This window comes from Anguilla anguilla, chromosome 3 (assembly GCF_013347855.1).
Source record: "Anguilla anguilla isolate fAngAng1 chromosome 3, fAngAng1.pri, whole genome shotgun sequence".
NCBI classification, from domain to species: Eukaryota; Metazoa; Chordata; class Actinopteri; order Anguilliformes; family Anguillidae; genus Anguilla; species Anguilla anguilla.
Genome location: NC_049203.1, coordinates 29,900,495 through 30,044,673, shown reverse-complemented (window position 1 = coordinate 30,044,673; position 144,179 = coordinate 29,900,495). Strand labels below are relative to the sequence as shown.

Genomic DNA, 144,179 nt, shown 5'->3' with positions numbered 1-144,179 from the left:
CAGGTACAACAAAACCCTAAACACTGTTAGGTCCAGCAATATAGACGCTTTCAACGGTCACATAAACAAACGTTACTGCGCATGTGCGTTGTTCTGGCCCTAACTTAACTTCCGGCAGACTTCCGCAAACAATCAATAACAACAAGAGTCCCTCTAGGCTATTTCTGATAACAAGCAAAATAAATAACAAGTAAACTACGTTAGCTAGCTAGTTAAAACTATGTCTAGCCAGTATTGTTTGAGGTTACCAGTCGAAGAAAAGAACCGTTACTTGGCCAAACTCAAATGCGATAACGTTACACTACCAGAAAAACAAGTGACAGAAATAGATAACTGTTGACAGTATTGCACCTTGCTGAGCATTCTTTGCATAATCCATAACTGTTCTGGGTTACATGCACATTCCTGTGTAAAAAGTGCACTCTATGATATTGCTGAAAAACGGTGATTAGAGACACAAACTGGGGCTAGTGGGCAGCATGTGTAGCCAATGCAATTACTGTAGGTTATTTAGGTGACTTTAGGTGACTTTCACTCCGTTTGTAATCGGTGTCATATTAGGCTGCATTCACACCAAATCAGGCAATGCAGCACCTTGCCGTAGGGTTGTGCGGCGGTGCGGGCGTGTCACTACATGGCCCATTTGTGTGACGTTGTGTTGTGAACTTTAACCACCCCCTCCCGTCCATTTCCTGTCCTCTAACTCAAAAAAAAAAAAAAAAAATGGACAAAAATGCAAACCGAAGGAAGCTTCTTGCTATCATTATTTTGCAGCGTAGACTGCAAACCAGACGCAGACGAAACTGGGTACACGAAATAAACCAAGCGAGGGCACAACTGGGCGAGTATCATCGTTTGGTCCATGAACTCCATAGTGCTAGGTACAATAAACTAACATGCGATAACTGCTAAATAGCGAATCTTTTATACAGCTTAATTCCGACGTTCGGAATTGTTATTTTGCTAGTAGCCTAATTATTGTTTCGGTACTCGTCCCATTACCTGGTACTGTCAAATCACGATGACGATAATAAAATCAAATCTTAGGAAATGAATCGCATCAGTAATTCATCTGACAGTTGCTCGGTAAGCAGCGGACTGCTACATGGTAATTTAAACAACTTACGTGATTGGCCACTGCAGCGTGACGTCTGGTTGCGTTCCGGCAAAAGTTGATTGTTTCAACTTTCTTGCCGCAGGCCGCTGCGTTTTTTTTCGGCACCCCATGCGGTCAACCACTGCCGCAGCCTAAACGCACTACCCCCATTCAAATGAATGGGAAGACTGCCATTTTTGCCGCACAATCCTGCGGCAAGCTGATCTGGTGTGAATCCAGCCTTAGCCAGTAAACACAAACCACATAAACACATAAACAAACACAGAGCGGAAGTTAACTTGGGGCCAAGCGCATAACCTTGGCAAGGCGCGTGCGTCCGATGAAAGCGTCTATACTAGGTTTTAACCTGGTCTTATTTAATATGGCCTTGGGGAGAGAGACAATGTAATTTGATATGGCACACTTTCTCATAGTACAAGCCAGAGGTTGCATTAACACATGATTCTGTGTTTTTTATGCAGGAACAACAAGCCAAAACAGAAAAAAATACACTGTGTTTATAAATGCATATATTTCCAGGCATTTTTAAAGACCACAACAGACCCAGACTTCAACAAAATAATTACTCCTGAATGGGTTCAGAGTGTTTCTCCTCTGGAAGTAGTGAAGCCATACGATATCAGGCAACATTAAGGGCATAGGTAGGGATGTGACGGTATGAAAATTTCACGGTATGATAATCATACTACTCAATATCACGATTTTTGGTATATCACGGTATCAGGTTTTAAAGTTACAGTCTCGAAGATTTCCGTTTCGTTCTCTTTGGCAATACCAATGGCGAGAAGCAGTAATTGCAGGTGTGTTTTTGGGCCTCATTTTCCATAGATCCAACCGGATCCAACCAGTGTCACCTGTGTGACGTCAGTCAGTTGGAACCTGGGCCACGCCAACTATAACACTTACTATTTACTGAATAAAAAATGGTTGTTATAAAAGTAACGTCATGTACATACTCATTCATTGTCTAACATTAGGCTAACTTAAGCTGTCTTTACACTGCCGAGCCGGGTTAAAATGCTGTAGCAGACCTGGGGCAGAATTAGTGATGATCAATTTCCACAAATGTTCTTTATCCACCTTTTGCCCGGTATGAACATCTTTACACTGCCGAGAAGAATTTGCGGGTTTCGCTGTGGCTCGTGCAATTATGTATGTCGTGCACAATAAACAGTCTTTTTCGTGAATGATTGTTGTGTGACATTTTTGAAACAACTGCCTTGCAAAATGTTACCCCTGGTGTTTCTGGTTTTGCTAGCTAAACAGTTTGAGAATAAAGCTGAGCTGGGTGTTAAATTAGCAATCAGAATAAGAATAATAGAAAAAAACAAAGGAGATTTCATCAAAAAAGGGCAAGGTTGAAGGAATATATGAGGAAGCGTAATAAAATAATAACAACGCTAATCCATACTGCTGTATTCTTTTATTTAGTTTTCTCCGGCTTGACATTTTTACACAGAAATCAGACCCGGCTCTGCTCCACCTATACCCCAGGTTAATGCTCTGTGTAAAGACGGCTTTATTCCGATCATTATAATATATTGATGAACTTGATGGCAATGTAAATAACGGTAACGTTAAGGCCAATTCAGATCAATGATTCGCAACAAGACAAAACGGTTTTAGAATGTTGCAGAGAAAATCGCAGCAGTGTGAACTGGTTTACTTGCAGAGCGTCTGAAGCCGTTGCATGGGGTCTCAAAAGACCCACCTTGTCAAATCGCCAAGTGCAGTTTTAGAACGTTTACAATCAGACGTCTTGGAATTTTGCAAGTTGCATCCAGTCTCGTTGCGAATCATTGATCTGAACTGGCCTTTAGTTAGCTACGCTGCAACAAGGTAGCATTGCATTCGAGAGATGGTTTGCGAGGTCGGTACCGGTCGGTAGCGTTAGCGAGCGTTTTTTCTAATTGTTAGCTGACATTAGATTGTGTTAATTACATTAGCTAGCTAGCTAACGCAACATTACCTGATATGAGAGATGGATACTATGCGCAACGTTGTCTAAACTAATGTTGCCTTTCTTGACATGGTCCGGTAGCTAGCGTTAGCTGTGAAATAACTTTCTCTGTTATTGTAACGCTAGCAGACACCGGAAAAAAACAGTACGCCGCTCACACACAAGTAAGTTGAAGAGCAAGCCTGTTGCGTTCGCTCCGCGTACCCTCTCTGGCGCACCAACCACTGATGGGTGATGGAAAAGGCTTCACTAACTATGCGTCGCTTGGGATTTTTTCCCAGGAATGTCGCCACAGACATCCAGTTCTTTAATCATAAATTATAATAATAATAATAATAATATAAATTAATATAATAATAGGCTCAATAACCATTGTGTTACCTAATTCGGATAGATAGTGACTTAACAGACATTTATTTTAATGAAAATCTTTGAGATTATTACTTTAAGCTGAAACAAAAAAAAAAATCACACTAAGTTTACAACTCTCATTTGTTAAAAAAAATCCAATTTCACACAGCTATTATGCACTGTTGTTCTTGAATAAACTTGAAATTATGAAAGCTATAGCTTGTTGTTATTGGGGGGGGGGGGGATCTTAAGATGTTGAGTGGTTTGTGGCTGGAAGATCAAGATATAACAGTTTTTCATCTTTTTGTACCGATGATTCAAGCAAGAGAGTTTCATGCTCCAACTGTCAGTCACCTAACAAGGCCTTTGCAGAAAATGAATGCAATTTTTACTTACAGAACAAGGTATATCTAAAATAACTCCTCCCACTATGCAGTGCTATACCCTAAACATCACGCTCAGTGTGAAGGGGCCTTAAGAGTTGCAACTGACATTGTAACTGACAATGATGAACAAACGATGATGGTTCTTCCAGCAGGGGTGATATACCGAAAATCGTGATATTGAGTAGTATGATTATCATACCATGAAATTTTCATACCGTCACATCCCTAGCCTTGAGACAGTTTCACAACCTTTTTACCCCACCAGCACTTGTGGCTAGCCTAATTTCTATTTCAGTTCTCTTGTATTTCAGTTCTTTTATACTTAGAAATAAACAATCAAAGAAGTTACAACTATAAGGACCATGTAAGTACTGGCTGCATAAATATGTACAAAGTAATGAGCTAAAATGGTAATCCAGCAGGACCATGCTGATGGACCAGCATCATTAATGACAGCTTGGTGTTGGACCAGCTTCACCAGCAAGACCATGCTGGTGGACCAGCATCATTAATGAGAGCTTGCTGGTGGACCAGCTTCATCAGCTAAACCAGCATCAAACCAGCACTGACCAGCATAGACCAGCATGGAAATTATGCTGGTCTATGCTGGTTTTTTCAGCAGGGGTGATATACCGAAAATCATGATATTGAGTAGTATGATTATCATACCGTGAAATTTTCATACTGTCACATTACCCTAGCTGTGAGACAGTCTCACAACCTTTTTACCCCACCAGCACTTGTGGCCTGCAGGAACAAGGACTGTCTGTTTTCATGCCATAAAAGCTCCCACGGGCACCGTTAGGTCAGATGGGAACCTGGTTGACCATTACCCACATTATGGACTGTCTGTTGAAAGCATCATATGTACGTACATGTAAATTACTGGGAATGATGTGATAAATGTGATGGACTTTGAATATTATCATTTGTAATGCAGGGGATACTGTATTTTATAAAGACAGGCACGCTGAGCTGTTATACGTTGGTATAGGGAGGTTTATCCCAGGTATGTATTGCCTACATAAGTGTTTCGATTATAGAAAGACCACCACGTTGGGTCGCCATAGAAAAGTATCTTGGAGACAGATAAAAGCATAAGGTCACGTTCAATTGTACTAAGTATCTTATAACAGTCACTAGATTTTTTATGGTTCCCCTGTGTCTGCAGGGGAGGGGGAAGTATGCTCCATGGAGAAGAGTAGTGGGAGGGGCGGGTCTCTTGGTGGTGTGAAGGGTGTTCCTGTCCAGATCTTATTTGGGCATACAAAGGGAGCTGTGTAAAGTGGAAGGTTTGCTCAGGATTGCATTTAAGGGAAATCCAAAGAAACACTCAAGGAGAATCTGCTTAACAGTTCTCCTGGTACCATAGTCTTCTCGTATAAGTATTTTGTAATTTTGGCATGTATCATTCATCTCTTTGTGTTCCGTTTCTCTGTCTTTGTAGGTCTTTTCTTATAAATAGCTGTCTTTATTTGTCTTGGTTTGTTTTGTATAATGTTTACCATTCAGCATCATTGAAATTGCCTTTCCTAGGTTATTGTCGACTGCCATGTTCATTTAAACAGTTTTTTCCTTTTCAGTGCATCTAACATATGTGGTTTGCATATACGCTGACCGGGGTGTGCATCTCTGCGAGGACGAGTCAGTGTATTAGCCTTGTATGCGGTTCTGGGGTAACACCATAATCGGGTTACCTCCTGGGCATATTGATAGGTTCACTAGCCGAAAGTGCAGTTTCTCCGGGATAGCTGTTTTAGTCAGTGTCCAGATTGACCCTAGCGTTATATCATATAAATAAGGGGTCATAGTCCAGGACATTTAGATAGTTTCACTAACCAGATGGAGTATCCTTAGTTAGGGCTCCCTGGGATAGGTTAGATTCGGTACCTGGACGAACATATTTTCCAGGTCAAAGTCGCTTCTTCATGGCGCAAATACGTTATTCACAAAATTCCAGGATGAGTAGCACCTTTACCGGCTCGGATAGGTCTTAATGTCAGTGAACAATTAGATGAATGTCTGGCAGTGGTAAAAGTGTTCTCCGACCTCCCGCTCTCAGCTATTGGTCCAAATATCACATGGTTGGTTATGTCACGGTTGAGTTTTCAGAGGGCAGACTTCACAAGCTAATGTACGGAGAGTCAATGCCAATCTCTCTTCTGTAGAGATGGGAATTCTGTGAGTTCCCGCATGTTTGATGAATGGTGCTACTCGTTTCAGCAAGTCATCAAAACGCCTAGCACACATTCGGAAATAATAGAAAGTGGACCCCCTCGTCTAAACTCTGCATTTGCCGAATGTACAGACAAAACTCTCCATTCTTCGTCCTACTCTGATTTAGAGGGCGAACATACCATCTCCTTCGCCTTTTTTTTTCTTCTTTTGCATAGCTAGATAAACTAAAGCCACTTTAAACGTTTTGTTTTGTGTTGTGATCTCGCGTAGCCCTTCTCTTTATACATCCATGGCGTAGCCGCGAGACGGAGGTCTGGGCGAGATTCCAACAATGGTTAATAGCTGCCTCGTAATTATTCACACCCCAGTGGCATGAAGTGACTTTAAACGTGTGGTGTTCTCACTGAGTATACTGACAACAGTGTTCGTGGACAAGTTCACCGGTGGTTCTCAATCCTGAAGTTCTTTCTTCTTACTGAGTATACTGCCAGCTTGATCCACCTTATGAATTTACCACCAAACATTTACGTTGATTCATTCTGAATCTATATATGCTAGCTGAATATTTTTAGTACCAATGTATTTGTTTAGAAATGCTGAATGTGAGAATACCAAAAGCCTGACTTTGTCCTAACTGGAGTTACTGGCAGTGCAAAATATGATTGAAATAAGTTTTCCTGTAAGTTAATTAAACAATTAAAGGGTAAACACCAGATATTATTTAAAAAAATGAAATACCCCAACCAAATGAAAGTTTTCCTATTTTATGATTAACAATGTTAAAAAAAAACATTTCATTGAAATAAAGGCAAGAAATAAGCCCTAAAAGATAAAATTGCTTACTCATTTTGTCCCTTTTTCAATAATCTTCAGAATGATCACCTACATCATATTTTGTGATGTGATAGAATAAGGAAGTGAGAAAGTGTCAAAGAATTAGCCTATGCATAATGCGTATTAGAAAGGTATTGCGACAATGCTAATGGAAAACAAAATAAATTGACATATGATGCTAGACTACTTCACTCAGTGGATAAGAGTAAATCCCTAGGTAGGAGCTAAGTTAGCTAGTTCATCTACAGCCATTAATAGAGTTAAGACTATTAGCATGCAGCCCATATTGCCTAATATAATTGTACTGGGCACACATGTACATGGGTGAAGTTTGTTGGTGTGATGACAGGGTGGGGAGACAAGGGTGTGGTAAGTCAAGGCTTCAGCTAGGCTGTATAATGTTGCTAAGGGCAAGATGAAACCGGGAGAGTGAGGCCCTGAGGGTTCATACAATGGCCAGGCGTTAGTTGTAGAGTCCGTTTGTAATGCAAACCATTCCAAACTCTGTCAGAGAAGCAAGGCTTTATCAGGATCCCCTTCTTTGTTGGAACCCACAGGGAATGCAGACAAGTTTACAGAACATACCACTTCTGTCTGCACTGCCCCAGATTCTCCTGGAATTTGTCACAGGGAGAAAGGGTGTCCACATTGATTAGTGCAGTGTCCTCAGCCTGGGGGACTGGTCTGCAGGGGCTGACACCACTTGCTGGGGTGTGCAGGTCTCTTCTGGCTTTGTTGTGCCTCATGGAATGTGCATTGAGGGTAAACCTAGGGACCCGTGTAACCATGGTTTTGGCTGTTTCACGACGGCAGCAAAGTACCTAAACATTAGGTTACCAAATGGATTATACCCACCAAAGTGCCGAGGAATACAGTATTTTAAACTGTGTCCTGTTGAGGTCATTTGTAGACTCCAGTAGTCCATTGAGGCCTGGGTAGCTCCGAAGGAACGGCTCTTGATTTTTCTCAAAAGTAATACACTCAAAGCAAACCTCCCTTCTAAATTTGAGATTAACAGGACAGGCTGGTGCCTTTTCTCTCTTTTGTGACTGATTCACCTCTGATTGTCACTTAATTTCCAAAGAGATTGTACAATTGATGTAGTTTACCACAGTCCAAGGTCATCAACGTGTTCGTACACGGACAAATGGGTCAATGGCAAAACTTGTCTGTGTCCGTGACAAAAAAAAAATGAATTGATTGGGGAAAAAAGGTTTTTTTTTGCATCAACAAATTAAAACTCCTCACTTATGAACAGATTTATTTGATTTAATTAGTTTATTATTAAAGATATCAATTGAGGACATGCAACAAATAGCTGTATAAGGGACATTAAAAAAAATGAAATACACCTTCTTTTGAGAGCGCCTCTTTAAAATTTTGTAATCATGCATATTGTCAAACCTGACATGAACTGGTATTTTAAATTTTCAAATAATGTCATGTGGAAGTCTACAACTGAGAATGGAGCCAACAGTGATGAGTGCAGCAGATAAAATATTGGCAAAAAAGAAAAAGGCATCCAAGTTTGTGGAAAGATAAGCAGCGGAAGGCTTTAAGGAGTGCGAGGAAACCCTACACCAGAAGAAACGGAAGAGAAAACTTGCGAAATTGCGAAATTGGCACTGAAAGAGGTATGTGGAAGAACCATATATGTGACTGTTGTTTCTGCTAACTTTAGCCAGTGTTAGGGGGCTAGTTCAACACTTGCCTAACTCAAACTGTACTTGCTATTTCATTGCTCAGAGGTAGAGTTGAGGCCAAAAGTTTACATACGCTGAGGCTAAAGACATTCAAACACATTTTTAACAAATCCACACATTTCATGTTACCATACATTTTCTGTGTTAAGTCAATTAGGGTATCTACTTTATTTCCATAAAAGGTCATTTCAAAATAATAGCTAAGAGACAGATTTATTGCAGCTTCTATGTACTCGATCAGATTTTTAGTGTGTCAAAAAGTTACATATACACTTTGTTAGTAGCGGGGTAGCCGTCCACAAGCTTCTCACAATATTTTGCCGGAATTTTGTCCATTCCTCCTGACAGAACTGGTGTAACTCAGGTTTGTGGGCCTCCTCGCTCGATTTTTCAGTTCAGTCCACAAATTTTCTTTGGGATTCAGGTCAGGGCTTTGTGATGGCCACTCCAATACTTTCACTTTGTTGTCTTTAAGCAATTCTATTACAACTTTGGAGGTATGCTTTGGATCATTGTTCTGCTGGAAGACCCAGTTGTGACCAAGTTTTAACTTTATAGCTGATGTCTTGAGGGTGTTGCTTCAATATTTCAATATTTCCAGATGATAATCATTCCTCATAATCATGCCTTCTATTTTCTGAAGTGCACCAGTCCCTTTTCTAGCAAAACACCCCCACAACATGATGCTGCCACTGCCATGCTTCACAGTTGGGATGGTGTTCTTCGGATTAAAAGTCTCACCCTTTTTCCTCCATACATAGCGCTGATCGTTATGGGCAAACAGTTCAATTTTTGTTTCATCTGACCAGAGAACACTGCTCCAAAAGGCTAGGTCTTCGTCCTGGTGATCACCTGTAAACTTCATTCTGGCTTTTTTATGCCAGTCTCAGAGTAGGGGCTTCTCCCTTACACGACAGCCTTTCAGGCCATGGCGATGTAAGATTCTCTTAATGGTGGATGTAGATACTTTGGTAACTGATGTCTCCAAATCCTTCAACAGTTCCTTGGCTTGGCTGAGTTGCTTGGATTTTTCCCATTTTGTCATGGGCAAAAAGGCAGTGGCTCTAAAGGTAAGCCCTTAAATACAGCCACAGGTGCCAATTAACTCGTAATGATGACAATTGGCCAATCAGAAGCTTCTAAAAAGTTTTTACATCAATTTCTGGAATCTTATAGACTGTTTAAAGAGACAGTCAACTTGGTGTATGTAAACTTTTGACCCACTGGAATTCTGATATAGTGAATTAAAGCTGAAATAAATCTGTCTCCAATTGATTGTTTTAAAATTGCTCTGATGTGAATAAAGTAAATGCCCTAATTTACTTTCCAAAAGAAATGTATGGTAACATGAAATGTGTGGAGTTGTGAAAAACTGAGTTTGAATATCGTCAGCCTAGGTGTATGTAAACTTTTGTCCTCAACTGTAATTAACTTTACTTAACATTACATCTCATATAAAATTGACAGCTTTTCTATTTATCTAGGGTAGAGCTTGAGAGAATACTTGCAGAAGAGAGTGTGGCAAGTTAACGGAAGAAAGGAAGTTGCAGCTTTTCACAAGCTGCAATTCTACTCTATCATATGAAAAGCAACAAGCTAATATCCTTACTGGCTTGGAGCAGGCAACAACATATATACAGTCTCGTTTAAACTATGATCATATTGTAGTTAGCCCACTAGCTAGCCCAAACATGTTAACGTTACATAACGAACAAGAAACATAACATTGAGACATCTAGGCTATTCCAGTATAAGTGACGTCTCCAATGTAAAAACTTGTAATATAACTGTCATGTCCCTTAAAATGTATCAGCATCTTGCCACTCTCCCTAAGAAACCAAATATCTTTTAGTGCTGAAGTGATAACTAGTCTCTGTACAGGTTGTTCCATTTCAGCTAATGAGCTATGCATCTCTGTCAGTGTTATGCATAACAGTTATGCATAGATGGGTGAGAGACTGCTTTCCACCAGTAGTGTGGCCCTATACAGATCTCTGTCTATCTTGGCAAATGCGGACGCGTCTCTGGCTTGAGTAGCCTGCATAAATACCACCCTCCAGAAGAAATACAGGACAGCCAGACTATGGACACCGAGACCCAGCTGGCTAAATAATGCTTTAAAGATCACATTCCTTTTAAGTTTGAATGCAATATTTGACATTTAATTGACATTTCACTGAGTGAAAATCTTAATGTTTATATACATAATGTTTGTTGAGTTCAGAGTTGAAATCTTCATTTTAGAGTTAGTTTCAGTTAAAAGCAGAAACCAGTGTGGTAACATTTGGTTTTGTTACATGAAACATATTTTTCCTTAAGGTAGAGAATGTAACTGGCAAAATTTAACAATTATTTGTGAACTGTCCGTCTCTTGTCCAGGACAGTTGAAAAGCTTCCATGTTTCTTTCTTTGATAGTTGAGCTGTATTACCTCCAAACACAGTAATCTGTGATCTTTTTATAAAGAGCTTAAAACCAAGAATTGTTTGATGATAATATCATAATGCTTAGCCTTGCTTCCAAAAACATAAGGTCACTTTAATAAGTAAATTTCCTCATTTTCAGACAAGACAGTCCCTGTCTGCAACCACACCCCCACACTTCACACCTCACCTAATCAGCGCAGTCAGGTTGCCCCCACTGTCTCAACCATGCCCTCCTACTTTGAAGAACTGCTTAAAAATTGACTTTTCTTTATCTAGTTAGTTTTGGAGTTAGTGTGTTGGAGTGAGATTTGGAGTTAGAGAAAGAGTTAGAGTAAAATACTGAGTCAGGAGGAAGAAAGTGGTTCTGGGGTGCTAAACATCTGTTGCGGTAGACATTCTGTGGTTGATACCTGCTGTTGCCAACACTCTGAGGGATCTAAACTTTGCATCTCAGCCTGGTTTTGTGTGGTGTTTGGTACTTGCAGGATCTGGCATTTTTCTTACATTTTCATTATTGGCTTTTGGAATATTTGTCTGTCTCTTGGTTTTTGGACTTTTCTGGGACTATTTTGGGAAGAAACAAGCTGTGCTTTGGTATTTCCTTTCAGTCATTTATTTTGTGTTTGTGACTTGCCCATGTATGTAACATTTGTTTTTTAAAGGTAGTTGAACTTCATCTTTAGATCAGATGTGAATATTTGTTGTAAACCTAATAAATTTCTTTAATTTTAATCTGGTTATGAGTTGTAAATAAAGGTTGATCCAACAGATTGCTCTGCCTATCAATGAATTTGGCAATTTAATGAATTATTGACATCTTTGATTACAGTTAACACATTAAATTGACTACATTTATTTTGCATGCTGGATTAGTGAGGCATTTTAACTGCTGATGCACTTGTGTTCAGTATTCGGAGTGCCGGACGTCAAATGAGGGTGTTAACTGGTTAAAACAGCTGGATTCAGAAAATTAAACACATTTCACTTGTAAGGATTTTGCCATGGTCACAGGAAGGAAAACAACTTTATTTAGATGTGATCGCAAGGAGGAAAACAAGTTTATCTGATTCCATTAACCTATAATGTGGATGTTCGTGTGAATACGAGTTTGCATATATGTGTATTGACTGGGGTGTGCTGAAATAATGGGTGGCAAGACTATCTACTGCTGCCTGGCATTCATCTAATTGTTCACTGACATTAAGACCTTCTATCCGAGCAGGTAAAGGTGCTAATCATCCGGGAATCTTGCAAATAATGTTTTTGTGCCATGAAGAAGCAACTTTAACCTGAAAAATATGTTTGTCTGGGTACCGAATCTAACCTATCCCAGGCAGGGAGCCCTAACTAAGGTTACTTCATCTGGTTACTGAAGCTACCTAAATATCCCGGACTATGACCCCTCTATTATTTAGATGAAATAACATTAGGACACTGACTCAAACAGCTATCCCGGAACAGCTGCACTTTCGGCTAATGAACCCATCAATATGCCCACGAGGTAACCTGATTACGGTGTTACCCCAGAACCGCATACAGGGCTTATACATTAACTGGTCCTTGCAGAGATGCACACCCGGGTCAGCGTATATGCAAACCACATATTTTAGATGCACTGAAAAAGGAAAAGAGTTTATAATGGTACAATATGACAGTTGATAACTAAGGCTGAAAGGTAAACATTGTACATTTACAAAGCAAGACAAATAAAGACCGCTATTCTATAAGAGAAAAGACATACAATCTAACAGACTAAGACAAAGTAAAGGAACATAAAGGGATTTTTGGTATATGCCCAAATTACAAAATGCTCATCCAAGAAGACTATGGTACCAAGAGAACTGTTAAGCCAATTCTCCTCAAATGTTTCATTAGACTTCTCTTACTGCAATCTTGAGCAAGCCTTCCACATTATATAGTTCCCTTTGTATGCCCAAATAAGGTCTGGACAGGAAAGAAAGAGATATACGATACACTAACTCAAGAAAAGTGACTGATCGATTTTCTATGATATCCCTCTTGTCAAAATTTGATTGATTGATAAAGTTAGACCTTTTTGACCTTTGATATGGTTTGGTTGGTGAGGGGGGGGGGGGATGTGTTTGCCAGATGGTGAGGGTAAAAAAAAAAATTAAAAAAAAAATATATATATATATATATATATAAAATTTAAAAAACATTTAAAAATAATAGAAATGTTCAAAATTCTTGGTGTAACTAAACTCCTTGTGCAGCAAAGTGTTTGTGCGACTTGAAACATTTATTTATTCTTTAGCAGTAAATTAAGCAATATGCAAGAATATGTCAGTTTTAAAGCAGTGGCTTGTACGTTGGTTTAAAGTAAAAGAAGTCCATGCAAGAATGCAAAGTCTTAACAAGCCGATAGGGTGAAGAGTTAAATGTGTGAAAAAATCAAGCAATGAAACAACGTAAAGTTATATTAGCAATGTCTTTTAAAAGCAAGGATTAGCAAAAGAGTTGAAAACAAGGAAAAGTTGTTAAATTAGCCTAGTAAAAAAAAATATATAAAAAGCAAGCAAGGAAGCTTGCTATGAAACTACGTAAACTGTTATAATAGCAATGAGTATTATTAGCAGGATTTGAGTTGAAAACAAGTTTTGTGAAAAAGCAGGCAAGCGTGCAAAAAGTGGCGTTATTGCGAAATGACTCGGGAGTGTTAAAGCGGTATAAGAGAGATTTTTAAGAAAGGTAAAGTAGTTTAAAAAAAGTACATGTGTTAGTTACTAAGCTGATTTTCTGCGACAAACAGAAGCGTCGCACAGATGTTCATAGCTGGATTGCAGGAATCAAAATGGCCACAGTGACCCTAAACCATAGTGAAGACAAGTAGGATACATCTGGTAAACGCATTTACGCCGAGAGATGCATGCAGAAGGCAGGGTTGGGAGAGGACACAGGCACGCATGTAACATTTAGTATTTCGAGGTAGATCTATTGGAACAGCTGAGGTTAACGGTATTTTTGAATTATTTAAAACTTGTATTGGTGAATTACACAGATTAGTGTAATCTGTAAAATGGTGTATTTAAAACTATTTTTTTTTAGCTATCGCATGAATTGACCCTTATGTAGGGACAAATGGCTGTTTTATGGTAGGTTAGCTTCTGTGAATAACATGTTTTCAAATGCATAATAAATGTTTGGGGGCCACAAAAAGTTGGAGACAATGAAAGTGTTAGTTTATGTATGGTTTCTTCAGGAAACAAAGGGTTCCAGTGTGAAGTAATCAAAGCACAGTAATCTCCATTGAATAACTCTTATTTTCACTTAGGCTTACGTTCACCACAAACCTAATTTTTCCCTACGGGAAAAATGCATTGGAAATCTGACGCGGGAACCCATGGCCCGAAAATGCCAACTTACTTCCGGGTTTTAGGACTACAAACTGTAACACTCTATTGCAAAAACTATCTAAGATAAAGAAGCCACTACAATACAGCAAAATAAAAAAATATATTTAAATCATGGCGTAGTTTGCTAGTTTATAGTTAGTCAATCTCAACCTCTAATGGTGAAGTTTCTAAGGCTTAAGGACAGAGACAGAGTTTTGGGCAATGCAAAAAAGCTGAAAGGATCAAACATTTTCATAATGAGGACTATCCTGATTCAGTTCGGCTGAGAAGAAAGGAGCTGCTTCCTAAGATGAAAGCTGCAAGAGAAAGAGGGGACATTGCTTTTCTACGGTATGACAAGCTTATCGTTCACAAACGGCATTAAGGAGAAAGAAAGGGAACTTTTAACCGATGACATGAACAATACGCACTAACACACACAATATATGAAGGTAAAATTAGGGTGGGAAATACATTTATTTTCTCATGTCTATTGCTGCTTTACTTCCAAAGAAAAGCTTGAAGATTGCACATTTGAATATTTGTAGTTTAAGGAACAAAGTGTATGAAATTACTGATCTGTTGTTTTCAAACACAATTAACATCTTTGCAATATCTGAAACCCATTTGGATGAGACATTTGATGATGAAGGGTATAATCTATACAGAAAGGACAGGACCACGTATGGGGGCGGTGTAGCTTTTTATGTTCAAAATCATATTCCTGTGAAAGTTAGGGAGGATATTATGTGTAATGAAATTGAGGTATGGCTTCAAGTTAACTTACCTCACATTAAATCTGTTTTAGTGGGCTGCTGCTATAGGCCACCAAGCTCAAACCATAATTATTTAGATGCTATGGGTGAGATGCTGGATAAAGTATGTGAATTGAATATGGAAGTTGTTTTTACAGGAGACTTAAATATTGACTGGTTAGTACATAATTGTCCCTTAAAACATCAACTGGTTACCATAACTGATGCATGCTGTTTGAAACAAATGGTGACACAACCAACTAGATTAAGCACTAACAACAAGGGTATCAACACATCATCTTGTATCAATCATATTTACTTGAGTGAAGATGATTTGTATACCAAGGCTGTATCAGTCCCACTAGGTTGTAGTGATCACAATGTAGTAGCGATTGCAAGAAAAAGTGAAGTACCCAAAGCCAAGCCAAGAGTTGTGTACAAAAGGTCTTATAGGAGGTTTTCTCAGGAAGCTTTCTTGGAGGATGTCAGTAATATATGTTGGTCAAACCTCTACAATGAGAAAAAAACCAGATGGAGCACTAGAACTATTTCTTAAAAAGTTTCAACCAGTTATTGACAAACATGCACCTGTTAGGAAACTGACGGTGAGGACTTGTAGAGCACCATGGATTGACGAGGAACTAAAGGGCTATATGTCTCAGAGGAACGAGGCAAAAGAAACAGCACAAACAAGTGGTTGTATAACTGACAGACAAAAATACTGTAAACTGAGGAATTATGTCACAAAACTTAATCAAAAGAAAAAGAAACAATATTATGCTCTACAGTTAAGCAGGACAAAGAATGGCGGGAAAAAGCTTTGGAGTACACTAAATAATATAATGGGAAGAAACATCTCTCCACAACCTACATTTATTGAGTGTGGGGGTACCTTTATCACAATAATGAATGATTACTTCAGAAGATTTCAGATAGATTTAGATTCAACTTTATTGTCATTGCACAGAGTACATGTACTGAGACAACGAAATGCAGTTAGCATCTAACCAGAAGTGCAAAAGAAGCAGTAAAGTGCAGTAAGGTGTATGTACATAAGTGAATAAATATGAATACAATATTGATAAATATGAATACAATACAATGTGATATAAACAGTATAGACAGTTATAAACAATATAGAGAGTGGATCGGTATAAATATGATAAATATATTATTAGCAAGGTGCGGCAGTGCAAGGTTCAGTCATTGGAGTAAGTTGAGTGGGGGGGGGGGGGGGGGGGGGCTGGGGGGGTCCACGTGGGGGTATCCGGGGTGGGGGGGGGGGGGGCTGTCACCGTGGTGCAGAGTTCAGCAAGGTGACAGCTGAGGGGAAAAAGCTGTTCCTGAACCTGCTGGTCCTAGAACGGAGGGTCCTGTAGCACCTCCCAGAGGGAAGGAGGGCAAACAGTCTGTGGCTGGGGTGAGAGGTGTCCCTGGCGATGCTGCGTGCCTTCCGCAGACACCGCTTGTGCTGAACAGTCTGAATTGCTGGGAGTGCAGAGCTGGTGATGCGTTGGGCGGTTTTCACCACCCTCTGAAGTGCTTTCCGGTCCGAGGCAGAACAGCTGCCGTACCAAACTGTGATGCAGTTGGTGAGGATGCTTTCAATTGTGCAACGGTAGAAGTTCACCAGAATCTGAGGAGACAGATGGGCTTTCCTCAGTCTCCTCAGGAAGAAGAGTCGCTGGTGAGCCTTCTTGACCAGGGTCGAAGTGTTGAGGGCCCAGGAGAGGTCCTCGGAGATGTGGACGCCCAGAAACTTGAAGCTGGTGACACACTCAACCTCCGTCCCGTCGATGCAGATAGGTTTGTGCGTGCCTCCTTTGGTCTTTCTGAAGTCCACAATGAGCTCCTTGGTCTTCTTGGTGTTGAGGGCCAGGTTGTTGTCGGCGCACCACGCCGCCAGGTGCTGGACCTCCTCCCTGTAGGCTGTCTCATCGTTGTTATTTATGAGACCAACCACCGTTGTGTCATCTGCAAATTTGATAATGGTATTGGAGCCATGTACAGGAGTGCAGTCATGGGTGAAGAGGTAGTATAGGAGAGGACTCAGCACACAGCCTTGTGGGACGCCGGTGCTCAGGATGAGGGTTGAGGAGGTGAGGTTGTCTAACCTAACATACTGAGGTCTGTTGGTTAGGAAGTCTAATATCCAGTTGCAGAGGGAGGGGTTGATACCAAGGTCACCAGGTTTGGTGATCAGTTTGGAGGGGATGATGGTGTTGAATGCTGAACTAAAGTCAATGAACAGCATTCTTACATAGGTGTTGTTGTTGTCCAAGTGGGAGAGGGCGGAGTGTAACGCTGTGGAGATGGCGTCCTCCGTACTCCTATTTTGACGGTAGGCGAATTGGAAGGGGTCCAGTGTGGGTGGTAGGCAGGATTTGAGATGAGCCAGGACCAGCCTTTCGAAGCACTTCATGATGGTGGAGGTGAGTGCAACAGGGCGGAAGTCATTTAGGCTCGCTGCAGAGGAGTTTTTCGGCACCGGCACGATGGAGGTGGATTTGAAGCACGTGGGGACAGCTGCTTGGGCCAGTGACAGGTTGAAGATGTCAGTCGGGACCTCAGTCAGCTGCCCAGCGCAGGCCCTGAGCACGCGTCCGGGGATGCCATCAGGGCCAGCAGCCTTGCGTGCATTGATCCTGCTCAGTGCTGCACACACGTCAGAAGCAAGGTATATAAATTAAGGAAAGAATTATCACGTGGGACAGACAATAGCTTATCCACTTTTAACATAAAAAAATTATGAGAGATAAACACTGCCATTTTGAGTTCAGTGAATTAAAAGTGGAAACAGTGGATAAATTAATAAAGTTATCATGTAATGACAAACAATCAGGGATTGATAATATACATGGTAAACTGATTTGAATGGCTATAGACTATATTGCACACCCAATTTGTCACATAGCTACTTAATACCAGCCTGAAACAATCAATCTTTCCACAGGCTTGAAAAGAAGCAAAAGTTATTCCACTACCCAAAGACAGGAAAACTTCATTTAGTGGCTCTAATAGTCATCCCATAAGCTTGTTACCAGCAAAAAGTAAAATCTTTGAGAAGGCAGTATTTGATCAAATACAAGAATACCTCTCAGTAAATAATCTGATAACAAACTACCAGCATGCTTACAGAAAGGGACACTACATGCACAGCTCTAGTGCAAATGACAGATGACTGGTACAGAGATATGGACAACAAAATGATCTGTGGAGCAGTCCTGTTAGATTTTACAGCAGCATTTGATGTTATTGACCACAAGCTTCTTCTTGAAAAGCTTGAGTGTTATGGTTTTAGACCATCTGCAGCTGCCTGGATGGAAAGCTATCTGGTAAATAGATCGCAGAGAGTCTTCTTTAATGGAAGTTACTCAGATAGAGTGTCTGTGGAATGTGGACTTCCTCCAGGGAGCTGCCTAGGCCCACTTATGCATTCCATTTTACCAACGATTAACCTCTCATACAAAAAAATGCTAAATTAACTATGTACGCAGATGACACTACAGTATATGCATCAGCAACAACACCTGCTGATCTGACTGCCATCTTGAACAGGGAGTTCGATATTGTTGGAAAGTGGATCCTTGATAACGAACTGATACTTAACATATCCAAAGCAAAAAGCATAGTATTTGGTTCAAATCATTCTCTAAGGCAAGAGTCAGAGCTTAAACTCTTTATAAATAAAACACCTGTCCAGTAAGTAAAGGAAATCAAGCTATTGGGCATCACCCTTGACAACAAATAGTCCTGGTCAAAACACATCAACACTATTGTCAATAGAATGGGCAAGGCATTAGCTGTAGTAAGGCGATGCAGAAAATACCTTACACCTGATTTAACTAAACTTGTATTAAGTACTCTTATTCTTTCGCAGCTTGATTGCTGCCAGATCATATGGGCGAATGCCACAAAAAAAGATTTAAGCAAACTCCAGCTAGTACAGAACAAGGCGGCACGCCTTGCTTTCCAGTGTCCGTATGGCACTAACATCAATAGCATGCACTTCCGTCTCAACTGGCTAAAAGTTGAAGACAGGATGATTGCTGCGCTTCTACTCTCAACATGGAGAGTTTTACAATCCAAAACTCCATCATATCAGTACAGTCAATTAAAAAACAATTTAGAGTCATATACATATGCCACTAGACAGGCAACAGAAGGCCGGTTTTCACTCCCCAAGGCAAATACTAATTTCCTTAAATGCACAGTAGTATATAGAGCAGGGATGGGCAACTTTGATGATAGAGAGGGCCACAAAACTTTTATCCTCACTACCAGAGGGCCAGATTGTGACCGTGCACTTCCACCAGTAGGATACTGTAACCCCATCACTCAATGAGCCAATTATAGCTACTAATTTAATGAAAAGTACAAAATATATACCGGTAATCAAAGTTTATTATACCAACATTTCTGTTTTTCATATTCAAATGCATTTAGTAATGCTTCTATTCATTTAATGAGCTTAACACAGAAACAAAACGTCGACATTCCTGAGTGATATACCATTATTTCAGTGCAATGGGGTCTCAAAAATCATCATTCAATAATGGTACAAAAGTTAACTCCGTCACTAAGTGCAACAACTAATATTCATGTTTGTAGTGCATTTCTACTCTGCCCTCCCATTCCATGACATGTTTCAAATAAGCATGCATTTATTTCAAAAGCCATTGACCCTCACCCACAGGTGGATCAGTATAGAGTTCTGTCTTAATGAGATGCTTGCGGCCTCTCCTGCTGGCGTACAATAGTCTCAATGTCAAACTCAATGTTTGTGCATCCAATCTGCATGAGCTGGAACAGAGTTTCATCTGTCAGCCTGTTTCTCTCTTTTGACTTGATGCTTCATTGTTGAGAAGCTGCTCTCGCAGATGTAAGTGCTCCCAAACATGCTGGCCATTGAGAGTGCAAAATCCCTGAGGAGTGGAAAGCGGGACACGGGTAGTAGTCTCCAAAATGAAATTCCCCTCTCATTGCGCTTTGCTTGAAAGAAGGGGTCTGACTGTAGTTCGCACAGTTCAAGCTGCAACTCTGGGGGTTGTTCACTGACAGCAGCAGAGAGGGGGTCAGTGAATAACGCAATTTGTGGCTGCATTGCGTAGAAATCATGAAAGCGGTACTTGAACTGCTGCTGCAGTGTTTCTATGTCGGCTCTGTACTTGAGAAATGTTTTCTCTCATTCGGGGACATCTTTGCCCATCTCTTCACAGGCGGGAAAGTGTGCCAAATTTGGATGGTCAGATGAAAAGCCTTCTTCGAACAGGGCTAGTTTACGCTGAAATGCGTTCATGTGTGCATAGTAATCCGACACAGTTTGGCCTCTTCCCTGCAACTGCATATTCAGGTGATTAAGATGCGAGGTAATATCCGCAAGGAAGGCCATGTCGCAGAGAAAATCTGTATCCCTGAGTTTACTGCAGTAAGCACTTGTATCACATCGAATGCTTTCCTCCAAAAACAGTGGGATTTCAGTGCGCAGCGCAAAAAAACTCTCCAAGCACTTCCCGTGGCTCATCCATCTGATCTCAGTGTGCATCTGTAAATCCCCATAAGCGGCGCTCACTTCATCCAAAAAAGCTACAAACTTCCTATGATTGAGAGACCTGTTCCCCCCTCGAATGAGATTGGTAACCTTGGTCACGAAATCCATAACATGGCTGAAGTTCATTGTCTTGGCACAGAGGGCCTCCTGTAAGATCAAAATGAAATAGGATTTAGCCTATGATAAAAATTCTCACAAAGAATACTCACATTCATAACCATATATTAATAGTTATACAACGGCTTGGCTGAATATTCAATTCTGATTGGTCCAAGGGTGGGCATTCATTCTCAGTAAAGGGACACCTAGGCTTTTTAACAGTTCTAAAATCAATGCGCTACAAAATCCAGCATTCTAACGCAGTTAAAACGGCAACATTATTCTTTCGATTTTGAATTGTTACGCCCCCTCCCCTTTTCAATGCCCAATTTCACAATTGATGGCAACGCTGAATCACGGTTCTAGTTACTGGCTTCATTTAGGGTTGCCAACCATCCCGCAAAATACTGAATCGTTCCTTATTTGGACAGTAGAATAGGCGTTCCGTATTTAACTCATGGCTACAGACGCATTTTATTCTGTATCTTTGTTAACGATTGCGTTTATAGTAACCGCTGTTTTGAATTTAATTCAGTAGTTAGTTAGTTAACTAGCTGGGATAAAAAGCATGCCGTGAGACCATTGACCTAAAACCCAGCTGAATTTTAATATTGGCTAGGTGACAAGTGACAGCGAACCTATTATAAAGCTAGCTGCCATTCAAACCCGGTTTCAAATTGTCTTGGAAAAATGTTATGTCTACACTGCGTGACCACACCATTTTAAAAGGCAAGACAGAGCTAGGGAGATTAATTTTATTGAGTTATGGTTTCATGTAGGTTTCTTAAATAATGTAATGACAAAAATGACCAAAATTGGTGCTAATTTTATGGTATAAAATAAGAAGGAACTATTATTTGTTTTTGCTTAACAACGGTGCAAATAGAACTACCAACCAGAGTTTTTGAATAACAACGGTCCAAATAGAACTACCAACGAGAGTTTTGCTTGACAACGGTAAAATAATATGCCCAAACGGCCGCGGAAGAATATTTCACTTTCAGCCGATTAAGTCGATAAAAATCAATAAATATTAAAGTAACCATATATAGGCATTGTTGGTAACCCGTTGTATTAGTGGAATGCGGGGGTGGTGCCTCGGCCGCATCACCACCCCCGTCGTACGTTATTTTCCAATAACGGGACAGCCCACCGTGGTTTTTTTCCTTTGAGGCCAGCGATGATAGTGGCTCTGGCAGCTCCGGTGTACATATCATATTTGTCTTTGTGGGTGGTGTTGTAGTGGCGACTCAAGTTGAAATCCTTCATGGCTGATTTTGTTTCCAGGCACACTAAACACATAGGTTTGCCTTTGAATTCCGAAAAAAGATAATCTGTTTCCCATCATGCCTGGAAGGCACGGTTCTCTTGGTCCAGTTTTCTTTTTTGGCCGCTCATGTCTCTCTTCGTTGCGAGTCGTTGTGGAAGAGGCCTGGCGAGACCAAGACGAGTCCTTGTGCAAGCAGTTGCTTGGCTATAGGCCTCTTGCGTTTCGAGGGAGCGCCCTCTATCAGTGGACAGTATAATTACAATTGGGATCCGGTTTAAATGTGGTCAAATGGCCCGCTTGCATCCAATGCCTGTGAAACCAACAATTTATTGATATTTGGAAATTGACTCGCGGGCCGCACTGAGTGAGGACGGGGGCCGCCAATTGCCCATCCCTGATATAGAGCAATGAAAACATGGAATTCTTTACCACTGTTATTGACTAAATTAACACAGAAATCAATGTTTAAAAAGCAAATAAGGAAACACCTAGGAACATCATATTTGTAGGATGCTATGCATAGGCGGATTTGTAGTTTTTGCTAGTAACTAGGCTGAGACAGTCATCAGTGTAAGTTTTTATTCATACGTATTAATGTTATTCTCTAATATATGTCTTAGGTTTTCCATTTGAGTTGACTGTAATGTTTAATGTATGTTTTTAAATGTGTTGATCTGTGTTGACTGTAATTTTTAATGTATGTTTTTAAATGTGGACCCCAGGAAGACTAGCTGTGCTTTAGGGCAAAGCTAATGGGGATCCTAACAAATAAACAAACAGTTTCAGCTATTAATTTGTTTATTTATAGAGTGTTTCAGTGAACACATCTTTCTGTAGGCCATGTTTCTTCCGCCATGGGTTCCCTCGGCAAATTTCCTATGCATTTTTCCCAGTGGGATTACGTTTATTTAGTACACTTGTTATCAGTGGATTTCTGTGAGTTCTGAAGCATACTTCGCTCGTTGATGCTGTTGAGCCTTGCGCCCAGTCGTATAGAGACTCGTGTAAATTTGCCATTTGCCAAATTACAGATTATAGTGAACATACTTTTCAAAATATGCTCAAAATTATAGCTGTATCATATCCTATTATCTGTGAGGTAAAAATTTGAAGTTGTGACACATTTTGCTCTTGAGCAGAAAGGAGGAGACATTCGTTTCAGGGAGTAAAGGTTTTGGAAAAAAACACTGTGGAAAAAACATCCATCACAGCCTGTGAGAGAATTGCATGCGAGTGATGACACGATGTCCGGTTAGGTTAGGCTTTGCAGTTGCTTAGAATAAATAGCATACACATTACACATGTTGCTATTATGTGTAACTTCATAGATTTTTTTAACATAGTATTAACCTTTAGGATACTTTAGATAAAAATAAATGTCACTATTACATGTAAAACCTGACAAGTTAACTCAACTCAAACTATTTAAGGAAACCGATTGCCTTGAATCATTTGAGTGGCTAACTCATATTGCTCTAGTATATCCAACTCTTTCATATGAGTAAGTTCAACTAGAGCTGTTCATTTTACCTTTACTTATGTGACTTAGTCAAGATTACTCATTTTGATCAATAAGGTACTAAATATTACTGAGTACAGGTAACTCATTTATTATTATAATCAATAAAATCAATTGAAGAAGACTCTTCCAAACAAAGTGAGTGTAAATTGAGTAGTCCGCTTTTATTTAACTCAATTTAATTATTTTTGTATACTCAATAAAATCAATTGAAGAAGACTCTTTCAAACCATTTGGGAGTAACTTGAGTAGACTGCCTTTATTTAACTCAATGTAATCAATTTGCAGCAAATCTCTTGCCTTACATTCAGTTGAAGTATTCAATTTAAGTTCTACTAACTCAATACTCAGTTGATACTTGAATGATTTAAGGAAACCAACTGCCTTGAATCATTTTAGTCATGTTGACTCAAAAACTACAAGTAGAAAGAGAATTGGGTTGGAAGAGAAGTAGGAAGAGGATTAGGGCCACAGAAAATAAAAATTAAATGTGAATTTTGAGACCAAGGCCCGAATTTAAACAACTTGCGATATGATTGTGATATGATCGCAATATGCACCTGCTATCATTCTCTTCGGAGGTGCGGAGGAACGCGGAGAGAATGATGGCAGGAGCATATTGCAATCATATTGCAAGTCCTTTAAATTCGGGCCCAAATCCCAATCTCAACTTTAATCTCGACTAATCCTCTTCCGTAAATTGTCAGTTTGAGGCAACAGATTTCCTTTAACATTCACTTTTTACTGCATGCTTTTCATTGGCCTAGACGGTTTTTTGTGTGCAATGAAATATATTTTACATAGGTTTCTGATGACCTACCAGTATCAGCTTTACAGGGCTGGTACAGGGGCATTATGGGATATGTGGTCTAAAGCAAGAAAATGCACTTCAACTAACTCCAAAGCAGCTTGCCTACAAACCTTCTGAAAACAATGTTGCAGTCCACAAAAAAAAAAAAACAGAAATTCATCCTTGAATCAAGTAAACCATTAATTTGATATGCCATTTTTCATCAGTCATGAGCAAGTTGCAGACAGCACATTTATCCATGGTGAAAATGTTTTATTGTGGCCCAAACAAACAATTAACAAGAATTGGCATATACAGAAGTTCAGAAACACTCGTTTGGAATAGAATGTCATCACAACCTCATCCTCAAGAACAACTGAAACATGAATTGGTTTGAATGGTACCACTGCAGCCGCGATTTCTTCATGTTGATCCACCACTGCCACAAGTGCCACCGCGCTATTAACAAATTCAAGGTTATCCTCCTAGACAGGAACAAGAAGTGAAACATTAAAGGGGAGGTTCACCAAAAAGATTTCCCAGTCATTTTCTTACCTGATAAGCAGTTTATAGAGTTGCTGCAGTCTCCCACTTGTCAGATAGTTGTTTATGTAGGGCCCCTAGGATTCAATTTTTAATAAAAGGCAAGACACTCTCAGAAGAAAGTGTGTACCATTGCTTCCCCTAGACTCCGACAGATGAAAAATGTGCAAGTTGAACGTCGGTTTGTTGAATTAAAGTGTGTAGCGAATGAATGGGCCTCAATGGACTGTTTACATTTGTGGGGTAGCCTACAGGCCATAAACAACTATCTGACAAGTGGGAGACTGCAGCAACCCTTGTATGAACTGCTTATCAGGTAAGAAAATGACTGGGAATTGTTATTTCAGTGAACCTCCCCTTTAAGGACAGATTACAGGCAAACCAGCTTACCCCACACTATACAAAAAACAGACAAAAAAAGACATACTAAGAACCGTAATACACAAAAGGGGTGTGAGAAAAAAGCTGTACAAAAGGGAGAGACAATTGGAAAACTCAATGAGCCAATAGTGAAGGGGGATAAATTACTTTACATGTCTTGAAGACCTCTGAAGAGTCCTCTTTCAGGTAGACTGGTAGGCCAGCCAGGCCTGTAGGACACAAGTAAACACCAGGGGCGTCATTTACAAAAACGTACTTGAATGTCATCTTCAACTTGCACGTAAGCACATTTTCCTGAATGGACATACAGTAAGCATTATTTATAAAATTGTCTGCACTTGTTTAAAAGAGTGTATGTCTATGTATCTTCTATCTATAAATCACAAATCAACATCAATGTGAATGAGCATTGTAGTAGACAAACCCGCATAACCAGTGCTGTTGCTGTGGCTCACTCAGCGGCTTCCGAAATTAAAGCCCCAGGGAACATAGCTGGAAAATAAAACAGCTGCACTGGCTAATCAGATGTTTCTGAGGACTGTCCGGTAGTGGTTGTTATTTTCTAATGAGCATGCTTGATTGCTATGGCTACCCACTGTCTTTGGAGGATAACGATAGCTAACATGCTTGTGATTGGTGAGGGTATTGCTTACGTCAGCAATACCCAAGGATAGTACCGCCCAACTTACATCCAACAACTGGGAAAATGTACCTAAATAGAAGGCAATTAGAAGACATGTTCCCTGGGGCTTTAAGGATAACACCATAGAAAGCCAGAGCGGGCGTGTTTCCAAAGCAGATTAAAGCAAGTAGGATTTCAGGACAACCATGAGTCCAATCGTTGTGATTTTTTTTGGTAATGTTAATGCATTGTGAGGATGAACAAAATAGGTTCATGTATGATTGATGTGACAGTTCCCCTTTAAGTATATAGCAAAAAATAACAAATGTCACTCTACCATTAACATATGTTCGCAGGGAACACTGTACTTACTTGCTCCTCATATGCAGTTAAAATTTCTCTCATCTTTTCTCCGAGGGCTCCAGTCTTCTGTTGTTTGTAGAGTCTAAGCTAAGTAAAGATGCTGTGAACAAGTAATGAAATGCCGCATGCGTTAGCTAACATGGCTGCATCTGGTACCGTACGTCTAACTTTAACGTTCGGTCACATTGAATAAGCTTCCAAATAACCAATAACAAATGTGGACAGCTTTCACTAGCTAGGAAACAGACAACTCACCAAAATTTGTTTCTATGAAGAAACTGGTTGAACCCAAAATAGTGTAATGGTAAAAAAGAGAGACTCTGGTTAAACTTGGTTGCTAACTTCAGTTCGTTCCAAGCAATCTTCCAACAAGCAGAGTTCCCGCTATCTGAGGCAGGCACCGCGAACCTCTTGAGAATATTCTATATAGAAGGATACCGCCCCCAACCAGCTCCACTAATCAGAATCAAACCTCTGCAAAATAAAAAAAAAGAAGCTTTTTTGGCCAAACTGGCAGAGTTCGACAATATTTTCCTTCAAGGCTTAAGTAACTACACTAACAAATCAGTAAGAGAAGCAACATTATCCTGTAACGTGAGCAATAAAATAAAAAATGCAGAGCCATCACTGACCTTGCTGCAGCAGCTAGCTAACGTTAGCTATATTTGTCACTGAATATGATGTCAAAATGACGGTTGAACTAGCTAGCGTTAGGCAGCTTGTCTAGCTAGCTAATGTTAGCTATTTGGGTAATGATATGCTTCTTTGCTATTTACATTGAGCTAATGTTAGCTGTCATTTAAACTTAACTCAACAAAATTTGTTTCTATGAAGAAACTGGTTGAACCCGAAATAGTGTAAATAGTAATAGGTTAAAAAAAGAGACTCTGGTTAAACTTGGTTGCTAACTTCAGTTCATTCCAAACAATCTTCCAACAAGCAGAGTTACCGCTCTCTGAGGCAGGCAGCGCGAACCTCTCGAGAATGTTCTATAGACTAATTATATGTTTTTAAACATTGGGAATGTGCGCGCATCACGGTTGCAGAAAACCCGCGCTGCTAAGGACAACAAAGGACAAATGAAGAGAGGAAGACAGCTAGCGAACTAATCCGATGTAGCCTATGTTATTACTTAAAGTAATAATCTCGAAGATTTTCATTAAAATAAATGTCTGTTAAGTCACTATCTATCGCTGAATTAGGTAACACAATGGTGATTGAGGATATTATTATATTAATATATATTAAAAAATAAATTATTATTATTATTATTATAATTTGATTAAAGAACTGGGTGTCTGTGGCGACATTCCCGGGAAAAAATCACAAGCGGCGCATAGATAGTGACGCGTTTTCCATCACCCATCAGTGGTTGATCCGCCAGAGAGGGTAGGCGGAGCTAACGCAACAGGCTTGCTCTTCAACTCACTTGTATGTGAGCGGCGTACTGTTTTTTCCGGTGTCTGCTAGCGTTAAAGGTGGGGGGGTTATGGAACCCTAATAAGTTTATGTGTAACATGAGAGGTCATATTATTTGTTGATGTAGATTTCGTATTACATTTGATAACAATGTAACGTTACTAAATTACATAGCCTAGCTATTTGCACAGCTAACGCTAGCTACCGGACCATGTGAAGAAAGGCAACGTTGCGCACAGTATCCATCTCTCATATCAGGTAACATTGCGTTAGCTAGCTAGCTAATGTAATTAACACAATTTAATGTCAGCTAACAATTAGAATAAACGCTAGCTAATTCTACCGACTGGTACCGACCTCGCAAAACGTCTCTCGAATGTAATGCTACCTTGTTGCAACGTTGCAATGTAGCTAACTAAAGGTCAGTTCAGACGCTTCAGACGCTCTGCAACTAACCAGTTCACACCGCTGCAATTTTCTCTGCAACATTCTAAAACCGTTTTGTCTCGTTGTGAATCATTGATCTGAATTGGCCTTAACGTTACCGTTATTTACATTGCCATCAAGTTCATCAAAATATTATAATGATCAGAATATAGCCGTCTTTACACAGAGCATTAACCAGGGGTATAGGTCGAGCAGAGCCAGGTCTGATTTCAGTGTAAAGATGTCAAACCGGAGAAAACTAAATAAAAGAATACAACAGTATGGATTAGCGTTATTATTTTATTAAGCTTCCTCATATGGTCCTTCAGCCTTGCCCTTTCTAGATGAAATATCCTTTGTTTTTGCTTTATTATTCTTGTTCTGATTGCTAATTTAACACCCAGCTCCGCTTTATTCTCGAAGTTTGCTAGCAAAACCAGAAACACCAGCCATAACATTTTGCAAGGCAGTTGTTTCAAAAATATCACACAACAATCATTCACGAGAAAGACTGTTTAGTGTGCACGAGATACATAATTGTACGAGCCGCAGCGAATCGCGCAAATTCTTCTCGGCAGTGGAAAGATGTTCATACCGGTGGATAAAGGTGGATAAAGAACGTCTGTGGAAATTGATCATCACTAATTCTACCCCAGGTCTATTACAGAATTTTAACCCAGCTCGGCAGTGTAAAGGCAGCTTAAGTTAGCCTAATGTTAGACAATGAATGAGTGTGTACATAACATTACTTTTATAACAACCATTTTTTATTCAGTAAATAGTAAGTGTTAAAGTTGGCGTGGCCCAGGTGCCAACTGACTGACGTCACACAGGCGACACTGGTTGGATCCGGTTGGATCTCTGGGAATCCATCACGGCGGTGAGTCGAACGTGCAGGTTCTTCCTGTACAACATCCGGAGAATCCGTCCCTTCCTCACCACCTACACAACCCAGCTCCTGGTTCAAGCGATGGTCCTGTCCCGTCTGGACTACTGCAACTCGCTGCTGGCTGGTCTGCCAGCATCCGCCATCAGACCCCTGCAGCTCATCCAGAATGCCGCAGCTCGTCTGGTCTACAACCTCCCCAGACATTCCCATGTCACCCCCCTGCTCACTGACCTCCACTGGCTGCCTGTTATGGCTCGCATAAAATTTAAGACTTTGGTGCTTGCATACCAGGCAGCTAAGGGGTCAGCACCAGGATACATCCAGAGGATCATCAGACCCTACACACCAGCCAGACCTCTCCGTTCTGCCACCTCTGGACGCTTGGCACCTCCCCCTCTTCGTGTCTGTACTTCCCGTTCGCGTCTGCTGTCTGTCCTGGCCCCTCGCTGGAGTGACCTTCCCGTGGCGGTCAGAACAGCAGAGAATCTGATTACCTTCAAGCGCAGACTAAAGACTCATCTCTTCAGGCTGCACCTCTCCCCACCCCTCCCTAGCCTCTAGTTTAGCTCAATGTACCATTTAGGCTAATGCGAGCATGTTAGTTTTGTATTTGGCAGGATTGTTTTGTGGTCACTTCTGGCACTACGATCTTTACTTCACTCTAGTGTGTTTTTCTGCACCTCTGCACCTTGAACTAATGCACTTGTTGTACGTTGCTCTGGATAAGAGCGTCTGCTAAATGCCTGTAATGTAATGTAAAAAGTAGCACGAGCTGGGCGTGGAGTGCAGAAAATGTATTCCAAAAAAACCTACCTAGTCAGCCGACCCACATTTTTACAGGCCTGGCCAAAAATGGATTTCTGCTTACACTACTGTAGCTTGCAGAGTTAACCCTCTGGGGTCGAGAGCTCCGCCGGCGGAGCTCGACAAGATGAAATTAACTTTTGTTTCTATTTGGATGATTAACTTCACATGCTGTTATCATACAGACGCAACAAAAACATTGACAGAAACCTTGGAATCGCGACTTTCCAATGCGCTCATTGGCAAATAATATGAATTGTTTTAAATTTGATTAATTAGACCATGTATGCTTCGTTAAACTTTACTCATTACTATGTGAATTTCGCTCAGCAGGAAGTCCGCCCAAATCGCATTCACATGTTAACAACATTATAATTACTCTCCATAGAAGGAGACTAAAGGAGGGGCGATGCAAGATCCATGTGCGAATTGCAAAGTCTGCGAAAGCGGGATAGAATGTCAAAGTGTCGCCTAATTCACTTCTTCTGAGGTGAACATTTCGTTTTATTTTGGAAAATGGTCCGTCCGGAAGCCGACACTGATGAAGAGCGGTGTTATTTCGAACAGCGAACTGATCCAGCTGAGGATCAACTTCATGCGTAAGTATATTTCTTATGATCATATTGGTAAATATGTGTACTGTATTGCAACGTATCTGTGTGTTTGTAGGAATATCCAGCAATATGTGCGTTTGTAAATTCCCACACTACGAACGATTCGAACTATTGCATCTCAAAATTATAGGCTAGGCTCTCTGCGTCTGGTTGTGTTAGAAGTACCAGGTAGACTGTATGTTTTTCGATCATATTGGTAATAAATAGCACGTGGCGTGGCTAGGATTCTAAAACTGATGTCCTCGCACAATCGATATTAGCATACTGTAAGTAAATTTGGGAAATAGCAATATAATAACCACTTAGCTAAACAGACTTAGCCTACTTCAGATTGAGGCATTGTTATTGATGAGTTGCGTGTAGTTGAGCTGGAATATTAATGTTTATCTAGTTTAGCTAATGTTTTTTCGTTGATAGCTTGCATTATTTGTAAATGTGTGCTGTATTACACTCTCTGTGTGTTTGTAGGAATATTCACTAATATGCGCGCTTGTAAATTCCCACACTACGAATGATTCTAAACATTGCTTCTCAAAATTATAGGCTACCTCTCTGCGTCTGGTTGTGTTTGTTTGGTTCTTTGTTTGTATATGATGTAACCATGTCACATTTCCTAAGTTTTGTTTTCATTAGTTAGTGGTTTGCCCCTTTTTTATAAAGCACATTTAATTTTCACCTGTTAAAGGAAATGTGCTATATAAATAAAGTTTGATTTGATGTCACATTTCCTAACAATTTTGTTTTTATCATATTTACAGAGATGCTGATCAGGAAACATGGCCTAGTTCACCACTAGCTAAGAGGCCACGCAAGCGTTGCAAGAGTACACCAGTCTCATCTCATCTTCCATGCGTATAGTTTGCTTCAATAAATGTTCTGAAAATCAAAAGATGTCTTTGTTTCTGTCTTCTAAATGGCTCACTGAATCTTTGTCTTAGTGGTGGGGAGGCATGCGGCCAAGTGTGAATAGCCTACTTAGCTGGCAGGTCGTCCTACCCAATGCACATTCATTACAGAAAGGCCATTTGCCCTCCCATTCTCACCTGGTGTTGAAAAATAGTAGTCACAACACTAACTTTTAGCAATGTATTTTATATTTCTCATTGGATTTGCTAAAATATTTTTAGTGACCAAAAGTCTTAGTCACAATTGTTTAGTGTGTTTTATTACAACATTCCTGTGCATGTTCAAAACTACTGTTTATAGTTTGTGTGTTTTTAGAGCAGTTTACAATCCACACATGATTATGACCTACTTACTGCTGCCATATTATTGTAGCTGAGTTTGTGCTGAAAACAAAGATATGAAACACTTTGGAATCACTGTATATAAAGTTGATGAAATTTACACAAATGTCAGAGCATCGCACAATCACCAGTGTGCCTCATTTTACCCTTAGACCCCAGAGGGTTAACCTGTGTGGCAAAATGTGTTTTGATCAGACCTAGTGCTATGAATTAGTGTAAAATGATGCAGATTTTGAGATGTCTTCGAGATGTCCTGCATTCCAAAGATGTAGCATTGCATGGGCCACTGGTCCACACAATATTACATTGTTATTGTTTAACAATTGTCATCATGAAATGGCCTGCTCTGTTTGGCCTGACTGTAGGAAAGTTATCTTTTCCTCCTTCACAGGCATATAAAGGAATGTCTTTAGGCAATTAAAAGCCATGCTGAGGGTCTTATCTATGTACCAAAACCCAAGGTGCCACAGCCTCCTTTCCTGGAGTCTTACCATCTCTGAAGATACAGAAGACAAAACTATTTATGGGGACAGGGGCCCAGTACAACCACAGAATACCATAGGATCCGGATTTACTTTTTTGCTTTTAGGTCTGAATGCCTATCTGTGACATTCAATTGAAATCATTAAATTAAAGTTTTTGGTTTCTATTTTCTGGCCGGCGCATGGCATGTTGCGAGCCATCACACAGGCAAAATGGTAATTCCGCCACACTATATTTTGACGTGCCTAAGTGGTTTGGCAATTTCACGACTCGCCATGTGCGAAAGCAGGAGGGGAGCTGCTGCTGTGGGTGTGTCAGTTGATATTGTATGGCAGTGCAATTTTGGCAGCTCATTGAAATTTTCAGGTCAGTCCAGTCTGTCATTTGTGCCATTCACCAAAGGACTTGGGGCTTTCTGCATGCATGTTTCACAGTCTACTGAAAGACAATAAACAGTTTTCGTGTATCATATGCTGTCCAATTTGACTTTGATATAAATCCCAGAAGCAGTAAAAATGCATACTTTGCATTTGTTGTTGTCTTTTTTTCTTATTTTATCATTTTTGTTCCTGCATTTCTGTCTATTTCTAATTGTTTATGGCTGTTATTCTACTGCATCGTGTTCTTGTATTTCATTTTTTTGTCTAACACCCTTCTGTTATGACGAGAATGACAATAAATGCAACTTGGAACAATTTTTTCATTGTAGTTGACTGTAGTTAAAATGATAGCAACAATACAGGCACAAAGTATGGATAGACTGCTTTTATAAATCGTTAATATCTGCAATATTTATGGGACAAAACACTGTTGTTCTAAAGAGTATACTGAGCATGGATGTTTAAATCAGCAACCAATTAGGAAGGTCATGTTTCTTTTCCGTTTATTACCAAATACAGTACGTATGCAGGATTGAATCAGTTGTAGTCTCTTCATGTTTAAATTCTCTAATTTTGTCTATGTCGTCAGGTCAAGAGTCAAGAAACCTTTTTCAGCCAATCTTGATTTTCTGTAGGCTTTACGTCATTTGTTGGCCAGATGCTAGGTGGTTTCATGCATTAGGTGGAAACCAGGCTTTACCTCTTCTATATCCTTCTATATACAGACTATGTTCTATTTAAATTCTGTATGTAGATGTGACAGCATGTGTGGGGACAGACTTGCCATTTTGTTGCTTAGTAATGTCTATGAGTAAGTAATACAAGTCAAACCTATGCTGGTTTTTAACCAGGAGATAAATAATTTTGTATTTAAAACACAACAAAATCACCACTCATCTAACCCCTCTCAGTTCAGTTAAGCCATGCCATTGTTGTGAATTCATGATGGACTCGTGCGTTATAATTTTTATTTATATTATTTGAGCAACACCGAGTCACTCGCTCAGTTTTATTTTGTTTAATAAAACTTCAAGATACTGTTGTCATTATTTTTGTAATGGAGCATTTAAGCTATTTAGCTACAGATTTAATGAGAAATGAAAAATGACCCATAATAAACATTTAGGCAATGTTCTAATTCTGACAGAAGAAAATTTGACAAAACTAAATTTTAAAAAAAGTAACATCCCAACTCTGCACCTCTAGCGAAAGAATGTCTTAATTCAGCTCAGCTAATACCGCAACAAAAATGAAAATTTACGTCTGCTACCAACAACAGATGTGATGTCGTCAGAAATAATTTTTAAGTCCAGCCAGTAACGCAGAGTCCTTCTTCAGGAAAGATATCATCCAAGTGACAAGGTGTACCAAGTTGACTTCGACTGGAAACTGGAACTACCACCTCTAAAATGTAAATTCCACTGATAGGCCTCAACAACCATTATCTGCATAGACATTAAGACTTTCAATTGATGATTTAAATTGAATGTCACAGATTACCATTCAAACTTAAAATCAAAAAGGAGAGTATGATCCTTATGGTATTCTGTGGCAATGCTCGGCCGCTGACCGCCTATAGCTCTGGTATTCTGTGTTTCTTCAAGAGGTGATAAAACCCTCCATGAGAGTAGACTCCATGAAACCTCAGATTTGTATACATAAATAAGGTGTGATCGGCGTGGCCTTTAATTGCCTAAATGCATTCCTTTTGTAATGCCTGTGGAGGGAAGAGAGAAACAGGTAGTCAGGTCAAACACAGCAGGCCACTTAATAACAGTATAATACTGCATGGAACATTACAGTTCTCCTTATCAAAAGTGATAATCTAAATCTAAATATCCAACATATAAATGCATTTATCACTAGTAATGTACAGCATGCACATTTGATTGTTGGTCATGTGGGTTTTATTAAATGGGAAATGCAACTTACATACAAACAAGTGACTTCTAAAACTTCTAAAACATGTTTTCAGGTGGCTTGAAAACTTGCGACCTCTATATGTAACAGACATTTCATGTCCAAGTCTAACATGTTCAAAGCTCTAATTAAGCAGTGTGCTCATTAGTGTTCATGGGGAAACTGGTCCAATTCTACATTTTAAAGGTTAGATTTAAACAGTGAGGACTCGGAGAGGGAGTCTTCATAGACTGTCGTGAGATACTCTCTCAGGCGTTTAGACAAAGACCTGTGTGACCTCATTCACCAGAGGCTTCAGAGCTTCAAGGTCCCCCAGAAGAGAGGACAGCCCAATGCAGCACCACTGATCACCATTGTCGGCCACCGATGCACTGAACGACTCTATCACCACACCAGCAGCAGCCAATATACCTGAAGGAAAAAAGGCAAGCAATCTGTAACTGTGATTTAAATATTAGTCTATTGTTTTGTTCATTTGGAGTAGTTTCACCAAAGAGTATTTAACGCCTTCGTGCAATCCCCCTAGTGGTTTGTAGGCCAGCGTTTCAAGACTGCTCAACTCAGACATTCATTGCTCCTGCAATTAAACTACGAGTTGAAAACACAAACTCTGTGTTCTAGCTTTATTAGTACACGACACACAAGTATGCTGAATACAGAGCTTTTAAGCACCACCACTGTCATGCAGGTCATCCATTGAATAAGCACCCCCTCCCTGCAGTCTCATCTGCAACTACACCCCTCACGCATGACACACTGGACAATATTATCTATCTGGGCATTCATAAAAATATTTTTTCACCACTAAAAAATCATATTATGTCATAGAAATAAGATAAACGTAATTGCTAAATTCCATAATTTTTTGGAAAATATTATTATTCTTGAGAACTTCTGAGCATGGCTAAGGCATATGTTTGCTGATAGACCTAGCTTGTTTTCCGGAGTAAGTCAGAAGAGGAGAATGACAACATTGATTCTTTGGAGGTGGAGAATTCCTTTAAACACAGATAAGATTTCATTCTTGATATGTAAGTATTACTGCTATTTTATAATGAGGACATTTCACACTGTAGCATAAGCCTTTGTTGGTTGGTAGCCCAAGTTCACATTTCATGCACCGGATTTGACGTGAAGCTTACACATTTAGGTAAGTGTAACATATTGTGTCAAAATGTTTTTGTATTATTTTTTAATCTGATGTATATTCATGAATATGTTATATGAATGTTATATAAACAAATTTGCTATGGTTAAAAATGCGCCAGCAGGAGGCAAAAGAAATTGCCTGTGGGTGTAGCTTTTTACAAAACAGCTAATAAATCCAAAACGGTTTCATACAAATGAATGAAACTTGGTTTGTCTACTTAGGACAACCCTAAATAATTGGTCTGATTAAACCACAGGCAATGTAGAGCTCAACAAAGTTTCAAAATTGACAAATTCCTTAAAAATCTGTTTTTCTGTAAACATTTGAAACTTGCTACAATAAATAACTCCTTTGCACAGATGAAAACTCTGGGCAATCCTCACCCATTAAGGTGGTGTTCTATTTAAGGCTTTATAGGTCCAGATGTGAGCATTGCAAAGACTTGGGAAATGGCTTAAAGAAAGCACGACACATTTACAATACTTAGATTATATTATATTCATAATTTACAGTGCCTTCGGAAAGTATTCCACATTTTGTTACATTATAGCCTTATTATAAAATGGATTAAATTCATTTTTATTCTCATCAATCTACACACAATACCCCATCATAATGACAAAGCAAAAACAGGTTTTTAGAAACCTTTTGCAAATTTATTAAAAATAAAAAACGGAAATATCAAATTTACATAAGTATTCAGACCCTTTACTCAGTAATTTGTTGAGGCACCTTTGCAGGGATTATGGCCTCGAGTCTTCTAGGGTATGACGCTACAAGCTTGGCACACCAGTATTTAGGGTATCTCCCATTATTCTCTGCAGATCCTCTCAAGCTCTGTCAGGTTGGATGGGGAGCGTTGCTGCTCAGCTATTTTCAGGTCTCTCCAGAGATGTTTGATCGGGCTCTGGCTGGGCCACTCAAGGACATTCACAGACTTGTACAGAAACCACTCCTGTGTTGTCCTGGCCTCAATCCTGACTAGTCTCCCAGTTCCTGCCACTGAAAAATATCCCCACAGCATGATGCTGCACAACCATGCTTCACCGTAGAGATGTATTGGCCAGGCGATGAGTGGGGTGCCTGGTTTCCTCCAGACGTGACGCTTGGCATTGTGGCCAAAGAGTTAAATATTTGTTTCATCAGACCAGAGAATCTTGTTTCTCATGGTCTGGGATTCCTTTGGTGCCTTTTGGAGAAGTTTCCGTCTGGCGACTCTACCATAAAGGCCTAATTGGTGGAATGGTGCAGAGATGGTTGTCCTTCTGGAAGGTTCTCCCATTTCCACAGAGGAACTCTGGAGCTCTGTCAGAGTGGCCATCGGGTTCTTGGTCACCTCCCTGACCAAGGCCCTTCTCCCCCAATTGCTCAGTTTGGCCGGGTGGCCATCTAGAAGAGTCTGGTGTTTCCAAACCTTATCCATTTAAGAATGATAGAGGCCACTATGTTCTTTGAGACTTCAATGCTGAAGAAATCTTTTTGTACCCTTCCCCAGATCTGTACCTCGACACAATCCTGTCTTGGAAATCTACAGGCAATTTCTTCGACTTCATGGCTTGGTTTTTGCTCTGGCATGCACTGTCAACTGTGGGATAGACCTTATATAGACACGTGTGTGCCTTTCCAAATCATGTCCAATCAATTGAATTTACTACAGGTGGACTCCAGTCAAGTTGTAGAAACATCTCAAGTATGATCAATGGAAACAGGATGAACCAGAACTCAATTTTGAGTGTCATAGCAAAGGGTCAGGATAATTATGTAAATGTGATATTTCAGTTTTTTATTTTTAATAAATTTGCTAAAATTTCTAAAAGCCTGTTTTCACTTTGTCATTATGGGGTATTGTGTGTAGATTGATGAGAATAAAAATGAATTTAATCCATTTTAGAATAAGGCTGTAAAGTAACAAAATGTGGAAAAAGTAAAGGGGTCTGAATAGTTTCTGAAGGCACTTTAGGTAGAAATAAAGTGCCAAAGATGCAGTTATCTTGGTGAAAATGCAAAAATGAAATTTTCTCCTTCAATTTGGCCTGGATCATAAACTCCTTGACCACAAGTATGGAAATGTGACGGTGATATGCGGAACTACTAAAAATCTGTGTACCCTGGAGCCCCTTAGTGGCTCCAAATATATCAATTTTTTTTTATTTTTATCAAATGTCAAAATTTTGCATTTCTGTAAGTCATAACATAATCATATTTTTCACTATAAATAACTGTCCAAAACCTCTCCAAAAATTAATAAAACGCCTTTTTTCCATTATAAAGCATATGAATTTGCCCCTTATGGTGGGTTAAGATGAAACATTGACATCACATAGAAAAATAATGGAAAAACATTGTGGCACACTGTGGTACACATACCTACATTTGTAATAATTCAGTCTTGTATGTTTATCTGCACTCCACAGAATATAATCTTTGTTGCATGGAGACGGGACAAGATATTACAAATTTTATTATTTATGATCAAGGGAAATTTTACACTCATCTAGCACATATCAGCACACCGTAAATCAGAGTATTTTCCATGTCCTAAGAGGCAAATATAGCCAATGGAGATACCAATACCTCACATTATGCACAATAACATAGAAATAAAATAATATTCCACCATTGGAAAAATGTTGCTGATATTCTAGGTTCAGGGACAATCGGTACATCAAACATGACACATGACTGAGCCACCTATGAATGCATACACTACAGTATTTGAAATCCCCGCATTAAAGAACAGCGCAAATCTCTTGAAAGACACTCAAATGTGAGCAGTATGAATTCTAACAAAACAGGCCAATATGAGCCACTACACTATGTTGACCCTACTCAAGGAACGCTAACATTGCCCATATGCAAACAATTAGGCCTGTTATTTAGTCCCAATACAAAGATTCTGAGCATCATTAGCGAAGGCTAACAGTTGTCTCTTATGGCCAATGTAAATATAACAACATAAAAAATGACATAATTGAAATGCTACAAGCAATATACATTTTTATGTATCCTGGCTAGACTTCATGCTTCCCCTTCCTCTTCTGACCCACTTCACAGAAATTTTGCTTTAGCCATACTAATGAGTTGGCAAAAATGAGTAAAATCTTCTAATAACCAATGGGAAAAAAATAATTATACTGCAACAAGTGTTTATATATTACTGTGTAATGTTATGGTTTACTGCACAGCACTGTGATGAAGCCAAAGTTCAAGCTGTTGCACTCGGCTCTGAGGCCTTCTAAAACACATTTTTTTCTGTGACTGACAATACATCTGTCCACTCCAGTGGACGTTATACGCCAAAGGGTATATGCTGCCTATTGGGCCTATATTTAGATTCCGCCTTATTTTGTGTGTTTTATTTTAAATTATGATATAATTTACACTCAAATGGTTTTATTAAACAGCAATATTAAATTGCCTTCAGATTTTATAATTTATTTCAATTCTTACAGTCTGTATTTATTAGGTCACATAAAAGTGTAGGCCTACAATACCAGTCAAAAGTTTGGACAAAACAATGCACCCCCCCCCTCCCAATGAGCTTACACACTTTTGAATGCAATCCACTTAAGATTATCTGCTTATATAAGTACATATATCATATAATTAAATATTAATTGTTTATAGACAAGTTTAAACAGTTTAAAACATTTTTAATAATGAAAATGGTTTAAGCAGGTGTGTCCAAACTTTTGACTGGTACTGTATACGAGGACAGGGATGTGTGTGCATAGGCGGTTTTACCATAGGTCATAGATTACATTACATTACATTACATTACATTACATTACAGGCATTTAGCAGACGCTCTTATCCAGAGCGACTTACACAACGTTTTACATAGCACTTTACATTGTATCCATTTATACAGCTGGATATATACTGAAGCAATGCAGGTTAAGTACCTTGCTCAAGGGTACAACGGCAGTGTCCTTACTCGGGAATCGAACCTGCGACCTTTCGGTTACAAGCGCAGTTCCTTACCCACTGTGCCACACTCCAAATTCATTTGGCAGACGCTTTTATCCAAAGCGACGTACAAAAAAAGTGCATTTCATGGTCGTAAACAACTGCTGAACACGGGTTCAGTAAGGTACGATACTTATTTTGTACAGCTATTTCTAGCCGAGAACAGTGAACACTATTCTGGCCTAACATCTGCAAAGCCAACTAGGCAGAAGAATAAGCTACAGTATTAGGACAAATACAAATTACCAAGAAGTGCAGAGATGGGGAAACATGTAACAAGTGACAGGAAAAAGGTTTTTTTTTTTTTTTTTATATTATGAAAGAGTGAAATATACAGCGTGGTGGTGGTTAGTCTAGGTATAGTCTGAAGAGATGAGTCTTCAGGCCACGGCGGAAGATGGGTAGTGAGGGGGAGGTTCGGAGAGGGACGGGGAGTTCGTTCCACCACTGGGGAGCTAGGGTGGAGAAGCTCTGTGATCCCTTTGGGCGGGTGGGAGGGGATTGCTTGGGGCCTCATCTGCCAAAGGGCCCTTGTGAATTTGTGTTTCCTTTTTTTTTTTTTTTTTTTTTAATTTATAAAACATTTTTCCTTTCATGTCACTCCAAATGAATGATAATGTGTAATAGATAAAAAATAAATCTATCTACATGTAAATGTGGGCCAATCCAATTAGATATCTATATTTACCAATATTTATTATCACCCACATTTCACATTTAATGGACTATTCCACCTTGACCTCCCTGCATTTGCGCTTAATCAATGACGTAGAAATTCGAGTTTCCATCAGAGGCAGAGTCACTATGTTACCGTGAAGCGTTTTCAAAGTGGATTTGAGAAGAGAAAGAAGAAGGAAGATGCCCAGTTTAAGGAAAGTTTGCCTAAACGGACGAAATTCTTTAATAAAACAGCCAGGGACTCCACAACGGAGGAGCAACAAGTAGAGTGAGAGCACCTATTATCGACCACCCTAACCGCTAGTGTATTTACTTCGTATTTATTAGAACTGGACATTGATACCTATTTAAATGTAAGTCCTGTAAAATTACACATAATAAACTGTCTAAATGTAAAAAACCAACTTCATACATATACATTTAGTAACATTAATACAGCCTTATTTACTATATCAACTTTAAGACAAGCAACACGCTCGGAATTATCTCATCGCGACCCGTTAAATCCAATGACGCAGACGTTGCTTCATAATTTCAAACTGCTTTCCAAATGGCTATTTTGCGTCCTGTGACTTGAGTTACAACAGTGAATATGCACGGATTCCTAGACATGCTGATAGCGGCCACCCTTTCTCATATTAACCTAAAATACGCAAGACAGGACACTTATACAGTATGCTAGCAAATGTAAGTTCCATTCATTTATATGGGGTGGTCGATATACGTCCCCTTAGCAACCAAAAGCTAGCGCTAGACCACCTCTGAGTTATTTGCCGGCACATAAAAAAATCACGATAGTACTTTATAAAAATAACCACTGGAGGATAACGAGGACATTTTTCCTACATAACTAGGTACAGGTTGCTACCGATATTTCGCCTATTTTTTCATATATAGTTGCAAATCAGTTTATGTTTTCCTGTCTGTCGAACGAAGTTGGTTGATAATAGGTGCTCTCACTCTAGCTGATGTTACAACAGGTGTAATGTTAGTTGAAGAAGCTGAGCTAGCTAACGTTAGTAGCCTTACTGCTGCCTCAGCCTGTTGTGCACCCACCGCACCTACTACAACTTCTAGCGCTGTGTCTGCTGGTTGCGGTGAACCAGCTACAGTTTGGGAGGAAAGTGTCAGAGGTGACACCGACAGACAGCAGCAGCCCACCACAAACCAGACACTCGCTCGGACTGGGACTTTTACCCCTAGAGAACAGTGGATGTTCAAATGCTTTATCGAAAAGCATGCACTATACATTTGTCTTGAAAGAATTATACTTATAATCTTTTTCTTGCCATATTGTCTTCTTCTAACTGACTGAAGGTCATTTGAAGTTCTTCAGTTAGAATTCTCATTTGGGTCTGTCCTTTAGTTCTGTGGCTTTGTTAACTGAAAAGAGCTGCCTCCAAATAGTTTTTGTTCACTAGCTATGATTGCGTTAAGCAAAATGGAGAAGGGCCTCACATTGGTCTTTGCCTGGGGCCTCCAAATCACTAATCACTGTGCATGATTGCGTTCGAGTGTGTGGTGGGAGGGTGTGTGTGTTTGTGTGTGTATTTGTGCTCATCTGTGTATGAATAGCCCCTTTCAAACCCATAGTTACGCTTAGCTTTACAGTGGCGTCATTACAGTGTAATTACACTCACTGCAATAACTTATACCCCTAAAATATCGTGTTTTCTTTCAGGGAGACTTTAGGCTAGTCAGACAGAGCTACAGGGTGACTGAGGTGGTGGCGGTGGCGCTGCGAAACTCCGTAAGCGTTTCTGTTTTTAACTCGTACTTTGGTTGCAGTAGCACTGAATGTCTGAGTTCACCAATCTCGGCACGCCGGCGTGCCGACCACTAGGGGCTTTGCGCTAAGAGGTTAATAAAGGTTAATCCAACAGGTCACTCTCCCTATCAATGCTTTCAGCGAATTTAACTAATAATTGATATGTTTGATAATAATTAAATTAAATCGGCTAAATTTATTTTACATGTTAGATTGTGTACGGTATTCAGTGCCGGATGACAAACAAGGGTGTTAGGGGTAAAACCAGCAGGATTCAGAAAATTAAACGTACTTTACTGAATCCTTACTTCCCCAACATAACACAGAATAAATCTGCCTCAAGGAACCATTAGCATACCATTATGGATTTACTGCCATTTTTAATAAAAAAAAATAAAAAAACTTAACTCAGGGTCCACTTCATTATGGATACCTGCACGTTAACAGCCAATATTAACAGCCAACATCTCCAAACAGCAAATCAAGTGGCTACAACTGTATATAATATATATATATACACACACACACAGTTGAGACCAAAAGTTTACATACACCTAGGCTAAAGACATTCAAACTCAATTTTTCACAACTCCACACATTTCATGTTACCATACATTTCCTGTGTCAATTAGGGTATGTACTTTATTTCCATACGAGGTCATTTCAAATTAATGGCTAAGAGACAGATTTATTTCAGCTTTTATATACTATATCAGATTGTCAGTGGGTCAAAAGTTTACATACACTTTGTTAGTATTTGGTGGCATTGCCTTTTAATTGCTTAACCTGAATCAAACACTTGGGTAACCTTCCACAAGCTTCTCACAATCCTTTTCTGGAATTTTTGCCCATTCCTCCTGACAGAACTGGTGTAACTCAGTCAGGTTTGTGGGCCTCCTTGCTCAGACACGCTTTTTCAGTTCAGTCTACAAATTTTGCGTCCTCCGCCCCCTCTGCGTCCTCCGCCCCGTTTCTCCACATTTTCTCTCCTCTCAGACACTGAAGTCTCCCAGCTTCTGCTCACCCACCGCCCTACCACCTGCGCCCTCGACCCTATCCCCTCATCTCTCCTTCAAGCAATCACACAAGACATCCTCCCTTTTGTCGCCTCCCTTGTGAACTCATCCCTATCTTCTGGATGTTTCCCCTCATCCTTCAAGAAGGCCCACATCACCCCACTGCTGAAGAAACCCACACTAGATCCTTCAGTCATTCAGAACTACCGCCCGGTATCTCTCCTCCCTTTCCTATCCAAAACACTTGAACGTGCTGCATCTAACCAGCTCTCTGCTTTCTTCTCTGAGAACAACCTGCTTGATCCCCACCAGTCTGGCTTCAGGCCTGGCCACTCGACTGAGACTGCACTCCTCTCGGTCAGTGAGTCACTCCATGCCGCACGAACAGCCTCCCTCTCCTCTGTCCTGATTCTTCTAGACCTCTCCGCTGCATTTGACACTGTGGACCACTCTACCCTCCTGTCCTCCCTGGCAGCAACAGGGATCCGCGGCACAGTCCTTGACTGGATTGAGTCCTACCTCTCTGACCGCTCCTTCCAGGTTGCCTGGGCGGGTAAGGTATCACCACCCCGTCCCCTCACCACCGGAGTTCCCCAGGGCTCAGTCCTTGGTCCCCTTCTCTTCTCCATGTACACCAGATCCCTTGGCCCTGTGATATCTGCCCATGGCTTGTCCTATCATTCCTATGCCGACGACACGCAACTCTTTCTCTCCTTCTCCCCATCGGACACACAGGTCCCTGCCCGCATCTCCGCTTGCCTGAGGGACATACAGAGCTGGATGGACAATCACCACCTGAAGCTCAACCCGGGAAAGACGGAGCTAATCTTTATTCCTGCTCTAACCTCTCCCCTCCTCGACTTTTCCATTTCCTTAGGGGACACCGTAGTGACATCATCACCCTGCGCCAAGAATCTCGGAGTGATGATGGACAACAGGCTGTCCCTCTCCAACAACATTGCAGCAGTAACCCGGGCATGCAGATTTTTCCTATACAACATCCGCAGAATCCGCCCCTTTCTCACCACCTACTCAACCCAGCTCCTGGTCCAAGCAATGGTTCTATCCCGCCTGGACTACTGCAACTCTCTTCTGGCTGGACTACCGGCATCTGCCACCAGACCCCTGCAGCTCATTCAGAATGCTGCGGCTCGTCTGGTCTTCAACCTCCCCAGACACTCCCACGTAACTCCCCTGCTCACTACCCTCCACTGGCTGCCTGTTATAGCTCGCATCAAATTCAAAACATTGGTCCTAGCATACCAGGCAGTCAAGGGATCAGCCCCAGCATACCTTCACAAGATATTCAAACCCTACATGCCAGCCAGATCCCTCCGTTCTGCTACCTCAGGACGCCTAGCACCTCCCCCTCTTCGCACCTGCACTTCCAGAACTCGTCGCCTGTCTGTTCTGGCCCCACGATGGTGGAATGACCTCCCTGTGGAGGTCAGAACAGCTGAGACTGTGACCCATTTCAAACGACGACTGAAGACCCACCTCTTCAGGCTGCACCTCTCCCCATCCCTCCCTTCCCCCCTGTAAATGACTAAACTTAGGGTTGTAACTAGGCAGCTGTTTCATAGGTGACTTAGTTGATGCGTCTGTCTCAACGACTACTTGTATTTTTATTTATTTTTATTTTTCCATAGATTGCGTTGTTGCCGTTCTCGTTGTTAATGTTAATCAGTTTAACCATCAGGGTCCAAGTTGAACTATGCAGTTGTTCCCTGTACTTGGACCGGTACTTCTCTCTAGGGGTTTCGTCATACTTGTTCCTGGTTATGGTTATACACTTTGTTGTACGTCGCTCTGGATAAGAGCGTCTGCCAAATGCCTGTAATGTAATGTAATTCAAGTCAGGCCACTCCAATACTTTCACTTTGTTGTCTTTAAGCCATTTTGTTACAACTTTGGAGGTACGCTTAGGATCACTGTCCTGCTGGAAGACCCAGTTGCGACCAAGTTTTAGCTTTCTAGCTGATGTCTTGGTGTTGTTTCAGTATTTCCAGATGATCCTCCTTCCTCATCATGCCATCTATTTTCTGAAGTGGACCAGTCCCTTTTCCAGCAAAACACCCCCACAACATTATGCTGCCACCCCTATGCTTCACAGTTGGGATGATGTTCTTCGGATTAAAAGCCTCACCCTTTTCCTCTATACATAGCGATGATCATTATGGCCAAACAGTTCAATTTTTGTTTCATCTGACCACAGAACACTCTTCCAAAAGGCATTCTGGTTTTTTTATGCCCCTTACAATTTTTTTAAGCAAATCCAACATTTGTATTTAGGTACTAGACCAAACTATTTCTTTCTTCAGTCTACTCAATAATACTGCATACAACCACTAGCCAACATTTTGTGCACGTGTGTGTACTACACTTCATTTATTGACTACAAAAATCCCAGTTTACTTTTAAAAACCCCATTGTCCATCGGATATTCAAAGCAAAACCTAAAATGGATCACATCGTGTCACCAACACAATTTCCTTGCGCCAATTGCACTGTCAATATTCATTACTATCACTTACAATATAAGCTAAATTGTATGGAAACCTGTATTGGCATAACAGTACATTCATTTCACCAATATATCTGGACAAAATCCCAGCTTTTACATTCACACCATTACTAGTCGGATATTAAAAGCGACATTGCCTGACTAAAATGGACACGATTTATCATGTTACCACAACTGCTCTGCCCCATATAAAATACAAGTAATCATGTTGCTGTCATGTAATATTGGGCTTTTAAGCGACCATACCACAAATTAATGGACACGCTTAATGTAACAAAGATCTGAACAGCAGCACATTGGCCACATTTCACGTCAATCAAGCATACCTGTCTGTCAGGCAGAAGCCATAGGGAATGGGATGAAAATGGCAAGAATTGCAATTTCTTTAAAACGACACGGCAGTCTACCAGCATGGCTTCTGCGATCGACGTATTGGCCACCCGTGACAGTACACTTTCATTTCTTTGTCATTCACGGGCAAGGAAAAATTCTTTCATCCATGCATATGTGTTTTCTTCATCTAGAATATCTGTTACCATGCATGTATGTATAGTATGTCTCTTGTAGCCTACATTTATATATTAAATCCTATTATAGTTTGAATCAGAACATTGTGTTCAGATGGTAAGATTAAGAATACACATGGCCAAATTACTTGAAAGAATTTAAGAAACATTGGGCAGCATGTCTATGGAATACAGCTTGATTAATTTGTGTGAGCTAAGATAGCCAATGTTGTTTCATGTAACTTGGCACAATTTTGATATCAATATTTTTAATGGCAGGTGTGGATTTGAAGTAATGACTAATAATAATTTGTATTTGTGAGTAACTGCCATTTTGTATGTTGAAAACACATTTTTCATAAGATTGGTATTTTCAGGACGAGAGGTGAGGAGTGCACTGTGCAAAACCTGTGTCGCACCTGGACACAGGGCTGGGTTATAGTGAATATATTATCAGTGGGTGTGGTGCAGCTGAATTTATTAATAGCCAATTAATGACCTCGTTTCATTCCCTGCACCATGCCAGCCATGCTGCCAATTTCCGCAGTCTATCACTGCAATGGAAGAGCAAAATAATGACATAATGACATACTAATCAGATGTTTCTCACAAGACGTTCTTTTGCAACAGGTGCAGAGTAAGGCTGTCACGTTTTTTCTTCCGCCAGAATTAGAACATTGCCTAAAAATATGGGTTGTCACATCTACAGTATTGGCCAAAAGTATTCGGCCTGTGGTTTAAAAAAAAAAAAAAAAAAACACGCTAGGTTGAGAAGAATTCTCTTAATTTATGCACATATGTTCAATAACAAACCAAAATACAAACATTTTTTTGTCCATTTCTACCTACAATAACACAAAAAAGGGTTCTATTTAAAAATAATCTTCCACAATCCTTTCTTTAATATATCCTTCTTTGCCTTCAATTACAATTAAGAAGAAGAAGAAGTTGGATGTGGCGGTCCTAGGCTGGCGTGGTTACACGTGGTCTGCGGTTGTGAGACCTGTTGGACGAACTTCCAAAATCTCTCAAATGACGCTGGAGGCGGCTTATGGTAGAGAAATGAACACCCATTACTCTGGTAACAGCCCTACAGGACATTCCTGCAGTCAGAATGCCAATTGCATGATCTCTTAACTCTTGAGGCATCTGTGACATGGAAAAAACTTTAGGTTGACCTTTTATTGACCCCATCATAAGGAACACCTGTGTATTGATCATGGCTTTTAATCAGCATCTTGATACGCCACAACTGTGCAGGGGATGGATTATCTTGACAAAGGAGAAATGCTAGCTAACAGTGATATAAACAACATTGTGGGCAAAATTTGAGAGAAATTGTGCACATAGAACAAATCTTTGAGGTATTATTTAAACGCATTAGAAATGGCTGCAAAATAAAGGTGTTACGTTTATATTTTTGTTCAGTGTAAAATAGGCATTAAAGATGCACAAAATAAGGCTTAGCAGGGCCAAGTAAACATAATCATGGTAAGAAGGTTATTCCCAGCGAGAAATTGCAAAGAAGCTTCAGATTTCTAGGTGCAGTGTTCAGTACACACTCAAAAGGATCCAGCTGAAGGGCTGAAGACCAGGAAGATCAAGTTCAGTTCACATTTAAAATTTTTCTGTTATTGTAGGAGGAAGTTTATACTTTGGTTTCTAATTCAATTAATGTGCATAAATTAACCTAATTATTTTCTACCTAAAGTTAAAAAAACAAAAATTAAAAAAAACAAGTGGCCGAATATTTTTGGCCTGTACCGTACATATAATTCCGATGAGCTGCCAAAATTGCATTGCGCCATGCGATATTGACTGACCCATCCCACTTAGGTGCACTGCGAGCCATGAAATTACCAAACCGCTCAGGCATGTGAAAATATATGGCGAAAATTCCATTTCGCCAGTGCGACAGCTCACAAGATTCCATGCGCCAGGCAGAAAATAGAGCCTAATGTATTGACCGACAAAGGTATTACATAAGATAAGTATAACTCCCTTAGATCTATACTCATTACTTTTGGCAATATGTCCCAGCATCCTGTTGGCTCTTTTTTTTTTTTACTGCTATGGCACAGTGCCTAGAACCTGAAAGACTTTGAACAACTATTACTCCCAAGTCTTTCAAATTGAGAACATTATATATAAATATATAACAGCATAAGTCGTGCTATAATAAAAATACTGAGTAACCTCCAAAAGGTTAGTCAGGCATGATCTTCCCTTGCGAAAACCATGTCAGCAATCCCTTAGGATGTTGTTATTTTCTAAAAATAATGTATCTAATGATTGATTCCATTATTTTACATGTGATGTAAGTCTCTAATGATAGATTCCAGTATTTTACATGTGATGCAAGTTAAACTGATAGGCCTGTTTGTAGTTTCCCAGATTGGTATGGTCCCCTTTCCTATACATTATTATTCAATTACTTTACTTCGGTCGTCCAGTATTTCTCAGGTTTCTAAAGACTGTCTAAAAATACCTAAAAGGAAATATTATGCTCACACCAAAATTAAAAGGTCCCAAGAATTTATTGAATTAACAATGCAACATTTCAGTCGCAAAGACCATCTTCAGGCACCAAGGCAGCAAGGTGACCTGTACAAAATGAGTATTGTACCTTATCGGACCTGTGTTTTGTAGTTGTTCCAATGACCTGCACTTTTGAATGTTACTCTGGATAAAAGCATCTGCCAAATAAATGTAATGAAATGTAATGTGACCGCAACGTTGCGTTGTCCATTCAATAAATTCTTTAGAGCTTTTCATTTCAGTGTACGGATAATTTTTTCCTTTCTGGAGTTTACCTTTTTTTAATCCTTCACCTGAACCAAATTGGGCTGGATGTGCACACTAATATCTTTCTGTTGTACGTCTAAAAATACCTGCCAGTGATTTAAAGATGATTTCACCTAACTCTTTGTGTACCCTTGAGTAAATGCCATCAGGGCCTATTTGTCTTTAGTTTATGTCATTCCCCTAGCACTTCTTTATCTCCAATCTCGATATCTGCTAAGACATTCTGAGTATTGAATATATTAGTAACCACCACTCTGGTAAAACTCTCAACAAAGCAACGATTTAAGCCATCAGCAATATCCTTATTCTTATACAGCAAAGCTCCTTCTTTATTCTTTATTCTTATTTTAAACTGTGCTTAATCTCCTCCTTACTTAAATTTTCCTACTGCAGTATTGAAATAAATGTTTATGGTTACTTTTTACAAAATGGGAAATTTGTGTTTCAAAGGGCTTTTTAACTACCTTTAGTTTTTTTAAACCTTAGCACACATATTACAATATTCAGCCTATTCTCAGCCTATGTTCAATATTCTCAGTACCGTTGTATAAGGTATACAAAGTTTATTCTGTTTACTCAAACTGTTCTGTATAGCTTTATTCACCCACTGTGAAGACTGCATTTCCAACTTGGTTTTCCTTACCTATGAAATGAATTTACACTGTTCAACAAGCACAACCCTTTTGAACGTGCCCCACTTACCATGCATAGTCATAGAAGCTGGACCCAGTCTATATTACCTAAATTTGCCGGCATCTTGTTAAACCTGACTCATCTAAAACAGTGGTCTCCAACCCTGGTCCTGGAGAGCTACAGGGTCTGCGGGTTTTTGTTTTCACCTTAAAATCAGCACCTAATTGAGACCCAAGACACCAGGTGAGTTGAGTTAACTGTGTAATCAACTGCTCTAATTGATTTCAAGTGCAGAGTCACTATGAAAACCAGCAGACCCTGGGCTCTCCAGGGCCAGGATTGGAGACCACTGATCTAAAACGTAAAATTCTGGCTGTTCAAAATTAACTGTGGAATGATCACTTGTCCCAAGTGGCTCCATTACCTATATTCTGCAACTTCTGTCAGGATCATTACATAGCACCAGTTCATGAACTGACTATTTCCTGTAGGCTGATTGACATACTGTGCCAAAAATTGGTCATTTATAACATTTAAAAATTCTTCACTTTTTCCTTGCCCTGTCATCAATAGAGTGTTACAGTTTGTCGTCCTAAAACCCAGAAGTAAGATTGTATTTTTGAGCCATGGGTTCCCTCGTCAGATTTCCAATGCAGTTTTATCATAGTGATTTATTTTTCTGCTGAAAATAAGGTCTGTGGTGAACGTAAGGCTAAGAGAGCTTCACGTTTTGTTCTACGAGATAAATTACACCCATTAATATTACCACCATGGATTTCAAAGCTGTTATGTGCTTTTAAAAAGCAAGTTGCTAACAAGTTGTGATATTGAAACTACAACACCGGTCGCATTGTGGCAAACGTCACTCTAGTTTCCATACTAGCCCGCCTGTACGCGACAGCCGTTGTAGTTTTAATATAGCGACTTGTTAGCAACTTACTTTTTTAAAGCAAATAACTGCTTTGAAATTCACCGATGAGATATTAATGGGTGTAATTTATCACGTAGAACAAAATGTGAAACTGTCTTAGGCTTACGTAAACCACAGACCTTATAAAAAGACACCATCTCTGTAACACTCTATTCCCAATTAATAGTGGGTTAACTGAAGTCACCCATAATAATAGTCTCACCTACCAGACAAACTCGTATTATTTTTCCAAAGTATATATACTGTATACTCCCGGGCAAAAAAATGGGCCAAGCCCAAAATGGCAAAAAATTAAGCTTTTAATGGTCTTATTTGCATTGTTTCTCCTGAATAATTTTCCTGTTGAACTCAATGGAAAAAATATTCAGGAGAAACAATGCTTGTAGTATCTACTGCATATCTGGCAGCAGCACGGTGGTTTGAGGCTCATTTGATACCTTGGACCCTTGATGACTTAAAGGCATTTGTTCCATACTTTATCAGCATAATTTACAGCTGAATCTAGTCCCACCCCCCCCAATTCCCATAGGGATCCATTCAAAGAGTTTTTGTATCACTTGTAGGACAACCTGAAAATAAGATATCCAGACTCTGATGATGTTGATAGGTCACAGACATCAGGAAGTCATGGTATGCAAATGATATGCAACCAAATAGAAAAACATGACTCTTTTATTTGACATTATGTTAATTTGTCTACTGTATAAGTGCATTTGTTTAATTCTGCTAATTTTCTGACCAATGATTTGTTGTTAAGACCATTAAAAGCTTAATATTTTGCCATTTTGGCCTTGGCTCATTTTTTTGCCCAGAAGTGTATTTGCTCTACAGTCTGAAGTTGGCGGTCAGTAGCATACTCCTATATTAACCCCTTGATGCAAGCCCCCTTGTGGTCTGCATGCCTAGATTGCTCAACTCTGACATTCATTGCTCAGTGGTCATTTATAGTCATGAACAATACGTTTGAGAAATAAACACACATTTAAAAAGTGGTGGTAGGTATTTACAATGGCCACGTGCAAAACCCCCCTTCCATTTTATGCCACTGTAACTCCTGTTAGTTTGTTCATATTTGAATGATAACTGTTTTGTCGTGTAGAGGACAGTACAAGCTTTCCAACTGCATATGGAATGTTTCATTTTCATTTTATTACAAACTGTGAGAGCTCCGTGTATCTTCGTGAGTGCTTTTTTTCAGCATAATGTTGTGTATTCCACTGTAATATTACGCAGTAAAATACAAGCACTCATTGCGGTGTAATTGTGTTTCTCCAATTGGTTTTTGAAAGTTTTTACTAATTTTGTCAACTCATCAGCATGGCTAAAGAAATTCTTTGTTGAGTGAGAGTTTTAATTATTTTAATGGAAAACCAAATACTTTTCCAAATAGTATTTAAACAAGACCAGGTTAAAACCTAGTATATGGCTGGACCTAACACACGTGATCCGGCCGACTAATGGTGTAACTTCATCACTCACTCAGTCATTCACTTAGTCAGTCACAGACATTCGCGTTTGTAGGGCTGGCCCTGCTGCTGCGGTCCAGCCAAAAATACATTCCTTTAAGTAAATACTTTCCTGGGAAACCAAATACTTTTTCAAATAGTATTTAGAGCCTTTTATACATTAAATACATTAAAATACAACTTTAAAATATTTTGAAATATTTCTGTGATAGACAACAGAAATGACTGAGCCAGCAAAAAAGTAGGCTTCATACTGAAGGGGGTAACCCAGAGTTCTTTGTACAATCTTTGTGAGTGGCCCTTAATGTGATGTGTGAGAGTTATAATACTGAGCACGGTCGGCGGTAGCTATGGGCAGGGGTGGGCTCAGCCCACCCAAACGGGCGTCTTGCCCACCCAATCAAAAGTTAAGAAAAAAAATGTTAAAAAAATTTTTTTGTTCAGCCAATGGAAAAATAGCACAGAAAATACCAGTACCGTTTCTAACTTCTGATTGGGTGGGCAGCCACGGGTTGAAACAGCTACTTTCTCTGATGCAGTGTACTGCCAGTTGATTTAATTAGCGGTATTAAAGAGCATATTGCAAATTGGAGACCCCAGTGAATCAATGTGTAGGAAAATGATGTAGGAACTAGATGTTCATAAAAATATACTTATATATACACACTAGTGACTTCTGGAGTCGTTTTTTTTTGTGAGAGAATTTTACTTCGGCATCTAAAAAACGCCAACCCAGAAGTGACGTAACAGAAGGGAGAGCGGTCAAGTTGAACAATAAGAAGAATGGATCTCAATGCTAGTTTTGACACAAGAGGTTATAAATGTTTATGCAAACGCATATGACGGACCACAGCCTTACCATTATGAGGCGTCCAAGAGACCAGGCACAGACCAGGGTTACAAGGAATAACGGTCAGAGGAGAGAAATTGAGTTGTGGTGTGAGGAGAACCAGTGGAGAACTGGGCAGGTGTCTTGGTGAGTGACCAGCGTTAGCTTATAGATATTTCCACATTGTATAATACCACTAACCTATTTAAAGACACTCAATTTCTAAAATAACGTATATAACTGAAATAATTTGAGCAGTAATACTTACATAGCAATATAACATTTTATCTGTGTTCAGTAGATGGAGACAGAGACAGTAAATCAGTGACACAGTCCTATCCGCTTCTGTTTCGCTCCAGAAAACGATGTCAGCTAGGCTATCAGCAAACAAATGGCTTAGCTATGCCCAGACTCAATAATAATAGTATTTTCCAAGAAATTAAGAAAAATCGTTGACAACGTTTCGTTAGGTGCAGCGTCTTTTAATGCTACCACAGAGTGTGCGTAAATGAATGTGATGATTAGAAAAAAATTGGTTTCGCTGACCTATAAAACACTATTCCAAAAGCAAAAATAGACATGTTATACATCGTTAGAAAGCTTATACTCCCACCTACTGAATAAATCAATTGTCAATCAAGCCAGACCGTACTAAAAAGGGCGACAACGCCGTAATATTCATAATCTTCCAAAATTATGAATATAAACTAATCTGCATTAGTATTGTAAATTGTACAAATGTCCTGCTTCATTTAAGCCATTTTTCAAGTCTCTGTGGTGTTCACATCTGGAGTTATAAGGCTTTAAATAGGGTACCCCCTAAATGGGCAAGGATTGGCAAGATTTGGCATGTGCGCTAAGGGGTTAAACAACCTATGCGCTGTCTCTAACAGACAGCAGCCTAAATGCCTGTACATGTTTTTGCATGGGGGGATTCTTCAGGTAAAGCTGCTTGCCAGTTTATTTGTACCCATGCAATATTTTTAAAGTTAGTGGCCTTTTACTGTATTTCCTCTTTTTTGTGGTCAGAGTGTTCAAAAGCCATATGTATAGTTCCATCTTTTACCTTTTGTAAGGTTAGACACTGATAAAATAGAATTCAGTTGTGCGTATTCACTACCAATTAAGAGTGGAAATCGGTAAAATTGGACAGGGGCCCTCAGCAGTCACTTGACGCGTTCTCATCAAAATATTGTTCTCTAATTAGACAAAATGCTAAACTTTCAGAGCTGGTTTTCACATATCTAGTGCTTTTCAAGTCGTTCAACAGCTTGGTGCAATTGTGCATGTTGCACCACTGGCCTTATGTTGTGAAACTATTTTCAAATAATTCCATTAAATCAAACACTTCGTATTTGAAAATTGAGTATTTTAAATGTTTTTTAAAACATATTTGACAGTAACTGCAAATACATGCAAATGCTCCTTAAATGTATTTTCAAATACATTTTGTAATTTAAATACTCAGTATTTGTAAATGCTGAATTTCAAATAATTTCTAAAAAATTTTTTAAAAGTAATTAAAATACTTTAAATGTGTATTTGACCTAGGTCTGATTATTACATATTTAAATATGTATACTACAGCGTCACAATGGTTTTGTATTATTTTTCAATGCGATATCAATGTTTAATATTAAACCATCATAAAGGGGTTTAAGAACATATGGTTTATAATAGACAAAAAGGATTTCATTCATTTCTGGAGACGTTTTGAATAGGTTTTCGGACTTCTAAAAATCTTAGATCCCTCTACCGATGAAAACAAAAATTCTCACTTGAAAATGATGCAAAAGTGAATTTCATAAGTCAAAACAGTTGATTTGTAGTGAAATATATGATTACGCTATGATTTACAGCAATGAACAATTTAAATATTTTGGGTAGATATTTTGGTAATTTTGGAGACACTAAGGGACACAGACGGAGTGTAGCACAGCGGGTAAGGAACTGGGCTTGTAACCGAAAGGTCGCAGGTTCGATTCCCGGGTAGGACACTTCCGTTGTACCCTTGAGCAAGGTACTTAACCGAAATTGCTTCAGTATATATCCAGCTTTATAAATGGATACAATGTAAAATGCTATGTAAAAAGCTGTGTAAGTCGCTCTGGATAAGAGCGTCTGCTAAATGCCTGTAATGTAATGTAATGGACACCAGTGTACACTGCTTAGTTTTAGCTTCCTAGATATTTAGTATTTCCGCACATCACCCTTAGATTTTGCACACTTGTGGGCAAGGAGTTTGTGATCCAGGACATGTATAGTTTCACCCGCTATATATTTGCAGTCTCAGTATTTCACTTCAAACTGAAGAAAAACAACTTTTTTTTTGCATTTTTGCCAAGCTAATAGGTAAAGTATAACTCCCTTGGATTTATACTCATTATTTATTATTTACCTAAATTATGAATATAATCTAATCTAAATATAATAGTATTGTAAAGGGTACAACTGTCTTGCTTCATTTGAGCCATTTTCCAAGTCTCTGTAATGCTCACACCTGGAGTTATAAAGCTTATAAAGCTTCCCCTATGAGTCTAGTCCAAGTGTACACCCACACACCAGCCCAATAGCTTAGGAGTCAGAAGAGTGTTAAAACATAAACAAAGTGAGACCTGCACACTTGGTATAGTGCTAAAAAAAATAATAAAGCTTTAATGCAACGCAGTTATGGTTTTGGCGAGCAAGCCTTCATCAGAAGGCATTAAAGCTTCATTATTTTTTTTAGCACTATACCAAGTATGCAAGTCTTACTTTGTTCAAGTTAACACTCTTTTGACTAAGCTATTGGACTGCTGCGCGTGTATTTCTTCAGACTTTACAAAAGTATCTTCATTAGGCACAAGGCATTAATTTCTGGAATTTCCTGCACATTAATGTTTTCTTTTACATAGCTACACCCCCACCTCTCTTACTGGATATATACGTTCTGTTTGTAGCTCTCTCATCCCCATCCCCTTCCCCAAGCCATGTCTCTGTAATCCCAACTATGTCATAGTCCCCATTATTCATAACAAACTCAAATTCCAAAATTATTCCAATATAGCATTTAAACAAAGACATTTCAGACTATTACTTCTATACATTCTCTCCTATTCCCTCACTCCCTACTGCCCAAGCCACCCTTAATAACATTTTGCTTTATAAAGATTTTAAATAGTGTTCTAACTATTACAGGTAGCTTTGACACCTCACATCTGGGCTGTCTGCACCTCCCTACACTTTCCATTCTCTAACCCCCCCCCCCCCCCCCCCCCCCCCCCCAAGTTCCAAATTGTAAACCACCTTTAAAACAGACTCACAAAAAGTCAACACATATGGAGTGTAGCCTTGTTGTTTCTCACAGACAAAGATTAGAGGTTAGGATATAGAAAGTGAGGGACTGCTATCTTACCAGCAACAGAGGGCAGAACCTGAGGGGTTGTCATACCCTTGAAGAACAGCAGATTCCCAGAGAGGGGGATAGGTTGTCTGAAGATGCTTCCATTAAGCTCCAGCAAGACTGGGACTTCCCCTAGGACTGAACCAGTTGCCTTATACCTGGACCCACTGGCAGAAATATCCACCATACATAAGCTCTTGGCCAGCTTCTGGTCTTCACCAGCATGGTTTCTGATTATCTGAAAACAACAAGGTATCAGGATCAAAGGTCTACACATCATAGACAGGGATATCTCTTATTTAGGGAATTTTTCTCACCTGCAATTCAGTCATCCCTAATCAAGAGATTGATACAGTTGAGGCCAAAAGTTTACATACACCTAGGCTAAAGAAGTTTTTCACAACTCCGCACATTTCATGTTACCATACATTTCTTTTGGCAAGTCAGTTAGGGCATCTACTTTGTTCACATCTGAAGTAATTTTAAAACAATCGATTAGAGACAGATTTATTTCAGCTTTAATTCACTATATCAGAATTCCAGTGGGTCAAATGTTTACATACACTTAATTGCTTAACTTGAATCAAATGCTCTGGATAACCTTCCACGAGCTTCTCACAATACTTTGCCAGAATTTTTGCCCATTCCTCCTGACAGAACTGGTGTAACGCAGTCAGGTTTGTGGGCCTTCATTATGGCCAAACAGTTCATAAAATTATTTTTAAAAAGTCAGAATGAAGTTTGCAGGTGATCGCCAGGCCAATGTGTAAGATAAATTTCAAGCAAAAAATAACAGCCTATATTTTCTACTAAAGAAATATGATATTAAGTCTCACTACAAGACCAAAATACTTGTTAAAACATGTATGTTTCATGTCATGGACAATGAAAAATGTTATTGTTGATACCTCAGTCATAGGATAGAGAAAATATTTTATTTTATAAATATGAATAAAAAACAAAATATTATTTAATTAATTTTACAAATGGCATCAGTCAAATAAAGCAAGAGACAGCTGTGATGACTGGGAAAACTAACGTGTCCTTCTAATTCTATTCAATAATAAGTTTACATTTATGAACAGGCAATTTTAAAGCATACATTACCATAGTTAAAGCATCAAGACTGCTGAGGGGGAGCAAGTTTTGGAGGGGATACTGTACCATGATGCCGGCCTCCTGAGCCAGAGTCAGCACATTAACCAGGTTGGGACTGTTATTGGGGCTTTCCTTCAGTAACCCCACCATTACCGCTGATCCAAGGAAGCCGACTGAATTTTTCAGGGATTCTCCTGGTTCAGAATATTTATTTTAGATATAAAGCTATAATATTTCATTACTGTAAATCTGTTGATCCAAGAGAATCTCTTGATAGCAGTATGTGGGAATTTTATGAAAACCATCATCATATTTACAGCTTTCACATAACATAACATAAGATAACATAAGATAATAATGAGAAGAGGCCATTTAGCCCAACATGCTTTCAATTTTCCTACCACTAGAGTGTAACTAGTGCGTGGTGTACCTACAAACTAGATAGTATCTAGCACCGTATCAAGCCTAGCCTAGTCTAGAAAATCCTGCCTCTACTACATGACTCGTCAAGCTACTTCATGCAGTGACTACTTACTTGTACCTGTGTGGAATTTACTTTTTGCTCATTTCCATTTCTGCCCCCTCTTCCTACAAACACAACTCAACCTGACAAATCTCTTGTAGTTCACTTTTTTAATCCCTTTTATGAATTTAAAAGCCTCAATCAAATCGTCTTAAAATCTCCTTTTACTAAGCTTAATGACCAGGAACCAATTTGATTTCATATCTCACCTAAAACAATAGATATAATTCTATATAAATACATAAGTTAGAAACCATTTTCTTTTTTTTTCATCAAGACTGGAATTTTAACAACATTCAATTCTACTCAAGGCAAAACAAAATAGTGGTGATTTACACATACATACATATACATAGCATCACCAAGCCCTTACCAATAGTTGTGATCTGCACTTGACCATAAGGTTGCTTGGAAGCACTGCATGCCCTCAGTACCAAGCCCAGAGACTCTCCTAGCTTGATCCACTGATGGGAATCAAGGGAGAATGTACTGGCCAACACATGAGCATTCACCTGGATTCAAACAGAAGAAAATCTAGTCTTTATTAAAATACTAACAATTCTAGAAAAAAAATAATGTCACATGTACATTTCCAGACAGTCTGAATCAATACCGTGTTCAGTTCAATCAATGGAAAAATGAAACTGAATTTCATTGTCTTGAAATATGTGAAAAGTTAGAGGCTGGATTGTGGATGTATCCAGGTAAAGCACTAGCCCCTTGGTACAATGATAAACTCCACGGTTTGATGGCTGCAACAAAATCCCAACCATGCCAGCCGCGATTGTGGCTCGCAAAGCAATAAACAATTGGCCATACACTTGGAGGGAAGGTTACTGTTTGCGAAAAACATACACCTGCCGTCTGCTTGCATCACTTTAGTTGGAAGACGTACCCTCCATTGAAATTATTGCCCAGTTGCGGACAGTTAAAAGTAGCTGGCATTTTGCGTGCATTTTGAAGGACAAGAAAGGCAGTCGGTGTACTTCTGAATTGAAGGTAGTCAGTGCTCGGACAGGCCTACAAATATTAGACTGACATTCCAGGTGTGAGAAAAGACAAACTGATGATTAAATTAAGTTGAAAGAAATAAGGGGAAATTATTCACTTGCGCTTTCATTCACATCTGAGATCAAGGAAGGACAATATCATTTTGTATACAGTAATAACAAAAGGGTGTCTTGCCAACAACTTCTGAAATTCATTTTTGTAACATTGGGCCAATATGAAATTATATCATATACATGCCATATATTATATGATATTATATATAATATCATATACAGACACCAGTTATAAAGGGCAGTTTTCTTTGTGATTAAATTTGAACATGGTCAGTTGCAAAAAAACAGTCTTTGGCAGTCCTTATTGTAAACTTGCCTTTAGGAAGAGCCACATCTTCCAGAATTGACAGAGCTGGTTGGTATGAACAAGTGTCTTACAAGTGTCTGCCTGTGCAGAATTTGGAAAGATTTTTTTGCCTGTCCTAGAACTTCCTGAATTTCAGCGCAGTATCTTGTTCATGTGGCAATAATCTGGTTATTACATTAACTAGTTCAAAAGTACAGTTGGATAAGACGGGGGAAGATGCTCCTTGGCGTAAGATGTCGCAGCTTGCTCAATTTTCTTCCAGACAAATAGATTGTGCCAAGTTTTATCTCAATGCATCTACTGAATGGTAAATGCATGAATCTCTCTGTCCTTTGAATTCTAACATTTTATCTGGCACACCATATTTATTGTATTGAGAATTATTCTACTGGAACCTTTTTGAGTAAGCAAATCTACCATTTTTGTTACTGAGAAATAGTGGTCTACATACAGTCAAATGCAAAAGTATTGGGACAGTAGCATGATTTTTATTGTTTTTGCTCTGTAGTCCAGAACACTGGATTTGAAGTAAAACAATGAATATCAGGTTAGTACAAACTGTCAGCTTCAATTTTAGGGTATTTATATTCATTTAGGGTGATCTACGGTGTAGGTATTACAGCCCTTTTTACATAAAATAATTTAAAAGTTGAGTGAAAATATCATTTGTTGTTCATTGTAGGGTCACAAAGGACACTAGCATTAGCACTGACCATTAGGTAGCTATCATTAGCCAGCTACTAGATTGTCAGCTTTAGTTCAACATTGAGTTAAAAATATTAAAGGAAGGGACATAGACTACAAGAGTGACTACAAGAATCTTTTAGATAGTTAATTAACAGTCACACAAATTGATTATAATCGAATGCCTAGTAACTTGCTTGTTTGAGAGCAACCAATAGCCAGAATTTACCATTTACCATTATCCAGAAAGTTGAAATAGTCACAGGTTACTGCTAGCATTTAGCAAGACATTCAGGTGAAGGATGTATCAAAGGATGGCACAAAACCTCAATTAGATTATCATAATTATTAAAAGCTGAGGCATAACTATTATAAACTATGATTTTAGAGATATGGTTAGGACAGGTGTGAGTAAGTCATGATGACATGATTTAGGGTTAGGGTTTAGGGCCATGGGATTTTACACTTGGAGTATACAGTGAGGACTGGGATTTAGGGCTAAGATTAGGGTTGTGTTTTAGTGTTAGATTTAGGGTTAGGTATAGCTTAGTTATAGGGTATTGCTACCTTTCATCTTGACACTGAGGTGAAAATATCAAAGGATGGGACAACAACTCACTTAAATTATCATAACTATTAAAGGCTAGGGCATAACTATTATAAACTCAGATTTAAGATGACATGTGGATGTGTGTGTATGAAGTTAGGGTTTAGGGTTATAATTCTGGGCTAGGATTTAGGATTGGGGTTATAGTTTAGAATTAGGGTTTAGTGCCGAGGGATTTTACGTTTGGGTTACATGGTGAGGACTGGGATTTAAGGCTAAGATTAGGGTTGTGTTTCATGGTTAGATTTGGGGGTTAGGGTTATGATTGGGGGCAGGATTTGTGGGTTAATCATCTTGAGGCACAAATCATTTTCACTTGAATTAGTGCAAACTGTTGAAAATTGCATTTATGAACTAAATGTAAAATTATTATTATTATTATTATTATTATTCATAATAATAATAATAATAATAATAATAATAATAATAATAATAATAAACAAATTGCAGTAATAATAAAAAAAACATTTCAGTAATAATAAATAAATAAATTTAAAAATAAATTTGTATTTCAAATTCTTCTATGTTTCATGCACCGGATCTGATGTGAAGCTGGAACATCGCCAAAAGATTCAGTGGACAGTTGAATATTGTTTTCATGTCGTCCTATCCCCATATAAGAAAAGATTACATACTGTACATGTACCACATTGTGTCACAACGTTTTTGTCTTATTTTTTAACATCTGATATCAATGTTTCATCTTAAACATCATAAGGGGCAAATGATTTTGGTTATGTTTCTAGACCCATAGATATTTGACCCCTGTCCTGACGGAAAGCTTGTAATTCCCACTTGAAAATGATGCAACAGTGAGCTTCTTCAGTCAAACAGTTGATCTGTATTGAAATACATGATTATGTTGCGATTTACGGCAATGCATAATTTAGACATTTTGGACAGATTTGGAGACACATTATCAGGTTTTATTTACTGGATTTGCAAACTCAAAAAGAACAACTTCATTTTGCCAAGATAACTGCATGTGTGGTACAATATTTTTTCATAAATTATGGATATAAACTAATTTAATTTACGAAGTTAGTATTGTAAATGGTACAAATGTCTTGCTTCATTGAAGACATTTTCCAAGTCTCTGTGATGCGCACATCTGGGGTATAAAGCTTTAAATAGGGTTTAAATGTGGCATCTGCGCAATGGGGTCAAAAAGGAGATATGTGTGTGAAACTTTGTCATAATTAGCGTATGAATTCTTGAGTTATGGCCAAAAACGTGTTTTGTGAGGTCACAGTGACCTTGACCTTTGACCACCAAAATCTAATCAGTTCATCCTTGAGTCCAAGTGGACGTTTGTGCCAAATTTGATTAAATTCCCTCAAGGTGTTCCTGAGATATCGCATTCACGAGAGAATGGGACGGACGTGAGGTCACAGTGACCTTGACCTTTGACCACCAAAATCTAATCAGTTCATCCTTGAGTCCATGTGGACGTTTGTGCCAAATTTGAAGAAATTTCTGGCCTTAATTGCTTAATTACTCCTAACATTTACGCCATCTGGCATTTTAGCCACATTTGTTGATATGACAGCCGAAGACTGCTGCTGTGTCTGTATACAAGACATTTTACTGTGATCTAATCTACGAGTGAACCAGCGATGGTGTGTAAAACCAATTAGCTCATTTAGCCAGAGTAATTGGTGGAAACAAAAACCTGCAAACACACTGGCCCTCCAGGACTGGAATTGCCCACGCCTGCTCTAGATGATATATAAGGTATGTATAGGCAGTTGCCCTACTCAGAAGCAAAGCAGTTACTCACCGCTCCCACAAGAGCTTTACCATGCAGCATGTCCACAATCTGCAGGGCAATGTCCTGCCCACAGCGTGCTTGGGCCTCCTTGGTGCTAGCACCCAGATGTGGGCAGCTGATCACATTGGGGTGGTTCACCAGGGAATAGTCCTTGGGTGGTTCCTGCACAGACATATGTACAACTCCAAAAATTGGTGGAAAAGGGTATGAGGCAAAACTGTAAACAATCAGCAGTCAGGTCACACAACAAGGATGTTTGTTCAAATCGCAGAGGGACAGTCTCTCTAGAGTATTTATATCATTCATAGGATATCAGTCATGTTTACATTAACCCCTTAGCGCACATGCCAAATCTGGCCAATTCTTGCCCATTTAGGGGGTACTCTATTTAAAGCTTTATAATTCCAGATGTGAACACCACAGGGACTTGAAAAATGGCTTAAATGAAGCAAGACATTTGTACCATTTACAATACTAAATCAGATTAGTTTATATTCATAGTTTTGGAAAAAAATAAAGTGCCACAAATACAATTGTCTAGGCAAAAAATCAAAAATGAATTTGCTCTTTTATAGCAAACTCCTTGACCACAAGTTCATAAATACTAAGGGTGGATATGTAGACCTACTAAAGATATATGAAGCAAAAACTAAGCAGTGTACCCAGCATCTCCAAATCTATCCAAAATGTGAAAATTATGCATTGCCGTAAATCACAACATATTCACATATTTCACTATGAATCAACTGTTATGACTCAAGAAACTCACTGTTGCATCATTTTCAAGTGGAAATTACAAGCTTTCCGTCAGTACAGTGGTCTAAAATATCTAGTGGTCCAGAAATCTCTCCAATAATGAATAGATGCTTTTTGTCCATTATAAAGCATATAAATGAACCCCTTATGAAGGTTTAAGATGAAACATTGATATCAGATTTAAAAATAATGCAAAAACATTATCACACAATGCGGAACAGTACCTAAATGTGTAATACTTAACTCTCGTATGTATTTCTGTACTCCACAGTAAGTAATGTTTTCTTGTATGGGGATGGGACGACATGAAAACACTTTTCAACTGTCCACCACGTTTTGGCAATGTTCCAACTCTCACGTCATCACTGTTGCATGCATCACAAAAACTACTAAACTACTAACGAATGCTTACATTACAATGTGAAATATCCTCATTATAAAATACCACTAACCTATTTAAAGACACTCAATTTCAAAAATAACGTATATAACCTGAATATTTTGAGCAGTAATATTTACAAAGCAATGATGAAATGTTATCTGTGTTCAGTAGATAGAGACAGAGACAGTAAATCAATGATGCAGTTCTCTTTGCTTCTGTTTTACTCCAGAAAATGATGTCAGCTAGGTCTATCAGCAAACATATGGCTTACCTATGCTCAGAAGTCCTCAATAATAATATTATTTTTCAACAAATTACGAAAAATTATTGATTACATTTCGTCAGGTGCAGTGTCTTTTACTGCTACCTCAGAGTGAATGCATAAGTGAATGCGATGATGAGAAAACCTTTGATTACGCTGAGCTATAAAACGCTATTCCAAAAGCAAAATTAGACATGTTACATCGTTAGAAAGCTTATACTGTCACCTACTGAATAAATGAATTGTCAATCAAGCCAGACCGTACTAAAAAGGGAGACAATGCCATAAATAACATGTGTGGTATTACGCACAGCTATATTGGAAGGTACCCAGGCGTCACAAATATGCTTATATTTCACAAATGGATTTTCCAAGACAATATGACTGCTCAGTCTCAAAAGGGACATCTCTACGCGTAAAACCAATGGTAAGGTTGTATATGTATTCAATATTTAGTCCCAGATATTGACTGTAGAATGGCATGATATCATTTTTGAAAACTGTCTTGTTTATTTTGTTATTCAATGAACAGCGTTTTCACTGCTGTATTGGCATATCTTAGGGCTATTGTTGGGTTTATCTTGTTGCTATGACGGAATAGGATTTTTGAGTCGTGAAAGAATATTTTTATGAATGCCCAGATAGACAGTATTGTCCATTATGTCATGGGTGGGGAGTGTAGTTGCAGATGAGAATGCAGGGAGGGGCTGCTTGTTAAATGGACGACCAGAGTAACAATGGTGGCACTGCGAAACTCCGTATTCAACATAGTTGTCGTGTATCGTCTACAAATGAAACTAAAACAAAGCGTTACTGTTTTCAACTCATACTTTGGTTGCAGGAGCAATGAATGTCTCAGTTAAACCATCTAGGCACGGCGGCGTGCCAACCACTAGGTGGTGTGCACTAATCGGTTAAGCACAAGCAAATTATCACTTGTTACACTCTACAGATTTCCAAATAAGTTTAATAAGGTTAGTTGAATTACTCCAGAAAATGCTTGGGCAGAGCTAGACTATAGTATTACTTACGAGTTCAATTTCTTAGTTATTACCACAAACACGTATGGGTATTACTGATTAGCTTTGTTTTAAACAGTACAATATTAAAAATGTAAAACAACAGTACAATATTAATGTACAATATTAATATAAGTATTAAATGCATCAGTAAAATACACTGAGAAGGACAGACAAAAATACAGATGAACCCTGGGAATAAGCATGAGTGTCCATTCACATAATTCAGAAGAAACATAAATATACTGAAAACTATATGTTGTGTGTTTTTTTAGAATTAATATTCAAATGTTATCTTTGGCCAATCTTGACAGCTCTACTTTGTAAAGTCTGTTCTGTAGTCTCGGATCATCCACTTCTCATAAGTGAGTCCCTTGAATGAATGCCACATCAGAATTTTTCCAGTGTATCGACTCCAAGCATTCATTCCTTTTGATATTGGCATTCAAGTCCCGTATATTTACACATAAAAACCTACTTAACCATTATCAAATAAATATGAAATTAGTACTAGTAAGGCTGATTCAATTCAAAAGTCATAAACTATGACAAATAACTTATATAGAACCCCCCCCCCCTTCTGCCGCCAACCCAGACACTAATAACGTGTGTCTATGAGGAGACAACAAAATACTGCAGCTCAGTGAGTCCCATAAGCCTGAGCCAGTCCCCAATAAAAATTTACTGTAATTTATGCGTACATGTACACAGAGAATGAACTAAAAAGTTTTAGTCTTTAGCTCATGAAAGTCATCGGAACAGTGTATCTTCTCCATTTTTAGTCCCAATTCAATATTGTTTATTGAGCCAGGCTAAGAACTTGGCAGGACACTGGGTCACACATTGACATTTAGCACAGCTCCCTTCCCGGAACACATACACACACTGATCATTGATTTCGCCATATCTAGGCTTCTAATGAATAGGGGCTCATAAAATCCTGGATTTTTTTTCCTATATTCAAATTTTATGGTTTTATTTTTTCTAGACCCAGTATTTTTTGTGTAACTATCAAAGTTGTGTAAGTCGCTCTGGATAAGAGCGTCTGCTAAATGCCTGTAATGTAATGTAATGTAATGTAAATGATAGATATTTATTGATTTTACCATCAATAAGTGTGTGTCTGATACATGACAACAGTAACAAAAACTCCATTTAAACATAATTTTATAATAGAAGTTGTTTAGGTGGTAGCAATTACAGAGAATACTTTCCTTTCCCTGGTTAGTTTAAGATGGAAAAGTGAAGTTGTAACAGTGATGCTATGAATAATTTTCTCCAGCGATTGGCCAGGTGTGCAATGGGCCAGCGTTTCAGGTGGCCTGCAAATTCTCAAAAGTTGTTTGCCAACTGCAAATAAACATCAGAAAAAGCTGAACTACACCTCTCACATGAACAGCTTAGAGAAAAAACTGTCAGTGTGTGTTCACCAATATGTGCATATGACCAGTGGCCATATGGAATGCTGCGTCTTTGGAACGCAGGAATTTTTTTAATCTGCGTTTTACACTAATTCACTTGTGTTCAGATTAAACTATTTTTGCTATATGACATGACAACAGTAAAAGTCTAACAATAAATCTGTCGTTCATAATTTTAGCAAAATGAAATGATATTAAAATAATGTTTAGGCATTCAATGGTCATGGACTGCTTCAGCCCCCCCCCCCCCCACTGGACAGATTTGCTTAGGGCCGCCAAAATCCTAGGGCCGGGCCTACTCCAGATCCATCATCCAGCTCCTCTAAACTGCACTATTCTGAACTATAAAATTTGGCCTTCAATTATTCCTATTGGCTTTCACTTCAGCTGTAACCTGCAGAATCCATTTTATTTTCTGTCTACTACTTTACACCAGGCTGGCCAGTGGAGAATGGGCTCCCCCTCTCTATAGCCGGTTCCTCTCGAGATTTCCTCCCATTGGGGAGTTTTTTCTCGCTGCCAAAGTTTTGCTAACAAGCTTACCAGCTAGCTTTGTCATACATCGCTGGGTAAGGTAGTCAAGAAGTGTTATGCATTTTGAGCCATTCTCTCTCATAATAGCTAGCTGGCTACTGTTTTTAAGGAGATATATAACAGGCCTATTTCACAAGATGGCGACCAAAACCGGATGTAGGGATACTTTGTTTCCGGTTACCGTTGCTACGGACGCAAGTCCATTTCTGACGGCGAAAAATGGAGCCTAAACAGCGACGTGTGTTCTCAGTCCTAATAGCTCAAAGTTCAATGTCGGATGTTATCCGCATTGTCGAAGCATTGCCAGTGAACGTTAAAACATACAATGTGCTTTATATTCTTGGCTATGTATACAACGTTTAGTAACAGTTTAAGAGCTTGTCACCTAAATACAATATTGGTTCATTTTATTATTTTCAGGGAACAAGAACATGACAGTATTATAAACAGATAAAATTCTTATCATTAATATTAATAAATATAAAAATAACAATATAATCAAAGCAATAAGAACACTAAAGGAGGGTTCATCCTAGCTCTCCTGGGAAGAAAATTTGGTACATCGATACATTGGTTCTGTGCAAGCAACTTCAAGACTCAATCCCCTTCCTTGTAATTGTCACAGGCTCATGCTCATTTCATGCACTGGTGTGCCCGTGTAAGCATGTAAACATGCTGTGTTGTAAACCCATGTGGACCAAACTGAAATGAAAAAATCTTATATTTTGACAACGGTGACTTCTGTGCCCCTCTGTTTCCCTGCTGGCGGGGATGTTCTCTTGTAAGTTACAGGTGCGTTAAGTAGTACCAATGCTCAGCCCGATTTTATTGGCAACACCTGGCCTGCATCTATTTAGAAGACTGGCAGCTTTTTTTCTTTCCTCTCCACTACGCAGCCGGGCGGCTGTGGTTGTGCAGTCCGCTTATTTATTTTTGTCGTTGGTTTTTTTTTTGCCTATGCAACACCTGTTTACTGATCTCAAGGTACACAATGCAAGCAGTCATTCACACTCTATTTGCATTACACTTCACACCTCATGTTTAGTAATGTCGGATGTTTGTCAGTGATGTGTTTAATTTCATTGTAACAAATTGTTTCTTGTTATCTTGTGCTTGTTTTGTCTCTATCTTGTACGAACTGTAGCCTGTTAATTGTTACGATATCTACTGTGAGGGTCAGAAAAAAAATTTCTGGACAAATGAGAAGAAATTCAAGAACTGTCTGAAACAGTATAATTTGGCCAGGCTAGATTCGTAGTTTTGAATGGTCTCAACGGGGAAATTTGCTTTTTGGCACGAGAGGCTGACTAGCCTCAGGTAGCCACTGGAGTTTGGGAGCTTCACGGAGAATGCCAATACCTGGTCCCCTGCTTTTGCCTTTTGCCCCATTACAGTAAGCTTACAGTCTTGTATTCTTCAAGCACATTTACACAGCTTACAAACATAGTTTTCAGTTTCCTCCTAACTGAAATTGTGGCTTAGCAATTCTGTTGCATATTGATCTACTTTCACAAAGTAATTTTTCCATAGCACACAAGTGGCAGCTTTGCGTATGCTTTATCAAATGTTTATTGGATTGTTTATTTGTATGTTTATCAGCAAAGGCTTACATAAAGGACACTGCAATAGTGATAAAGGGAACTATATTATTGTAAATCATTTATGATTTCACTTTATATTCTTGTAAATAGTTTTCCTCCTTGTGGACTGTCAGGAAGCACAGTCAAATCAGCTGTTACACATGTGTGTGTATGTCTGCGTGTGAGCACAAAAGGCAAGCTACTGGTGGTGAAAGACATTCATTTCCCCACTTCACACTTCCCTGAGAAATTCCTTTGTAAGCTTTGATAGCTAATACAAGGGGTGCTGGGAGGTTCTGCCTCATTTCATACAGCCACTGTTTGCATATGCAAATTACAGCAACCTACTTACTATTTACAAGCCTGACTTACAGCAAGGCAAAACCAAGTGCTTTGATTGCTCCTAAGTGAATATAGTGTGTGTGATAAGTAACCATTATGAACACGTATTGTTAACAGAAGCTCTACAAATGGATACACTTTAACGGAAATACAGAGCCTATCCAAAAAGAGGGAATGCATAAATAAAAAAATATCTGCTTTGTGGGGACCCAAAGAGTACCAGAATTTGCTTCTGGAAGTTGCAATATGGCAGGGAAAAAAAACATACAATAATGTATACAATATTCTAATTTGAAGAGGTTTGGTGCCATTTGTGGCAGTTTTGGGGATATTTGGCCCCACCTTTGGGAAAACACGCCAAAAACACTGCATTGTTCAATCCACTCAAAATTCCTTGTGTTGTATACATCCTAGAGTATGACTGGAAAAATAAATATGGTTTTGTCCAGATCAGAAATACATGTAATCACTACAAATTAAGAAAATTATTTTTGGATTTCTTTATTTTTATCAGAATAAATATGTCCTGTATGTTCACTGAGTGAGGATCAGGATATTTGTCCATTAAAATTAGCTCTTTATTTCAAGATTTGAACCATGTATGTACTGTTTATAGTTTTGGAGATAATGAATTTATTTAAGATTCATTTATAAAGTGGTTGAAGAGCACAGGACTTTTGAACAGTCCCTTTTGCTATATCGTAAGCATGAAGTGGTGCTCGTCTCCAATGACTCATAGTCTGAGACAACAAACCTTAAAGCATCAGGCAGTTCCATGTGCATCCAGAAACTGGAAAGTGAGGTACACACACCCACTCCACCAACCAAAACAAAACCCCTAGCCTAAGCCCACATCCAAGTGCGAGATGACGTAATGGCATATGACACCAGCGATCATCAATGGCTAATTCCTACAGAAAGTGAATTATATGTATTTTATGGCCAAGATAATTGGATTACATTGGTTTATGAAATAATAACTCACTGGCAATGCCTGAATACCTCCAGAGATAGCTGTGAGTAAATCACACAAGCTGTTTACACAGTTGCGACCCTTTCCACTTAATTCTGGTTTGATTGACAATTCTTTTATGTAGGGATGGGAGATATATCGCAATACTAATTATCGAATGCAATAATGGTAGTAGCAACCATATGGTGCATTACCTTTCCTTTTGTCTTTTTATTGTAAATTATACCTTAAGTTGTTAGTACACAACTGACCTAAAGAGTGAGCATAAAATGCTTCAGGAGAAAAATATCTATTGAATGTTGAAACGACAGCCAATCAGCACAAAGATCGTACAACTTCTATGTGATCATGTAATGTGTTTTTCGTCGATTACATGGAGCTGCTAATTGGCAGTCTTATGGTCACCCAATAGATAACAGTTGTGACATGTCCTCCTCGAAATGTATTACTGTTATATACATTTTTGATTATATACATAATTTCTGTGCCTTTGCCATCTTTTTCATATTGTTGTATTCACATTGATCATAATCAGCAACTTCCAGAATTCTGAACACTCACAATGAAATTTTGTGTCTTTCAAGAGATTAGCGCTATTCTCTAATGAGAGCTTTTCATATCCTGCAGCATAAGTGTTCGTAGGTGGCTCAATCATGCGTTATGTTTGATGTGCCAAATTGACGTGAAGCATAACCAGAATTTTGCTGATGGTGGAATATCATCTTTTTATTGTACATAAGATAGATATTTGTGTATCCATGTGCATGGAAAGTACGTTTTCAGATTTACTGTGTGATATGTGCAATGTCAGATATCTAGTGTTGGCGCCGCAGATGGCTGCCTCGGTGTGTTGACCAAAACAAATTCCTCGTATGTGCAAATGTACTTGGCAATAAAATATGATTCTGATTCTGATTCTGATTCTGATTTATATTATGGTCTTAGAGAGAGAAACAGTGAATTGGACACAAAATATTATATTGACTCTATTGTCTCTAAGAATGTGGCCTGCCCTCCCCTCCATCCAAGCATCAAAGTAAATGTGATTTGAGAAATTTAAAATCTGCTGATACTGTAATCTAGGCAGGCGATCTATGGGTCTCACCGCCTGCAGAGTTTGTCTCGGAAGAGACAGACCGGAGGACACAAGACACCATGTCGAGGGTGAGAGATCCTGCATGGCTACATGCCTAACATTTTCCTTTAACCTCTTAGAGCAAAGCCCCTAGTGGTCGGCACGTCAGCATGCCGAGATTGCTGAACTCAGACATTCAGTGCTACTGCAATCGAAGTATAAAACAGAAAGACTTTGTTTTAGTTTCATTAGTAGACGATACACAACTACACCCCCCACCCATGACATAATGGACAATATTGTCTATCTGGGCATTCATAAAAATATTCTTTCACGACTCAAAAATCGTATTCCGTCATAGCAATAAAATAAATCCTACACTAGCCCTAAGATATGCCAATACAGCAGTGAAACCGCTGCTCACTGAATAACGAAATAAAGACAAAGTTTTCAAAAATTATACCATGTCATTCTGCAGTCAATATCTGGGACTAAATATTGAATAAATATACAACCTTACTATTGGCTTTACGCGTAGAGATGTCCCTTTTGAGACTGAGTGGTCACATATTGTCTTGGACAATCCGTTTGTGAAATATACACGCATTTGTGACGCCTGGGTACCTTCCAAAATAGATGTGCGTAATACCACACGTGTTGTTTACGGCGTTGTCGCCCTTTTTAGTACAGTCTGGCTTGATTGACAATTCATTTATTCAGTAAGTAAGACAGAAGATATAACTGTATCATTGATTTACTGTCTCTGTCTCTATCTACTGAACACAGATAACATTTCATCACTGCTATGTAAGCATTATTGCTCAAAATATTTTGGTTATATACGTTATTTTTGAAATTGAGTGTCTTTAAATAGGTTAGTGGTATTTTAAAATGGGGACATTTCACACTGTAATGTAAGCGTTCGTTAGTAGTTTAGTAGTTTTTGTGATGCATGCAACAGTGATGACGTGAGAGTTGGAACAGTGCCAAAACGTGGTGGACGGTTGAAAATTGTTTTCATGTCGTTCCATACCCATACAAGAAAACATACCACAGTACTGATTATAGAAATACATACAAGAGTTAATTATTACACATTTAGGTACTGTACCGCATTGTGTGACAATATTTTCGCATTATTTTCTAATCTGATATAAATGTTTTATCTTAAACCTTCATAAGGGGCTCATTCATATGCTTTATAATGGATGAAAAGCATTTTATTCATTTTTGGATATGTTCCTGGAACCCTAGATATTTTACACCACTGTACTGACGGAAAGCTTGTAATTCCCACTTGAAAATGATGCAACAGTGAGTTTCTTGAGTCAAAACAATTGATTTGTAGTGAAATACGTGAATATGTTGTGATTTACAGCAATGCATAGACATTTAGACACTTTGGGTAGTTTGGAGACACTGGGTACACTGCTTAGTTTTTGCTTCATAGATCTATAGTAGTTCTACATATCAACCCTTATATTTTATGAACTTGTGGTCAAGAAGTTTTTGATCCAAAACATGTAAAGTTTAACCTGCTGTATATATGCAATCTCTCAGTATTTCATTGCAAACTAAAAAATAGTTTTTGTTTTTATTTTTTGCCTAGACAATTGCATTTGTGGCACTTTATTTTATATTCAAAATATTGGAAGACATAATCTAAGTTAATACTGTAAATGGTACAAATGTCTTGCTTCATTTAAGCCATTGTTCAAGTCTCTGTGGTGTTCACATCTGGAGTTATAAAGCTTTAAATACGGTACCCACTAAATGGGCAAGGACTGGCCATATTTGGCATGTGCGCTAAGGGGTTAAGTTTGAATGCAATCTGTGACATTTAACTGAGTGATTGAAAATCTTACTGTCTGTACAGATAATGGTGTTGAGGCCTGATAGTTGAAATCTCTGTTTTTATAAACTGGAACTAGACTGAAGGTGGAGGTTACAACTGGCTGACTTTGACAATGATCTGTCTACAGACATCATCCTATTGTGGAAGCAGAGAAACTTCCATGCTTTTCATAGGTATTCAAGAGCCGAAGTGAATTACCTCCTTACATATTCACGTTTGATCTTGTTAGAAATAGAGTTAATTCAGGAATCTTTTGATAATAATAGCATAGTGCTCAGCCCTGCTTCCAACAACATAACACTTTAATCAATAAGTACACAATCAGCTTTTAGGTAGGCCAGTCCTTGTCATAAATGAGCCTGACCCCCCTTCCCATCCCTTTTACACCTTAACTTGGCATGATCCAATCAGGCCAAACATCCACAAGCCATGCTGGGTAAGGTATTTAAGATGGTCACAGGAGTTGTGTTGTGTTGCAGTTCCTTTCGGAGCCTTGGAGAAGAAAAGCTGTTCTCTTTTTATTTTGGAGGTGATTTGGTTGTGTGTTTTTAGCTAGTTTCCTTTAATCCTGTGGAACTTAAACTGGAAGTTTAAGTGACTTTGGCAAGGTCTGGCTTATCTATCTCTCTCTCTTTTCTGGTATTTTCAAATGAATTGTTTAATGTTTTGTATAATGTATTCCGTTTTATAATTTAGAAGTAGTGAGCCTGCATTCAATAAAGAATGTATGATTTCAATTCATTAGTCTAATTGACTGCTTCTTATTTAATCTAATTATTTGATCTTAAAACCTGATATAGTTTGTTTGACTTGTTGGTTGATTCCACCAGTAAAATGTAGCCTGACCTATTAATGAATTCAACGATTTAATTGATAATTTTCATTTTCAACAATAATTATTAAATCACGTTTTTTGGCAACATTTGTGAAACACACTACAGAGAAATTTCATCCCATGGCATGCAACAAAAAATTTCAAACTGTAGTCCAAAAAAGTGGTGTTTTATTCAGGTACAGGAGTGTATGATTACATATTTACGTGTGTGTACCAGTGTGTCATTTACCTGTCATTTGTTCCAATTCCAACATTTCTAACAGCTCTGGTAAAAAAAAATGGACAAATTTAAATGCTTTACAATGGACAAAAAGTATTTTATTCATTTTCGGAGAGGTGTTGAATAGGTCTTTAGACCCCTAGACATCCACCTATACTGATGAAAAGATAGTAATTCCCCGGTTTCCTGAATCAAAACAGTTATGTAGTGAAATATGATTATTTTATGATTTACAGCAATGCCCAATTTTGTCATTTTGGATAGATAGAAGGGACACCAGGGTATATAGATTTTTCTTCATAGATCTTTAGTAGCTCTGCATATCACTGACAGATTTTGCACGCATGTGGTCAAGGATTTAGCTCAGGAGGTAGAGCTGTCGTCTGGCAACTGGCCTTCTGGGTGTGTTGAAGTGTCCTAGAGCGAAACATCTAATGCCAATTGCTCTCAATTAGCTGGTTGGTGCCTTGCATGGCTGCCTTTTGCCATTGGTGCGCAAGTGTGTGAATGAATGGGCATTCGTTGTAAAGCACTTTGTGCAGTAGTTATATAAATGCAGTCCATTTACCAAGCAGGTTATTATCCAGAAAATGCATAGTTTTACCTGTTTTACATTTGCATTTCATTTCAAGCTAAAGGAAAATTTTCTTTACCGAGATTTCTTTGTATTTTTGGCACTTCACTTGCACCTAAATTATGAGAACATTAAAAACATACACACAGCCAGGGCATATGGCACTTCAGATTAGAGCAAACTACCCACTCTACTCAGTTAAAACTGCTCTGAGGGTATAATAGATATATATTTGCAGGTCTTTTGAAAGTGCACTTAGGTGAATCATTTTTGCAAAAATGTTTCTAAACCCATTTAAAATCTAACAGATTCCAGAAGTCGGTGGAAACCTGGCAAATGAAATTCAATATAGCTAAATCTACATGTGGGGGGAAAAAAAACATACGGTCAGACTACTTTATGGGAGGAACAAAATTGGAATGTGCTCAATTTGAAAAAGACTTGGGAGTAATAGGTGATCAAAGCCTTTTTGGTTCTAGGCACTGTGTTGTAGCAGTACAAAAGGCAGCCAAAAATATTGATTATAATAAACCCAAGGAGGTTACACTTGTCTTACACAATACCTTAGTCAGACCACATTTAAGAGTATTGCACTTCTGGAGACTGTACAAGAAAGACAGAAAAGGTTCAAAGAAGGGGGCAACTAAATAAACTGGTTTGTTGTCTGACAGATAAAAGTTATAAGGAAATATTAAGGTGCTTTATCTCTTCAATCTAGGTGCAATTTGATTGTTAATCCCTTTTTTGAATTTAAAAGCCTCAAAGTAAACTACAAGAGATTCTTCAGGTTGAGTTCTGCTAGTTGAACAAGGGGGCATAAATGAAAATCAACAAAAGTTAATTCCACACCAACATTAGGAAATATTTTTTCACACGGAGAGAAGTCACTTTGCAGAACAGCTCGCCAGGTCATGTAGTAGAGGCAGAAAATCTGGGTATTTTCAAGACAAGGCTTGATACACTGTTAGATACTATCTAGTCTGTAGGTCATCAGATCACTAATTTAGTCAAGAAAATATCTTGCATTGTTGGGCTAAATGGAATGTGCTCATCACTGTGTTGTGTTTTGTGTGTTGTGTTAAAATCATTAAAGATCCTTTATTTCACACAATGATACATTATTGGCTTTATCTATTTATGAAAAAATAATTCTAACAAAAAATGAAAAAAAAGATTTTTAGAGTTCTAACTCGAAACATCTTGGCTGGATTAACATTTTCACCTCACAAAGTTTTGGACTAACAACTCCAGGGACCATCCAATATCAGGATATTATGCACTGAACATAAGTTTATTTAATTAAAGACATATTATAAACTCATTTAAGTGCCTATCTTTAGCATACATGTATGGTAATTTAAGTGAATCCTTGTGGCCTATCAATACTTCTATGTATATGGTATGCATTTTCTAGTAAAGCTGCAGTATGAAAGTTTGGAGAAAGAAACGAGAGAGAACTGGATTTTGAAAAACAAAAACCTTTTATCAGTAGATGTTTTCTAAGCAGGCATCTCTGCTCTGCTCTTAGCTGTGTAAACAGCACTCTGACAGTGCTGGGATGCACAGGCAGGTAGGCAAGCCTCCTTGCAGAGAGCTGTCCTGATTGGTTAAGATCCAGGCATGGTGAAATTAAAAAAAAAAAAAAATAAATAAAAAAATAAAAAACTTACATAGAGCAGCTTTAATCTCTTGTATGGATGTAAATTCCTGGGTGGGATGGATCCTGCCATTTTTCAGTGGTACCGGGAAAAATTGTTACATTATGCAAATAATGTTCATAGTTCCCCCCTACATATCTCAAATGTTTTTCTTTAAATGACATATAAAAACAACGGAAATGAAAAAACAGCTGCGTTATAAGGCTCACCTCAACAAATACATCAAGGCCTGCCCCACCACATTGGCCAGACTCCAGAGCTCTGAGCAAAGCTGCCTCATCAATGATGCCTCCACGAGCACAGTTCACCACCTTCACACCCCTCTTACACTTGGCAAAAGAGGCATCATTCAACAGTCCTGAAGAAAAAAGTGATGCATTCACTTAAAACCTGTCTTCCAAAATAACATTTTTCTCTTGGGTACTATAGTTCCCCTGCACAGTGTCTCAAAAATGCATTAAACTAGGGAAACAGGAAAAAGGGGCTACACCTTGCATTGAAGACAGTGTTAAATTAAGATGTTTCAAACATTTACATGCACAAAAGGCACCAGGGAACAGTGACAAAGAAATACAATTAAAAAATATAAATTAACAGCTGTTCAAGAGAGCTAAAGTAGGAAGGATGTGAAATGAGTCTGACAACACTGTTTCAAAAGATTCACTTCATCAAGGGTGTATGTATCTCACACACACACACACACACACACACACAAACATATATAAACAGTGCAGACTGCAAGTATTTGGACAGTGACACAATTTTTGACTATCAGCTTTAAGGGCATGTACAACTATATACAGTGATCCATGTAGGAATTACAGTCTTTTTTTGTACAGTATAGTCTCCCCCATTTTAGGGTACCAAAAGTAACTCGACAAATGAACATAATCTTAAATCAAGTAACCATATACAGTACTTGGTTGTAAATCAAGTGCAATCAAATTTGAATTCAATGACTGCCTAAAATCTGCGATCCATAGACATCACCAGACACTGGATATGGTTCCTGGTGATGATCTGCCTGGACTGCAGTCATCTTTAGTTCCTGTTTGTTTTGGGGGTTTCTGCCTTCAGACTTGCCTGCAGCAAGTGAAATGCATGTCCAGTTGTATTCAGCAGTGTGTTTGTGGTTATTATCCGGCTGCAAGGTTAAGTGCCAATGAGTTTCGAGGCATTTGGTTGGATGAGCTCTATGAGAAAACTAGGAAAAATGTTAGTCACAAAGGTCTGCAACCTGACCCAAGGCTGTCGGGACACAAACCTGCCGAAAGCTTTGGGCTGTCTTCATTTTCTAATAAAGACATTGGGTGTGGGTCAGGTTAAATTTTAGGGCAGTACTTTCTAATAATTTTAGGGAATTTTATTTTTAACAGTAGCCTATGTATGTTTACACAGTGGAGGGCTGCAGGCTGTTCTTATCTAAGCTACTTTCCCTTGGTCTGTTTTTGTTTACGTGTGTGAAGAGGGTATAAGTCCTAGGTGCCAGTTTTTAGGCTGACACAGCCTACTCTTCTTCGTCGCAATGAATACAATCAAGCAAAAAATAGCCAAGGGAAAACTACAAAAAAAAATTTAAAACATCTGGTAAGTCCTATGTGTGGGACAGCTGTGATGTTTTTGCAAATGCTTAGAAAGAGCCCCCTGGATATGTGATGTGCAAAAATTGGCACACAATCCTTAAGAAAGTCTGCAAATTGACTCGCGTGTCTGCTAACAGCTTGCTGCTCGATTCCACCAGTACTTCATGAGAATGCCTCAAAATTACTAAAAGGGAGAACTCGGTCATAAACATGGAAATACAGAAGATTTTGTGCTTTAATGATATGGGAATGACAACCAACTTAGGGAGTGATGATTATCCAAAATTAATTATATGGCCATCACTTGTCACTATGTCGCACCGAACTACAGTCTGAACAGCCGTAAACTAACCACTGCATTGTTTCCATGAGAGGAAGTCAAGTCATTTCTCAATAAATACTACAATCAGGGACAGGGCAAATTGCGATATTAAAACCGATGGGTATTCTGCACAGTTTGTCAGCACCCATGGATTAGCCTCCCTCAGGCTGCTGGAGCGGACAACAGTGTTGGAGCAGTCGCTTCGGCATAAAAACAGAAAGGTGAGTGGTTTTGGTAGGCTAAGAATCTTGTTACTGCTAGCTTGTTAACATGCTGAATTCATTCAGAATTTGTCACAAAGTTGTTTGAAGTTGATTAACATTTGATAAATTCACTGTCACAGTAATCATCGTTATTTTCTGTCACTTTATTTGGGTAACTAGCTGGTTAATATCAGAAGAAAGTAACATTAAGCCTAATACTTGGCATTGTTGGGAGTAACATTTAAATCTACCATTAATGCCTTGTGACACTCAATCTACTGTAGTAGCCTCGGCCACATTTAGTACGCTAATGGTGGAGCGAGCTCATGCACCTGGGTTGTGATAAACAAGCAGCCCAGATGCTTAAAGGTGTGCTCTTCACCTCTCTACAAGGCTGAGACTGGGAGCATGCACTCAAAGAGAGAGCGAGTCCATGAGTAGACTTAATGTTAAAGTAGGCAAAAGCAACCTGGCCGAAAAGAGTGCAGCTGAAAAGCATTCACCGTGTTCTGAGTTTGTTATTGCAGTTTCTTATTTCAGTACATTATTTTTACCTGGAATCCGTGAAGGGGAAGGCTGGTCATAGTCTTTCTATAGGTAATAAAACGGTGGTGAAAACCAAAATTGCGCAGTAAATACACATTGAGTAACTCCAAAGCAAGCTTCTACAGTGACATTAGATGCCACACATCATATCTCTGTATATGACAGGGCAGACAACAATATGGAGCTATCCAACCAGTGGGATCTCTTTTGGTTATTTATCCCATTTAGTGTACTAGAGCTTACCGAGTAGACCCCATAGCTCACACCCACATAGTGCAATAGGCAATGTCAAGCATTTTTTAAAATTAGAATTTTGACTAAATGGACTCTCTCTCAATATATATTTTGCCTTATTGCCATATGCCTCAACTATTTGCAGTTATTTATATTTTACTCACATCTGTATTTATGTAAATGTATTGTATCTACTGGGCTAAATCTTGAAACAAGTTCAGTCTTCCAAACAGAGAAACACAAACATGTAGTAGTTGAATGGTTATTTTAAACTGTTGGCCTTTTGTATCAGCTATCTCTTGAACAGCAATTTGCACATCTATTTATTTATTTATTCTTAATGTGTTCTGGCATTTTTCTTCAGTCAGTTTCCTATTTCAGTGGTTATACAGTAAACTTCATAATGTTTGGGACAAAGCATATATTTTCTTGAGTTGGCTCTACAATTTAAAATTTGTAATCAAACAATGCGCACATGGTTTAAGTGCACATTCTCAGCTTTTATTATATGGATATTTTTTATACACTTTGATTTAACCATGTAGAAATTACAGCACTTTTTATACATAGTGCACCCATTTCAGGGCACCATTAATGTTACATAATGTGACATATTCATGTAATGAAAATGAAAGCAGTCATGTTTAGTACTTTCGCACAACCTTTGCATGCACAAAGTGTCTTTGTTTAAATGCTAGAAGTATAAAAAAAATATGTTTTTGGAACTTGAGGCTGCAATGAATAGTGGGGGGAGGAGGATGGGGATGAACATAATATACAAGGGTACAAACTCATTAGGAAGGATAGATCCAGTAAGAGAGGTAGGGGTATAGCTCCCTATGTGGAAAAAAAATTATTATTAATGTGCCGAAAATTCCTAGTGAGGACATATGGATAAAGCTCATATAGGGTAACATCAAAAGGGCTTCATGGTAGCTGTGTGTTACCAGCCGCCAGCTTCAGACAGTAGTGTGAACTCTTTGGAAACATAAAACAAGCTTGTCAGGATTGTGAGACTATTAGTAAGTTGAAGAAGTGGTCTCCCCAATGAATGAACAAAGCCATACAAGAGAGTTTGAGGGAAAATAAAAACTGTATAAGATTTATAAAAATGACAGCGCTGAAAGTAATAAGGGTGAATATTGTAATATGCGTGCTAAGGTTAAAAAAGGACTATGGGAAGCCAAGCAACTTTTTGAAAGGCAAATTGCCCAAGATGCAAAAAGTAATCCTAAACATTTCTTTCAATACTGTAGTAGGAAAAGGAAAGTCAAAGAAGATATCAGGTGCATCAGGAATGAAGAAGGATAAATATTGCTCATGCCTTAAATAATTATTTTGTTGAGAGTTTTACAAGAGAAGAGGTTGCTAATAGACTGGAAGGCATATTCAGTATTCAAAATGTCTAATCAGATATTGAAAGAGGATAAAAAAGTACTGGATTAATTACTTAAACTAAAGACAAATAAGGCAGCAGGCCCTGAGTTAGGCGTGTTCAACTTTAAACCACTGGCAAATATTTTTAGACAGTCCTTAGAAACTGGAGAAATACCTGAGGACTGGAAGCAAGGTAATATAATACCAATATATAAGAAAGGGGACCGTACTGATCCAGGAAACTACAGACCTGTCAGTTTAACTTGCATCACATGTAAAACTCCTTTTTGGCTCACCCAAATGGCAGCTCTAGTTCCTTTTCACATAGTTCATCAACCCCAGTTCATCACTCAACTTGCTGTGCTGGAACGTTCTAACTTGCATGACCTCTGATTGCCTCAAATGGACGTTGTTAGTGCCAGCATGAATAACAATTTGGGAAACTTTATGTTTACCCTTAGCCAGTACTTTCAGATTTGCCTTGATGACAGTTGCTCTAGCACCAGTAATACAACTGACTATCATTTAAAAACTCTCACATCTCGGACTATGGATTTGCCAATTATTAGCAATTTCTCAGGTGTCTATTCTTCGACCACAGAACTCCTGGCCCATACTCTGACTTTGTAGAATTTCGTTCTCACTTAGCTATGGGCAATGACAAAGTGGTGATGTTAGCTGATTTTAACCTGCACTATGAAAATGTAGACAATGGCTTAACATCTGCATTTATGAATATCTTGAAACCAACAGGCTTTACTCAAAACGTTGTCAGTCCCACACATTATTGCAGTTCTACTTTAGATCTGGCCTTAAGATTTGGTGTTGATGTCAGTGATCAGTTTTCCACCCACAAACCTCTATTCTGTATGAACATTTTCTTACAACACTGCATCCATAATTGGCAGATCCCATGACATCTGAACCTAAGATGTGCATAGGTTGCACCATCACGACTACCACTGCCACAAAATGTATTGATACACTTCCGGAATACTTTGATTCAGGTATTTCGGCTTCCTCCTTGTCAATCGATGACCTGGCAGGGGGACAGGCTATTGCACTACGTAAAACCCTTGATGTAGTTGCTCAATTAAAAAGTAAACAAAGTTGTTGAGAAGAGACTTGCCCCTTGGTACATTGACCAAACACAGGCTTTTAAACAGAAGTCTCTTCAACTGGAACGCAAGTGGAATTCCACTAAACTGCAGGTATATCACCTGGCCTGGAAAGAGAGTCTTGGTGTCTATAAGCATTCTCTCACCAATGCAAGGTCTTTTCAAAGCCTATTCAAGAAAATCAGAATAATCCACAGCTTCCATTTGAGACAGTTCCTAATAATCATGCAGCAACTAAACCTCAAATTCCAACTTCTTGTAGCAGTAATGATTTCTTGACTTTCTTTTGCAGTAAAATAACAGAAATTAGAGAAAATAGCTTTATGGAAACCACAGACCTGCTTCCTAGACACACAGAACGACTTGAATACTTTACTCCCAAACAAGTTTCTTCTTCTCCAAATCAACCACCTGTACTCTTGACCACACACCCACATACTACTGAAGGAGCTATTGCCTGTTCTTGGAAAACCAATTCTTTATACAATTAACTCTTCATTGTTATCCTGCTATGTCCCCATATCCTTTAAGGCAGAAATCAAGCCATTGCTCAAGAAATCAAATTTGGATCTGGCAGACCTGGCTAACAACCCTGTGCTCGACATTAACACTTGCCTACTTTTCCTGGACAAGCAAATTTTATAATCGTCCAACTGGAAAGGCTATTGCAGTAGTTCGATCTGACAAGTAAAAAACAAATGTGATTTTAAAAATCTGTATGTACGAGCAAATTAACTGAAGTTGTAGTCTTGCTTTGTTAGAGATGTAGTTTCCCAGCTGTGTCTGCTTGCTACCAAGGCACAGGTTAGCTGCGTGTACGCATCATTTTTTCTACAGTGTTTGGGTGAACCACATCTCAGATGCATGGCACAAGTCTTCTGCACTCCTCCAAACATCGCTAACTCAGGAACATCTATTATCGACCGGGCAAGGGGGGTGTGTATCAACCACCTCAAACGCTAATGTATTTATTTCATATTTATTCTTGAGGACTGATGACTGTTACCAATTAAAATAGAAGAAAATATCTCTGCGATGGTATGGGCTATCAAAACGCTTTAATTTTCATGTGAAACTAGATGTTCAGTGATTTCTAAAAATATCTAACCCTGCCCCCGTCCCAAGCCCCTGTTTACCTAAAGCACCACCTCGACCCACACAACTGTTGGCCCCCTTCTTTAACCCCCTTTCCCCGGTTTCAGGTCAGATGAGTGCGTCAGAATCGTTGGGGCAGAGTTGTTGGCGTTGTGGACATAAGGGGCACAATCGAAAAGATTGTACCCTGATGGAAGTGAACATCGGAAGCCACACTCCGCACACCACGCATCCTTCACCTGCTCCAGCAGAGACGTATCTCATACCAGTGAGTATAAAAGGGGATACAATCCAGGCGTTGTTGGACTCTGGTTGCTATCGTACCCTTGTGCACCAACGCCTGGTTCCACCAGAGGAAATTGATAGACTCACGGAGGTGGGTATTCAGTGTGTGCGCACAGGGATGTACATTATTATCCAACTGTACAAATTACATTTTCAATTGGGGGACAAAAGTATAGCATGGTGGCTGAGGTTACTCGCACCCCCCTTACACTAATTCTGGGACATGATTGGCCAGGGTCTCAGAAAATGGGGAGACTAAGACTAGCAAAGGGGCCCAACAAAGGGGGCCCGCCAAGGGGGGTGGTTTTTCAGGCGGCTCACAACAATCCGATGGCAGGTCATCTGGGGCAGGACAAGACACTTAACCGTATAATGGATCGATTTCATTGGCCAGGTGTACAGGGTGACATCCGCCGGTAGTCTGCGGAGTGCCCGGAATGTCTAAAAATAAATCCAGCAGCCATCCCAAAAGCTCCTTTGCATCCACTTCCATTAGTCGAGGTCCCTTTCAAAAGAATTGCCATGGACCTCGTCGGGCCTTTAGAACAAAGTGCCAGATTGCTTTGTGTTAGTCATAGTGGATTATGCAACACGATACCCAGAGGCAGTGCCCCTCCGCAATATATCAGCTAAGATTATTGCGGAGGCATCATTTCATTTTTTATCCCATGTGGGAATCCCAAAAGAGATTCTCACAGATCAAGGTGCCTCATTTATGTCACGAACACTAAAGGAACTGCAAAAATTGTTGGACATCAGATCTATTCAAACTAGCGTCTACCACCCTCAAACCGAAGGGCTGGTAGAGTGGTTCAATAAGACCCTGAAAACAATGATTTGTAAGATCATTTCCACTGATTTACGAAATTGGGACAAACTAATTGACCCCCTGTTGTTTGTGGTGAGGGAGGTTCCCCAAGCCTCCACAGGGCATTCCCCCTTTGAATTATTGTACGGGCGAAGGCCCCGTGGCATTTTGGACCTGTTAAAAGAAACATGGGAAGAGGGTCCAAGCCAAAGTAAAAACAAAATTCAATACGTGTTGGACTTGCAAGCAAAGCTGCATTCACTTGGTCAAATTACACATGAGCATTTGCTTCAGGGGCACGTCAGATCTACCATCTCAATTTGCTAAAACTGTGGAGAGAGGTAGACCCTGCTTTGCTAGCTACATCGGAGGTCATGCCAGACCAGGACCGGAGATTCCCAATTTGAATAAAAATAATCTGGTCCAAATTAACAGCCATATGACTCTGAAGCAGCAGGCAGAGGTAGCTCGATTGCAACAGGAATTTCCTGACGTCTTCTCCCCCCTACCAGGAAGAACAATCTTTATAGAACACCACATACATAACCCCCCCCCCCTTCCGGGCACTGTAGTACTAGGTCGCCAATATCGACTGCCTGAACACAAAAAGAAATTAGTACAGGAGGAATTTGCCAAAATGCTGGACATGGGAGTAATTGAGGAATCCCACAGTGACTGGTGTAGCGCTATCATACTTGTTCCTAAGCCTGATGGGGCTGTTTGTTTCGGCGTGGACTACCAAAATGTAAACGCAGTTTCAAAATTTTATGTCTATCCTATGCCTCGGGTCGACGAGCTGCTAGATTGGTCAGGCATACCGTTGAGGCCAAAAGTTTGCATACACTAAACTCAGTCAGGTTTGTGGGCCTCCTTGCTTAGACATGCTTTTTTAGTTCAGTCCACAAATTTTCTATGGGATTCAGGTCAGGGCTTTGTGGTGGCCACTCCAATACTTTCACTTTGTTGGCTTTAAGTCATTTTGTTACAACTTTGGAGGTATGCTTAGGATCATTGTCCTGCTGGAAGACCCAGTTGCGACCCAGTTTTAACTTTTTAAGTGATGTCTTGAGATGTTGCTTCAGTATTTCTACAAGATCCTCCTTCTTCATGATGCCATCTATTTTCTGAAGTGCACCAGTCCCTTTTCCAGCAAAACACCCCCACAACATGATGCTGCCCCCATGCTTTAGAGTTGGGATGGTGTTCCGTTGGATTAAAAGCCTCACCCTTTTTCCTCCATACACAGCGCTGATCATTATGGCCAAACAGTTACATTTTTGTTTTATCTGACCAGAGAACATTCCTTCAAAAGGCTAGGTCTTCGTCTTGGTGATCACCTGCAAACTTAATTCTCGCTTTTTTATGCCAGTCTTGGAGTAGGACCTTCTTCCTTGTGCAACAGCCTTTCAGGCCATGGCGATGTAGGAGTCTCTTAATGGTGGATGTAGATACTACCTGATGCCTCCAATTCCTTCACCAGTTCGTTTGTTGTTGTCTTGGGGTTCAGTTGAACTTTTCAGACCGAAGTTTGTTCAGCCCTGGGAGTTAATTTGTGCCTCCTTCCTGAACGATTCAGTGTATGTGTGGTCCCAAGGTTTATTCATATTTTTCAACCTCATGATGGCCTGCTTTACTGCCATTGACACTTCTTTGGTCCTCATGTTGAGAGACAATAGCAACATACTCCAAATGTAAATGCCACACGTAGAATGAACTCTCAACATTTTGTTAGCTTTATTGTGCATTGTCTAATACTGCACTGACACACAGCTGGCCAAGAAACAGCTGATCTGCCAATTTTTCAAATACTTTTGGTCACTTAAAACGGGGGAACTGTTTAATAAAAGGGCTTTAATTCCTGCACACATCACCCGATATGGATATAAATACCCTGAAATTAAAACTGATGGTCTGCACTTTAACCTCATATTCGATCTTTTATCTCACATCCTATGTGAAGTACAGTGACAAAACAACTAAAATTCTTTCAGTGTCAAAATGCTTACAGAATGCAGTGGGTGTACACACACAACTCACTTTATTAGGTAGACCTATCTAGTACTGGGTAGAACCCTGTTTTGCCTCCTGAACAGCCCACACTCCACAGCATGGAATCAACAAGGTGCTGGAAACATTCCTAAGGGACCTTAGTCCATACTAAATTGATAGTATAACAGTTTCTGTATTTTTCAGCCAAGCATCCGTGCTGTAAACAGGGGTTAAATTGGGGGTGGACGCGGGTGGATGGCGTCCACCTACCTTTGGTAAATAAATAATTAATTTTGACCGGCAGTTTTACAAATAACTATGACAATCCAGTCCATTTTTCGGAAGCTCCAGTCCATGTGTTCCCTCTAGCCAGTTACTCGCTCAACCAATCAAAAATCAGAAGAAAAAAAACTCAGGAGGAACAGTCATTTATATAGACCGGCACAGAATGAAAAATATCGTTGATTGTCTTGATTGTTTGGAAGCGGACGTGGCAGGTAATTTCATTAACATGTAATTTCATCTATTCAACATTTTAAAGAGAGATGAATAAACAGCCCCCACGAACGCCGGCTATTATTAACGGCAACTTTGATTGCTTGAGCAAAATCAACAGGTTGCTGGTCAGTGGCTAAGCTAGGATTGAATATTTCCCACATAAGCTACATAATGTTTTATTCAGCGGCAACTGGTGAGCTGAAAATCGGTGGGGAGCAAAACTTTCCTTTAAACTAATCATTGATCTCAACCTGTTTTCATTAGTAATATTCCTTTATAATCAAGCGTGCCAACGATCGGATCAATCAAATGGCAAGTAGCCTAGCAGCGTCTTCATACCATGTTAGGGGGATTAAATCATAAATTCAAATTATCCGTTAAAAATCTGTTTTAATCACCAAGTAGTCTACACTTAACAAACAAGATACACCAGTCTGTTATCTACCGTGTTAGCTTTCAGAATAACCAGCAAAAACAAAACCTGCACTTCAATTTTGTTTACAATCTACGCATCGCAGATATTTGCCATGAATACGAGTGTGGAGAAAGAAGTGCATGTATCCGCAAATAATGTTGATTAAAAATGTGCACAATTTCGTACTGCAAATGAAAATAATTGTAGGCTATAAGGCCTAGGCTAGTTGCTAAAACTGCCTATTTGGGGAGAGCTGGCTATATATGATAGTATTGAGTAGCCTATTTTGTGGATTAATTGTATTGATACTCAAGGAAAATCAGGGGAAAATTCTGCCACTGCTTGATTAAAATGGATTTTTCTAAATCTCATTTATCATTTAATCTCCTTAACACAATGTGAAAAAGCTGTGTCCCTTTCCAATTGATTAGTCAGATGTTTGCATGCTTGTTAATCACTGAAAATTAAGTAAAACTGTTTGAGATTAATTATTAGTTTAAAGGAAAGTTTTGCGCCTCACCAGTTTAAGAAAGATGGATAAAGGAGGAAGAAAGTGAGGACAAGAGGAGGATGACCGATTAATTTTGTGGGTAAAAAAGAATTCTCAGCATTAATGACACTCAACAAATCTGAAATATATTATGTAAAAGCTTGCATCAATAGTATACATTATTTTAAAAACATTGTTTTCCTTAACAATTATGTGCACAATACATTAAAGATACAACTATTTTGAGCTGAGACATTCACTGGTTTGTACCTTTTTTCACCCACCTCCCACCGGACCTCAGGGTCCACCCACCACCCAAATCCCAATTTAACCCCTGGCTGTAAACCACCCGTTCCACCTAATCCCAAACATGCTCTATTAGATTGAGATCTGGGGCCAGTGCAGCAATTAGAGTAAACTCAAATCAATGTTGTGCCCAGGGGTCATAACCGTGTTGGCTTGTGAAGGACCTTTTGGTCAAAATGCGATTTTTACCACGGACATACAAAACTTGAAGTGGTCAAGTTTTAATTAATTAATTTGCATGAAAAAAAATAAACTTTTCTTCCCAATCAATTTTTTTTTTTGCCACAGACACGTTTGTCCTTGTACGGACACGTTGATGACCCCTGGTTGTGCCCATGGAACCAGTCTGAGATGACGTGTGCTTTGTGACATGGTGCGTTATCCTGCTGAAAGCATCCTTTTGAAGAAGGGCAGATTGTGGCCATAAAGGGATGCACATGGTCAGCAACCACATGCAAAGTATGACAAAGTATTGAAATGATGCTGAATTGACAGCAAGGGACCTAATGTGTGCCACAAAAACATTCCCCACACACCCACCATCAGCAAGCATCATTCACACAAGGCAGGTTGGATCCATTAACCCGCCAAATTCTGACCCAATCATCTGCATGAAATCGAGATCCTTCAGACCATGCAACTTTTTTCCCAATCTTCAATCGTCCAGTGTTGGTGTTCATGTGCCCACTGTAGCCTCAACCCATGATGGTCTTCTGCTGCTGTAGTGCACCTGCTTAAAGGTCTAACATGTTCCTAACATGTGCCCTTCCATCACACCACACATACGCACATACATTATACTGCAATTCCAAATTTGGAGTAAAGGAAAAATTTTAATAGATGTTTTTTTTTTTTTTTTTTAAATAGTCATTAAGATCTCCTTTTTCTTTTGTTAAAAAAGTAAAAAGAGTACCTGTTGTAGAGGGCATGAGAGGGGTGTGTACAGTGATGTAATCACACTGAGGCCACAGCTGTTCCAGAGACATCTGCTCAACACCCCAAGTAGCAGAGATTTCTGGGGGAGTGATGGGGTCATAGCCGATAGTCTGTCAAAACAAACACATTCTTTAAAACAACAATCATTTAAAGAGTGCTCCTGACAGAACAACTACTACCGATTGTCTTTTGGAGCATACAGCAGAAAACAAAAAAACAATTTTCAGCTCACCAACCTTCATTCCAAAAGACTGCATCCTGGTTGCGACTTCCTTCCCAATTCTCCCAAGACCAACTATTCCAAGAATTTTGCCATACAGCTCTGTACCCATGAACTGCAAAAAGCATAAAAACAACTCTGGTTGGGTCATTCAGAGTCAGCAGCACATTAGCGACTACCAAAATGCTCAGAATTCAGTATTAATGACTGGACGACCCCCATTTGAGGGCCAAGCATCAACATTGCCAGCTTTAGTTTCTGATTTAGATGAAAATCTTTATTGTATTTCTAGAGGAAATATGTTACCACAGTCCATGCAGTGACCGTGCCTCAATACAACACAACTGAGTTTACCTACCGACGCAGTAAAATAAAACAGCGATTTACCCATCAAGATATACAAGAACTGGAGACAGCTTACATTTACCGGTTCCATCGATTCCTATGGGAGCCTATGAAGCCAATTCATGGACACAGCCATGTTTGACAACAGTCAGACATCATAGAGTTATACAATTTCTGTAATCTATACAGTACAAATCAGTAGATTGGTGCAAATATATGTATACATACATTATCTCAGAAATATGAAAATAATAACAAAAAAATAAAAAAGAAATGAATGACGCTTCGTGAATAACTCTTCATACAACAATATTGTTTTATTACTTTTCTTATTATTTATTAACCTAAGACATTGTAATAGTGATTGAAAGTCAAGTAAAAATGCTTTTATATTTGGGTAAGACTTTTGCTTTATGGATATGGAATTTTCTTAATAAAATGATAAAATTAATTATGAATTCCCAGACCTAATAATTTGTGTTGGTAGCCACCAATTATATCTTTCTCACCCAATTTAATAATATGCCCAGTTTCGCTAAGAATGAAAGATTCTATTTCACTCCAGAATTTTGTGGTTTTTGAACAAGTGAAAAATAAGTGTGGAAGAGATTCAGTGTCAGTTCTCCAAAACCCACATTTATCTTCAATATCAGTGAATTCTGATATCATTAAATTAGACGGATATATATTATGTAGTATTTTAAAATGAATCTCTTCAATTTTGTTTGGGATGCAAAATTTAAAAGGGTAAAGCCACGACCTTTTCCAATCAATGTCCTTTATCTGTGAATTCCAAAATGATTTACCTCTTGGCGAGGACCATTTCCCATATAGACGCTTTCATTGGACACACGCGCGTTGCCAAGGTTATGCGCTTGGCCCGAAGTTAACTTCTGCTTTGTATTTGTTTATTATTGGGTTTGTGTTTACTGGCTAATATGGCACCGACTACAAATGGAGTGAAAGTTAAGCTGATGAGCAGACTGACGTTGGGCTCAGGTTGTTGTGCTGTGGGGTGCAACCTGACCTCAAGAACAAACAAAAAGTTACTTACGAAAATTAGTAAAAATACATAATTTAACTTTGTAACCCCACTAGGGAATTGTGAAATTAATTGTTTGAATCCCTGCGATTATTATAGCTGTGCTTGCCTGTGGTTACTTCGTATTTTTGGGGAATAACTGGACATCATTATCAATTAAAATGTAAGTCCTGTAAAAATACACATAATAAACTCTTTAAAAAATCGACTTCATACATACACATTTAGTAATACGAATACTGCCTTATTTACTATATCAACTTAAGACAAGCAACTCGTAATTATCTCATCGCGACCCATTAAAGCCAATGGTGCAGACGTTGCTTCATAATTTCAAACTGCTTTCCTAACGGCAATTTTGCATCCTGCGACTTGAGTTACAACAGTGAATATGTACGGATTCCTAGACGTGCTGATAGAAACCACCCTTTCTCATATTAACCTCAAATACGCACGACAGGATACCAGTAAATTTATGTCAAGTTCCATTCATTTATATGGGGTGGTCGATCCACGTCCCCTTAGCAACCAAAAGCTAGCGCTGGACCACCTCTGACTTGAAAGAATTGAGGAAATATTAGGTAGCACTGCTTTGAAATACATCTTATGTAATTTCAGTGAGGCAAGATAACCTGTATTGTTTGTAGTACCGTAACTCGGCATCTTTTTGATATCAAAACTTTTGAGTAACTTGGCATTTTTGTACATTGAAAACGTGTTTTTTATGAGATATCATTTCTTTTTGCAAAGCGTTTTATTATGAGTGAGAAATGCGAAGTGACCCTGTAAGTTGTGGATTATGGCTATCCTTGTGTGAATTTGTACAGTCTGATGAGCGTGTACTGTTTAGCAGTTTCGGTTTGCTATATATGTAAAACAATGGCTGTGACAAAGGGTGCGGTGGCGTAAGCGTAAACGAAATAACGCAACAGAAACGCAGGTGAAATATGGCCAGTGTATGTACTCACGGATTTGACAGCCATCCAACGAGCCTTGATTGAGAAAAGAATCAGCAAGCCCGTAGAATTAGAGCTGCCTAGGTCGCAACTTGTGTACCCTGCTGTCCTGCTCCGTTGTCTGTTATTTCGTGGAGATGCACTTTTAGTGTTTGTAAGGAATTTTGATAGGCTTATCTGCAGGTGGGAATCCTGTTCGCTGTTTTGCTAAGCTAGAACCGGAAAACTTGATAGTGGAGAATAGGAGCAAGCGCATATGGCCCAGCAGGCTTTGCATATGAGAAAACAACAACAGTGTGAGAGAAGTTAGGACGAAATGATGAAATTGCGTAGTTGAAACAATATGTTTTTAGCAGAATGGGTATGTAGGTGAAGACTGAAATGCTCACAGACTATAGTGCGGAGTAAATAAAGTGACCATGAGCGAGCTTAGTTTCCTTATGGAACGGTATATATAATAGTCGGTGTAAAATATCACCCGTTAAAGTGTATGGTTAAGTAACGTGTGAAATCTATTGCAGTGATGTGTTTTTATCATGTTCAGTACTAGTAGTTATAATTATGAGTGAATCATGATTTTAAATGTAACTTTTATTGGGGAGTTGCAGGACGTACATACGTAGTAATTGTTTGTATGTGGCTAGATGGAGAACAGGGCGAGGTAACCTGAATGTAGAAACGTGGCGTTTGCTGATAAGGTTTTGTACTGGAGAATAGGAGCAGACGCATATGTCCCAGCAGGCTTTGCATATGAGAAAACAACAACAGTGTGAGAGAAATTTGGATGAAATGATGAAATTGCATAGTTGAAACATTATGTTTTTAGCAGAATGGGCATGTAGGTGAAGGTTAACATGATCACAGAGTATAGTGCGAAGTAAATGGAGTGACCATGAGCGAGCATATTTTCCTTATCGAACGGTATATATAACAGTTTCTATAAAGTGCTAGCTATTAAAGTGGATGGTTAAGTAACATGTGAAATCTATTGCACTGATGTGTTTTTCTCATGTTCAGTACTAGTAGTTATAATTATGAGTGAATCATGATTTTAAATGTAATGTTTTCTTGGGGAGTTGCAGGACGTACATACGTAGTAATTGTTTGTATGTGGCTAGATGGAGAACAGGGCGAGGTAACCTGAATGTAGAAACGTGGCGTTTGCTGATAAGGTTTTGTACGGTAGCCAAGTAAAGAAATATAGTTAGTAGAAATGGCACAGCGGTGAGCTGGTGTAACTTTTTAATAAAATGAATACATTTGCCGTCATGAAATGCATATGGGTGGCCGTGAGTGAGTTTTGGTAAAGCAAATATAAGCGTAAGAAAACGTTAGTGTAAAAGAGGAAATTATCTGCCTGAGGGCGAGGCGGGATTCAAGCCTTCAACCGGAGGTTTACCCGTCTCTGATTTTGTTAGGGCAGCACCATGACATAGCTATGCAATGCGTGAAATATCATTAGCAAACCTGTCCGTGGTTTTAAAGAAGAACACAGGCGAGTAAGCACAGAAGAGCTCCCGTTGAATCCATATGGCTTTGCAATATTGTAGCTGGTTAATAATTGAACGTGCAGACGGTACGTCATAATGCAGTGTATACGTTCGGTGAACGGCGGGTAGCAAAAGCAATAATTGAGAAGTAGTAGACAATTATTAGTGAGGGTAAAAGCAGGTTAAAGAAACGCGCTCCTAGCTGGGCTTGAACCTACGACCCTGTGTTCCCAAGACTGTTACCTTGCCCACTAGGCCACCGGCGGACTAGGTGTTTGTACTGAAAATGTTTCAGAGTAAAAAGGTATGGGTATTTTGCATGTGTATGCGAGTTTTTGATTGGCTCGTGTAGGTGAAGATTTGGCTGGTGTCGGTAAAATGTCCAATGGGGAGACATGTTATTAGTGGGATAGGCGGCAGGAAAAATAAGAATGAGAAGAAGAAAGAAGAAGGAGAAAACGCAAAATCCCCTTAGTTTGGGGCTTTATTGTGTGGACATGTGAAGTTGTTTATGAAATCTGTCTGTTGAAATGGGGTCAGAATGTACAGAATTTAATGTTTTTAAGGGCTGAGTGTCTGTGGCTGTTGTGGTTATTTCTGTGGGGAACCCTGAAAAGTGCCAAACTCTCGGTGCTGTACAGGTATGGGGCATGCCCCGGCGTAACTTGGCGGGATGGCATACCTGCCATCCCAATTGGATCTCCTTGTTGCCAGCCTCAGCACTAAATTGCGCACAGCCTGTCAATCTTTTTTTTTTTTTTTTTTTGCACTCAGACATTATAGTGGCTCCGTTTATAAACAAACATAATATTATGTTAATTATGTTGTCATATTGTTTATTACTAATGCAATACAACTTTGATTTAGCGCCGTCGGCACAGTTGCTGATGTAGGCTACTTTTTAATTTGCCAGTAGGCTACGTCTCATAATGACAAATGCTGGTTCAGTCGGTTCGCATAAAATCAAACCGGTTTAAGCTCGTACACTGGACCAGACTGGCAAAACCGGAAACCGACCCAACCCTACTGGAGACTCCTTCTGCTTTTGTTAAAAGAATTCTTCATAAAATCGACAAATCTCTCTGCAGCCATAACTTTAGAATAGTCTCAGTTTTAAAAAATCTTACTAGGAAAGTTAAGCTGCTGTCGGTATTTTTCATTTTCACCAATATTAACGCCAAGATACTTAATGACCTGTTTATCTGGTGACAATGGGCTGTTGGCACCAGAGTGTGAGCACTGGGTACGTAAATGTGAAGGATCCCGGTAAACACAGAAAAATGATGTTAACCCGCGGGGGTGCGCTCCGAAAAAGCTTTCAAACTCTCTGACGAACTGTGGCTTTGCTGGTTAGCTACAGGAGTTTGTGGGAAAAAAACAAGTGACTCATTGTGACAAGGCAATTTCTAATGTGGTTTCTAACACTTCTGCTAGTTAAAGTAATAAATAGGGCAGTCAATATTTTTATGGAAGCATTCGGCTAGACTGTACATTTAGAGGGGCAGCTAAGTGCAAATTTTGGTGGAATCGTTCACTTTGTGATACAAGCACCAAATTTCGCACAGGGACTCATCAAGGGTTAGTTGGTATAAAAATAATGTTAGCCACTTGAAAATCAACCTGTAATGGTAATTATATGAGTGAATGCCATGCAGGGCACACTGGCGACATCACTGTTGTGAAACTATGCATGGAGTTCAGTGTCAGTGCTTCTATAAAGTAATACAGTTAATAATGACATTACCTAGCTAGCTAGATAAGTACTTATTAAATAGCTATGGGACCTAGCAAGACTGAAATGCAGTGAGGTGTTATGGTTAGCTAGCTAAATAACTATTAAGTTTCACAAGCTAGCTATGGAGCTGTCTTACTGACTAGCCCCAGCCAGCTTCTAAACGGACAGTAGTAGAGTAGTAGGACAGTTGTAGCTAGCTAACTTTTCAGAACGATACAGACATTCGGTGGTACTCGACTGTAACATAAGTAATTATATCTAGCTAGCAGGCTAGCCACGACTTTTGACTGGTTTTAATCCAGCAGTCCAAGTGTGTACTCTCAGCCATTCTGTGTTATGGGAGCTAGCTACTGTTGTTTAAAAGAAACATACAAGTGACTTCCAAAATAAATAGAAATGTGATTGGTAACTCAGTGATTGACTGTAGTCTAACAGGTGCTTAGTGCTGTCTAAAGCCGTAAATGACCTCCCCATGGTTGCTAGCTATTCTTAGCAAGTGTGACTCTGCTCTCAAGCAAAATGCATCGTTGTGAAAAGCGATTGCAGACAGGAACAGCTAGCTAACATAATTCACTTGACTTATCTGCTTGCTTTGTCCTGAATGACTGTGCGGTGCATAGAAAGCAAAAGATTTAATCAATATTACGTTTTATTTTTTATTCAAATGGAAACATTCAAACGGAAATCAATGTGCTTTATGTTTTTGGCTATGCATATAAACAATGTGTAGTAATAAAATGAGAATTTATCACCTACTGCAATATTGGCTGGTTTTCATTGTTTACAGGAAAAAGTACCATGTGGGCAAAGACAACTTTCGATACGATTTGCTGTACTGTAATATTGTTAGTCCTACTATCCTGAACTCTGGTACTGGCATAATTTAAGCAAACAAGATGGAAATTATTCAAGTTTGCCATTGTGCTGATAAATGTACCCCATCACTTCAAAAACGTCCCGGTCAATTGTGCTTCATGAAATACACGCTAAGAGACGACAAATCCACTGAAAAATGAACGTTTGTATCCTTAGGTGAGTAGTAGCCAACAATTAAAAAAGAACCGTGAAATGAATTCAAAAACTGTAATAATAAATAAATGGGCAAAATGCAAAAATTACGTAAAATCTTGGTAAATTAGGCGTATTATATTCATACAATCGTCATCTTTGTAAATGACATGTTTATCATCTTCATCACCACTTAATCAGCATAATTTGAAACATAATTTAAGAGCAAATTAAATATAGCTATTCTCATTTTTTAATTTATGTTTGCCTATTTATTTTTCATATTACGTCATCATCAACACCATCATCATGCAAAGACCGACATTCTACAACTAAGAACATTTTAATGATATTAGGCTATTAGCAATATCAAAATGAGAATGTAGTCAAAATAATATTGTGGAACCTTAATTTAAGAGCCACATATGCCCAGCTTTATTAGCTACAAATAATTTATTTATTTGTCACGAGTCATCACCATGAACAATGGACACAAGAAAATAATGGCAGGTAACATTACTATCAGAAATATTAATATATCAAAATAACAATATAATCAAAACAATAATGGCGGTGGATTCATGTTAGTTCATGGTTTAATACTCTGCGTACTTTCTGATATATTGGTTCTGTGGATGCAACTCTGAATTCAACCCTTTGCTGCATTGATGAGTCAATAACAGTCTCTTACTCATTCACGTGCAGGTGCTCTCGTAAGCAGTTACGAGCACTGTGACGTAAAACTATGCGGACCAAACTGGAATGAAATAAATCTTATATCTTCTGTGGAACAAAAATTGGTGCCTGGGTCGTAATTAGTTCAGTATGAAGACATTTTATAGATAAAAAGTTTTGTCCAAAATAGCATAATTTGATTTGGCCGTGGTAAATTCGTAGTTTTGAATGTACTTCAATGGGGAAATTTGCTTTTTGGCACCAGAGGCTTACTAAACTGCAATACCTCGAGTAACCACTGGAGTTTATTAGCTTCACCGAGAATGGCAATCCCTGGTCCCCTGGATTTACCTCATTCAAGATTTGCGCGACTCTCAGCCCGAGGCACTCAAGCAAGAAATTGGTTAATTCTTGGTAGACATACGCACACTGATTAGCCGCATCTTTAAATTCGTGGTAGCGATATGCGCCCTGATTGGCTAACACCTTGGTAGATTCTTGGTAGGGAACAAGGATTTGATTGGATTTCACTACCAAGAATTACAGACTCATGGCTTCCTCGGGGCATTTCATGATGGCGCATTTACTGATTTTCTTTAACCCTCTGGGGTCGAGAGCTCCGCCGGCGGAGCTCGACAAGATGAAATTAACTTTCGTTTCTATTTGGATGATTAACTTCACGTGCTGTTATCATACAGACGCAACAAAAACATTGACAGAAACCTTAGAATCGCGACTTTCCAATGCGCCCACTGGCAAATAATATAAATTGTTTTAAATGTTCCAAATTTGATTAATTAGATCATGTATGCTTCGCTAAACTTTACTCATTACTATGTGAATTTCGCTCAGCAGGAAGTCCGCCCAAATCGCATTCACATGTTAACAACATTATAATTACTCTCCATAGAAGGAGACTAAAGGAGGGGAAATGCGAGATCCATGTGAGAAATGCCAAGTCTGCGAAAGCGGGAAAGAATGTCACAGAGTGTCGCCTAATTCACTTCTTTTGAGGTGAACATTTCGTTTAATTTTGGAAAATGGTCCGTCCGGAAGCCGACACTGATGAAGAGCGGGGGTCATTTCGAACAGCGAACTGATCCAGCTGAGGATCAACTTCATGCGTAAGTATATTTCTTATGATCATATTGGTAAATATGTGTACTGTATTGCAACGTATCTGTGTGTTTGTAGGAATATCCAGCAATGTGCGCGTTTGTGAATTCCCACACTACGAACGATTCGAACTATTGCATCTCAAAATTATAGGTTAGGCTCTCTGCGTCTGGTTGTGTTAGAAGTATCAGGTAGACTGTATGCTTTTTGATCATATTGGTAATAAATAGCTCATGCCTGGCGTGTAGTGGCGTGGCTAGGATTCTAAAACTGATGTCCTTGCACAATTGATATTAGCATACTCTAAGTAAGTTCGGGAAATAGCAATAAAATAACCACTTAGCTAAACAGACCTAGCCTAGTTCAGATTGAGGCATTGTTATTGATGAGTTGCGTGTAGTTTAGTTGGAATATCAGTGTTTATTTAGTTAAGCTAATGTTTTTTCGTTGATAGCTTGCATTATTTTTAAATGTGTGCTGTATTACATTCTCTGTGTGTTTGTAGGAATATTCACTAATATGAGCGCTTGTAAATTCCCACACTACGAATGATTTTAACCATTGCTTCTCAAAATGATAGGCTACCTCATCGATTGTGCCAGGACATCAGTTTTAGAATCCTAGCCACGCCACTACACGCCAGGATTGGGCTATCTATTACGAATATGATCGAAAAAAAATACAGTCTACCTGCTACTTCTAACACACAACCAGACGCAGAGAGCCTAGCCTATAATTCTGAGATGCAATAGTGTTCACTGTGTGAACTATACTGTGTTCTTGGCTAGAAATAGCTGTAAAAAATAAGTATTGTATCTTACTGAACCTGTGTTTAGTAATTGTCTATGACTATGAAATGCACTTTTTGTACGTCGCTTTGGATAAAAGCGTCTGCCAAATAAATGTAATGTAATGCAATAGTTTGAATCGTTCGTAGTGTGGGAATTTACAAACGCGCATATTGCTGGATATTCCTACAAACACAGAGATACGTTGCAATACAGTACACATATTTACCAATATGATCATAAGAAATATACTTACTCATGAAGTTGATCCTCAGCTGGATCAGTTCACTGTTCGAAATGACACCGCTCTTCATCAATGTCGGCTTCCGGACGGACCGTTTTCCAAAATTAAACGAAATGTTTACCTCAAAAGAAGTGAATTAGGCTACACTTTGACATTCTATCCTGCTTTCGCAGGCTTGGCATTTCTCACATGGATCTCGCATCGCCCCTCCCCTACTCTCCTTCTATGGAGAGTAGTTATAATGTCGTTAATGCGATTTGGGCGGACTTCCTGCTGAGCGAAATTCACATAGTAATGAGTAAGGATTAACGAAGCATACATGGTTTAATTAATCAAATTTAGAACTTTTAAAACAATTCATATTATTTGTCAATGGGCGCATTGGAAAGTCGCGATTCTAAGGTTTCTGTCAATGTTTTTGTTGCGTCTGTATGATAACAACTCGTGAAGTTCATCATCCAAATAGAAACGAAAGTTCATTTAATCTTGCCGAGCTCCGCCGACGGAGCTCTCGACCCCAGAAGGTTAAACTGGTTTTTAAATGTTTATATAATCATGTTTCACCCGTTTTCTGAATTATTTATTAGACGTCAGAGCTCTAGAAAAGCAACTACACAAGCTTCCACTAATGGTGATTGTCTTGTCCCAAGGTACAAGACCTCATTTGGTCAGTCTGTCTTCTCGGTAAAAGGGGCAAAACTCTGGAACTCTCTACCCACAGATCTAAAACTAGAGATGGCAATGTCTTTAATAGAGGACTCAAATTCTGGCTAAAATCAAAACAACAGTGCTCACATGAATAAATTATGACTGATTTATTGTTTTGATCATGTTGTCTCTGCTCTATAGCTCATGTATGTATTTAATTCTCACTATAATGCTTTTTTCCCCCCTGTATTTTAATTGTACATTTCACTCTATTGTTTTTTTTTTTCTTTCTCAAAGCCTGTGGACAAGTGTTGAGAATTAGCATGTATGCTAAAACACTTAAGCAGTGCATCTGGTTTGTCCAATGTAATTGTGTTGTCCATGTCCAAATAAACTTAACTATATAAAAGAGATACTAGTAATACCATCTGTTTTATATACCGTTCAATTTGGAAACTCATCTCGCTCATGGTCACTATTATCTTTGGACTATAGTCTGTGATCATGTCAAACTTCACGTAAATGCCCATTCTGTTAAAAAAACATATTGTTAACATATAACTACTCAATTTCATAATTTTTCCTAATTTCTCACATAACTATTGTTATTTTCTGATATGCAAAGATTGCTGGGAAAAATTTCTGTGCAGCTATCAAGTCTTCCTGTTCTCCTTCTTGAATTATTATGTAAGGTCAGTGATCTAGCTAAACAAAACAGTGAAGAGGAGTCCTACCTACAGCTAAGCGTATCAAAATTCCTTATAAACCTTAGAAACACTAAAAGTGCATCTCCACGAAATAACAGAAAATGGAGCAGGACAGAAGGGTACACAAGTTGCGATGTAGGGAGCTCACATTCTATGAGCTTCCTGATAATTTTGTCAATAAAGGCTCGTTGGATGGCTGTCAAATCAGCGAGTACATACACTGGGGACATCTCTTTTGTTGCTTTTCTGATGGTGCAACCGTATATACTTACGCCTCCACACCCTTTGTCACAGCCATTGTTTTACATATATAGCACAGTGACAGTGCTAAACGGCACACGTTGATCACATTGTACACATTCACACAAGGATAGCCATAATCCACAACCGTTTCTTAAAGGGTTACTTTGCATTTTTACACCCAGGTCCACTCTGCTGCTCATCACGAATCATGTCCTCAACTTGCCACCCCCAAAATCTCGCTCTGCCTCCCAATCAAACCAGTCTACATGCGGGACTGCCTACGCTGAAAGTGTGTTTGCATGTATGTATGTGTACGCATAGTTCTTATAGTCTACATTTAGCCTATATGCATTACTGTTCTCACTTTCTGATAACAAACACTTTGCAAAAAGAAATTATCTAATAAAAAACATGTTTTCAACATACAAAAATGCCAAGTTACTTACACATACAAAGCTCTGTCTGTAACTCAATCATTCAAACTGGCAAAATCTAGGCCTGCCATTAAAAGTATTGATATCAAAATGACACCAAGTTACTGTACTACAAACAATAAAGGCTATCTTGCCTCACCAAAATTAAAGAAGCTGTATTCCAAAGCAATGCTACCCAATGTTTCCTAAATTGTTTCAAGTCACTTGGCCCAGTGTGACATTTTACAATGTCATTCAAACTTTGTGTCACGTCAAATACGTCTAATTGCCTCACATTTTAATTCATGTACAAAACTTCTGGTGAATACCGACAGGAAGCATATTAATCAAGAAAACATATGTTTATACTTGGTTGTCAACTTTAATTTTACTAAATGTAGCCTACAAGTTCTTGTACATTTGCTACTTACAATAAATACTGCATGTAAAATAAATATTGTACATACATACAGTTGCAATCAAAATTATTCCACCCCTGTGGAAACCGTAAATATTATTTAATGTATGCTTTTTGGGCGACTTGAAACTAAAAAAAACAACATTTATGAAAATACCTCAAATTAAAGCTGAGTCTGCACTTCAACCTCATTGTCACTGTATCCTTTCAAACTCAAAGTGCTAGAGTACAGAACCAAAATAACAAAAAATATGTCACTGTCCAATGAATTATGGGGCTCACTGTATATGCTTAGAAAACATTGGGTAGTATTGCTTTGGAATACAGCTTTTTTAATTTTGGTGAGGTAAGATAGCCTATATTGTTTGTAGTACAGTAACTTGCCGTCATTTTGATATCAATACCTTTAATGGCAGGCCTAGATTTTGCCAGTTAGAATGAATGAGTTACAGACAGTGCTTTGTATGTGCGAGTAACATTTTTGTATGTTGAAAACATGTTTTTTATGAGATTGCTTTATGCAACGCTCAAAGATCTCCCGCTCCTTATGGCAATAGGCTATTTGCCATTAGGGACAAACTTATGTTTGAAGCTTAAGTTGTTTTATGCAACCAGGCACAGAATTTTACAAACAATTTGTTTTTAACATATATCGTAATATGTCAAATGCATAGTTGTTCATGATAATGCCATTTCAAATAATTTCAAAGCCAATTTAATATCACCCACCCCAACTACAGACTATTGCATTCAACTCAAACTGAATGTTCAGAGTTGACAAAATCTTCCAGAAAAAAATCCCAAATGTCAGTGTATATTTGTGAGGGCCACATAATGTAAACGTGTAACACAAAAAGGTAATTTAATTAAGTTTGGTGCATTAAAATATGTACGCACCATATTATGTTATTTGTGCATTTTATCCCACTGATATACTCAATGTATGTATTGATAATGAGTCCTTTGCGAAGTATCGCAAATTTGTATGCCGGCTCTTTAAGAGTTGCGCTCAAGCAGCAAACAGGTGGTGACGGGCCAGGTGATAGGTTTTTTGAAATTGATTTGTTGGCGTTTTTGTTTGGATTGTATTTTTTTTCAATCTACAATTATTCAACATAGCTCCAGGACACGAAAACGAGTAACCTGCTGAACCTACGTTTTAAAAGAATTCTCTTCTACCGCATCAGGAGGGTGAGCCAAAGCTTTTTGGGTTTTTTTTTTTTTGCTTCTTTCAATGCAATGCATTGCTTAATTATTTGGTTTTGGAGAGGAAAGAAGAATTTTGTACTTATGCATTAATTTTGGTTTCGGGACTTATTATTTTTGGCACGTCTTCTGGATGTGTGTTTCCGTGGATACCGGACAAATAAACTAAACTCGGACTTCAACTTTAACTGTTATTCAATGGACAATCAGTTATTATTTCACATTGCCAGTTTACTAATGATTGTACCTGGGTTTATGTTTTCCTGATAAAATACCTGCCATATCGTTATTTTGTTGTTGTTGTTTTTTTTTGTTTATTGTTTGGTTGCCTCTACTGTAATATATAAATTCCGTTCGATTAGATTCCCGTGAATATAGCGTGTTCATTCTGTTTAAATTGGTTTGAATTTGTTATAGGCCTATATTTACATAGGGACAGATCTGTTGTTAAAAGCCAGTTTGTAGTATTGTACTTTGTGCCATTCTGCAAAAGTAGCAACTTGTAGAGCTGTGCTGAAGGCATTTACTTTTGTTTTGGCTGTACAAAAGATTTTTTGTCTTTGGTACACAATTTCCCCCACTTAATGCTAAGCCTTGATCATTTTGTTATGTAGTGAACAGCACAATGCATTCCACAGAAAACCCATGCACTCCTCACTTACCTTTTTTCGATCCCAATTCCCAGCTTTCATGGACATGACTGCTTGCGGCAGGCCTCTAAAACAATTCACCAAGTTAGTCTACCTGGGCAAACACTGAAGCCCACACTTGCAAGAAAACTATTACAGAGTGTTGTCTTACCTGGAGAGACACATCAGCAGGGCACATGTCAGTTCAGCAGCACTGATAGTGTTTCCACTAGGGGTGCTAGAGAGGACAAAGGCGTTTAAACACATTTTGCAATCTGAGGCTATATAGGGTGGATAAAACAGCAATTACAGACAATGGTATAGCTGTAGCACACATATACTTATCCATATAATGGGAAAGTGATGCACAAAATATATTGTTATCATCATTATCAACAATACATTTTCGCATGATATAGGCCTAGTAATGCCCCAGTTATGCCCCAAAAGCGCTCAGCATTAAGAAATGCACAACAGCTTTTAAAACAATGAAACCAAAGTTGCGTGAAAAGCTGTACTTAGAATACTTGCTTTAAATGAATCCAATCCAATTATCTTACTTCATGACAATGATGCCTCTCTTCGTGGCTGCATCCACATCCACATTGTCAACACCAGTCCCAGCTCTGCCGATTATCTTTAGGTTAACAGCTGCATTGATGATTTCTTCTGTTATTTTTGTAGCAGATCTAATCACCAGACCATCATAATCCTGCCCAGACAACATAAAATAACTTAGACATGATTTGAATGTCATATCACTTGCCAGGTCATTCCATTACACAGCATTTCCCATATAAAAGTGGATTTCAGCACCAACCATCTCTGTTACTCTAAATTAGCAACAAGTTGCATATTTCTGTAGCACCGTAGAAACATCATTTAGGCCTAGTCCGCGAGTAAAAGGCTACTGTTGCCAAATTCAACAGTCAGATTTATTAGCATGCAACATCCAATTTGTACCGAAACTTTTCATAGGCCACTCTCACATTTTCGGATAGGCATAACAGTTTTAGCTTAGTAGCTTATTTTCGCATAATTCTTTATGAAATATGGCTGAGTTCAGAACACAAAACTGTGGTTTAGAAGTAGAGCCTGACCGATGCCCGATTTTTGGGTCCGATGCTGATCCCGATTTTGGAGAGCCCTAGCCCACCGATTACCGATGTTTTGACCATTTAACCTCTTAGCGCAAAGCCCCTAGTGGTCGGCACGCCAGCATGCCGAGATTACTAAACTCAAACATTTGGTGCTACTGCAACCATAGTATGAGTTAAAAACAGAAATGTGTTGTTTTAGTTTCATTAGTAGACGATACACCACAACTATGCCGAAAACTGAGTTTCACAGCCCCACCATTGTCGCTCTGGTCGTTCATTTAACATGCACCCCCTCCCTGCAGTCTCATCTACAAAACACGCCCCACCCTTGACATAATGGACAATATTGTCTATTTTGGCATTCATAAAAATATTCTTTCACAACTAAAAGATCATATTCCATCATAGCAACAAGATAAACCCGACAATAGCCCTAAGATATGCCTACACAGCAGTGAAAACGCTGCTCAGTGAATAACGAAATAAACAATAAAAAGTTTTTAAAAATGATACCATGTCATTCTACAGTTAATATCTGGGACTAAATATTGAATAAATATACAACCTTACTGTTGGTTTTACGGGTGGAGATGTCCCTTTTGAGACTGTGTGTTCATATATTGTCTTTCCGTTTGGGGAATATACGCGCATTTATGACGCCTGGGTATCTTCCATAATAGCCGTGCGTAATACCACACCTGTTGTTTAGGGGGTCGTCACCCTTTTTAGTACAGTCTGGCTTGATTGACAATTTGTTTATTCAGTAGGTGAGAGTATAAGCTTTCTAACAATGTATAACATGTCTAATTCTGCTTTTGGAATAGCGTTTTATAGGTCAGGGTAACAGAACATATTCTTAACATCGCATTCACTTACGCATTCACTCTATGTTAGCAGAAAAATACGCTGCACCTAACGAAACGTGCTCAACGATATTTCGTAATTTCTTGGAAAATACAATTATTATTGAGGACTTCTGGACATAGCTAAGCCATATGTTTTCTGATAGACCTAGCTGACATTGTTTTCTGGAGCAAAACAGAAGCGAATAGAACAGTATCATTGATACTGTCTCTGTCTCCATCTACTGAACATAGAGGAGATTTCATCATTGTTATGTAAGTATTACTGCTCAAAATATTTTGGTTATATACGTTATTTTTGAAATTGAGTATCTTTAAATAGGTTAGTGCTCTTATATAATGTGGATATTTCACACTGTAATGTAAGCGTTAGATGGTAGTGTAATAGTTTTTGTGAAGCATGCAACAGTGATGACGTCAGAGTTGGAACATTGCCAAAAAGTGGTGGACGGTTGAAAATTGTTTTCATGTCGTCCCATCTCCATACAAAAAAACATACGAGAGTACAGAGTATGGAAATACACACAAGAGTTAATTATTACACATTTAGGTTCTGTACCACATTGTGTGACAATATTTTGCATTATTTTTTTAATCTGATAGCAATGTTTCATCTTAAACCTTCATAAGCTCATTTATATGCTTTATAATGGACAAAAAGCATTTTATTCAATTTTGGAGAGATTTTGGATATGTTTCTGGACCCCTAGATATTTTAGACCACTGTACTGACTGAAAGCTTGTAATTCCCACTTGAAAACTGTGCAACAGTGACTTTCTTGAGTCAAAACAGTTGATTTGTAGTGAATATGTGAATATGTTGTGATTTACAGCAATGCATTATTTAGATATTTTGGATAGATTTGGAGATGCTGGGTACACTGCTTAGTTTTTGCTTCATACATTTATAGTAGTTCTACATATCCACCATTAGATTTTATGAACTCGTGTTCAAGAAGTTTTCGATCTAGCACATGTATAGTTTAACCTGCTGTATATATGCAATCTCTCAGTATTTCATTGCAAACTTCAAAAGTGCAAATTCATTTTTGATTTTTTTGTCAAAACAATTGCATTTGTGGCACTTTATTTCTTCCAAAATTATGAACATAAACTAATCTGCATTAGTATTGTAAATTGTACAAATGTCTTGCTTCATTTAAGCCATTTTTCAAGTCTCTGTGGTGTTCACTGGAGTTATAAAGCTTCGAATAGGGTACCCCCTAAATGGGCAAGGATTGGCAAGATTTGGCTTGTGCACTGAGGGGTTAACTTATAAGCAAACAAATAAATAAATAAAAATAAACACACAAAGAACTTTTTGATAGATAAAAAAAATGTAAAAGATGGTATTAAATTAAATATATATGAACACCATCTTCAAGTGGTGTGAAATCAAAATAACTCCACGCCTTGCTTTTACTCCTTTCTTTTCCAGCCATCTATAAAAAAATGAATTAAAAAAAATCAGTTTTCCAGTTTCAAACGTGTATTTTTATGAATATTATTATTATTGTTATTAATTTGTTACTATTATTTCTTATTATCTATTCTCAGTCAATGAATTATATTTTCTTATTTTATTCCTAATACATGATCTCAGAGAGTAAGACTATCTAGCGAGCTTCCCTGTCCATAAGAATTTGGTGGTGAAAAAACTACAATGCGCTCTGACGCGTGACTAGATGACACATTCGCTCACAATAACGCAACAGCTTGACACAGCCTCATTATTTCTTATTATCTATTCTCAGTTAGTTAAATGAATTATATTTTCTTATTTCATTCCTACTACATGATCTCAAAGAGCAAGACTTTATCTAGCGGAGCTAATGAGTGAATCAAGTGTAACGTTAGATGAAATATGTAACATGAGGCTTCCCTGTCCCTAAGAATTCAGTGGTGAAACAAACTACAACGCGCTTTTCGGTTACCTGTTGGTTGATTCACTTCTCCAACAGCAATCTTTCTCTCATGTTATCACGACAAAGCTAGATAACATGACTTAAAATGATCTACGTTAGAAGTGTTTTATCGGGTTTTTTACTGTCTGGTTAGCTTGCTACGATGACGCGTGACCAGATGACACACTCACTTGCAATAACACGTTGGCTACTGACACAGCATCATATAGTAGCTAATATCATTATCTCAGATAAAAATACAAATGTGTGATGCATTCAATCACCATTTTATTTTGGCTGGTTATTCATTTGAGAATACAGCGATGTCCTCTGGAAATGTAGATCCTACGCTGCTTATGTGCTTACTGCCACTTCATAAAGGCTTGCTAACCAACTAGCTTGCTAAAGTTCACCAAATGTGTTAGCTAGCTAGCTCGCTTGATAATGAGGATTGATAAACATAGTGGTCGTATAAACACATTTAATTAAAAACTTTAACAAAACAATGTTCATTGTTCAGAAAAATGTGCAATCTGTGTGGAAGTGCACATAAATAAATAAATAAATAAATATATACCTTTATTGCAGCGAGTCTGTGCAGACATGTCTTGCTGTGGACAATATTGGATGTGGCACGAGGGACAAGCGTCTTATTACAGAAGTAGCGTGTTAGCTTCTGCAGTTCACACTTGTATTAGAGCTCCCTCTACTGGATAATTCTAGTAAATAGCAATTACAACGTTCAAACAGACAAGCAATGTTCTTTGTTTATTATAGGCCTACTTATTTAAAAATTGGGACAGTGGGCCATAGACTGCTATGAACTCTCATGTTAATTAGTAACATCCATGTTATGTTAACTGAATTTTCATATGTAAACTTGATCTAAAAGTGAACATACCTTAATTTCAATGTGATGGCTGACTAAACTTTTTATTTATTATTTATTTATTATTTATTATCCTTTATTTAACCAGGAAGGTCCCATTGAGATACAATATCTCTTCTGCCAGGGAGTCCTGGTCAAGATGGCAGCAGGAAAATTTCATATTAAAAAAGTTTCATATTAAAACATACCAAAGAAAATAAAAAAATAAAAAATATAATAATAAAAAAACAGACATACAAGGATCAGGAGCTAAAAGGCACTTGTTGCTAAAAGCAATAACATTGTTCAGTAAAAACAGATTTTAACATATTTTTATACATGTCAAGAGAGGGTAAGGATTTCAGATTAAGAATGCCTTGTAACTCATTCCAGACATGCGGGGCATGAAAGGAAAAGGCTGATTTACCCAGTTCTGTTCGAATACTTGGGACCATGAGGAGAATTTTCTCTGAGGATCTAGTGTTATGGCTACTGGAATAATATTTCAGTAAGCCGGATATGTACTGCGGTAGTTTACCCAGTAAAGCTTTAAAAATAAAAATTAACATATGGGTTTTTCTCCTTGAATACAATGAAGTCCATTGAACCATTTCATACAAGTTACAATGGTGCGTATGTACACTTGCACAAGTTACAAACCGCAGGGCAGCATGATAGACTACATCCAGTTTTTTCAACAGAGATGAAGATGCATGCATATAAATTTCATCACCATAGTCTAATACTGACAAAAAAGTACTTTGAACCAATCTTTTTCTAGCAGTAAAAGGAAAACATTTTTTTAAACGAAAATAAAAACCTAACTTTGGTCGAAGTTTTTTTAGAAGGCTATCAATATGGACGCTAAAGGTCAACTTGTCATCAATCCAGATGCCGAGATATTTGTAAGAGCTAACCCTCTCTAGCTGAGTACCATCTAGTGTTAGAACTGTACAGTCAGTGGGTGATGAACGGGAACGTGAAAAAATCATAAATTTAGTCTTTTTAGAATTTAAAACCAATTTTAAATTAACAAGTGACATCTGCAATAAATTAAAAGCAGTCTGTAGGGAATCCATTGCCACTTTTAAAGATGGCGCTGTAGTATAAATAATTGTGTCATCTGCATAAAGGTGTACCTTTATATATAATTATATAATTGCTGCACTGCAGCATTCATTATGTTGGAGGGTGCGCAGGATTCGGGAGGCGGAGGGCGTCCCACCTGGGCAACCAGTTTGTATGGAGCGTGATGGGGAGGGATTGCACATGCAGAGGCCTGCGGCCAGGAAGCATACTGGGAAACGCCGGCATCGGGAGCCTGAGCTCCTTCAGCTGCAGCTGCAGATGCGGACAATACAGCACGAGCTGTTAACTGCAGCATCGGACAGCCTGGACCGTCCGCTTGACCCCCAACATTCAGAGACTGAGGAGGGGTCTGTGTCTGACCAGGAGGAGTACTCCTCTTCATCTGGGCCCCCTGCCCAGGATCCCTCTGACCGGGCTGTGATTTTCAGGGCGGCTGAGTGTGCTCACCTTCCCCCTCCAGCCTCTGCTCCTGTTCCTTCGGTTTTTGATCAGGCCGGAGGTTTTGCCACTTTTGCCTGACTTCATGGTTGAGTTACAATCGTCCTGGAAGTCTCCTGGGACGTCTGCACTTCCCAGGACCCAGCTTGCCAATCTGGCTGGTGCTGCGTCCTATGGGGTGGCTGCTGTTCCTCAGGTTGGGCCTATATTTGCGATGCTTGCTGGGGCTGCTTGCAAGGCTGGACATCATTCCTAGCATCCCAATAAGCGCTGCCAGGCTACTGACAGTCAGCTGCACAAGGCTTACAAGGCCTCTGCCTTGTCAGCTCGGCTGACCAGCACCAACACGCTACTGTTGGAGTATTTGGAGGGGTTGCTGCAGGACCTGTCCTTCGCTGCCCCCCGTGGCTCAGTGGTGGAGATGTTGCGGGTGGTTTACATCATAATGCGTGGGGCTAGTGCTCATGCCCAAGCCCTGGGGCATTCCATGGCCTCGGTCATTCAGGCCCGTCGCCAGGTGTGGCTGTCCCGGTCCAGTCTGGCAGACCAGGACTGCATGGCAGTCCTCGTGGCCCCTGTAGTCCCTGGGGAGGTGTTTGGTTCACCTGCAGAGGCTGCGCTGGAGCAGTCTTGCAGGACGAGGGAGCTGGCGCGTTCCGTGAGGCAGGCTCTGACCCCAAGGCCCCCAGTACACAGTGCGTTTGAAAGTCATGCTGGTCACGGAGCACCTCCATCTTTAGGCCCCACGACTTTGTAATAATCTCATAAAAAACACATTTTCAACGTACAAAAATGCCAAGTTACTCAAAAGTATTGATATCAAAATGACGCCAAGTTACGGTACTACAAACAATATAGGCTATCTTGCCTCACCGAAATTACATAAGATGTAGGCTATTTCAAAGCAATGCTACCCAATATTTCCTCAATTCTTTCAAGTCACTTGGCCCTGTGTTTTGTAATCTTACCATTTAACAATATCATGCAAACTTTGTGTCAGATCAGAGTCAAATATTTCGAATTGCCTCATGGAACACATTGAAATTAATGTACAAAACTGCTGCTGAGTAACTACAGGAAGCATATTTCTCCAGAAAACATGTTTGTACTTCTGAACTGAATTTGAGTACATGTGCAAGTTATTGTATATTTGCTACGTACAATAAATACTGCATGTAAAATACATATTGTACATACATACATAGAGAACTTATTTGTCCCCATGGGGACATTTCCCTCGCAGCATGTTACATTTACATTTACGAACACACACTTATACCAAGAAACATACTTTCATTCACGCAACAGAAAGGCTGGGCAGCGAAATACATACATACCAATACAAATTGGACATATAGACGCCTATTCAATCAATCTTGACTGTGAGAGAGCCATCCACACATATGTTTGGCCTGTCCATGTAGTGCATGCTTATACACACAGGGCCAAGTGACTTGAAAGAATTGAGGAAATATTGGGTAGCATTGCTTTGAAATACATCTTGTCATTTCGGTGAGGCAAGATAGCCTATATAGTTTGTAGTACCGTAACTTGGCGTCATTTTGATATCAATACTTTTGAGTAACTTGGCATTTTTGTACGTTGAAAACGTGTTATTTATGAGATATTTCTTTTTGCAAAGCGTTTTATTATGAGAGTGAGAAATGCGAAGTGACCCTGTAAGAAACGGTTGTGAATTATGGCTATCCTTGTGTGAATTTGTACAGTCTGATGAGCGTGTACTGTTTAGCAGTTTCGGTTTGCTATATATGTAAAACAGTGGCTGTGACAAAGGGTGCGGTGGCGTGTAAGTGTAAAACGTATCAGAAACGCATATGAAATATGGCCAGTGTATGTACTCACGGATTTGACGTCCATCCAACGAGCCTTGACTGACAAAAGAATCAGCAAGCCCGTAGAATTATAACTCCCTAGGTCGCAACTTGTGTAGCCTTCTGTCCTGCTCCGTTGTCTGTTATTTCGTGGAAATGCACTTTTAGTGTTTGTAAGGTTTGTAAGGCATTTTGATAGGCTTATCTGCAGGTAGGAATCCTCTTCGCTGTTTTGCTAAACTAGAACCGGAAAACATGATAGTGGAGAATAGGAGCAGACGCATATGTCCCAGCAGGCTTTGCATATGAGAAAATAACAACAGCGTGAGAGAAATTAGGACGAAATGATGAAATTGCATATTGATTGACATGATCACGGAGTATAGTGCGAAGTAAATGGAGTGACCATGAGTGAGCTTATATTCCTTATCGAACGGTATATATAACAGTCGCTATAAAGCGCCAGCTGCTAAAGTGGAGGGTTAAGTAACGTGTGAAATCTATTGCACTGCTGTGTTTTTTTCATGTTCAGTACTAGTAGTTATAATTATGAGTGAATCATGTTTTTAAATGTAATGTTTTAATGGGGAGTTGCAAAACGTACATACGTAGTAATTGTTTGTATGTGGCTAGATAGAGAACAGGGCGAGGTAACATGAATGTAGAAACGTGGCGTTTGCTGATAAGAAGGTTTTGTACAGTAGCCAAGTGAAGAAATGTAGTTAGTAGAAATGGCACAGCTGTGAACTGGTGTAACTTTTTAATAAAAGGAATACATTTGCCGTCATGAAATGCAAAAGGGGGGCCATGAGTGAGTTTTGGTAAAGCAAATATAAGCGTAAGAGAACGTTAGTGTAAAAGAGGAAATTATCTGCCGGAGGACGAGGCGGGATTCAATCCTTCAACCGGAGGTTTACCAGTCTGTGACTTTGTTAGTGCAGCACCATGACATAGCTATGCAATGCGTGAAATATCATTAGCAAACCTGTCTGTGGTTTTAAAGAACGTTGAATCCATATGGCTTTGCAATATTGTAGCCGGTTAATAACTGAACGTGCAGACGGTACGTCATAATTCAGTGTATACGTTCGGTGAACGGCAGGTAGATATGCTGCAAAAGCAATAATTGAGAAGTAGTAGACAATTATTAGTGAGGGTAAAAGCAGGTTAAAGAAACGTGTCCCTAGCTGGGCTTGAACCTAAGACCCCGTGTTCCCAAGACGCGTAACTTGGCAGGATGGCATACCTGCCATCCCAATAATAAGTTTACTCTTATAATTAATTAACTTGTTATTAATATTACATAAATAGAAATTGATAAACGAATTAAACTAGTTAGAAACTTTGAACTTGCGTCACACGTTCGCGTGGTGATGTGCGGGGGATTCTATACAGTGCAATCGCGGTCTGTGAGCATGTGAGCTGGAAACGCTACTGTTTCTAAATATTTCTGTTGAAATTTTACTATTTGGATTTTGTTCTGCTGAAAATCGTTTATCAAGAGCTTCTTGAGACTGTCTTCTAACTATCTTTTGAGTTGTACCTACCAAAATCAAGAGTGTGAGGGAGCTAGTCAACGCTAGCTGACGTTAGCTAGCTGGGGAGACATGGACAAATTTTTGCTGAAGAGAAAAGATCCTGTCTCTGATCAACATCAACCGTCAACATCCGAAGGGGACGCACGCTCAACATCCAAAACAACCGAGCCTCCTGAAAAGCGAAAGAGAGCAGCGAGGAAATACCGGGAGGAATACCTGAAATATGGATTTACATTTCAGAACAGGGTGGAGTAGAAGTGCCGCAGTGTGTCGTATGTACAGCTCGCCTCTCGAACGAATGCATGAAACCCGCAAAGCTACTCAGACACCTTGAAACGAATCACAGCAGTCTGAAAAATAAACCTTTGGATTATTTCAAGGAGTGCTTAAAGGTTTTCAAAGGTTTTCAAAGATCAGCAGTCTTTGATAAGAAAGACATTGAAGGTGAGTTCCAACGCCCTTAAAGCCTCGTATCAAGTGGCACTACGAGTTGCGCAAAGTAAAAAAGCACACACTGTTGCAGAGACTTCAATACTGCCGTCTGCCATTGACATTTGCAAAACGATGCTTGGAGCAGAATATGGGGATAAACTCAAATGCATTCCTTTGTCTGACAACTCAATATCCCGCAGAATTGATGAAATGGCATATGATGTCAAAATTCAGCTGATCGAAAAACTTAAGTCCACTGAATTTGCAATACAATAGGCCTATTTCACAAGATGGCGACCAAAACCGGATGTAGGGATACTTTGTTTCCAGTTACCGTTGCTACGGACGCAAGTCCATTTCTGACAGCGAAAAATTGAGCCTAAACAGCGACGTGTCCTCACAGTCCCTAATAGCTCTGCCAAAGTTCACTATGTCCGATGTTACCCGCATTGTCGAAGCATTGCCAGTGAACGTTAAGCGGTCTAAACTAGACACGGGCTATAAATTCTTTTTTGAGAAGTTTATATTTGGTTATGAAGGTAAGTATAACTTTAGTTCTGGTTCGCCAGAAAGCTAAATAGCTAGCTTCCTAACCACAGCAAGTTAGCCGATTAAAGAGATATTTCACTTCGACATAACCTAAATTATTTTCTGGAGGTGACTCCATTGTGTTTTCGTAGCGTGAAGCAACATCTGCTGTCCATTAACAGCGTCTCTGTTCCTCTCGGTTGTCCCGAAAATGAATGAATAGGGAGCCTGACAGCTGTGAGGAAGAGCAATTCTGTTAACGTTGACGGTCAGCAGGGGAGGCAAAGCTATGTAAGTACAATGCGTTAGGCTCCACAAAATTACTTATATTACACCGAAGTGAAATATCTCTGAACTAAATTTTGTACTACCGTTACTATTTTGTGACGTTGTTTGTGCTGTACTTGTTCTAATAAAGATTTATATTGCTTGTCAAATCGCCTGTGAAATGCCGGTGTCCAGTTCACTACCGAGCTGTTTGTTTTCATGGCTGATAAAAACTACCCACACATTTTAAAATCAGCTGATATATCTTAAGTAGGCTTCTCGCGATGTCGTCAATACATTTTGTAATTACAATTAACAACTAAAATAAACGTGCATCTGCAGTTTCAACATTGAATATCCAAATATGTGCTTGCCAACAAGCTAGCTGGCTAAAACGTAATTTGCTAATCATAACAAAATAAAGCTAGCTAACTGATTTTATGACATTCTTGAGTAACAAGTACCATGACTGAAACTGCGGTAGTTCTCAATGAATGATAAAAAAAATATATATATATATATATAAAACAAAGGAGTTGGTAGGGGACTCAGACATTTAGACCCAAATGTATGTGAGGAGAAAAGTTTAATATCGAGTGTAATCTTATTCACAAAGCAGTAGCTAACTAGCTAGCTATCGTAATGGGTTAGTTTATGTTAGTTTGCAACATTATGACAGTCATGCTACCTAGCAAGTTTTTTTCTTATTTTGGAGTACATCTGTGGGAAAGCTGTGAAAGGGCAAATAAATTCTTTTTTGAATTGGTACACAGGGGAACGCTACAAAACAAAAAAGCTCTTCGTCACTGCCATTGTTTTGGTATCTGTTAAGATAACCGGAAATAAGAGACCCCTACATCCAGTTTACATACGCGGAAATGTGAAATAGGCCTATTGGATGAATCAACAGATACCGCCAACGTCGCACAGTTAATCGCTTTCGTGCGTTTCATTGATGATGGCAAGATATCGGAAGAATTTTTATTTTGCAAACAGCTGACCGGTCGCACTACCGGTGTTGATGTTTTCAAAGTAATTGATGACTTTTTCAGAGATAATGATATTTCCTAGGCAAAATGTGTAGCTTTGTGCACTGACGGAGCGAGAGCAATGAGCGGTAGCCATAGTGGCCTACTGGCGCATGTAAAGCAAGCTGCCCCTGAAATCATGTGGACACACTGTGTGCTGCATCGGGAAAACTTTGCCGCCAAAGAATTAAGACCTGAACTCAGTGATGTACTTGGAACAGTCGTTAAGGTTGTTAACTTTATCAAGAAAAGGGCATTGAACACACGTCTTTTTGCATCTCTGTGCGAGGAAATGGGCGAGCGGTACAGCGCTCTTTTATTTCATTCAGAAGTAAGGTGGCTTTCCCGAGGAGCTGTGTTATCACGAGTACTTGAATTGTGCTTAGCAATACATGAATTTTTGGTTTCCCAAAACCAACGCGAATGGGCCAGCTGTTTTGAAGACAATGTCTGGTTGTCAAAACTAGCGTATCTCACAGATCTCTTTTCTGAATTGAACAAGCTGAATTAATCGATGCAGGGGCGCAACGCGAATGTCATTCAGTTGTATGACAAGCTCGAGGGATTTGCAAAAAAAGTCAAGAGATGGCAGTCGCGAGTGGCAGAAGGGAACATTTCCATGTTTTCCTCGTTGGAAGAGATCGCCCAAAACAATGCAATCACACAACTTGTGAAGCGCATCATCTGCGCTCACCTAAAAGGAACTGAAAAACAGTTTGAAAAGTACTTTCAGGAGTCGAAGTATTGGCGTTGTGACAGAACGTGGATTCAGTTTCCATTCACAGAGAATGCAACACATGGCTCAAGTTTATCTAGCATTGAAGAGGACCCGCTAATTGAACTGTCCAGTGATAGCATTCACAAGAACAGTTACCAGACAAAAACTCACACAATTCTGGACTGGTTGCCAGGTTGAATTCCCTGATCTCATCTCAAAGGCCTTTTGCCCTTTGCCACAACTTATTTGTGTGAAAGTGCATTCTCATCCCTCACCTATTTAAAAAATACCAGTCACGACTACAACCAGAGAATGACCTGAGACTTAGCTTATCCGCAATCTCCCAAAGGATAGATCAGGTGTGTGACTCCCACCAGGGTCAGGTTTCCCATTAAACTTAGGTAACGTTACATTTATTTTTAATATTAATGAATCATTAATAATTGTGCATCTTTTCATTCAATGACACTGTTTAAGTAGATTGAACGACAGATTAAAATCCCCCATACACAAACCATTTTCATTTATTATTGAGGGGGTCCCTGGTTTCTCCTTTCGTCTCCACAGGGGTCCCTGGTCCAAAAAAGGTTGAAAACCCCTGATCTAGGAGGATCGGTCCCTGAAAGGGTTGTGGAGCCCCCCATGGGCGGGGAGGCACATAAACCTTCTAGAAATGGAGGCAGTGCTTCGGGCACTGGCCCATTTCCTCCCAGTGGTCTGGGGCAGGCACATCCTGGTTCGAACAGACAGCTCCATGGTTGTCTCCTACATCAACCGACAGGACAGTATACGGTCTCCGACCCTGCATGCCAAGGCACGCTAACTCCTACTCTGGACACACGCTCAAGGCGTGTCCATGAGGGCAGTCCACCTGCCAGGCACGGCCAATGTGGCAGCCCATCTGCTGTCCGGGGGGGGGGGGCAGACCAGGGGAATGGCGCCTGCACCCAGACATTCTGCAGGCCATTTGGTCTCGCTTCGGGATGGCTCAGGTGAACCTTTTTGCGTCCTTGGAGAATGCTCATTGTCCCCTGTGGTACTCCATAGTGGGGCCAGTGGGGACCTTGGGTGTGGACGCTTTGGTGAACCAGTGGCTTCCAGCGCTGCTTTATGCCTTTCCCCCTTTTCCTCTCCTGGCTGTGGTTCTGGCGAGGATCAGGGAGTCGAAGGCAATAGTTCTGCTGATTGCTCCCGACTAGCCCCATCGGACCTGGATGGCAGACTTGAGGGAGCTGCTGGTGGGTGCCCCATGGCACCTTCCGACCAGGGTGGATATGCTGTCGCAGGCCCAGGGCCTGCTATGGCATCCGAACCCGGAGATTTACAGCCTGCATGTTTGGCCCCTGGACGGAGGTCGCTACGGGACCTAGATCTAGTGGTGCTAGGGACACTTCAGGCATCAAGAGCACCCTCTACGAGGGCACTTTATGCCGGGAAGTGGGGCAGGTTCAGCCGCTGGTGCCAGGAAAAAGGGTCTGACCCGGTCTTTTGTGACATTCCAGTCATCTTAGCGTTCCTACAGTCCCTCTTTGAAGACTGTAGCTGCTATCTCTTGGCTGCTATCTCTGACTGCCATGAGCGCATCGATGGCCTGACGGTGGGTTCGCACCCTCTCGCCAGCCAGTTCCTTGGAGGAGTCAGACGGCTTCGCCCACCTAGGTTGACCTCGCTCCCCTCTTGGGACTTACAACTGGTTTTAAATGCCCTCACCGAGCCGCCCTTTGAGCCCTTGGCCGGTCTCAGTCTGAAGCGCCTCTCCCTAAAAACTGCTTTCCTGCTCGCCGTTGCCTCTGCGAGGCATGTAAGCGAGCTGCATGCGCTGTCCGTACACCCCTCCTGTTTACGGCTGGGTGACGGTGGCTCTGCGGCTTCTCTGCTTCCTAATCCTGCTTTGCGGCCCAAGGTCCTCTCGCAGTCATACGTTTCTCGGTCTTTGGTTTTATAGGCTTCTCCCCTGAGGAGGCCAGACTTCACTCACTGTGCCCTGTCTGGGCCCTGCAGTCTTACGTTTCCTGCACAGGAGCTGTGAGGAAAACCATCTATTTATTTGCTATGGGGGGGCTGCGCAGGGCCAGGCCTTATCTAAACAGCGTTCGGCCCACTGGATTGTAGATGCAGTTTCCATGGCATACAGCAGCGGTGGTGTGCCCCCTCCCACAGGTGTGGTGGCTCACTCCACTCGGGGTGTAGCTGCCTCTTGGGCTTTATTTTGTGGTGCCCCGCTATCTGACATATGTGCGGCGGCTGGCTGGGCTTCATCCCTCACGTTTGCCAGGTTTCATCGCCTGGACGTGGCGTTGTCTACGTCAGTTGCCTCCTCTGTCCTCTGGGCAGCGGAGCAACCTTGAATAGGCCTATAATTTGTTAGGATTCGGGGTGTTTTTAATCACCCAGTGGTTATTTTTCCATTTGCTCTTTACATTTGCTCCTTCAGAAGAAGGGCATCTAAATAATGTGGTTTAGATTTGAGACCGCATTTTTGGGCGGTGTTTCATTACCCCACTACATCCCGCTCCTGACTGATTTGCTATTCTGTTGACCCATACAGTGGCATGTTGACCGAAATGAAATTGAACCAAGGTTACCTGCGTAACCATTTGTTCTATGAATGAAGGTCAACACACCACTCGGCATCGTCACTCAGAGAATTCCATGGCTTTCAGTCGGCAAAAGAGAATGAGCAGCAGACATGAAGCAATAGCCTACTTATTGTGTGACGTCGTGTCCGCCCCGTAGTGGTGGTTAATTTGCTATTCAGTCTCCTAGTAGCTCACCCTCTCGGCAAGGATGACCCATACAGTGGCGTGTTGACATTTATTCCTAGAACCGAGGTTACCTATGTAACCATTTGGTTGTGCAGCAGTGAAAACAGTACCAAGGCAATTAAGTACAATATATAGGCTAACAAAAAATAAAAACATAGAATACAAGTAAAAACATAGAATACAGTAAAAACATACATTTTTGTAAAAACATAGAATGCATAATATTTATCAAGCGTGGTTGGGTGGTCAAGCTGGTAGCTGGCTAGTGTTGATTGTGTGTTGTAAAATGAAAAAAACTCAAAATCAGAATCTTGCAAAGACTTCTCAATATCTCATGCCTTGTCACTGATACGATCAAACACAGTCCGGCGAGACAAGCTAAGGTTCTGAAACAATTAAAGGTTTTCTGGAGCAAGTATTTGTGCAGTAGCAACCATGCACTCCTTTCCAAATTTGCCTTCATAATACGGCCTCAGTCTTTTACCATATCAGTTCACTCACTACATAGTTTGCCTTTGTGACATTGTCCAGCTCCTTTTTAGTTCGCAGGAAAGACTCTTGTTGTGCAGCGAGATTATTACCGAACTCCTTGATTTTCTCCGCTGCGCCGTTCCTTCAAGAGCAGCATAACTTGCATGTCTGCAGGCGTCTCTCAATATTGCTCTTTTTGAGAACGGCAAGAGGTTCTCCACAAATTAAGCAAACGGGCTTGCCTTTCACTTCCACAAAAAAGTAATCCACCATCCATTTCTCTTCAAAAACACAACCTTCAGCATTAACTTTTCTTCGCTTCACCATTTTCCCAATTATCTAAACCGCACACTTGAGATATGGCTATTTGATGGCTTTCACTTTGAGTGACATTGCTAAATTTGAATTAGTTGATGAAACTGTTGCCATTGTACTGTCTTTCGTATTTTTAATCTTCGAAGGCAAAGTTTCATTCTGTTTTTCAAATTGCTGCTATATTATAACCAACTTTAGCTTTCTTAAAACAAGAAAATATACTGGCTATATCAAATCTAGGAAACATCCAGTGTGATATTGACTGGATGGCCGTATACAGTTTGTATTTATTTATTTTCACAGATAGCTAGCTAGCCAACTACTGAATATATTCACAACAGAGCCTAAACTATGTAGTTAAACTGTAACTTGGAATCGAGCACATTATGCAATCCCTCAATCGGGGAAAGCACCATCCCTCATGGACATATACCATCACCGGCCACTTTCAGGTACACCTGTTTATCTGTTCCTTAACGCAAATATCTAATCAGCCAATCACGTGGCAGCAACTCAATGCATTTAGGCATGTAGACATGGTCAAGACAATCTGCTGAAGTTCAAACCAAGCATCAGAATGGGGAAGAAAGGTGATTTAAGTGACTTTGAACATGGCATGGTTGTTGATGCCAGGTTTGAGTATTTCAGAAACTGTTGATCTACTGGGATTTTTCAGGTATGCAGAAGAGAATCTCTGAATGCACAACATGTCAAATCTTGAAGCAGATGGGCTACAGCAGCAGAAGACCACACCGGGTGCTAGCAAGGTGTAGGCTACCTAATAAAGTGGCCGGTGAGTGTATATATTATACACACACACACACACACACATACGTGTATGTGTATGTGTATATATATATATATATATATATATATATATATATGCACACATACATATCTCAATAAGCAAGTAATTGCTTTAAAAGGATAGTCATTTAATCATATGGAAACTCTCAAACATTAGATCCAACTGCTTTTAAGTTCACTAATACTCATTATAGCATTAAAGTAAAAGATTTTCATTAAAATAAATGTCTTTTAAGTCACTATCTATCGCTGCATTGGGTAACACAATGGTGATTGAGCCTATTTTTATATTAATTTATACTATTATTATTATCATAATTCATGATTAAAAAACTTGGGTGTCTGTGGCGACATTCCAGGGAAAAAATCACAAGCGGCGCAGTTAGTGACGCGTTTTCCATCACCCATCAGTGGTTGGTCCGCCAGAGAGGGTAGGCGGAACTAACGCAACAGCCTCGCTCTTCAACTCACTTGTGTGTGAGCGGCGTACTGTTTTTTTCCGGTGTCTGCCAGCATTACAATAACAGAGAAGGGGGGGGTTGGGGGAGTTATGGAACCCTAAAAAGTTTTTGTGTAACATGAGAGATCATATTATTTGTTGATGTAGATTTCGTATTACATTTGATGACAATGTAACTTTACTAAATTACATAGCTATTTGCACAGCTAACGCCAGCTACCGGACCATGTCAAGAAAGACAGCATTAGTTTAGACAACGTTGCGCACAGTATCCATCGCTCATATCAGGTAACGTTGCGTTAGCTAGCTAGCTAATGTAATTAACACAATCTAATGTCGGCTAACAATTGGAAAAAAATGCTAGCTAACGCTACCAACCTCGCAAACCGTCTCTCGAATGCAATGCTACCTTGTTGCAACGTTGCAGTGTAGCTAACTTAAGGCCAGTTCAGATCAATGATTCGCAACGAGACTGGGTGCAACTTGCAAAATTCCAAGACGTCTGATTGTAAACGTTCTAAAACGTCATGCAGGAGAAAACTAAATAAAAGACTACGGCAGTATGGATTAGCATTGTTATTATTTTATTACGCTTCCTCATATGTTCCTTCAGCCTTTATGCCCTTTTTGATGAAATCTCCTTTGTTTTTGTTTTATTCTTCTTGTTCTGATTGCTAATTTAACACCCAGCTCAGCTTTATTCTCGAACAGTTTAGCTGGCAAAACCAGAAACACCAGGGGTAACATTTTGCAAGGCAGTTGTTTCAAAAATACCACACAACAATCATTCACGAAAAAGACTGCTTATTGTGCACGAGATACATAATTGCACGAGCCACAGCGAATCCCGCAAATTCTTCTCTGCAGTGTAAAGATGTTCATACCGGGCAAAAGGTGGATAAAGAACGTTTGCAGAAATTGATCATCACTAATTCTACCCCAGGTTTGCTACGGCATTTTAACCCGGCTCGGCAGTGTAAAGACATCTTGAGTTAGCCTAATGTTAAACAACGAATGACAACGTATGTACATAACGTTACTTTTATAACAACCGTTTTTTATTCAGTAAATAGTAGCCTAAGTGTTATAGTTGGCATGCCAACTCACTGACGTCACACAGGCAACACTGGTTGGAACCGGTTGGAGCTATGGGAAGTGAGGTCCAAAAACACACCTGCAATTACCGCTTCTCGCCATTGGTACCGCCATAGAGAACGAAACTGAAATCTTCCAGATTGTCACTTTAAATACAAAAACTATTAGGCCTACATTTTAGGCCGAGAAAATAACAGAATCACATATAAACGATAGATTGCATTTCATCTTGTGTTTTTCTTAATGCTGTCATACTTAATAAAACACAATTTTTCTGTTTTAATTGTGGTGGTTGAGTGAAGACTCAACCTGTCACTATAGCTAGCTTTAATTTTACCAGGCTGAAACAAATACAAAATACAAAGCCATCGTTCGTCTATACCAGGGGTGTTATGCTCGATACTCTCATGTTGACACGGTGTCAACCTTTAAAATCACTGGCGTGACAATGCACAAAAGCAACAAACACTGGAGGATACTTTTAAAAGGAGAGAGAAATTTCCTCGAGACAGCGACAAGGCCAAAAATATTACAGAGAGGGTAGGCTAATTGAATTCATCGCTTTGTATGACCAGCCCATCGCTGTGGTAGAGAATGCAGGTTTTCGCCATCTTCTGGAGCTTTTAGAGCCACAGTACGCCCTACCCTCTCGACACTACATTTCAGACACTTCGAAGTGGAATTGTGATTAGGCTATATTATTAATTTTGAGTGTTCTAGTTTTACTACAATCCTGCACTAATTGGAATTGTGATAAGAGCCATATAAAAATATTTTTAGTTTGTTTACTTTGTTATTTTGTAAAAAAAAAAAAAAGAAAAAGAAAAAAGAAAAAATAACATTAAGGACGGGCTTTATCTTAATGCATTGCAGAGCTATTCAATTGCCAAGCATATAGCTACATTAGAGATTGATTTTAATAACTTTAAAGGAGTAACATGGTGGTTGAACGTGACACTTCCCAGTTGTCTTTAGGCAACAACAAAACAAATGTGCATAATTTTTTTAAAAGGCACTCTAATTTAAGTGAACCTAACGTTAGTCAAATATTTGCATTGTCTTGCCTGTAAGCCAGCGGCGCAAACTATGGGTCTCGAGTTATCCATGGGTTTACGAGGCGTGGAAAGGGGAGTGGTTACTGTATTTGTGACGTACCAAGTTGACAACTTTCTCTACCGGTTGAAAATAGGACGATAAATTTAAAACGCATATTTCCCCAAAAATACAGAACGGACATATTTAATACTTTACTCATTGTGTTTCTTCAATGCCTCTTGTGCAAATGGCACATAAAAAGAACGTGTTAGAAAGTGTGAAAATCACCATGGTACTCCTTTAATATACTTGAAGTGTGCACTGTGCAGTTGTATTATCTAGGAAAATACAAGTATCGGATCGGGACTCGGCATCGGCAGATACTCTATATTAAATGACTTGGATCGGGATCTGGGGCAAAAAAACTTGATGGGGTTCATTTTAGGGATGTCCCAAAGACAACAACAAAGGAATTGGTGAAGGAGTTGGAGGTATCAGGTACCAAAGTACCTAGCCTACATCAACCATTAAGAGAATCCTACATTGCCATAGCCTGAAAGGCTGTCGCACAAGGAAGAAGCCCCTACTCTAAGGCCGGCATAAAAAAGCCTGAATTAAGTTTGCAGGTGATCATCAAGACGAAGAAGTAGTCTTTTGGAAGAGTGTTCTCTGGTCAGATTAATTGAACTGTTGATCATAATGATCAGTGCTCTGTATGGAGGAAAAAGTGTGAGGCAACAAACGTGACTGAGTTCCACCAGTTCTGTCAGGAGGAACAGGCAAAAATTCCACCAAAGTATTGTGACAAGCAATGCCACCAACTACTAACAAAGTATATGTAAGCTTTTCACCCACTGAAAATCTGATATAGTACATAAAAGCTGAAATAAATCAGTCTCTTCGCTATTATTTTGAAATTACCTCATGGCAATAAAGTACATACCCTAATTGGCTTAACACAGGAAATGTACAGTAACAAGAACTGTGTGGAGTTGTGAAAAATTTAGTTTGAATGTCTTTAGCCTAGGTGTATGTAAACTTTTGGCCTCACCTGTAGTTGTAGATGGGACTGCAGGGAGGGGTGCTTAAATGGAGGAAATTAGAAACTCTGTATATAGCGTAGTTGGCGTTTATCGTCTACTAATAAAGCTAGAAAACAGAGTTTGTTTTTTAAACTCATAGTTTAGTCGCAGGAGCACTTAATGTCTGAGTTGAGCAATCTCAGGACGCTGCTGTCATGGCCACCAGAGGGTTTGCACAAAAGGGGTTAATGATGAACACTACCTCAGCTAGGATGCTAGTGACAGGTTCGGCTTGCTTTAAATTAGCCAGGGTGAAACAAATACAAAATATAAAACCATCGTTCGTCTAGGTTTACAAATATGTACGTATGCCAGAGAATCAAAGAAGTAAAGCTAATGTTACTTTTGACTCAAAATAATTAGCCTACATATTATGAACCAAACGCTTAACCGCTTAACTGTAACGAGATTCACTCGATAGTGAATATGCTATGGATTAACGCTTTCACTAGATGCTAGCTAAACTGGGTAAAATATGAACACATCAAATGTTCATGGGTGCTTGTTTAACATTTCTTATCTGAAAATAAAAGAAAAAATCAGTGAGCTGGCAGGGATACCTCCTTAGTGTGCATGCTTTGCACTTTGAGGAGGATACGTGGGCACACACTGTCTGGTCGCAAGCATCTTGAAATTTGGTCTCATCGAGATTTGATTGGAACTAGGAAAACAAGATCAAGGGACACAGAAACTTCAAGGGGAGCTGGGTTTTTTTGAGGCATTACAAAGTGAAATAGGTCTGCTGGACAGAGCCAGTGTTAAAACACCAGACAAAGACAGCCGCTCGCCCCTTGGTAGACTAAGTGAATGTAACATTAGCTAGCATTTTGTTTTCTGTCATTAAGCTAGTTTGGTAAAATATGTGTTAATCAAATTTTTGTGGCTTTTTGTATCTCCTGACACAAAGCTTAACGTATTGCAAAAATATAATTATAATATCTGTGAAACGTCAAGACTGTGTCGTTCGATGTGTGGTTTTTAAAATCAATTAGCCTTGGTTGAGACAACCTAGCCTATTTCATACGAACCTATTTATACTAAATAATATTACAGGAACGCTCATCTAGTTTGTCTCTAACTTGTAGAACAACCAAAAACAATTGGTACACCATAGCTACACAAGAATAGGATGGATCATACCCATGCGTTGAAAGCAACAGGGAAAGCAAATGCGACTAAATTCCGACATTTATGCAATGTTCATAAGATTTGGAAGACAAGTGGTTCGCGTTGCAAGTTGTAAAGCGTGAGTAGCCTAGAAGCCGCTGTAAGCCTCGGTATTGTTGCATCAGACTGACTCAAAGGCGGCATAGGCGACCAGATGGGGTTGACTGTACAATTTTTGACGAGGAATAACTACCTTTTAGAAAATAATTGATTGAAATCTGTGGACCTTCATTTCCATGGAAAAGTAACCGATGCATTCAAAATGTCTTCCAAGCGGGATAGGTTTTCCACATGTTAAGAGTCTAATCGATTATCATTTCAGCTGAAAAGCATTATTAACCAACCACAATTAAGTAAAACTGCCTCCATAGGTTTTTGCTACTAACGTGAATTACGCAAACAGATAACAAATTAGTTGGCTATATCTGCGTGTTGCCATAAAAAGCGTAACACAATTAACGAAACATTCGATTCGATGCAAAAGATAGGCCTATGGCTTAACTTACCTTTATTTCAGCAATGAGCTCATCTTTGGTCATAGTTTTCTTTTCCGCAACCTGAATGCCATTATCCTGCAGGATCTTCGTACAGCATGGATCCACACTTTCAGTGATCAAAATCCGTTTAATCGAAACCATTGCCATTTTGTTCACCTTTTCAACAGTCGAGAAACAGCTTTTCAAATGAATGGGTCTTGTGTAACTTTGCACTAAAAGAGAACGTCCTGGAGTTCGGAGGCGTGAACCATATGCTAGAAAAAATACGGACGAAGTGACTGTGACGTCATCCATTGACTTTCCACTGATTTGTGAAGAGCGTTTTGAAACCGCAAAGTGCAGTTTTCGTCCCGCCGTGTTATGCAAATAGCGTAGCCTATATAGGAACTTCATATTACCTGAGTTATTGTTTGCCAGTGTTCAGTGTTCACATTGAAAAACATCTATTTCCCACTGAAATATCTGAAATCACATTTGTTAGTAATAAATAAGTCTTTTGGGAACGGTTGGTTAAATAAATATGTTCATGCTTATTTACATTGAAATAATGATGGCTTACATGCTTATTTTGTTTAGTCATGTTTGTGTAAGCAACATTCATGTACAATCAAATAAATAAGCCTGATCCCCTGTCTTAAATTGCCGAATTTGTCTGTAGAATATGATCCGCAATAATGAACATTTTGTTATCCGTTGGAGGCGATGTGGCTTTTGGGTGGGATGCTAGGTGTGATAATAACCTACTGAACCACACACAGATAATACCCTACTGAACCGCACACAGATAATAACCTACTGAACCACACACAAATCTGGCTAAATATCTTGGATAATTGGAGAAATTAAAGTTTTCCACCATCTCCAGTTTCTAAAGATTGAATAGTGTCAGACTCTGTGGGACGGTCTTTCAATCACTGTGGGCATGAGCACGATGAAGTCACCTAGAAATGTGAAAAGACTTCCACGGTAGCATACATCGATGTATCCTTCATCGGGAGGAGACAAGGAGCTGAGCTTGAAGCCGCTTTGCTTGTCTCCTCCAGTTTTGGAGGGAGGGAGGGAGGGAGGGAAGGAAGGAGGACACAAAGATTGGTTTCTGAGGCACAGAGGAGACGAGCTGGTAGTGGAGGAAAGGAGGATACAGTTTTCAGTGATTCTTTTGATGTGGTCTAATCTACAGGTGAAGTGGTGCTGGTGTGTAGACCTAATTGGCTAACTTAACCGGGATAATTTGTGGAAAAAGTCAGTATACACACTTGCTTGGTCCTGTTCAAGCCTAAATGCTGTGCTGCTCCCTACAGGTTACCCAACTTTTTAGCAAAGAACACACACATAGCCCAGAACTTTCCAGGATTTCTTTTGTCTTTCAGACCAGTTGTAGCGCTGACTGTGTGACAGCTGTATTTCATGGTGGTAAGAAAGAAACTTGTATTTTTTGTTTCTTTTTGAAAAATAAATGTTTTTTGGCTGGACCGCAACAGCGGGGCCAGCCCTACAAACGCAAATGTCTGTGACTGAGTGATGAAGTTACACCATTGGTCGGCCGAGTTATGAAGTTACACCATTGGTCGGCTGGATCATGTGTGTTAGGTACAGCCATATACTAGGTTTTAACCTGGGCTGCGGTCAAATAGTCTTTTTTGCTTAGGAAGGTTCCTAAAGTGAGTGAAATAACCCAGAAGTATCTAAGTGGCAGCCATGATTAGAGCTGGTCGAATTCTCTAAATGCTAAGGAAAGGTGCTTCAGTGCTTCCTTTCTTATCTCCTTTAGCATAGGGTACACTGGACCATCCTTTACGAAAGGAAAGGAGATTATGCCGTCCCACAATTCCTTGCGGCAGCAACATTTAAAGCAACACACCATTCGGCCGTTCACGAAAACAAACAATCAACATGACTGAGTTGTGTGGTGGTTCTTAAGCTATTATATGCATAGGCTTATAATCAGATCATAATCAGTATATTAATCATAACATAGAAGTCTGTCTTTCAAGAAAAAGGGATATGAGACATTTTTAGCCAGTTGATGTTTTTAATTCAAGATGTTTGAAACTTAAGAATGATGATATGTACAGTAGTAGATTTGTAGGCCTAACATGTTATGCCTATCTTGCATAAATGTAACAATTATTTTCATACAATCATACTAATTGGGATTCATGTTGATAAATATGAGTGGACAGGAGGGTGAGCGTGAGCAACCATTCTCAATGTGACAACCATTTCGTTTCACTTTTGTGACTGGTAGCCTATATTCCTTTTTTTATTTCAATTCCAACCTTGGTAATGAAGTAATATTACATTACATTACAGGCATTTAGCAGACGCTCTTATCCAGAGCGACTTACACAACTTTTACATGGCATTTTACATTGTATCCATTTATACAGCTGGATATATACTGAAGCAATTTCAGTTAAGTACCTTGCTCAAGGGTACAACGGCAGTGTCCTACCCGGGAATTGAACCTGCGACCTTACAAGCCCAGTTCCTTACCCACTGTGCTATACTCCGTCTACATATTTATATGCTACATATTTTTCACCGGGTTGTCCACATTTATATAACCTGCATGAAACAACACGATAAGAACGCATGGGGCGAAGTATCTAAGATGCGCTTTTAGTAGTCCATCTTTGGAACATTGTAGTTTCACCACAGCAGACCCACGTCAATAACATCCTCCGTCACATAATTACGTAGCCTAGTTTAAGTGCTGTCAGATTCTCTTAGCACCGCAGTTGTCTTTTCCTAAGTCCTTATGAATTCTCCTTCACATCTTTCCCTGACCTCATGACGTTTTCCATCAAGGTCAAGGAAAAATGGTTAGGAAAAGACATAGGACGTAATTTTTTTGACTATACGACCATAGCCCTGGTCTTGTTTGTTTAAAGTAACAGCATTCAGACAAGATCCACATTCAAGATCCACACTTCATAGATAATTATGTAGGAATATTTCTTCTGTTCTCATCTTGCACCACAGGTGAAAAGGGTGATTTTGACTGGATCAGTCAATTTTGAGATATTATGATATTTAGCTTCTACAACTACTGTAGTTTCATAAAATGACTGAAACAATGGTCAGAAGCTACTTTAAATAGTTAATTTAGATGTTTTATTCCAGTAGCTTCATGTATACCAAGCACAAAATTAGCTTTAATTGGCATTTTCTCTAAATTACATTACTTTACAAAAATTCCTTTACAAAAACATTTTTTCCAACTTATCTTATAGATATAGCTGCCAAATTTTACATGGTGCTTCGTACTCAAAATGGTTTGTATTTACTTATAGATATAGCTGTCAAATTTTACATGGTGCTTCGTAACCTAAATGGTTCATAATTTACTTAAGCTTTTTAAAATATATTATGTAATTTCTATTTTATGAGGACAAATACAGACAGGAGACGTGACTGGGAAGCGCAAGTGCGAAGAGGGGGAGGTGCCAGGCGTCCTGAGGTAGCGGAACGGAGGGGTCTGGCTGGCATGTAGGGTTTGAAGATCTTGTGGAGGTATGCTGGGGCTGATCCCTTGAATGCCTTGTTGTGTAGCGGATGCTAAAAGAATTAAACATCAGACACAGAAGTATAGGAACAGGGAAGCGTGTCTTCAGCATTTCTGTAACTCTTCTCCACAATGCATTTCGCGTAGCTTACATCAGGTATCATATAACAATACAGCGCCCTCTAGGGCCTCTACGTAATCTCAGGTAAGTACCATAATGTAATGTAGTAATCCAATGCAATAATGAAATAATGCAATGCAAAATAATCAAATGAATTGAATGAATGAATATATAATGTATATGGACACAACATCTTCCCCTTTTCAACAAAGAATACTTCTTGTAACTTCTTGTAGATTAGAACTTCACCATATTATACCCTCTGTATAAGATGCTGTACTCAATAACACAATAACTTGTCTACATTACAGTGGTCAGCATTTTTCCATCCACATTCACATGACAAAGTCTTTGGTCCAGCTAGGTGGATTTCTACTCCTGGTAGGTCTGGGTTGGTTATCGGGGTTAGGGTCAGGTGGTTTGTCAGTCTCTGATGCAGTACACTCCCGTGCTATGTCAGAGTCAGTATCTGGGGTCAATTCTGGCAGTGCAGACAACCATGTTCCAGATCCTTTCATCGTCCAGAAGGTAAGTGTTTGGGCCTTTCTTTGTCACAACCGTCCTTGGTTCTGTGAACTTGGCTTCTCCTTTCTTTACTTTTCATGGCTTCCTAATCCGTACTTGGTCACCGGACTGGAAGTCGTTTGCTTTGGCATGTCTGTGAGCATCTGTGTATTCTTTTGTTTTTATTTGTTTTTGTTTCACTCTTTCACGCACTGCGTGCTCATCCATGGGAGGTGCAGGCATGTCCATTAAGTGTAGCTTCGTTCTCATTCTTCACCCATGGAGCAGTTCTGAAGGGGATACTCCGGTGGTAGAATGAGGCATTGCTCTGTAGTCCATCAGGTAAGTTCTCAGGAATAATTTCCAGGGTTCTCCTTTGATCGACGCGGTCTGTAGACAGTCTTTTAGAACCCTGTTAAATCTCTTAACTTTTCCGTTGGCTCTTGGGTAATAGACTGAAGACTTCAGGTGTATGATTCCCCTCTGTTTGAGGAAGGTCAAAAACACAGCAGACACAAAACCGTTATCACTGACCAGTTCCTTCGGATTACCTTCACGAGAGACAACAGTGGTCAATAACTGAATGACAGTATCAGTGCCCACATGGGAAACAAAGGCTACTTCCGGCCATTTGCTATAGTAATCCACCAACGTTATGGCAAACCTACAGTCAGGAGGTGCCATCTCAAATGGGCCTACAATGTCCACTGAAACCTTCTCCCAGGCAGCAGCTGGTAAAGGCACAGGTTGAAGTGGAGCATCATGGGTAACAGTCGACTTATCATTCTGTCTACAAGTCACACAGTTCTGAATCAATGTCTCTGTCTGAGAGTCCATTCTGGGCCACCAATACACTTCTCTGAGGCATTGTTTAGTGCGAACAATGCCTTGGTGGGTTTCATGAGCAATGTCAATGAGTCTCTTCTGCAATGACGAGCAGGCACGAGCAACCGGTGAGTACCTCTAACAATACAGTCATCCACGACAGCAAGCTCATGACGAACCAGAAAGTATGGTTGTAAGGCAAGATCAATTGCTTTCTTTTGTGAGGGCCAGCCGTTCTGTATCTGTGCACGGAGCTGTGTGAGCACCGGGCAGGCACGGCATGCAGACTGGAAGTCATTCTCAGAGACAGCACGCAGATCAGTTAGAATGGTTGCAACAGATTCCACATTCTCTGCGCATGCAGCGTCCGTTTCCGGAAGTGGAAGTCTAGATAGACAGTCAGCGATGTGATTCAAAGATCCAGTTCTGTATTTGACGTCATAGGCAAATTCCATCAGGCGAGCAGACTATCTGGCTATGCAAAGGCCAGCACGGTTATTTCCTTTGGTAGTCAGGAGCATCGTCAGTTCTTGATGGTCAGTGTGTAACAGAAATTTGCGTCCCCAGAGCCATATGCGCCCTTTCTCAGCAGACCAGATGCAGGCTAGTGCTTCCTTCTCGACAATCGAGTACTTGCTCTCAGCGTCCGATAATCTGCGAGAAGCAAAAGCGACAGTCTGTTCTTCACCAGTGTTGTCTAGTTGAATCAAAACAGCTCCTAGCCCGTAGTCTGAAGCATCTGTAGAGACTGTGGTGGGCTTCTGGGGGTCAAACAGTGCTAAAGCCAGGCTATTCACAATCAGCATCTTGACTTGGTCAAAGCTTGCTTGTGCTGCACTGCTCCATTGGAATGAACTGTTCTTTCGCAGCAGAGCTCTCATGGGCTCCACAAGAGTGGCATAGTTAGGTACAAACTTGCTGTACCACGCACTAAGCCCAAGGAATGAACGCAGGGTTGCAGGATCAGTAGTGGGCGGCGCATCCAGAATTGCCGTCACGTGTGAGTCATCAGGCTGAAGACCTCCAGGACCGATCTTCTATCCAAGAAAGCTCAGAGTGGTTTGACGGAGGTTGCATTTGTCCATATTGAGTTTCAGACCGGCGTCGTTGATCTTCTGCAGCAAAAGACAGAGGTTGGCGTTGTGTGCAGTTGCTGAGGATCCATAGACGATTACGTCGTAGAGGTAGCATTGCACCCCCTCAAGGCCACTGAGGATTATCGTCATCATTTTTTGAAATGCGGCAGGGGCGGAGCTTAGGCCATAGGGAATTCTGCAGTACCTGTGTAGGCCTTCGTGCGTAATGAAAGCTGTGAGCCCTCTGCTCTCTTCATGCAACTTCACCTGGTGATAAGCGGATTTGAGGTCCAGTGTAGAGAACATGACAGATCCACGCAGCTCAGAGAGGATGTCCCCAATCAGTGGTAAGGGGTGACTATCTACTAACACTGCTTTGTTAGGTTCCCTCAAATCGACACACATTCCTATGCCACCTGTCTTCTTCTTAATGACTACAATTGGAGATACCCATTCAGATGCGTCAATCCTCTCAATGATTCCATTTTCCTCCAGATTCTTGATTTCACTGGCAACTTTGCACATCCAAATGCAGCTGTAATCTCACCTTCCTGTTTGCATTGAGTGGGTGGAGCTTCATTCTGATGGAGTGTCGCACAGACAGTAGTGGTCTCTGGCACCAACTGTCCTCCTTTGATCTGTAGCTGGAGAGCAGCCACCAGGTCCATACCTTGTATAGGTGTTCCTGTTTTCACTATGTAAAAGTCTGTGGACGCACTCCTGTCATGGTAAGTAATGTCAGCTTTAAGACATCCTAGTACATTCAAACTCTCCTTAGAGTATGTAACAAGCTGTGCTTTAGGTTCACCTAGCTTACTTGAGCTAAAGTAGTCACTGTATACTTTCTCAGGCAGTATAGAAACACCAGACCCTGTGTTAACCAGTAGCTCAACAGTACATGTCTGTGTAGTCAGTGTAGTAATAGTAGCAGTACACATTAACTTAGCTACATCAGTAGAACAGTTATATTACTGTTAAGACAGTAACTTCAGGCACGGTGACTTCATAACAGACTATGAAGTTAGGGGCGACATAGCTCAGGAGGTAAGACCGATTGTCTGGCAGTCGGAGGGTTGCCGGTTCAAACCCCGCCCTGGGCATGTCGAAGTGTCCTTGAGCAAGACACCTAATCCCTAACTGCTCTGGCGAATGAGAGGCATCAATTGTAAAGCGCTTTGGATAAAAGCGCTATATAAATGCAGTCCATTTACCATTTACCATTTGATGAGGATTTGCACACTCTAGAAAATTGTCCCATTTTTCCACGTTTTGCATTTGCAGTCTTTGGCAGGGCAGGATTTATCATTGGCTAGATGGTTAACTGAACCACAACGATAGCAGGTGTGAGTTGCATTCCCTTGCTTTTCATGGTTTAGTTTCATTCTGAATTTTGGCTTGCTCGCCCGTTTTTTCATGTGAACGGCGGCAACATGCTTTGTATCACCATCAGCCATGCCTTTTGCATCAGCTATAGTAGCTTCCGTTTGCCTAGCTATTTCCAAAGTTTTTTCAAGTGTCAAATTCTCCACCATTAACAGCCTTTCGCGAATGCGAGGGTTGTTTGTTTTCTCTAAAACCTGATCGCGCAGCATTTCACTCTCCATGTCACCAAATTTGCATTGTTTCACGAGCTCACGCAGCGCTGCCATATAGTGATCCGTTCACTCACCCACAGCCTGAGCCCATTGCCTAAAGCGGTACTTCTCGGCGACCACGTTGAGTTTTGGTGTGAAAAACGTTTCCAAAACGCTCACAGATCCCTCCTAAGTATCAGCAGCGAGTGGCAAGGTGCTGTAGATTCGCTGTCCTTCTGTTCCTAAACAGTGAATTAGCAAGGCTCTCTTTCTCTCAGCAGAAAATTCACTTCCTCTGATAGCAAGCAGGTAGTTATCGAATAGCCTTTTCCACGCAGCATACGCGATCCTTAGTTCGCCTGGGCACTCCAGGAAAACGGCAGGAGGTTGTAAAGAAAGCAAAGCCATCTTGTCAGATTCATTTGTATCAGAGCTAACTTCACTACTACTCTCGTCACCACTTTGTTGTGTAGCGGATGCTAAAAGAATTAGACATCAGACACAGAAGTATAGGAACAGGGAAGCGTGTCTTTACTTCAGCATTTCTGTAACTCTTCTCCACCATGCATTTCGCGTAGCTTACATCATAGGAACAGGGAAGCATGTCTTTACTTCAGCATTTCTGTAACTCTTCTCCACCATGCATTTCGCGTAGCTTACATCAGGTATCATATAACAATACAGCGCCCTCTAGGGTCTCTACATAATTTCAGGCAAGTACCATAATGTAATATAGTAATCCAATGCAATAACGAAATAATGCAATGCAAAATAATAAAATGAATTGAATGAATGAATATATAATGTATATGGACACAACATGCCTGGTATGCTAGGACCAATGTTTTGAATTTGATGCAAGCCATTACAGGCAGCCAGTGGAGTGTAGTGAGCAGGGGAGTGACGTGGGAGTGTCTGGGGAGGTTGAAGACCAGATGAGCTGCAGCATTCTGGATGAGTGGCAGGGGTCTGATGGCAGATGCCGGTAGGCCAGCCAGAAGAGAGTTGCAATAGTCCAGGCAGGATAGTACCATTGCTTGGACCAGGAGCTGGGTTGAGTAGGTGGTGAGAAAGGGGCGGATTCTCTAGATGTTGTACAGGAAGAATCTGCATGCCCGGCTTACCGCTGCAATGTTCTTGGTGAGGGACAGCTTGTTGTCCATCACCACTCCGAGATTCTTGGCACATGATGATGACATCACTAAAGTGTCCCCTGGGGAAATGGAAAAATCAAGGAGGGGAGAGGTTTGAGCAGGAATGAAGATGAGCTCTGTCTTACCCGGGTTGAGCTTCAGGTAGTAATTGTCCATCCAGCTCTGGATTTCCCTCAAGCAAGCGGAGATGCGGGCAGGGACCTGCGTGTCCGATGGGGAGAAGGAGAGAAAGAGTTGTGTGTCGTCAGCATAGCAGTGATAAGACAAGCCATGGGCAGAGATTACAGGGCCAAGGGATCTGGTGTATAAGGAGAAGAGAAGGAGACCGAGGACTGAGCCCTGGGGAACTCCTGTGGCAAGGGGACGGGGGGGCAGTACTCTACCAGCCCAGGCAATCTAGAAGGAGCGGCCAGAGAGGTAGGACTCAATCCAGTCAAGGGCTGTGCCGCAGATCCCTGTTGCTGCCAGGGAGGACAGGAGGATGGAGTGCTCAACAGTGTCGAAAGCAGCTGAGAGATCTAGCAGAATCAGCACAGTGGAGCGGGAGGCTGCTTGTGCGGCATGAAGTGACTCACTGACAGAGAGGAGTGCAGTCTCTGTTGAGTGGCCAGGCCTGAAGCCGGACTGGTGGGGGTCGAGCAGGTTATTCTGAGAGAAGAAAGCAGACAGTTGGTTAGATGCAGCTTGTTCAAGCGTTTTATACAAAATACACATACACAAAATACATAAGAATAAGAATCAATGCCTGATTTTTCTCGATGCAATTCTGTCACGAAGTTATAGCCAAGTTGTTTTATGCAACACTAGACTGTTTGGTCAATATATGACTCTCCAGATCACTATTATGTGTGGAACACATAGAGTTGATGAATAGCCTACAAGGAACCGTAAAGGGACCATAAAGTACTTACTGTCATGCGTATCCTGCAGTCATTCAGAGCAGTCCTTGTGCACGGCCTAAAAAATTAATGCTACACGTCCGTAAGGTGCGATACCTATGTAAACCATGGGGGTAGTATCAGGGGACCAGATTTCCATTCTCAGTGAAGCTCATAAACTCCAGTGGTTACTCAAGGTATTGTAGTTTAGTAAGCCTCTGGTGCCAAAAAGCTAATTTCCCCATTGAAGTCCATTCAAAACTACAAATTTACAATATGCACCGTTGTGAAAGCGATTGCAGACTGGAACAGCTAGCTAATATAAATCACTTGATTTATCTGCTTGTTTTGACTTGAATGCCTGTTAGGTGCATGAGGAAAGCAGAAGATTTCATCAATATTAAGTTTTTTTATTCAAATGGAAACATGCAATGTGCTTTATATTTTTGGCTACGTTAACAACGTGTAGTAATAAAATAATTGCGTGTCACCTACTGCAATATTGGCTCGTTTTCATTGTTTACAGGAAAAAGTACAATATGGGCAATGACAACCTTTCAATACGATTTGCTGTACTGTAATGTTGTTGGTTATGCTATCCTGAACTCGGGTAGTGACAGTCTAAGCTACTAGCCAGCCATCTCTGCTTCTAAATAACCAATATAAGCAATTTAGGAACCTGGATGAGAAAATATCCAGTGAAAAAGGCTGCGATTCAGTGCAGCACAAAAATAGTGTGGAGAGTGTTGTGATGAAATCAGAAAGCAGACACGCACAGTGGCTAAGCTAGCAACAGACAGAGCAGGGCCTACTCAGCATCGGTCCACAGTGAACGACTGTGCCGGGAAAAGCATTCTCATTATGGTTGATTCGGTCATATGTGATGTAGCAGCTAACAACGCTTCCACACACTGCCTACCAAATGCATCTGTCCCTGACATCACGAATCAGCTTCCAGAATTACTCAAAAAGCACAAACGGTCCAGTCACCTTGTAATTCACGTAGGGAAAAATGACATTCTTAGAGGAAAATCAGAAATATTGAAGGACAATTTTATGGATCTTTTTAATTCACTCAATGGGCTGAAAATCCAAATATTTATAAGTGGGCCTCTGCCAGCATAGGGAAGCAGGGCCGCCCCGTGAAATAAACGGTCTATGTGGTTGTTTAGGGCCACAACCGCTGGGGCGGGCCACAGGACCACAAGGTGGGGCCACACGATCCAATGTTAATCTAAGGTAAATACCGTTATTTTCGCTGTTACGTTATTCATCCCCTATCGCGGAACTAGCGGTATTCATTTTAAATGGAATGGCAACCGAACATTTCATAACAATGTAATGTAAGAAGGATTTTACCAAGCGATCTTCAGGGTCCCCGCTGTAATAGCGGCAACACTATTCTCCACTCCCACCTCATGCTGGGACCCTGCAGCCCTGAAGTATCTGAAGTACCTGTGGACATTGTCTATAGATACATTAATGTTAGAATCACCACTAGGGCAAAGAATACTTCTAATAACAGAAAATGTAACAACTCAAAATCTGTTAACATTCCCTAAGCAGTCTAGTACCCCCCCCCCCCCCCCCCCCCCCCCCCCCACAGCAGCTATTGAAAACCATTAAGGCAGCATTGTTTAAACGTAAGGTCCTTATCAAATAAGTCTCTCCTGATCAATGACCTTATTACACACCATAACATAGACCTATTATTCCTCATAGAGGCATGGCTTGATGGGAACAACAGGGCAGCAGTATTGATGGAATCTGCCCCCCCCCCCCGCCCCCATTTCAAATTCATTGATGCACCCAGAGAAAATAAGAAAGGGGAAGTAGTTGCCATAATGTTTTCTGATTGCTTTCAGTGCAAATAGGTGCACTTTGGAAATTTCTCTTCCTTTGAATACCTTGCTGCTATACTAAAAATTACTCCCAATGTGCTGCTCCTTATCATCCATAGGCCCCCAAAGTACTCTGCCGCTTACATTGTAAAATGCTCTTTTACAATGTTGAGTTAAATAGAGCCAGAAAATTCTTCTTCTTTGATATTAATAACAAGAATGTTAATAATGCACAAATTAATGCACGCATTCTTTTTGCCACTGTTGCTAGATTGACCAAACCGACGACTCAAATAGCTCCAGAGCTTCTTTCCACTGAAAAATTCAATGAATTTGTGTTCTTCTTTAGTGACAAAATAAATAAAATCCAACAATCTATTATGGCAAATAGCAAGGTTCCACCTGTAGTAGCACACAACAGCAGCATCACCAACATGTCACAATTTAAAACTATTGATCTCAAGGCTCTTGAAGAAACGGTGCGTAATCTTAAAACCTCCACCTGCTCCCTGGATTCACTACCCACTAAATTCTTCAAAACAGTATTTAGCGCCCTTGCACCAGATTTACTGCAAATAGTAAATGGATCCCTTCAATCAGGCACTTTTCCAAAAGCCCTAAAAATTGCTGTGGTCGTACCGCTACTAAAAAAGAGCAGCCTAGATTCATTTGTAATGAACAACTACAGGTCCATTTCTAACCTGCCATTTATAGGTAAAATAATTGAGAAAACAGTCTGTAAACAACTTAATGAATTATTGATGTCATGCAGCCTTTTCTATCACTTTCAATCTGGATTTTGGCCTAATCATAGCACAGAGATGGCTCTTATTAACGTCTTAAATGACATTCACGTAAACACTGATGCGGGTAAAGTCTCAGTCCTAGTGCTATTGGACCTTAGTGCAGCATTTGACACCATTGACCATGATACTTTTGGACAGATTAGAAAACTGGGTAGTTTTACAATGGTTCAGATCCTACCTACAGGATAGGGACTACTTTGTTTCACTCGGTAATTTTACATCTGACCGTACAAACATGACGTGTGTAGTCCCTCAAGGGTCCATTCTGGGGCCACTCCTATTTAACTTATACATGCTCCCACTAGGCAAAATTCTTCAGAATAACAACATTGCCTATCATACCTATGCCGATGACACACAAATGCATGTAGCCCTTTCCCAAGATGACTTTGCACCAGTAGACTCTCTACTGGACTGCATTGAACAAATCAATAAATGGATGTGTAAGAATTTCTTACAACTAAATAAAGACAAAACTGAGACTATTGTTTTTGGGGCTAAGGAAAAGAGGCTAGGGGTTAGTGCTCACCTACAATCTCGTTCCTTAATATGTAAAAACCAGGTCAGAAATCTTGGTGTCATTCTTGACTCAGATTTAAGCTTCAACTCCCACACCAAGTTAATAACTAAGGCAGCCTACTATCATCTCAAAAATATAGCCAGAGTTAAGGGTTACATGTCCAAGCACGATCTTGAGAAACTTATCCATGCTTTTATATCCAGCAGGCTAAACTACTGCAACAGCCTTTTTTCGGGGCTCTCCAAACAGGCACTCAGACAGCTTCAACTTATTCAAAATTCTGCTGATAGAGTCCTTACTAATACCAGGAAGGCGGATCACGTTACTCCCATTCTTAAATCACTACACTGACTGCCTGTATCTTACAGAATAGACTAATTGAAATACATGCTAAGATATGACAAATCCACTGAAAAATGAACGTTTGTATCCTTAGAAAAGCAATGAGTAGTGGCCTACAATTAAAAGGGAACCGCAAAGTAAATTCTAAAACAGTGGTGTTCTACAAAAAGTTGTAGCCATTGACGTGATGGTCGGTTTATCACTGCACACAGGCAAATTTTTTGCGCTTACTGAGCGCATTAAACTATGAGGTAGCCAAGAAATAATAAATAAATGGGCAAAATGAAAAAATGTATGTAAAATCTTGATAAATTAGGCGTATGTATTATATTCATACAATCGTCATCTTTGTAAATGACGTTTATCATCTTCATCACCACTTCGTCTTAATCAGCATCATTTGAAAGATAATTTAAGAGCAAATTAAATATAGCTATTCTCATTATTTAATTTATGTTGGCCTATTTTTTTCATATGTGATTATATTATCATCATACGCACCATCATCATGCAAAGACAGACATTCTACACCTAAGAACATTTTAATGATATTAGACTATTAGTAGCAATATCAAAATGAGAATGTAGTCAAAATAATATTGTGGAATCAGCATAATAGTACCCAGGGCTGGACTGGGACAAAAAAATTGGCCCTGGCATTTTTGGCCCAGACCGGTCCACCACAATCAGTTGGACACCACCCACCAGTACACCATCCTTGTGGTCCCCTTAAATATGCGTACCTACTGTACTATTCCCCCAAACCACTACAAAGCAGAGTAGTAAGTGCCGTGAACAAGTGTAGCCTACCAGTGCAAGTGGACCAGTGCACTCACTCGCTCCTGACTGACTCCCTGGTGATCAGAGGTGGCTGTGGAGTATTGAGTCTTTAAAAGTATTGATACCAAGATTTGACCAAATTAAGAAGACACTGTCTGCTAGGGAAGGAGGAAAAACATGATTAGCAGCAAGTGGGACATGGATAGAAAATGATTGTAGACTAAAGTAGCACTTAACCTGAACCCAGATCCGAAGAGAGGTTTGAACAATCACATTCTTAGTACAGGGGGAAGTGGAAGAATGAATAGGAGAGTGTACTAGGGCCTTCAGTGAAACAGGTCTGGCGGAAATTGCCTCTATAGCCAGCCACGTCGGGGGAGGATCAAAGATATCATACTGAAGCCAAAATTTTAAAATCCTGATATTGGCAGCCCAATAATAAAATCTGAGATTTGATAAGGCCATCCCTCCAAGTGGCCTAGGCCTTGGCAAGTATTGTTTACGCAACCTAGGAACCTTCTTATTCCAGATAAACTCCAAGATCAGGCTATCTACTGAAGAAGGACTGAGGGAGATAAAGTGGTATGCATTGGAACAAGTAGGAAAACCGTGGAAGAACATTCATTTCAACAGAATTGACTTGTGCAACTAAAGATAGATTGAGCACAGACCAGCGTTCACAGTCTTCTCGGATTCGGGTCAACAGGGGGGCAAAGTTAGCCTTATAAAGGTCTTTAAATTTGTGAGTAACATGGACTCCAAGATATGTAAAGCTATGTTGGGCAATTTTAAAGGGTAGGTTGTGTAGAGGATAATTCTTAGCCGCTATGTTAATAGGAAACATCTCACTTTTGTTTAAGTTCAATTTGTATCCAGATATTTTACCAAATGATTGAAGAGTGGCAAGAGCAGCAGTGACAGAGACAGGCAGATTGGAAGCGTACAAAAGGAGGCCATCTGCATAAAGGGAGACCTTCAACTCTATACCATTTCTAAGTATACCTGTAATATGGGGGTTAGATCAAAGCGCTCTCGAAAGGGGCTTAATGGCGATTGCAAATAATGATGGACTCAAAGGACAACCCTGTCTTATAGAGCGGTAAAGGCGAAAATACTCGAATTGAATATTATTTGTCCTGACTATGGCTAACGGAGAAGAATAAGAGCAGCTTAATCCAAGAAATAAAACTTTTTCCAAAACCAAATTTCTCTGAAGTATAAAAAAGGTAATTCCACTCCACTCTATCAAATGCCTTCTCAGCGTCTAAAGATATCAAGGCCTCGTGAGTATTATAGGTGGAGACGTTGTAGAATGTATTGAACAGACGTCTAAGGTTGGAGAAGGGGTGCCTATTTCGAATAAACCCTGTTTGGTCCATAGAGATAATAGATGGTAGAATGGATTCCAGGCGTAGCACCAACAGCTTTGATAATAATTTAAAGTCAATGTTCAATAAACTTATTGGGCAGTAGGAGTAAGAGTTTTGGGAAGGCAACCAAAACTGAATGATTCCTGAAACATTAATAATGGGGCTAGCTTGTGCCAAAATGTTTTATAAAACTCAGACAAATAGCCATCTGCTCCTGGACATTTCCCACTTTGTAGAGACATTGAGTTCCGCAATAGTACAATACAATACAATACAATATGCTCTTATATAGCGCTCTTCATGCGTACATCCCAGGGCGCTTCTCTAATTCCTCTGCAACAGACTGTTTAATGGAGGGAATATCCAATTTATCTAAGAAACTGTTGAAATTGGGAAGAGTAGAAACTTCATCAGATGAGTAAAGAGACATATAAAATTCCTTAAATGCATTATTCATTTCTAAAGGCTCAGTCGGGGGGATCTGGGGGATTTGATGCGATGATGATGTCTGCCGTAACTGGTGTGCTAGTAGCTTGTTAGCCTTGTCACCATGTTCATAAATCTTGGATCTCATTTGGAGCAGAAGTTTGGTAGTACGATGGGTCATAAGAACATCAAACTCTGCCTGTAAGGAGAGACGTTCCTTATATATCTCTGGGGGTCGGGAGGTGGCATATATGTTACCAAGTTGAGATATGCCTTGCGCCAACTTAGTCAGTTTTTCTTTTCTAAGTAATTTCTCATATCCTGTGTAGGAGATTGTAAACACCTCACAGCTAGACCAATGAGAGTTTGTAGCTGGAGGGGAAGGCACCGCGTGTTTTCCCTTGGCTGGTGTGATTCAAAACCGGAGATGTTATTTATTTTTCTCTATTCGTAAGAACAGGGCACAATTATACTTAAGAATGCACTGGTTCCATTGTCAGGGGTCAGATATGAAGGCGTTGCTTCATATCCTGCTTAAAACTGGCCTGAAACGGACCAGTAACATTCTTGTTACTCTCCGTTCGTAAACGGGGCTATATTGTCATTAGAGATATATCCATGACCACAGCAAGTAAGCGTAAGAGTTACTATGGTTTACTCTCGTAATAATCTGACTCCAAATGTAATTAGAATTTAAAATTTGGTTTTAACTATACGTGGATCTTGGAGTGGTTACACTCGACTCTATCTTGTGCCATCATTCCTCAATATATGCTCCCAGGTTTAGCACTATTGTTAAATCTCAGTTCGGTGAAGCCTCCAGAGGGTAGGAGGCTGACCACCATAATACATGCCTTCCTTTGTGCATAGATAGTTATGAGCCCAGGACAGTGTGTATCTATCGGGCTCCTTAAGGCGAATTTGACAAGAACCGGCGTATAACGCCCATGGGTCCTCTTAAGCCAAAACACCAGAACCAATACAACACCAATCCCGTTAGCGGGCAGATCGTGGTCGCCTATCTAACTTGAGGACCTCACTAAAGACGTTCGCTGTACTAGACCCCTGATCAGTAGGTCCTAGTCATAATTGTCCCCCTGAGTATTTAATCGGAATTTCGGCTGAAAAGAAGATAAAATGGATTAGAGTCATGAAGACCACGCAAGTTAAAAATAAGAAGAATTTATTTAACAGGCAGGTAGGTCATTAGCTTCAAATTCACAATCAATTTAAAATATGGAAGGTTTTAAAACATAAATATATAGTAAAAAGTTCTTACCCAGCCTGTTTAGCTACACACGAAATCACAGAGCCTGCGCAGTGTGGGAAGTCGATTGCGATCTTCCTTGTTCAGCTACGCACAGAACACAGTATGTGCCGTGTGGGAAGTCGATTACGATCTTCCTTGTCCAGCTACACACAGAGCACAGAGTCTGTGCAGTGTGGGAAGTCGATTACGATCTTCCCAGATTGCTTTGTCTCCCTTCCTTTTAAGCCAAATCCCGCGTTTGATCCAGGCGGCATTGCCATAAATTAACCTGGACGAATGATAAAATCTGGAATTTAGGGCCCCACCGTTTGGGGGCTGTTGTCAAAACAAAACGGGTAAAAGTATGATGAACCTGGGAAATAAAGGAGTATTCCCTTTTAGAAGGGTTAAAAAAGCGCCAGGCGTCAACAGCAAACTCTTTCATAAAGGATTGAATTACCTTGGCAGACCTTGAAGGCACACTCCTCCTAATATTAAATAATGTGAAGACATATCAGGGAGTGTTGAGAAAAAGGCATCATCGTCACAATTGGGAGCGTAAACATTAGCCAAAATCACACAAGCATTATGAATCTGGCCAGTAACTATAATGAATCTACCATTAGGGTCAGAAATAACATTTGAATGTACAAAGGGAACAGATTTATGTAGCAGAATAGCCACACCTCTCGATTTGACCAGAAATGAGGAATGGTAAGTCTGGCCTACCCATCCCCTCTTCAATTTTAAATGATCTGAGGCTTTAAGATGAGCCTCTTGTAGAAAGATTATATGGGCACCCAGGTGGTGGAGATGATGTAATACCTTACTGCGTTTTATAGGATTATTGATCCCTTTACAGTTAAAACTGGTGAATTTAATGTCTCCCCTGTTAGACAATGCTGTTAAATTAGGTTGGGTCATAGCTAGGAATTGAGAGTGTTATATAAGAACAAGAGTGATGGTCTACAGCAACACACGAAACATATACCTGACTGATGAAAAAAAAGAAAAAGAAAAAAAACTGAGTGGTCATATATTGTCTTGGACAATCCAGTTGTGAAATATACGTGCATTTGTGGTGCCTGGGTACCTTTCAAAATAGCTGTGTGTAATACCACACCTGTTGTTTACTGGGTTGTCGCCCTTTTTAAGACAGTTTGGCTTGATAGACAATTAACTTATTCAGTAGGTGAGAGTATAAGCTTTCTAAGGATGTATGTCTGATTTTGCGTTTGGAATAGCGTTTTATAGGTCAGCATAACCAAAAGTTTTCAAAAATTATACCATGTCATTCTACAGCCAATATCTGGGACTAAATATTGAATAAATATACAACCTTACCATTGGTTTTACGCGTAGAGATGTCCCTTTTGAGACTGAGTGGTCATATATTGTCTTGGATAATCCTTTTGTGAAATATACGCGCATTTATGATGCCTGGGTACCTTCCAGAATAGCTGTGCGTAATACCACACCTGTTGTACGGCGTTCTCGCCCTTTTTAGTACAGTTTGGCTTGGTTGACAATTCATTTATTCAGAAGGTGACAGTATAAGCTTTCTAACAATGTATAACATGTCTGATTTTGCTTTTGGAATAGCGTTATATAGGTCAGCGTAACCAAAAAATTTCTTATCATGGCATTCACTTACGCATTCACTCTGGGGTAGCAGTAAAAGACGCTGCACCTAACAAAATGTTGTCAACGATTTTTCATAATTTCTTGGAAAATACTATTATTACTGAGGACTTCTGGGCATAGCTAAGCCATATGTTTGCTGGTAGACCTATCATTGTTTTCTGGAGCAAAACAAAAGCGGACTGTATCATTGAATTAGGCTGTTTCTATCTACTGAACACAGATAACATTTCATCATTGTTGTGTAAGTATTACTGCTCAAAATATTTCGGTTATATACGTTATTTTTGAAATTGAGTGTCTTTAAATAGGTTTGTGGTATTATATAATGTGGATATTTCACACTAATGTGAGCGTGCTGAGACGAATGCTGAAAATATCATACAGAGATAGGGTAACTAATGAGGCAGTACTCCAACGCGCCCACACAAAAAGATAATTAATGATGTAATGTATGCACTATATTACTTTATTTTGGCACTCTTACTATCTTACCAGCAGCGGAAGTGCTCCTTTAATTGCGCCTTAAGGTGTGCGCGTAGTGATATCACAGTGTGTGCATGCGAGTACACATGCCAGTAAACAAGTTCAACTTGAGCTCCGGTCTCGTATCTTTATTATTTCTAATACATAACAAATGGCAAACAGATGTCCGCAGTTTTCACTTTCCTCTTTATTAGGCGTAAGTGAAAACTAGGGACATCTGCTTAATGGTGGAAAGTGTGAACTTCGGAGCTTTGACTGTAAATGGAGACGTGAGTTAAAAACAAAAGCAGACCTGCCAACCTGCACACATTTTGTGTACCAACCACACAATTATTGGTCAAAATACGGAGGTACGAAATGCCAGCTGAAACTACGCAAAAAATTTTTTTTTTGTAATTTTATTACGGAAAACAATCAATTAATACAAATCAATACAGTACATATATTTGGTATTTAAACTACATCCGTCGGATTGAACAAGATGCTACGACCTTGTGCTTGTGGTTCTGTAACCCATCCCCGACCCACTCAACATCCACTGATACGCAGCGGTACTTTATTATCTACCGAGGCGTAACGCTGCATTGCTGAGGTAAAATGGGAAGTGGGGAGTAATAATCTGTTGTAGTCTGTATTCCCGGTCACTTGTCTCCCCAGTACTGTCTCTGTGTCTGTGTTCCCTGAGCTGCTTCACTCCCCTGTACTTGTGTGATTTCACTATTCGGGTGGTTCCGGGTTTTCGTGGTTTCCCCCCTTCTTTCCAGTCTAGCTTTACTTACTTCCTGCTTATTTCTAGTTTTACTAATTTCTACTAATCCCTACTAATTTATAGATTGTAAAGTACTAACCTCACTAATATACTAACATGTGAATATTACTAATGGACTAACACACACTAGTTTTGGGTTTTTGATAGTTTAGATCACTATACTAATACATTAACCAGTCTCCCCTTTTCCATGCTGCGCTGTAGCTCCGCCCCTTTTCTTTCTAGCCTGCTCTAACGCCGAGTTCTGCAATTGCCTGCACCTGTCTCTTGCTCTGACTGCACCTCTCTCTCTCTGCACGTGTTTTACCTGCTTCACCCAGGCCGTTTATTATCATTGTTGTCT

General features: G+C 39.6%; 1 protein-coding gene across 1 annotated transcript; it reads right to left on the bottom strand.

Moving 5' to 3' along the window:
* Window positions 1-34,351: 34,351 nt before the first annotated feature.
* phgdh (phosphoglycerate dehydrogenase) lies at window positions 34,352-124,258 on the bottom strand. Its single transcript, XM_035409101.1, has 12 exons — window positions 123,976-124,258; window positions 102,228-102,379; window positions 101,840-101,905; window positions 101,701-101,755; window positions 88,021-88,119; window positions 87,762-87,894; window positions 75,789-75,937; window positions 62,103-62,255; window positions 58,034-58,172; window positions 57,204-57,331; window positions 56,052-56,277; window positions 34,352-34,793 (listed from the first exon to the last, which is right to left on the bottom strand). Exons 1-12 carry the CDS (start codon window positions 124,111-124,113, stop codon window positions 34,639-34,641), a joined length of 1,593 nt encoding a protein of 530 aa, XP_035264992.1. The 5' UTR covers window positions 124,114-124,258; the 3' UTR covers window positions 34,352-34,638.
* Window positions 124,259-144,179: the final 19,921 nt, after the last annotated feature.

What these genes read in the sequence shown, in the direction of transcription:
- phgdh (XM_035409101.1), bottom strand. Translation starts at nt 124,113, where the DNA reads ATGGCAATGGTTTCGATTAAACGGATTTTGATCACTGAAAGTGTGGAT. An exon ending in TCTCATGCCCTCTACAACAG is followed by an intron (nt 75,938 to 87,761) that starts GTACTCTTTTTA and finishes TTTTTTCTTCAG; the next exon opens with GACTGTTGAATGATGCCTCT. An exon ending in AGTGCAGATCACAACTATTG is followed by an intron (nt 57,332 to 58,033) that starts GTAAGGGCTTGG and finishes ATTCTGAACCAG; the next exon opens with GAGAATCCCTGAAAAATTCA.